The 144,179-nt window shown below is 33.2% G+C and overlaps 11 protein-coding genes and 5 long non-coding RNA genes across 20 annotated transcripts; 8 read left to right on the plus strand and 8 right to left on the minus strand.

The window, feature by feature from the left end:
• Positions 1-22,610: 22,610 nt before the first annotated feature.
• LOC141703958 (uncharacterized) lies at positions 22,611-23,591 on the minus strand. The gene has a single exon (XM_074507333.1). The coding sequence runs from the start codon at positions 23,589-23,591 to the stop codon at positions 22,611-22,613; it is 981 nt and encodes a 326-aa protein (XP_074363434.1).
• Positions 23,592-28,645: 5,054 nt separating this feature from the next.
• Positions 28,646-39,867, plus strand: LOC141706420 (uncharacterized). Of its 2 annotated transcripts, none has more exons than XR_012568816.1 (2): positions 28,646-29,224; positions 39,397-39,867. It is a non-coding gene; the product is annotated as an uncharacterized LOC141706420 (long non-coding RNA). The 2 variants fall into 2 exon arrangements; XR_012568815.1 differs by having other exon boundaries at positions 39,424-39,867.
• Positions 39,868-40,995: 1,128 nt separating this feature from the next.
• Positions 40,996-41,966, minus strand: LOC141708824 (putative histone H2A.1). The gene is made up of 2 exons (XM_074512632.1): positions 41,681-41,966; positions 40,996-41,460 (listed from the first exon to the last, which is right to left on the minus strand). The coding sequence occupies exons 1-2, from the start codon at positions 41,894-41,896 to the stop codon at positions 41,203-41,205; spliced, it is 474 nt and encodes a 157-aa protein (XP_074368733.1). The 5' UTR covers positions 41,897-41,966; the 3' UTR covers positions 40,996-41,202.
• Positions 41,967-57,326: 15,360 nt separating this feature from the next.
• Positions 57,327-59,260, plus strand: LOC141708825 (small ribosomal subunit protein uS8). Its single transcript, XM_074512633.1, has 4 exons — positions 57,327-57,481; positions 58,362-58,522; positions 58,640-58,800; positions 58,921-59,260. The coding sequence occupies exons 2-4, from the start codon at positions 58,390-58,392 to the stop codon at positions 59,017-59,019; spliced, it is 393 nt and encodes a 130-aa protein (XP_074368734.1). The 5' UTR covers positions 57,327-57,481; positions 58,362-58,389; the 3' UTR covers positions 59,020-59,260.
• Positions 59,261-59,370: 110 nt separating this feature from the next.
• Positions 59,371-60,561, plus strand: LOC141703962 (uncharacterized). The gene is made up of 2 exons (XM_074507337.1): positions 59,371-59,572; positions 59,885-60,561. The coding sequence occupies exons 1-2, from the start codon at positions 59,371-59,373 to the stop codon at positions 60,559-60,561; spliced, it is 879 nt and encodes a 292-aa protein (XP_074363438.1).
• Positions 60,562-77,575: 17,014 nt separating this feature from the next.
• Positions 77,576-79,433, plus strand: LOC141708827 (WAT1-related protein At2g37460-like). The gene is made up of 7 exons (XM_074512635.1): positions 77,576-77,831; positions 77,910-77,972; positions 78,049-78,165; positions 78,298-78,544; positions 78,623-78,784; positions 78,943-79,094; positions 79,204-79,433. Exons 1-7 carry the CDS (start codon positions 77,641-77,643, stop codon positions 79,400-79,402), a joined length of 1,131 nt encoding a protein of 376 aa, XP_074368736.1. The 5' UTR covers positions 77,576-77,640; the 3' UTR covers positions 79,403-79,433.
• A 138-nt stretch (positions 79,434-79,571) lies between these two features.
• LOC141708828 (uncharacterized) lies at positions 79,572-85,678 on the minus strand. Its single transcript, XR_012569669.1, has 6 exons — positions 85,617-85,678; positions 81,456-81,534; positions 80,983-81,190; positions 80,780-80,883; positions 80,574-80,690; positions 79,572-80,475 (listed from the first exon to the last, which is right to left on the minus strand). It is a non-coding gene; the product is annotated as an uncharacterized LOC141708828 (long non-coding RNA).
• LOC141708826 (WAT1-related protein At2g37460-like) lies at positions 81,556-86,208 on the plus strand. The gene is made up of 7 exons (XM_074512634.1): positions 81,556-84,411; positions 84,487-84,549; positions 84,629-84,745; positions 84,908-85,148; positions 85,224-85,385; positions 85,556-85,707; positions 85,799-86,208. The coding sequence occupies exons 1-7, from the start codon at positions 84,221-84,223 to the stop codon at positions 86,124-86,126; spliced, it is 1,254 nt and encodes a 417-aa protein (XP_074368735.1). The 5' UTR covers positions 81,556-84,220; the 3' UTR covers positions 86,127-86,208.
• Positions 85,730-88,621, minus strand: LOC141708829 (uncharacterized). Its single transcript, XR_012569670.1, has 4 exons — positions 88,453-88,621; positions 88,054-88,313; positions 86,301-86,467; positions 85,730-85,877 (listed from the first exon to the last, which is right to left on the minus strand). It is a non-coding gene; the product is annotated as an uncharacterized LOC141708829 (long non-coding RNA).
• Positions 88,622-93,971: 5,350 nt separating this feature from the next.
• On the minus strand, positions 93,972-99,736 carry LOC141708830 (type I inositol polyphosphate 5-phosphatase 8-like). Of its 4 annotated transcripts, none has more exons than XM_074512638.1 (10): positions 99,513-99,736; positions 98,324-98,371; positions 98,067-98,229; positions 97,711-97,804; positions 97,309-97,413; positions 96,652-97,063; positions 96,322-96,518; positions 96,065-96,170; positions 95,791-95,939; positions 93,972-94,886 (listed from the first exon to the last, which is right to left on the minus strand). In XM_074512638.1, exons 2-10 carry the CDS (start codon positions 98,339-98,341, stop codon positions 94,637-94,639), a joined length of 1,494 nt encoding a protein of 497 aa, XP_074368739.1. In that variant the 5' UTR covers positions 98,342-98,371; positions 99,513-99,736; the 3' UTR covers positions 93,972-94,636. The 4 variants fall into 4 exon arrangements, with proteins under 4 accessions (XP_074368739.1, XP_074368740.1, XP_074368737.1 ...); XM_074512639.1 differs by having other exon boundaries at positions 97,711-97,801; positions 98,324-98,374; XM_074512636.1 differs by having other exon boundaries at positions 98,324-98,374.
• Positions 99,737-110,001: 10,265 nt separating this feature from the next.
• LOC141706421 (uncharacterized) lies at positions 110,002-112,882 on the plus strand. The gene is made up of 5 exons (XR_012568817.1): positions 110,002-110,552; positions 111,008-111,112; positions 111,237-111,288; positions 111,870-111,962; positions 112,071-112,882. It is a non-coding gene; the product is annotated as an uncharacterized LOC141706421 (long non-coding RNA).
• A 3,330-nt stretch (positions 112,883-116,212) lies between these two features.
• Positions 116,213-117,967, plus strand: LOC141706423 (uncharacterized). The gene is made up of 3 exons (XR_012568818.1): positions 116,213-116,436; positions 116,559-116,674; positions 117,429-117,967. It is a non-coding gene; the product is annotated as an uncharacterized LOC141706423 (long non-coding RNA).
• A 5,789-nt stretch (positions 117,968-123,756) lies between these two features.
• On the minus strand, positions 123,757-127,077 carry LOC141703991 (uncharacterized). The gene has a single exon (XM_074507355.1). The coding sequence runs from the start codon at positions 127,075-127,077 to the stop codon at positions 123,757-123,759; it is 3,321 nt and encodes a 1,106-aa protein (XP_074363456.1).
• An 8-nt stretch (positions 127,078-127,085) lies between these two features.
• LOC141704005 (uncharacterized) lies at positions 127,086-127,706 on the minus strand. Its single transcript, XM_074507356.1, has one exon. It carries the CDS (start codon positions 127,704-127,706, stop codon positions 127,086-127,088), a length of 621 nt encoding a protein of 206 aa, XP_074363457.1.
• Positions 127,707-131,485: 3,779 nt separating this feature from the next.
• Positions 131,486-133,255, plus strand: LOC141704020 (uncharacterized). The gene is made up of 5 exons (XM_074507366.1): positions 131,486-131,590; positions 131,722-131,868; positions 131,957-132,335; positions 132,436-132,700; positions 132,997-133,255. The coding sequence occupies exons 1-5, from the start codon at positions 131,486-131,488 to the stop codon at positions 133,253-133,255; spliced, it is 1,155 nt and encodes a 384-aa protein (XP_074363467.1).
• Positions 133,256-135,630: 2,375 nt separating this feature from the next.
• Positions 135,631-138,020, minus strand: LOC141708831 (large ribosomal subunit protein uL23). Its single transcript, XM_074512640.1, has 3 exons — positions 137,868-138,020; positions 136,635-136,998; positions 135,631-135,901 (listed from the first exon to the last, which is right to left on the minus strand). Exons 1-3 carry the CDS (start codon positions 137,881-137,883, stop codon positions 135,817-135,819), a joined length of 465 nt encoding a protein of 154 aa, XP_074368741.1. The 5' UTR covers positions 137,884-138,020; the 3' UTR covers positions 135,631-135,816.
• Positions 138,021-144,179: the final 6,159 nt, after the last annotated feature.

Below are 144,179 nucleotides of genomic sequence, written 5' to 3' on the forward strand. Positions count from 1 at the left end.
CCTTCTCTATCTTTGTTCTCTCTCAGTATCTATATTTTTTTTGGTTCTGTACACTTTAAATTCATCATGTTCTGCTTTTCTAAGCTTTGACTTTACGAACTAATATATATTTTATATATATATGTATATATATGGGTGACTGATTTGTGATTTATTTTTCTCTTATCAGATCTTCTTGTTGAAGCGTGTATACATCAAGATTCATCATGAATTAATCCAGGTACAATAGACTACTTTTACATACTTCTAAAATTTGTATTTATGATACAGGTTTGGATTTATTTTTAAGTTTGTGTTACTCATTTGTATTGGATTATTTTTTTAATATTTTTGCAATTGTATAAGTACCAATATGGTGAAAGACATTTTTTATCAAAACACGCGGAAATGATACGAGTTCAACCAAATCAAGTAAGTTCTTAAGACAATGATATTGAGGTTATGGTCTTATATATTCTTTTAAGATTTTTTTTCGTGATTTGACATTTAAGTTAATTTTTTATGTGTGTAATTTTTGTTTATAACATGTTTGATGAAATTTTCAATAGAGGTTTATTGTTTTTTTTCGAGGTCAATTTTGTATATTATGTTTGTATGAAGCTTGATTTTAGTCCTGGTGGTGTAAAGCATAGGATTTTTACTAAGAAGGCTTTACAATTGCTTCTGGATAATTATCAAGAGTTTGTTGCAAAGCAGGTCTTTTTATTTTCTGTGATTTATTTGATTGTATAAATGGACTAATTGTGTTTTGAATGATATTTTGGTTCTATTAATTCTTTATTTGATATTTGTTAGGACATGTTTCTTTATAAAATTATAGTATTAGTTTATGAATATAAGACATGTGATTAGATTATGTTATTCCTAATGAACTAACAATGAGATTTACAGAAGGGGGGTTGAATGTAAATCTCAAAACTTTTTCAAGTTTTGAGCAGTTTCAAAGGCTATGTGTTTAAGATAAACAAGTGTATGAATTGCTTTAAGCTAATACTGACAGATATATATTCAAACACTAATGTAAAGAACACAACAGACCTTAAAAACTTTTCTGGTGGATTGTTGTTCCACCAGAGATGGTATTTTAGAAAATCTGTGATTCAAGAAGTTGATCACAGCTGCGTCCTAGTACAAACTAGATAATTTTTCTCTCAAGATTTTTCTAAACAGCTCTGGAAAAATTCTTTTCTAATTACTAGCTGCTACTTGGTTTATATATCACCAAGTTTACAAGCGAAGACAAAGATAAAAAGTACAATAATAAAATAAGTTCTCCACTTGTTTCTTCTCCATTTTACTCCAGTGCATTGTTGACTATTGCCTCTTTATACTAGAGTAGAACGGCTGCTTTTTCTGATGTTCCTGAAATAGGCTACCACATCTCAGTTGTCTCTGTCAACCCATGTGCCTCTGTTTGTAGGTACAACTACCACTTGTCAACTACTATTTAACAGAACATCCGTTGAAGCCTTCATCCGTTGATGGCTTTATCCGTTGATGTGTTAGCAGTTGAAGCTCTATCCGTTGATGCACTCATCCGTCAAAGGATGTTATCCGTTGAAGCTTTAGAGACATCCGTTGAAGCTTTGTTTCTCATCCGTTGAAGGTCTTTAAGTTATCCGTTGACACCATTTCATTTATACAAAATTACAAGGCATGAAATACTTACAATTGGCCTTCCTATCTGCATATCCTCTAGTAGTCAACATGACTTATAATTTCCCTCAACATTTAAGAATTTATATCTCAAATTCAGAGACTGAAATGTGCTACAACACTAGACTTATTTCTAAGTAAAGCTACACCATCAACGGATAGCCAAAATGGTCTTATCCGTTGAGGCTACAAACACTAGATTTCTACTTAAGTATTTTGTTAAACATATCATCAAACTAATGCACATATATTCCTAACAATCTCCCCCTATTTATGTCTATAAGAATTGTAGACATAAATTCAAGGTTAACTTGATGATAACAAAACACTTAACAAATATATGAACTGAAACTAAGTAGAAATTCAAAAGTGCTGCAAAAATGTATGTACTAGAAGGTAATTGAAGATTTACAGTATTTCCAAGGATGCTCCTCTAGCCTGAGCAAATCATCTTTTTCTTCTTTGATCCCTGGTTTTCTTTCCTAGCCCTTTGTCATTTTCCTCAATTTGTCTGAAAAATCTTCTGACTTCTTTATCATCTCTGAATTCCATCAACCAATGAGGTGATTTGTGAATTGTAGTTCCCCTTTCTTGAATGAGTAAGGTTCTGGGCAAGGCATTGGGCTCCCTCCAAGTTTTCCTTATGTTGGCAATCTTGTTGAGAATTTCAGTCTTGGCAGTCCTGGTAAAGCCAGAATCCTTTTGTATGGCTGAAAAGACTCTGATTAAGGTAGAGTAGCCTTCATTCAGAATCCTGTAGAGAGGCCATGTTCTTTCCCCAGCTCCTTTGTATCTGAACACCAATCTCTCTGGTAGCTGTCTGTAAGCAGCAATTCCCCTTACATCCTCCAGCTCATCCAGATAGAGTTCAGTGTCTGAAATTTCTTTTATGTCACAGATGTGAACATAATCATCTTTAGAAATGGGTGGCTTAGGGTTAGGTTTATGTTTTTGAGTGAATTTCTTAGAGTTTAGGGGAGGTGTAGATTTGGATTTTCTTTTCTGTTTCTTTGGTAGTGGAAGAGTGGTTAAAAAGGTAGGCAAATTGATGGTGTCCCAATCAATAGGTTCCTCTTTTGGGATAATTGGTTCACCATGGATGTTTATAGTGGGATCAGCAACAAAGGGTTCAGGTATGGAAGGTAGAGATTTAGTTTCTTCAGTGTTGCCTTCACTCCTTCTATATGCCTTGGCCTTTCTTCTGTTTCCCTTCTACCATTCCTCTTTTTCCTCCATACTTTCACCAAATATACTCCCAAAAACCTCATCTAAGTTTGCAATCTTGTCTTCACCCATGACTTCAAATCCTTTCTCATTTTCAACTAGACTTGACTTTAGCTTTTGTTCAAGCTTTGCTTGTGCTCTTTTGTCAGCCTTGAGTTTTTCAGCTTCTTTCTTTAACCTTTTGGTTTCTTCCCTCTTGGCTATTGAGAATTTGGGATGTCCTTGCATCACACATATGCTCTTTCCCTCTCTAAAGATAATAGCCATGTTTCTCCTTACTGCCTCATCCATGATCTCCTTGTGTTTTATGATGCTAGTACCCAAAACTTTGTCTTCATCAGGCTTTGGAAGAGGAAAGTCCACTTCTTTCATCTGAGCAAAGTCTAGAGGGTTCTTTGTGGAGTCCTTGCTGGATCTAGTGTTGGTTCAACCTTTGTGCTATGTTTCACAGATATTGATTTATCTTGTGTAGAGCCAAACAGCTGTTGCATCCTTTCATCAATTCTCCTCCTTTGCTCTTTCACTTGAATTCCAGCTGTTGCTAGCTGGATTAAATCAATTCCATCAGGCTTTCCTTTGATTTGAATGATTGGAGAAGTAGTGATGGCAGGAACTAGCACTTTAGATATTTGGATTTTTGTAGATGGCTCTCCTTCCCCTTCCCTTTTACTCTCCCCCTTTTTGTTATCATCAAGGAGAGGGGTCAAGCCCTGTGCTTTTGCCAGCTGCATAAGTAGATTTGTTTGAGATTGTTGGTTGTGAAGAATGGTGGCCACAGAATCTTCAATAACTTGAACTCTGTCTTCCAATTTGGCCAGCCTCTTTTCAGTATGTGATTCCTTTTTCAATCTCAACAGAATGTCCTGCATTGTACCATAGGGCATGACTGAATCCAATTTTTCAGAATTGTGGGATTTCAAGTCAGCAATATCCTTTCTGAGTTCATCCACACTCAGATTCTGTCTTACTTGCTGCAACTTCATGAGATGCAGTGAGTCCAAGTGAGCTGTAAGGATAGCCTTTTTACCAGCATGAGAAGTTTTCTGAATGGCCTATTTGATAGTACTGATTTGTTTGACTAAGGAGATATTGAATTGCCCTGTTGTAGACTCCTTTGTGAAGGCCCATTCAGGTAGATTTGGAATAGAACTAGGGCCTTCATCTCCCCCTAAGTTTATGCTTCCATCAGAAGAAACAAAGTCATCATCATCAGAATTTACTCCAAATTCTTCAAATGACTCACCAGCTGTTGAAGGCATCTTGTTAATAGCAGCTTTGTCCCTTTGAAGAGATGTTGTTGTATGTACTAGATGTAGTGTCTTTTCTGCCTCCACATTGCCCTGTGCAGCCAATAATTGATAGGTTGAAACAGGATGAGTAAAAGTGTCAGCATCCAAGGAAATGTTATCAATAACAGCTTTGTAATGTTGCTGAAATTGTCTTTCCTTTTCAGCATCATTCACAATCATTGACTCACTAGCAATGGCTGGATCCATCCTTATTTCTGCTGTACCTGCCTTTCTCTCATTTTCTCTATGTTCTTGCATCAGGGGCTCCCCCTGGCTCACACAACTCAGTCCCTCACCTTCACCTACTAAGGTGGTACTCCTCTCACTTACTTTTGCCATGCTGGAAAAAATAGCATGCATGTTTGAGCTCTCAATCTCTCCTTTTGCCTGGGAGCAACCCAGCCTCTCACTCAAATTGTCACTCCCTTCCCTCAGTCCTAGAAGTGATTGTACAGTAATCAAGTCTTCTACACTTGGAATTGTTTCAGTTGTGTGTGTAGAGACTATCAACGGATGAGGAATAGCCGTTGAAGGTGAAACTGATGGTATCAACGGATAACTGCTGTTAAGCTTATCCGTTGAAGAATAACCACTTGTCAACGGATGAGTGATATCCGTTGAAGAAGGAAAAGAAGTAGAAATTGAAAGTGATATAACTGTTGAATCTGTGTAGATTGATATGAGTTTTGGTGACACAGATCTTTCAATTACATCTGAAAGAATTTGCGGGTGATCCAACAAATCATCTAAAAGATGATGATCACCTGTATTTGAGTGGGGCTCCTCCCTGAGTTGTAAAGAGGGAGAATCGGGAATTGATAGGAATAACATATCCATATCTAGAGATGGTGAAGAAGTGTGTGGTGATTGATGTGTGTTAATTGTGAGAGAATGGGGCTGTGACTCCACATTTGTTGGAGCCACATCAAACTGAGTTTGAGAAGGCATAGATACAGATGGATGTATCTGTGCAGTGTGTGCACCCTGTGTAGAAGATTGGGTTCTTGCTCTCTTTCTTCTAATAAAGGCTTTTGTTGGTGAGTGTTTGGCTTTAGTGTCCCTCGTTTGTTCTGTGTTCCTGGTTGGGAACTATTTTCAATAGTTACATCCTTTTGGGAGGATGCAGCTAGGGATATGCTAGTAACCCTTTCAACCACCACAGCTTTTTGAGAAACTATGGCTTGGCTAGCTTGGGAAGCACTTATCTCTCCTTCCTTATCCTGGGGGTTTCTTTGATGTTCACCCCTCCCCTCACCACTCACACCCTGTTCACTCTCTTCAAGGTTAATGGTAGATGTTACAACTGTTGTCTTTTGAGAAACAACAGAGGTAGTTTTCTTTGTCTTTGATTTTGAAAGTTTAGTTTTGGTGACCTTGGTAGGAATCTGTTGGGGCATTGTCACAGATTCCATGGCCACACTAGAAGATAAAGAAATAGAGGGGTTGGAAGAAGTAGGAGTTGTAGAAGCAATTACCTCACTTACCTGAGGTGCATTCATGATTGGTAAATATACCAATGGCACACTGCTGTTGAGATCCATTCTCAATAAATCTGCAAGAACTCTTTTCTCTTGTGCCCAGCACTTGAGTTTATTATTCTCATTGGTTATGACCAAACCTTCAGCAACATGGTTAGCCAATAACATAAAGAATCTAGCATAATAGATGTTATTAGATCTATTAGCTTTGTTACCTAATCTAGTACCCAATTCTAGCATAACATAGTTGCTAAAATTAAAATACCTATCAGAAACAAGCATATAGAACATATTAACAAGAGATGAAGTTATGGCATCAAAATTGCTAATTTTCCCAGAGAAAACCTTGATAAAGGCATCCCCAAGAAAACTTCATTCTTTCCTAAGGCCTTTTCTTTTAATACTCTCTAAACTAGCAGAGTTAAGAGAATAACCTATGGAATGTAACATGTTGGATACATCATTATCAGTGTGTGGTGTCATGGCATTGTTCTCAGGTAATTTAAAACATGCTAGTAAATCATCATAGTTAACACAGTGATTTTTACCTTTGAGAGTGAAGGAGATAGTCATATCTATTGAGTTGAACTCAGCAGTTGTCCAAATCTCCTCAACTACTTCACAGTAAATCGTTGGGGCTTCCAGCATTGCATAGCTAAGTTTACAGTTTTTGATGAAGTCCATCATTTTGTGATAATCGGAGTGGGCTTCTACCAAAGCTATGAAATTGTTCTTCTCATAGATGAATCCGGATTGAGACATAATCTTTACTACTGGTGCCATTGTTGTGAGTAGAATTTGCAGAGAATAACTTGAAGGTTTTGCAGAGAGAAAATGGTAAAAGCTTTGAAATTTCAAGAAAGCGTAAAGTAAAAAATGAAAAATCAGAAGGGCTTATATACTTTCTCAAATTAAAAAGCATAAATAAGAGATTAAACAATAAATATATGTAAGTGAATTTCAGCCGTTTAAGAATAAACTGTAAGTATTCTAAAAACTACCTTTAAAATAAATACATACAGCTGTATGTATGAGTATCAACGGTTAAGACAATAGAATCAACGGCTGTGAAACACCTGAATCGACTGATGTGATATTTCAACGGATAAGGTAAACTGTCATCTGTTGAAGAGCACTTCAGTTTTATCCGTTGACGGATAAAAATTCCAGAAATGTATATGACTTTCAACGGATAATGAACATCCGTTGACAGAACAATTTTGACTTTCAACGGATAGGGAATATCCGTTGATGGAATAATCTGTGTTAAAAATCAAATTTGTTCTTGCAGCTAATACATTTCAGGCTTCAATTCAAATTGCAATAAGGACATGAATTTTAAGAGTAATTAAGCATACCTAGCTCACTTACCAATCTTGTGAATGTTGATTCATCAAGTGGCTTGGTAAATATATCTGCAATTTGTTGTTCACTTGGAACAAAATGAAGTTCCACTATACCTTTCATCACATGTTCCCTAATGAAGTGGTACTTGATATCAATATGCTTGGTTCTTGAGTGCTGCACTGGATTTTCAGTAATGGCAATGGCACTTGTGTTGTCACAAAATATTGGAATTTTATCAACAGTCATACCATAGTCAAATAACTGGTTCCTCATCCATAGTATTTGTGCACAGCAACTACCAGCTGCAATGTACTCAGCTTCAGCTGTTGATGTGGAAACAGAATTCTGCTTCTTGCTGAACCATGATACAAGCTTGTTCCCTAGAAATTGACAGGTGCCTGTTGTGCTTTTCCTGTCTATTTTGCAACCTGCATAATCTGCATCTGAGTAGCCAATTAGATCAAAACCAGACTCTCTAGGGTACCAAATTCCTAGATTTGGAGTCCCCTTGAGATATCTGAAAATTCTTTTAATGGCCACTAAGTGAGATTCTTTAGGGTCAGCTTGAAATCTAGCACAGAGACATGTAGAAAACATTATATCAGGTCTACTAGCAGTTAAATATAAAAATGAGCCAACCATGCCTCTATAACTTGTAATATCCACAGACTTTTCAGCCTTGTTTAATTCAAGCTTAGTGGCAGTGGCCATGGGAGTTTTTGCAGTGAACAATCCATTAAGTCAAACTTCTTTAAAATATCATAAATATATTTAGTTTGACTAATGAAAATTCCACTACTAACTTGTTTTACTTGTAACCCAAGAAAGTAAGTTAGCTCTCCCATCATGCTCATTTCATATTTACTTTGCATTAATTTAGCAAACTTTTTACAAAGCTTATCATCTGTAGATCCAAATATAATATCATCTACATAAATTTGTACAAGTATCTTAGAGCCATTAACATTTCTAAAGAAGAGAGTTTTGTCAACAGTACCTCTTGTGAAATGATTATCTAGAAGGAACTTTGACAAAGTCTCATACCAGGCTCTAGGTGCTTGCTTTAGTCCATAGAGTGCTTTCAACAGATAATACACATGGTCTGGAAAATTTTGATCTTCAAAACCTGGAGGTTGGCTTACATAAACTTCTTCCTCCAATTCCCCATTTAGAAATGCACTCTTGACATCCATCTGATAGACTTTGAAATTGGCATTAGCTGCATAGGCTAGAAAGATTCTGACGGCTTCAAGTCTTGCAACTGGAGCAAATGTTTCATCAAAATCTATTCCCTCTTGTTGAGAATAACCTTTAGCAACCAATCTGGCTTTATTCCTTATGACAATGCCATTTTCATCCATCTTGTTTCTGAATACCCATTTTGTGTCAATGGAACTCTTGTTCTTTGGCTTGGGTACCAGCTTCCAAACTTTGTTTCTCTCAAATTGGTTCAGCTCTTCCTGCATAGCTAATATCCAATCTGGATCCATTAAGACTTCTTCCACTTTCTTAGGTTCCTCCTGAGATAGAAAACTACTATACAGACATTCATTTTGAGTAGCTTTTCTTGTTTGCACTTTAGATGATGCATCACCAATGATCAGTTCAAAGGGATGATTCTTGGTCCATTTCCTTTGAGGTGGAAGATGTGCTCTAGATGAGGTGGCATCAGTATTGTCGTGATGTGAGACAGAGTGTTGATCAGTTGAAACTCCCCCTGAGTTGTTGGTCCTTTGCAGGAAACTTGGAGTTCTATCAACTGATGATGTAAATCGATTATCCGTTGATGAACTATGATCAATGGATGCTTCATTATGTACTTCAACGGATGATGCACTATGTCTTTCAACGGATACTGCATTGCCTCTTTCAACGGATGCAGAATTCTGTGCATTATCCAAGGGCATATCTTGAATCCCTTTTGAAGTGTCATCTCCATCAATCTCCTCTTCACTATCATCATAATATATCTCAATGTTGTCAAATTTGAGTCTTTCATGGTGTCCCTCATCTGTTAGTCCATCAATCTTTTTATCATCAAACACAACATGCACAGATTCCATAACAATGTTGGTTCTTAGATTGTAGACCCTATAAGATTTTCCAGCTGAGTAACCAACAAATATCCCTTCATCAGCCTTTGCATCAAACTTCCCTTTATGGTCAGATTGATTTCTCAGTATAAAGCATTTACATCCAAAGACATGAAGAAAGTTTAGAGTTGGTTTTCTTCTCTTGAACAACTGATAAGGAGTCATGCCTTTAGCTTGATTGATCAAAGAAATATTCTGAGTGTAGTAGGCACAATTAACAACTTCAGCCCAGAAATATGTTGGTAACTTTGATTCTTCAAGCATTGTTCTAGCAGCCTCAATTAAAGATCTGTTCTTTCTTTCAACTACCCCATTTTGCTGAGGTGTTCTTGGAGCTGAGAACTCATGCATGATTCCATTTTCTTCACAGAACAACCTCATTGTCAAATTCTTGAACTCAGTTCCATTGTCACTCCTGATATTCCTAACCTTCAAGTCAGGATGATTATTGACTTGCCTGATGTGATTGATAATGATTTCACTTGCTTCATCCTTTGATCCAAGAAAATAGACCCATGAAAACTTTGAGAAATCATCTACAATCACCAAGCAATATCTTTTTCTTGCAATTGACAATACATTGACTGGTCCAAACAAATCCATATGTAGCAGCTGTAATGGTTCATCAATTGTTGTTTCAAGCTTCTTTTTGAATGATGTTTTCCTTTGTTTGCCTTTCTGACAAGCATCACACAAACCATCCCTTGAGAATTCAACAAGAGGAATTCCTCTAATTAAGTCCTTTTTGACTAGATCATTCATTGTCTTGAAATTCAAATGGGATAGCTTCTTGTGCCATAGCCAACTTTCAGCTGAACTTGCTTTGCTGAAGAGACAAGTAATAGATTCTGCATCTGTAGAGTTGAAGTCAGCTAAGTACACATTTCCTTTTCTAACTCCAGTTAGAACCACTTTGTTGTCTTTCTTACTGGTGACAACACAGGCTTCTGAATTGAAGGAAATTGTATTCCCTCTATCACATAGTTGACTGATGCTCAGTAAGTTGTGTTTGAGACCATCAACTAATGCAACTTCATCAACTATGACATTCCTTGTTGAAATCAAGCCATATCCCATAGTAAACCCTTTGCTGTCATCTCCAAAGGTTATGCTAGGGCCAGCTCTCTCCTTAAACTCTGTGAGCAGGGAGAAATCTCATGTCATGTGTCTTGAACAGCCACTGTCCAAGTACCATAGATTTCTTCTTTTTCCCTACACACCATAAAATCAATCAAGTTGATTTTGGTACCCAAGTTTCCTTGGGTCCATTCTTGTTAGCCTTTCTCCTAGACTTCATTCCTCCTGCATCTTTAGACTTAGGTAACTTTGAGTCAACCTTGATCTTAGATGTAGTTGGTTGAGGTGTAGGGTTAGTCACAGAATCATTTAGCACATTTGGAATTTGATAAGGCATGGATTGTGCAAGCATGTTATTCCATATTGGCATATTGTATGGCATTTGAGGCATACTAAATGCAGCAAGATAAGGATTGTTAAAATATGGCATGTTTGCAAAATGTGCATAAGGATTCTGTTGAGACATAACAGGCATAGCATGCAGAGGTGATGCAAACATATTAGGCATGGAAGAGGGCACAGGTATGGGAGTTTTCTTAATAGATTTGCAATTAGCAGATAGATGGTTAACACCACTACAATGCACACAGCTTTTTCTAGGAGCATACTTATCAGGTGTGTAATTGTTATGTTTGTTAACCCCTACCTTCCCATTTCTATTAGATTTCCTTTTAGTTTCCTTTTTATCCTCAATCACTTTGAGCCTATTCTTTAACTGTTCTAAGGTCATGTGTCCTATATTCACCTTACTGAAATCTTTGGATGTGCTTGCTTCTTCTTTGACAAAGTTCTTGGAAGTTGAACCAAACTTTTTGTTGAGTTTCTTTAGATTTTCACTTTTAGAAACATCTGCCTGTTTTAATTGAGGAACCTTCAACGGATGCTCCTTTTCTTCCTTCAACGGATAATTTTCATCATCCGTTAATTCCACATCCGTTGACAGCCCATCAATTAATTCCATTTTCTTTTTGTTTTTATCCCAGGCAGTCTCACAAAATGATTCAATTCCTTGGACCTTGACAATTTGAGCACTAACATCCCTAGATGTCTTCCAGGCTTTAATCACCTCTTGCTCTCTCTCTAATTGATTAGAAAGTATTTCTACTTTCTTAACAGATTCAGCTAGTTCATTTTCAACAGATATACAATGTAGCTTAGTTTTCTCTAGGTCAATCAACTTATCTTCTAACACAGCATTTCTATTACTTAAAAATAAATTGTTCTCTTTAATCCTACTATTTTCTTTAGCAAGAGATTTAAGAGACACACGCAAATGATACAGTTCAGTAGACATGTCATTAAAAGCATCATTGCACTCTTCTTTAGTAAGCTGTGTTAAATCAGTAGTGATTACCTGGTTGCTTGATGAACTAACTTCATTTTCCTCAGAATCAGCCATGAGAGCCAAGTTGACATATTCCACATCTTCATCCTCTTCTTCTCCATCAGCTGCCCAGTCTTTTTCTTGAGTAATGAAAGCCCTCTCCTTTTGCTTGAGCAGATCAAAATATTTCTTTTTGTAATCTACTTGGTCAAATTTCTTCTTTTCAGAAGTTGGCTTTCTGCACTCACTTGCAAAGTGTCCACTTATACCACAATTGAAACACTTGAACTTGGATTTGTCCACCATGTTCTTATGAGGTTTAGTGGCTCTAGTGTTTTTCCTAAATTTCATCTTTGCAAATCTTCTGGACAGAAATGCAAGATGCTCATCAATACCATCAGAGTCATCTTGGCTGGAGTTGTCTTCATTCTCAGCAACTTGCTCCTTACCCTTGCTTGATTCTGATTTGCTTGTGCCATCTTTGGAGTTTAATGTTGATCTCACAGTTTCTTGTCTGCATTCTTTCTCATTTTCAGCTACCAAGGCAACTGAACCTCCTTTCTTTCTTCCCTTCTCCAATACCTCATCCTGTTCCAGCTCTAGTTCATAAGTCTTCAAGATTCCATATAATCTTTCAAGAGTGAAGTCCTTATAATCTTGAGAGTTTCTCAAGGAGACAGTCATGGGTTTCCATTCCTTTGGCAAGGATCTTAAAAATTTAAGATTTGAATCCTTCACCTGGTACACTCTACCATATAGCTTTAGTCCATTCAACAGCTTTTGGAATCTATTGAATGTGTCATTTAAAGATTCATTTTCTTCAAAATGAAAATACTCATACTGTTGAATGAGAAGCTGCATTTTGTTTTCTTTTACTTGTTTTGTACCTTCACACAGTAGCTGAATTGTGTCCCAAACCTCTTTGGCAGTTGTGCAATTTATCACATTATCAAACATATCCTTGTCAATACCATTAAACAAAATGTTCATAGCCTTCTTATCCTTGTGGACTTCTTCTGTGTCTTTCATTGTCCATTCTGCTCTAGGTTTTGGAATGGATTGACCAACAGCAATTGTGGCTGTAGCAACTGTGGCTACTTTGTGGGGAATGTGAGGACCATTCTCAATGCAGTTTACATAACCTTCATCTTGGGAGAGTAGATGAAGGTGCATTTTCACCTTCCAATGGTGATAACTGTCTTTGTCAAGAACTGGGATTTTTACTCCAATATCCTTCTTACTCATCTTTGTTAGTTTCCAAGATCTTTAAACTCTTTGTGTGTCAAGAGCCTGCTCTGATACCAATTGTTATTCCTAATGAACTAACAATGAGATTTACAGAAGGGGGGTTGAATGTAAATCTCAAAACTTTTTCAAGTTTTGAGCAGTTTCAAAGGCTATGTGTTTAAGATAAACAAGTGTATGAATTGCTTTAAGCTAATACTGACAGATATATATTCAAACACTAATGTAAAGAACACAACAGACCTTAAAAACTTTTCTGGTGGATTGTTGTTCCACCAGAGATGGTATTTCAGAAAATCTGTGATTCAAGAAGTTGATCACAGCTACGTCCTAGTACAAACTAGATAATTTTTCTCTCAAGATTTTTCTAAACAGCTCTGGAAAAATTCTTTTCTAATTACTAGCTGCTACTTGGTTTATATATCACCAAGTTTACAAGTGAAGACAAAGATAAAAAGTACAATAATAAAATAAGTTATCCACTTGTTTCTTCTCCATTTTACTCCAGTGCATTGTTGACTATTGCCTCTTTATACTAGAGTAGAACGGCTGCTTTTTCTGATGTTCCTGAAATAGGCTACCACATCTCAGTTGTCTCTGTCAACCCATGTGCCTCTGTTTGTAGGTACAACTACCACTTGTCAACTGCTATTTAACAGAACATCCGTTGAAGCCTTCATCCGTTGATGGCTTTATCCGTTGATGTGTTAGCAGTTGAAGCTCTATCCGTTGATGCACTCATCCGTCAAAGGATGTTATCCGTTGAAGCTTTAGAGACATCCGTTGAAGCTTTGTTTCTCATCCGTTGAAGGTCTTTAAGTTATCCGTTGACACCATTTCATTTATACAAAATTACAAGGCATGAAATACTTACAATTGGCCTTCCTATCTGCATATCCTCTAGTAGTCAACATGACTTATAATTTCCCTCAACATTTAAGAATTTATATCTCAAATTCAGAGACTGAAATGTGCTACAACACTAGACTTATTTCTAAGTAAAGCTACACCATCAACGGATAGCCAAAATGGTCTTATCCGTTGAGGCTACAAACACTAGATTTCTACTTAAGTGTTTTGTTAAACATATCATCAAACTAATGCACATATATTCCTAACAGATTAGTTTAGAATATATACTATAAACTATAAACTCGCTATGTACATTGAAATATGTAAAACTGCAAGAGGTCCAAAGAAGATAAAGTGAGCAAATGCGAAAAGTCATGGAAGCTCCATAAGTCCCAAGAAGGACATAAGTTAATGTGCTTGCAAATTTTCTGTTTTAATTATTGCATGCAAGGTTGCCGTGCTCTATAAATATTGTTAAATTGTGTAATATCCTAGCATTTTTCTTTTGTTGTTGTTATTTATTGTCTCACATGTTCCCATTTGTAGATATTAGGAACTGGATTTGTAACATTTAAGATTGAACAACATGTTTTTGGTAATGTTAACAAGATTCTGGTGGGCAACAAGGTTGACATGGATGAAAGCAAAATAATCTGATTTATTCTCTTTACCATTGTTCAGCTTCCACTGAATGCAGAATTAAAAGCAGTAGAATAAATGATGAGATCATTTAATCAAAAAATTTTAGCTCTTGGAGGCTTGTAAATTTAATCAGAGCCTTTTATTCTGAAATTTAACTTGCTTTTGGAGATTTGAAAATATACTTTGTGTACAAAATAATTGAACTACTTACGGCCAGACGTGAATTTCCATTATTGTGGTTGCTTTTAACAATGTTTTTCAAATCAGGTGGTACGTGGTACTTTTCTCCAGGAAAAAAATTCAGCCACGTGGAGGACACTTAATGATGCACCTGAGAAGGACTGTCCGAGAAGGGAATGAGCCTTGGGTACAAATGATGAGGCAGATGTTAATAAAATTAAAGCAAGACTTTAAAACTCGACACTTTCGGACAAACTCAAGGAAAAAGCAGTGTTCAGATACTGCCTTTGGGTGCCAGTTTTGAGCGCTCTATAATTCAAGTGGTACTAATGATTTCAGGTATCTGAGTTTGCATCAGGTCATTCGTATTAACATGTTTTTACTGATTATATGGAAATTAAGTGAACATAAATATGATCATGTATATACACTTCAATATGTAGTATGGTATACATAAGCTGATTTTATATAACCAATATTTTAAATATCTAGAAGGACCAGCACATTATATAGCACCGCCAACACTAAAACCCTGATTTCTATTTAATGTATAGGTGTCCACTGTCATCAAGGCACACAACGATTACAATGCATAAGAAAGGTATTGGCGCAGGTTTCAAAATTTTTAAGATGAAGGTTGCAAAGGTATAGTAGATACAAAATATCAATGTAAGTTTCAGAGGTTTGATGGTTAGCGAAGGAGTGGCACGTGAAACACTTTACTCATATTGGGGCACACTTTGATTGGAGGTGAGGCCAATACAGTGTACCAGGAGTGCTTGAGGCATTTATTTGCGAAGAGGAACATGGTTTTTTTGTGAAAAAAATAAAAAGTCCTATTGATGTGGGAGGAACGAAACATGTTTATTTGTGAAGATCTATATGTACCAATTAAGAAATATTCAGCATATAACTTCTTTGGCCTAATAATTGAACCAAAATAAAACACATAAAAGAGGATGGAGATGGAAACCGGGAGTAAGATTAGGATGAGAGGTGAGGACTCCCTCAAAACAACAAATAAGTCTGACATTACCCAGTGACGTGTCTACATAGAGGCAAGTGGTAAGAAATATCTTGATGGTTGTTGTATATATGGTTTAAGAACTGCTAATTCCAGTAAAAGAGGGAATGAATGATCGCTAGCGAGCCTATCTACTAGAACTTGGTAATCTTAATACAACAGGTATAATTATTTGTAAACTGTAATATTGTATAAAAAGCATTATCGATGTTGGTGATCTTGAAGCAGCATCTATATTTGCAAACTGTCATTGAACTCGAGCTATTTTTACATAAAGTATTAATATTGTAAAAATTTCTTTAGGAAGTTGCAATATGCAAACTGCAGCAACTTTGTGACCTCCAGGTTAGTAAATTTCTCATTTTCATTTTCATTTATGGATTTTTGTACGATTATGCTTTTTTAAATGTTGCACTTGATTTAGATTGACATAAATGTTCACATTGTTCATGTTACGGATCTTTCAAGTTATCTAAAGGATGTAGTTTCTCTACCCCTGAGCTCGAGTATTGCCAAGCCTAATGATTTTAAAGGTCTTGCAGTTAACTTTATTTGCTCTTGCAACTCATGCATTTCTTACTATTATGGATGAACAATGAAGATTTTTTTATCTATAAATGAAAATATTGAAATTCCTTTGTGTTGTTTAATATGTTAGATTCTATAGATGCAGGATTAGATTGTTGAATTATAAATTTTTCAGTTCACACAGATTGCAGGGACTACTCAGGCGTGGTCACTGTTGGATGCCATGCATTAATATTTGTATGATATACATGTCCAATGCTTCTTTTTCTTCGTCTCCCTCACCTCTGTTTTAAGCAAGCACATATTACAAATCTATTGCAAATTATATGTAGGGTAATTAACTTTATGTTGTAAGGTAGATCTTATTTCTTCACTATTTGATTGTTAGTGTAGCTTTGTTAAATATAAAGTAAGCTTAATCATTTATATTTTTCCTCCTAATTACTAATTACTGATACTGGTGAACAACTTCGCTTGAAGCATTTTTTTGTCATAATTGTTATTGATTTGTTTGATTATATATTCAAGGGAGCTATTTATATTTGAAATTGATGGATATAGATACTGTAATGGTGTTCCAACGAAGGTGGCTTGGGGAGAATTTTTGGATTTTTATTTCAGTATGTCTTATTAATTTTGTGGTTGCTGGATTTTTTTTGTTATACTACTGACATTGTGTATAATAAATCTAATTTTCTATAATTAAGTCATTTATCATGACATGGTTTTGCTGTAGAGATTTCTATGAATCTTTATCTTCTATATGTACATTTTTTATATTTTTTCAATGCAAAAATTAGAAGTTGTTTTGATATATGTTCAAAAAAATTCTAAATAGAAAAGCAGATGAGCTAATCAGGATCGCATGGATTAACATGCCTTATGTTATGAGGGTTTGGGGGTGTAGCTGTGGTTTAAAATATATGGAATGACAAATAAAATGAAACTTTGGAAGTCCTTGACTACAACACTATCCCTTGGTATTGGTGAAATTTTGGACGCTAAGGCTAACTAATGCTGCTATGTAGAAGCAGCCATTTCAGTGTCCAACATCGTGACTTACAGTGGTTCGTATGCTAAAGATAAGACTAAGGATTTATTGGGCAAATGTGAATTGAGGGATCCAAGAAGGGTAGACTCATGTCAAGCATATCAATAAATGTGATATATTGGATGAGCATGGATGTTATGGTGCAAAATTTTAGAAATCCAATGGCACGCCTATGCAGCGAAGGGAATTGGAAAGAACACTTTTATCTTAGGAAAAGCCAAACATGCAGAAGAATGTGTAGGTTAATATGTTTTGCTAAGGTTGTTATTATAAGCAGTTTTAAGCATTGAGTAATAGAAATCTGTGGATCCTATATGTAAAATTTAACAATTGCTTCTCCTATTCTTTTTTTTAGTATATTCTTTTTTTTTTCTTTTAGTAAACTGTATATTCAAAAAATATTTAGTAGCATTCTTACAATCTTACATATATCTTTTTCAAAAAGCTTTTTCATTGATAGAAGAGTAGCACAAATGGTTTCTAAGAGGTTTAAAATATAAACACTTAAAACTAAAGTTTAGGACCTGAAACATAATATTAATAGAGATACTGAGATATATTTGTTTTTTTTCTAAATAGGAGCTTACTCCATTTAATTTTAATATAATAAATTATAGTTTTCAAGAAAACATAATAAAATTTTAAAATAAAATATAAAATTTGTTATTAAGTTTAATATCTTTAATGTAGAAAATATATAAATAAATTATTTTAGTTATGATATATTTTTAGATTATTCTTAAGTAAAAATTACAATGTGATTAAATTTTGTTGATTATGTCAAGTGAATTTTGAATAATTCAAATTGTTTTTTGGGGTTACTATCATAGTTTCAATCTTTTAATCTTATGTATTTTTTTGTCCAAGTTTAAATCATATTTTATTAATAATTTAAAAGAGGGTAAACCCCAACTTATCATTTAATTGAAAAATAAATAAAAGAGCTAAATAAAATTAATGAAATACTTTCCTTATACTCCAAGACCGGAAAATAATTAACCCATGAATATTGCAATATTCCCAAGTATAGTATGGGATATAATTATACCTTATAGACATCATAAGCTTAGTATATATGTATATTTTTTATCGGGGATTTACTATACTTTAATGTTGCTACTATTTAATACAGTAATTTTGTTTTTTTTAATTAAATGCATAAAAGTGTTAAATAGAATTATATTTACATTTTTAAAATAGCTAATTAATATTTAAATTTGATATTTATCCTAAAAACGCGATTTAGGGCCGAAGACGGGGTTTTAATAATTATAATTTTATCAGGGTGTTTATTATTCAAAAAAATATACGTTTATATATAATTACTTCTAATACTATTTAAAATTTTTAAAATTATTAAGTCAATGAAATATTTTAATGTAATATAATTTTTATTTAATTAAATATTATATCTTTAGTCTTAATGAAATTAAAAATTATATTGTTAAAACTAAAGATAAGTATAAAAAGAAGTTGAAAACTAAATTAAAATTAAAATTGATTAAGTAATAATTTAATTTGATCAGATTTTTATAAAATTTAATAATCAAAATTGTGCACTACTAATTTCACATTCTTTTTTAATTCAGACGTGTTTATGAAATAGACATATTTTATACATATACTTTATATCAAAATTATACATATGTTTTTAACAATTATTGTATATCCTTTATTATACCTTTTTAGTGCAGAACACGATGCTTCATCGAAGAAGACACCAAGAAATTGTCAATACATATTATTATTTTTTTATTTAATTCCAATTTTAAAATTATTATATATTCTCTATTATACCATTCCAGTTGTAAAACACGACGACGCCGAGAAGCCGTCAATAAAAATTTTATTTTGATTTTATTTTAATTTCAAAAATATTGAGAAAGAAATAAAAGAAAAAAATTCATCTGATCATATTATGAGGAAGTAATTGAATAAATATAAATACAGGTTGGATAGAGGTTGGATTGCAGAATGTTTGTTGTGCGTTTAAGTATTATATGGATTTATCAAATGCATGATTGTAACATTTGATGCTAAATACATTTTCAACTTAAGCTCAATCCCCAATTTTCAATTCTGATCTAGAATGTTTCATTTTCATCGTTAAATATTATCTCACTATATGTTTACTTAATAGCAATTTAATTTTATGTTATGAAAAAAAATGCATGAATGAATGGAATCAGATTAGAATAATTATTTAATCAAAGTCATTATTACTGTTCAACAAATTTAAAGATATACACAAAATTATCATATGCAATACCATATATGATTAAAAGTTAATGTTGCAATGAAACATATAGAATATGAAGTAATAGAATGAGCGCCGTGACTAACAATACATATTTCCTCCATTTTGTATTAAAGTGATGGTTATTTTGTAGTTGTACTACAAAATGATAACCGATTTTTTTTTGTGCTGAAGCCTGATAAAAAAATAGGAGATGTGTCAATTATATTTTAATTTGGACACAATTTCGGATCAATACATTTTTTAATAATTTAATTTATAACCCACATTCATTAATTCATGGTATTGTTTAACTTGAAATATTTATGTTTTATTATATATTTACAACAAAAAAAATTAACTAACATCATATTGCAACTATTCATGACAATATTATTTGAGATACATTTTTCTAAACTCGACACCTTAATTATCATCAAAAAATAAAATATTCAAATCATAAAAAGAAATGATAAACTAATTTATTTAGCACTAATCATAATAAATAGCAAAATTATAATTTTTTTGGCTAGCACGCGAAGCGCGCGGGCAAAGGTTCCTAGTGATACATAATACATGTCCCATTTCTTCCCATTATAGTAAAACTCATTACACAAGGTAAGTATCATGTCTTCCCATTATACAAGTCGCATTTCTTCTCATTTATTACTCTATTTTTCATATAAATTTGATACTCTTTATTTATTTCTTAATTTTTCTTCTAAAAATATAGCATGTTAAACATAATAATAATAATAATAATACAATTCAAATGAAATAAATAAAAATGATTATTTTTCTCAATATTGTTATCTGTCAGGTGAATATATTTGACATTAGGATTTGACTTTGACATGATCGAGTCGAACTTTTAAAAAATATATGGATATTTTTAGGTACCTAAGTCTGACCCCTACAGGCTTTCTTTCGTTCATGAAGTGGGCATGGTTTTTTCGGGTCTAAATTGGAAAGATCCGAATTATTTAGAATTTAACAATTTTTTAATTTTTTTTACAAGTTAAATACAAAATATATGTTATATACAAATACCGTCTCATACTCGCCTAATGTATCCGGTTTATATAACTTTGTTTTAGATATTTCATAATTTTTAACAATAACATTATATAAGATAATTATGTTAAAATAATAAATTAATTAAGTGGGGACAATTAAGTAATTTCACCAAGTAACGACCGATTATCAAATTTTTAAATTTTAATGTTTAGTCTAAACTCGTGCGATGCACGGTTGTTTTAAATAATTGTTATTTTAATGTTAATATTTTATTAATTATATTTGTTAAATTTGTAAGTATGTGTGAATAAATAAATCTGAATATATCTTTTATTATATTATAATACCTATTTTATAATAATTAGGTTTTAGAAAAAAAATAATTTAATAAACTCGCTAAAAAATATAGGTTCAATTCTCATATATAACAATTTTTACCAATGTTGGAGAACTATTCCCTGGAAAAATATGTATAGTTCATGTTGATTTGATTTATCAACATTAGTTTGAGAGTCGTGAACATGAATCTTAATTAATTCACGGTAAAACTCTCTTTTTCCCCGTCTATTCTTTTGTAATATTATATAATTTATTATGTTAAAATAATAAATTAAATAAGGTGTGCAATTATGTAATTTCAGCAAGTACCGACCTACTACCAAATTTTAATATTTTGTCTATTATAATATAGTATAGTTTGATAAATGGATAATCATTATATATTAAAAGGGAATTGTCCATAATATTTTTTAGAGAAAGATTTATTTTATTTGGAGAAAATAAGAAAACAACATGTTTTACTTAAAAGGTATAGATTTTGTCACGACCCGCACTTCCGGACTATTAAATTCTAAATCGAAAACTAAAAATAAAATATATTATTACTCGATAATTCTAATAGATCACGAAATTCAAAGCAGCGGTCAAACTCAATAATCAAAATCATAAAAATAGAGACGCAGCTCCACAAATCCGATAATAATTGTCTAACAGATAATTAAATTTATTCTCTAAAAACAAAATCTTTATTCTAATTCAAATAGCACAAAACGAAGCAGCACAGATCTCCACATAGTTCTCATTCCTTAATCTTAATATGCTCCAAATTCCGAACCTGAAATGTTAAAAGGGGTGAGCTACACAGCTCAGCAAGTACAAATTGACTAACTTTTAAACAGAAAAACAATGGGTGTTTTGATAAAACGATTTTTCTTAAAACAATAATAATTTTGTAAAACATTTTCTAAAATAAATCCAACCCAAAGTTTTATATTTTAAAATTCAGAATTTAAAACAGAACAGAGCATAATTTATAACAGTACAGATTTTATAACAGATCTGAGCAGAATAAAACAGAACGAAACGATAATTCTTATAAATACCACAGTCTTGATCTACGGCCACACTTTGCCAGTAGCCGGCATCTAATTCTTATTCTTATTCTTTATACCACACTTTGCCAGTGGTCGGCATCTAAAGTTCAATAATTACGCGCCCTTAATAGGTATATAAAGTTGCACACTTGTGCGCCTACTAAGGGTATCTAAGGCTAGTTCCGGAACTATAGCGTAAATTACGAACGGTTCGAAAACGTAGAGACTGGGTTCTAAAATTCACAAATACTTATATCTTATAATTTCGAAATCAAAGTTTTTATATCTTATATGAAATTAAAAACAGAACTGAAATATCTTTTCGGAAATTTAAAAGTAAGTCAAAAGGTACTTACCTCAAAGCCTGACCAGATCTGAATTTACTCTTTTTGACCCTCTAAACGATATTTTCTTGAAAAACACGAAACACGAAAGCTGAAGATAACGAAAAGACCTTTCTGAAAAGTCCAGAATCACTGAATTCTGACTTACGATGAATTTTCTACGAATTTTACAAGACAGCTGATTTTTGCTGAGAAAGTCCTACGAATTTTAATGATAAAAACAAGGAATACGAATATGGTGTATTTATAACGATACAAAACCCTATATCTCAACTAGGAAATAATAATATTTCCTCCTAAAGATTTACAACCTCTCCAAGTAAATTCCATAAATAAAATATTTGATACACACAATTACCTAAACTAAAAAAATTTCGATTTTCTAAATTATTCTTACACTTATTTTCACAAATAACAAATCTTTTCACAAATCAACTACCTTGCACAAAATGTTTTCAGAATATTCTAATTTTAAAATATTTATCTAGACAAATTAATATCTAATTTCTAATAAATAAATTAAAAATAAAATTACGAATTTTACATTCTTCCCTCCTTAAAAGAATTTGGTCCCCAAATTCACATAACATAAATAAATTAAATAAGTCACTAAAGAAAAGAAATCATACCTTAATTGCGATAGTTGTCATTTCCTGTCAGCTGAAACACACGTCCTTTGCCCATCTTGTTATCTGCTTCCTTCCTTGGTGGCGGTGGCGGATTGTGCGGACAATTCGAAATCTTATGTCCTACTTCTCCGCAATGAAAACAAGCACCTGTATTCCAACGACAGACTTTGTCCGGATGATTCTTGCCGCACCTGGTACACGTCTCTCGATCACCTTGACCCCCGATGTTATCGTACACGTGTGGCTTCTTGAGTGGTCCCCCTTGAAAAGATTGCCCACTAGTTTGAGTGAACCGCCTCTTATTCCAACTGCCAGACGCCTTTTCAGATTCTGCCAAGCCCCTTTCGATCACTAACGCCTTGTTGAGGACAGCCTCGTACGTCTGAAGTTCAAACGACGCCACTGAATTCCTGATGTCACTTCGAAGTCCCTCCTCTAATCTTCGTGCTCGACTGCTCTCATCTGCTACTAGGGTCGACGCGTACTTCGCAAGCTTTGCAAATTCTGCTTCGTATTCAATGACGGTTCTTCCACCTTGTTGAAGTCGAATGAAGTCCCTCTCTTTCTGCAGATGAACTGTTCTCGGAAAGTACTTGTCCTCTAAAGCCTTCTTGAACTTTGCCCAAGTGTACGGTTCATGATTTTCTTCAAGATTTGTCGTCTCATTCTTCCTCTTTTCCATAAGCCACCAGTCGTAAGCGCTTCCTTGCAATTGGTACACAGCTAAGGTCACCTTCTGTTCCTCATTGCTCCCCAGAAGTCCGAAAGCTTTTTCCATCTCTTGGATCCACATCTCAACGATAGCCGGGTCTGTAGCTCCATCAAAAGTTGGCGGGTTCAAACGCTTGAATTGAGAGACGATGTTGGGCTTCGGTTGCTGATTCACAAGTACAGCTAGAGTTTCAGCCAGCTGGTCAAAGACGTTTCCTCCTTCATCATTATTGCCCTGATTTTCATTGTTGTTCTGATTTTCTCCATCCATCTTTACTAGAACACACAAAACAAATTCTAAACTTATAGTCAATAATCAAAAAAAACACAAAAGTCAAACATATCAAATAATCACACAAATAAATGCCCTAAATCCAAAATAATTTTCTAAGACCTATACGATAGTCTAAAGGATCGCATCCTAGGGAATGTACTAGTCCCATACCTAATACACTCCGAAGGACAGCCTGCTCTGATACCAACTGTCACGACCCGCACTTCCGGACTATTAAATTCTAAATCGAAAACTAAAAATAAAATATATTATTACTCGATAATTCTAATAGATCACGAAATTCAAAGCAGCGGTCAAACTCAATAATCAAAATCATAAAAATAGAGACGCAGCTCCACAAATCCGATAATAATTGTCTAACAGATAATTAAATTTATTCTCTAAAAACAAAATCTTTATTCTAATTCAAATAGCACAAAACGAAGCAGCACAGATCTCCACATAGTTCTCATTCCTTAATCTTAATATGCTCCAAATTCCGAACCTGAAATGTTAAAAGGGGTGAGCTACACAGCTCAGCAAGTACAAATTGACTAACTTTTAAACAGAAAAACAATGGGTGTTTTGATAAAACGATTTTTCTTAAAACAATAATAATTTTGTAAAACATTTTCTAAAATAAATCCAACCCAAAGTTTTATATTTTAAAATTCAGAATTTAAAACAGAACAGAGCATAATTTATAACAGTACAGATTTTATAACAGATCTGAGCAGAATAAAACAGAACGAAACGATAATTCTTATAAATACCACAGTCTTGATCTACGGCCACACTTTGCCAGTAGCCGGCATCTAATTCTTATTCTTATTCTTTATACCACACTTTGCCAGTGGTCGGCATCTAAAGTTCAATAATTACGCGCCCTTAATAGGTATATAAAGTTGCACACTTGTGCGCCTACTAAGGGTATCTAAGGCTAGTTCCGGAACTATAGCGTAAATTACGAACGGTTCGAAAACGTAGAGACTGGGTTCTAAAATTCACAAATACTTATATCTTATAATTTCGAAATCAAAGTTTTTATATCTTATATGAAATTAAAAACAGAACTGAAATATCTTTTCGGAAATTTAAAAGTAAGTCAAAAGGTACTTACCTCAAAGCCTGACCAGATCTGAATTTACTCTTTTTGACCCTCTAAACGATATTTTCTTGAAAAACACGAAACACGAAAGCTGAAGATAACGAAAAGACCTTTCTGAAAAGTCCAGAATCACTGAATTCTGACTTACGATGAATTTTCTACGAATTTTACAAGACAGCTGATTTTTGCTGAGAAAGTCCTACGAATTTTAATGATAAAAACAAGGAATACGAATATGGTGTATTTATAACGATACAAAACCCTATATCTCAACTAGGAAATAATAATATTTCCTCCTAAAGATTTACAACCTCTCCAAGTAAATTCCATAAATAAAATATTTGATACACACAATTACCTAAACTAAAAAAATTTCGATTTTCTAAATTATTCTTACACTTATTTTCACAAATAACAAATCTTTTCACAAATCAACTACCTTGCACAAAATGTTTTCAGAATATTCTAATTTTAAAATATTTATCTAGACAAATTAATATCTAATTTCTAATAAATAAATTAAAAATAAAATTACGAATTTTACAGATTTGTAGAGAATGAGTTGTTTTAGTTGGTGGAAAAAAAGGCAACGTATTTTACTTATAAAGATAATAAGTTATATATTAATTAAGTTAAGTAAAAGTAATTGAGTAAAATATTGAATTTTTTAAGGGCAATTATGTAATTGAAGGAAGGATCGTACCAACCAAACTTTTAATATTTTGTCTATTATATACTAATTTATGGGTTGTAGATCTAGTTCTCTCAATATTGTATGGGCTTTGTCCCAATTTGACTCAATATATTTTATGTATTTCAAAAAAAGAAAGATTAAAAAGAATTGTCTAAAATATTTATTGAGAAAGAGTTGTTTTAGTTGGTGAAGATAAAAAAGGCAACTCATTTTACTTATAAAGGTAATTGGTTAGTTATTAATTAAGAGCAATTGAGTAAATTATTATTTTTTTAAGAAAAGACAATTATGTAATTGAAGGAAGGACCGTAAAGTTTCGTATTTAATATAATAATATAGATAGATAAATAATTTGACTTCAAAATCAAATAATTAATTTTTATTTTGTTTATGTAATTGAATTGCAAGATAATGCTTACTTTAAGTATATTTGTCTTTACATTAATAGTAAAAATTATATAAAATAAATATTTTTATTGTGAACCCGTATAAAATATATCTACAACAGAGGTGCAACTGATATTGACTTTTGTATTGTTTTATAAATGATGAGATGAGATTGTTGTTCATGTCGAGGAATAAGGATGATGATGCTAATTTATTCTTATAAAGCAGTTAAGAGTTTATGGATGACTAAAGTCAAGAAACTTAACAAAGTCTTTAAGTAAAACAATAATTAAATAAATAAACAATTAAGTAGCTAAAGAAGGTAATTTATTGATTATTAGTGGTTATAATATTTTTATTTTATTTTATTTAATAAACTTGTCCGTGATATCCAGACAAGTTGTTTGAATTGAGACAAAAAAATGCAACGTGTTATAGTTGAAAATAATATTAAATTATTTTCTATTATAATTCGATTACTGAGGCTAATAAAATTTCGTGTTATAGTTGAAAACAAATTTTATTTCTTTTTTCTATTATAATTCGATTACTAAGGCTAATAAAACTTTTAAATAAAATAAGGGTTATTCAGTAAATTCAACGTGTACTAAAAAACAGGCACCTTGCCAAAAATTTCAATATTTCGTCTTTTATATAATATAGTAATATATATATTTAAAAATTTGGAATTGAATTCTTAAATTTGATTATTGAAAATTTTAAATAATATGAATTCATGATAAATACTTTAATAAATATATGTTCGCAGTTTTTTTAGAACATTTAAACTTATTTAAGGTAATAGCTTCGGTACCCGGAAAAAATATTATTATAGCGAGTTTATTATTTTAGAGTAAAAATACAATGTCTCTTTAGAACTTAAAAAGACACTATTTAGTGACTATAAGCGCTATTTAAAAAAAGACAATATTAATTTGATTTATCTCGAATCAGTATTTTATATTATTTTTTTTTAACTCGAGGCCCGTTACAACGATCAAATCCAACTGATTATCTTTTATTTAGTTTTAATTTTTTAAGACCGGATTTATAAGATAATTTTATTTTCGTTTGGACCAATGAATTATTTTTTTTAATTGTTTTTTAATTTGTCAAATTATATTTTTACTTTAAATTTTGTGTTTATTTAGATCAATTATCTAATTTATTTGTTTACGGGAAGAATAATATAAATTATTTTGTTTATTCTAGTTCAATAGTTCGGTTAAATTTATTTTAAGCAGAAATATCAATTAAAATAATGTAGAACTCGATATGAAATATAATTTAAATTGGTAGAAGAAGTTGACTTTAATATCATTTATAATGATATAGAGTTCGATACGCAATAAAATTTAATTTGATAGAGGAAGTTGACTTTAATATCAATAAAAATTAAAATTGTTCCGCTAACCAATTGGCCAATTATAATAAAATAATTAAGTAAGGGTAATTGAGTAATTTCAGCAAGTACCGGCCAACCGACTAGCTTAAAACCCGTGTGATGCACGGATGTACAATTATTTTTTAATATTATATAGTTTTTTAAATAAAATATTTTGAATTAAAATTTTAAAATTTGTTCATTAAATTTGTTTATTTCTAACCTTTTAAATGATATGACTTCATGATAATTATATTAATACGAGTATATGTTCATAGGTTTTTAAAAATATTATAGCGATTTTATAGTTTTTAAGAATAAAAATACAATGTTTCTGTTATGTTGCAACTTTAATAAAAATATATTTTAGAGAGTTTATTACTTAATCGATAAACTATAAGAGTTATTTGAAAAAAACAATTGTACTGATGAACAATATAATTTATTGATCATCTAATGTGTGTATTAATAATAATAATTATTATGTTTAGTTAAAAGTTATTTTTCGGTTCATATTAATAAGATACAAATTACCCTTAATCTGATATTAATTTGATTTATCTCGTATTAGTGATTTCCTTTATTTTATTTTAGTCTGAAGCCCATTACTACCACCAAATTAAACTAATTAAATTTAGTTTAATTTTAATTTTTTATGTCTGGATTATTAAGATAATTTTGTTTTAGCCCGAATAATTAATATATATGATTTTATTTTAGTTGGTTGAATTATATTTTAATTATCTTGGATGACTAATATGTGTTATTTTGTTTATCCTACTTCAATAGTATATTTTTTTAGACGGATCAGTAGTATTTATTATTTTTTTCTTAACCCGATGTACATTATATCAACTAAATTCAACTAATTATATTTAGTTTGCTTAAATTTATTTTAGTCCGAAAATATCAATTAGAATAATATATAACTAAATATGAATTAGAATTTAAAATTGCTGGAAAAAGTTGATTTTAATATTATTTAATAATAATATAGAGTTGGATATGAAATAGAATTTAAATTGATATAGGAAGTTGACTCAAATATCAATAAGAATTGACCAATTGACTAACTGCCCAATAAGATATAGAATAATTCATTAAGGGTTATTAAGTAATTTCAGCAAGTACCGACCGACCGACTACCAAATTTTAATGTTTCGTCTATTATAATATGGTACACATAGATAGTATAAATAATATAGATAGATAGTATAGATAGATTGTATAGATAGTATTGATGAATTGTATAGATGTATAGATGTATAGATAGTATTGATTGCATTTAGCCCGAGTAAAAAAATGGATTTAGCCCGAGTCTTTATCGAGACCGACCAAGTTTTGACTAAGATATATAACCCGTTTTAGGTCCAAAATCCAGCCCAATCGGACTTTGAGAGGCCCGCCGGGCCGGGCCCATATCGTACGGCGTTAATTAATATATAAACCCTTCCTCGTACCTCAGCCATCTCTCACTAAAACCCTATAGCATTTCACCGAACTGCAACAAATTACTCATTGAAACCCTGGCGGGCAGGCTCCAAACCCGACCCGAAAACCCATTTATACCCCCCAAATATCCTCAATGAACCCTAGACACCCTCCTCATCGATTCCCTTCTTGACAATTCAGACGATGAGCCAGATTCTATCGAAAACAAAACCCAATTGTTAAAAAAAGAATCTAAGCTCGAAAAGGACATTGTAAAGATCATTCTTAGCAAAAAGACTGAATCTTTGAAGCCCAATTCGTGCCAGCCTGTTACAATTGGGAAAAAATTATGTGTGTGTTGGGTTTCACGAGGAGCCCGCCTCGGGGTATCGTGTTTGGGAATGGCATGGACATGTGATGGTGTTTGATGCGGAGAATGGGTCGATACCGGAATATATTTATGGGAATTATTTCGAGAGGGTGAGTGGGAAAATGGGTGTTGATGTCAAGAAGGAAGAAAGTGATGATGGAGTTTGCAATGTGGGGGGATTGAAGGAGCTGATTGATCAGTGTGGTTCGGGGAGTAGTCGTATTATTCATCGAAATGTGATTGCTGCTTCTTTAAGGTTTGTGTTCTGCATTTACTATTCATTGTGTTTCAATATGAAATTATGAATGTGGAGATTGCTTTAATTTTGGTAGTTGTTAATTTAATGTTAATAGTGTGTTAGAAAATAGTTACTTGATTTCTTTTTGTATATTTTCTTTGGCATTGCATATTGAAGGTTAGATATGATTCGTTTAAGCACTCATCTAACACCTTAAGGTTTTAAATGAGTTGTTTACTTAATCGTAATTAGTTACCAATAGTCAAATAGTGAAGGGCATTTCTATATATCTACTTTGTGATAGAATAAGCAGGATATGGAATGTTTGTGTTATTCCTCTTTTCATAACAGGCTGATTTGACTTATGTTAACAACTTTGGAATATATGCACGTTTAAGAAATTAATTTTCATGCTTGCATATTTTGTGGGAATTATAAGAAATTATAAGCTTATCCTGTTAGTTTCCTTATTGCATAGAGGTATCTTTATAAGCATCGCAGCTAACAATTTCTTATTTCAACTTGGTATATCAATCAAGTTTAATAACCAAGTAGTGTTGGCAAAAAATCACCAACTTACGAACCAAAATGATATATCTTCTTAGTTTGGTATCTAAATGAGGCTGGTATTTAGAATAATAGAATTGCTTCTAAATTATTGGTAATCATGTCGTCCAATAAGACAAGAGTAGTCATTTTAAACCTTGCAAAAAGTAGTCATTTTATTTTCATCTTTTCAAATCTCTTGTCTGCAATGGGGTACGGATAACTTGTTTATCGTTCTTGCTGTAGTGTCACACTGGCTTATATGGGTTGTCACATTGGTGCTCATTGTCGTCGTTGCTGATATCAATCACCTCAAAATATTTTAAGTTTTTGGTTATTTTCGAAGAGCTTATTTCAATGGGGTTATTGTTGTCCTTGGTGATAGAACTGTGATATTAGGTTCTATGTCAGTTCCCTCTACAGTATAGTTTTATCTAACATACATTAAAGTCTAACTTGTTAACCTCAGTGACACCATATACATCTATAAAAATAACAAAAAATAAAGAATATCTTGTTATCAGATTTAAAAGCACTAACAATCACTATATACTTTGACAAGTTGTTAGTGCCTCGAAATCGAATAACAAGATATTTTACTTTTTTTTGCTGTTTTTACAAATATTTTTGGTGTCATCGAGCTTGACAAGTTAGACTTGAACATACCTCTGGTAAACTGCAGAGAGGCTGACATAGAACCTAACATCACAGGTTTTATCATTGAAGGCAACCATAACTCCATAGAAATAAATATCTTTTCAAAAATAGCCAAAAACTTAAATGGTTATGAGGTCATTGATATTAGCAACGTCGACCATAAGCAGTGAGGTGACAACTCAGATAGTGCAGTCTGGTACTACAGCAAGAACAATAAACAAGTTATGCATATAGCTTATTCCAGACGAGACATTTGAAAAGATGAAAATAAAAATACTAGTTTTTGCAAGGTCTGGAAACACGGTCAGACTCATGTTTTGTTCAATGGCATGATTGCCCAAATGTTCCCAATTAGTGCTTTATAAGCATTTTGGCCTACAGTTGCTTATTGCGAGAGTTAGGAGTATTATATCTTAATCATGTTTATTAACTAGGTAGTTTTAACAACAAATTACCAACTTAGGATTAAATAAACTTATCATTAGTTAGTTTGGTAATTAAATGACGCTGTAATATTTAATTGCTTGATTAATGTTAATATTATGATGTGCGTCAGAAAATAGTTACTTGATTTGTTTTTGTATATTTTGTTTGGCATTGCATATTGAAGGTTAGATATGATCCGTTTAAGCACTCATCTAACACCTTAAGGTTTTAAATGAGTTGTTTACTTAATCGTAATTAGTTACCAATAGTCAAATAGTAAAGGCCATTTCTATATATCTACTTTGTGATAGAATAAGCAGGATATGGAATGTTTGTGTTATTCCTCTTTTCATAACAGGCTGATTTGACTTATGTTAACAACTTTGGAATATACGCACGTTTTAGAAATTAATTTTCATGCTTGCATATTTTGTGGGAATTATAAGAAATTATAAGTTTATCCTGTTAGTTTCCTTATTGCATAGAGATATCTTTATAAGCATCGAAGCTAACAATTTCTTATTTCAACTTGGTATATCAATCATGTTTAATAACCAAGTAGTGTTGGCAAAAAATTACCAACTTACGAACCAAAATGATATATCTTCTTAATTTGCTATCTAAATGAGGCTGGTATTTAGAATAATAGAATTGCTTCTAATTTATTGGTAATCATGTTGCCAATAAGACAAGAGTCTGACCGTGCTTTCAGAATTTTAAACCTTGCAAAAAATAGTCATTTTATTTTCATCTTTTCAAATCTCTTGTCTGCAATGGGGTACGGATAACTTGTTTATCGTTCTTGCTGTAGTGTCACACTGGGGTTGTCACATTGGTGCTCATTGTCGTCGTTGCTGATATCAATCACTTCAAAATCTTTTAAGTTTTTGTTTATTTTCGAATAGCTTATTTTTCAATGGGGTTATTGTTGTCCTTGGTGATAGAACTGTGATATTAGGTTCTATGTCAGTTCCCTCTACAGTATAGTTTTACCTGACGTACATTAAAGTTTAACTTGTTAACCCAGTGACACCATACACACCTATAAAAATAATAAAACGGTAAAAAATATCTTGTTATCCGATTTAAAAGCACTAACAATCAATATATACTTTGACAAGTTGTTAGTGCGTCGAAATCGAATAACAAGATATTTTACTTTTTTTGTTGTTTTTACAAATATGTTTGGTGTCATCGAGCTTGACAAGTTACTCTTGAATGTACCTCTGGTAAACTGCAGAGAGGCTGACATAAAACCTAACATCACAGGTTCTATCATTGAAGGCAACCATAACTCCATAGAAATAAATATCTCTTCGAAATTAGCCAAAAACTTAAATGGTTACGCACGTTTAAGAAATTAATTTTCATGCTTGCATATTTTGTGGAAATTATAAGCTTATCGTATTAGTTTCCTTATTGCATTTAGGTATCTTTATAAGCATCGCAGCTAACAATTTCTTATTTCAACTTGGTATATCAATCAAGTTTAATAACCAAGTAGTGTTGGCAAAAAATCACCAACTTACGAACCAAAGTGATATATCTTCTTAGTTTGGTATCTAAATGAGGCTAGTATTTAGAATAATAGAATTGCTTTTAAATTATTTGTAATCATGTCGTCCAATAAGACAAGAGTCTGACCGTGCTTCTAGAATTTTAAACCTTGCGAAAAATAGTCATTTTATTTTCATCTTTTCAAATCTCTTGTCTGCAATGGGCTACGCATAACTTGTTTATCGTTCTTGCTGTAGTACCACACTCCATTATATGGGTTGTCACATTGTTGTTCATTGTCGTCGTTGCTGATATCAATCACCTCAAAATCTTTTAAGTTTTTGGTTATTTTCGAAGAGCTTATTTCAATGGGGTTATTGTTGTCCTTGGTGATAGAACTGTGATTTTAGGTTCTATGTCAGTTCTGTATACAGTACAGTTTTGTTTGACGTACATTAAAGTCTAACTTGTTAACCTCAGTGACACCATACACACCTATAAAAATAACAAAACAGTAAAAATATCTTGTTATCTGATTTAAAAGCACTAACAATCACTATATACTTTGACAAGTTGTTAGTGCCTCGAAATCGAATAACAAGATATTTTACTTTTTTTGTTGTTTTTACAAATATGTTTGGTGTCATCGAGCTTGACAAGTTAGACTTGAATGTACCTCTGGTAAACTGCAGAGAGGCTGACATAGAACCTAACATCACAGGTTTTATCATTGAAGGCAACGATAACTCCATAGAAATAAATATCTCTTCGAAATTAGCCAAAAACTTAAATGGTTATGAGGTCATTGATATTAGCAAGGACGACAATAAGCAGTCAGGTGACAACTCAGATAGTGCTGTCTGTTACTACAGCAAGAACAATAAACAAGTTATGCATATAGCTTATTCCAGACGAGACATTTAAAAAGATGAAAATAAAAAGACTACTTTCTGCAAGGTCCAGAAACACGGCCAGACTCATGTTTTGTTCAACGGCATGATTGCACAAATGTTCCCAATTAGTGCTTTATAAGCATTTTGGCCAACAGTTGCTTATTTCGAGTGTTAGGAGTATTATATCTTAATCATGTTTATTAACTAGGTAGTTTTAACAACAAATTACCAACTTAGGATTAAATAAACTTATCTTTAGTTAGTTTGGTAATTAAATGAAGATGTAATATATAATTGCTTGATTAATGTTAATATTTTGATGTGCGTCAGAAAATAGTTACTTGATTTGTTTTTGTATAGCTTGTTTGGCATTGCATATTGAAGGTTAGATATGATCCGTTTAAAGCCCTCGTTTAACACCTTAAGGTTTTAAATAAGTTGTTTGCTTAATAGTAATTAGTTACTAAGTTGTTCGCAATTAACAATTTCTTATTTTAACTTGGTATATCAATCATGTTTAATAGTGTTGGCAAAAAATCACCAACTTACGAACCAAAGTGATATATCTTCTTAGTTTGGTATCTAAATGAGGCTGGTATTTAGAATAATAGAATTGCTTCTAAATTATTGGTAATCATGTCGTCCAATAAGACAAGAGTCTGACCGTGCTTCCAGAATTGTAAACCTTGCGAAAAGTAGTCATTTTATTTTCATCTTTTCAAATCTGTTGTCTGCAATGGGGTACGCATAACTTGTTTATCGTTCTTGCTGTAGTACCACACTGCATTATATGGGTTGTCACATTGGTGCTCATTGTCGTCGTTGCTCATATCAATCACCTCAAAATCTTTTAAGTTTTTGGTTATTTTCGAAGACCTACTTATATCAATAGGGTTATTGTTGTCCTTAGTGATAGAACTGTGATTTTATGTTCTATGTCAGTTCTCTATACAGGTTAGTTTTACCAGACATACATTAAAGTCTAACTTGTTAACCTCAGTGACACCGTGCACACCTATAAAAATAACAAAAAAAGTAAAAAATATCTTGTTATCGGATTTAAAAACACTAACAATCACTATATACTGTGACAAGTTGTTAGTGCCTCGAAATCGAATAACAAGATATTTTACTTTTTTTGTTGTTTTTACAAATATGTTTGGTGTCATCGAGTTAGACTTGAATGTACCTCTTGTAAACTGCAGAGAGGCTGCATAGAACCTAACATTACAAGTTCTATCACTGAAGGCAACCATAACTCCATAGAAATAAATATCTCTTCGGAAATAGCCAAAAACTCAAATGATTATGAGGTAATTGATATTAGCAAGGACGACAATAAACAGTGAGGTGACAGCTCGGATAGTGCAGTCTGGTACTACAGGTCAGCAAGAACAATAAACAAGTTATGCATAGCTCATTCCGGCGAGATATTTGATAAGATGAAAATAAAATGACTACTTTCTGCAAGGTCTGGAAACAAGGTCAGACTCATGTTTTGTTCAACGACATGATTGCACAAATGTTCTCAATTAGTGCTTTATAAGCATTTTGGCCAACAGTTGCTTATTTCGAGTGTTAGGAGTATTATGTCTTAATCATGTTCATTAACTAGGTAGTGTTAACCACAAATTACCAACAGGATTAAATAAAATTATCTTTAATTAGTTTGGTAATTTAATGGCGTTGTAATATATAATTGCTTCTAAATTGTAAAAGAATCGGTCAAATAGAAGGCGGCAACTCTCTCCTGAGGTCATTTAACTTGCAGGTCAAATGTTTATAAAGGAATTGCTTGGTCTGGGTTTTTTTTGAGGTGTAACCGTGTAAGAGTTAGCTGAAGCGCGTGATAAGAAAAAATTATAAAATAATATTTATCTTTATCATAATTAAGTGCAAAATATATATATATGAAAGTTTTGATACAATTTATGTTTTACTAAGAATTTATTAATTTAAAAAATATATATTATATTAATATTAGTTTGTAAGATGTTATCAAGTTTCTTGCCCTTTCAGTTCCATCACTATTCACTAGTACTCAGGTGTTAGTTCCATTTTTGAGTCCACCCACTCAAAATTAATAAAAACCATGAACTCGTTTAACAACACACTAATCTTCTTTAACAACAACTCCAAAGCTAAATCGGGAAGACCCACTTTAACCACAACCTCTCAAACTCGGGAAGACCTCATCGGTTCTCTTAGTATTATTGGTAATTTGGATGATGAAGATTGTGACAATAATTAAAACCATTTAGCAAAAGAAGAATCTGAGCTTGAAAAAGACATAATCAAGATTTTTCGAAGTAGAAAGACTATATCTTTGAAGCCCAATTCAATGTTACAATTATGTGAGTGTCTTGTTTCATAAGGAATTTGATCCAGAGTATCGCCAATGACACAAACATATGATGGTGTTTGACGAAGAGGATAGGTCTACCCCGGAAAATATTTATAAATTTATTCTGTGATGGTAGTTGTGTAAGAGATTTTAGGTGTCAAGGAGGAGGAAGGTGCTGATGGAAGTTGGTAATGCAGATGGATTGGAAGAGCTGATTAATCAAGGTGCTTAGAGGGTAGTTATATGATTGATCGAAGTTGAAGTGTCAGACCTCCAAGGTTTATAAAAGACAATACATTTAATATTCATTTTGGTCGTTTAAGAATTTTGAGATTTTGCTTTAACTGTGATAGTTAAATTCTGTATGTGGATATGATTATACGCGTTAAAAGAAGTTACTTGATTTAGTTTTATATAGTATTTAACTTTAATACTAGTAGTTTAATAGTGAATGCTACATGTTAAATTAGAATTTGTGTTGCAAAATGCAAGATATATTATTTCAATTTACAAAATAGGTAGGTTGTGTTGTCGTGGGTCAATAATGGAATTTAAGCATGTTGTGATGAAGAAGTAAATGGTTAGCGTGACTACCTAGGCAACATTTCTGTAATCATATCGTCCAATAAGACTGGAGTCTGGCCGTGCTTCTATACTTTCAAACCTTGCGGAAAGTAGTCATTTTATTTCCCTCTTTTTAAATCTCTTGCCTAGAGTGGGCCATGCATAATAGCTTGTTTATTGTTCGTGTTGTGGTACCACACTACATTATATGGGTTGTCACATTGCTGCTCATTTTCGTCGTCGCTAATATCAATTACCTCAAAATCTTTTGAGTTTTTAGCTATTTCCGAAGAGCTACTTATTTCGATGGAATTATGGTCATCTTCAGTGATAAAACTGTGATGTTATGTTCTATGATAGTCCTCTCTCCGTTTTATAAAAGGTATATTTAAGTCTAACTTGTCAACATCAGTGACAAGCACACTTATAGAAAAACAAAAAAGTAAAATACATTGTTATTCGATTTAAAGGCACTAACAATTAGTATACTTTGACATGTGGTTGTTAGTGCCTTTTATCGAATAATAAGAATTTATATTATTTTTTTGTTTTTACAGGTATTTTAGGTGTTAGCGAGGTTAACAAGTTAGACTTGAATATACCTCTGGTAGAGAGAACCTGACATAGAATCTAACATCACATGTTCTATCACTCTATCACTGAAGGCAATCATAACTCCATAGAAATAAATAGTTTTTCGAAAATAGTCAAAAACTCAAAAGATTTTGAGGTAATTGATATTAGCAACGATGACAATGAGCGGCAAGGTGACAACCCAAATAGTGCAGTGTGATACTATAGAACAATAAATAAGTCATGCATAGCCCATTCCAGGCAAGATAATTGAAAAAATGGAAATAATATGAATATTTTCCGCAAGTTCAGGGAACACGGTCAGACTCCTTTTCCGTTCAACGAAATTGTTACACAAATTTTCCTAATTAGTCCTTTATAAGCATTTTAGCTAACAATTGCTTATTTCGAACTTGTTAGGAGTGTTATATCTTAATCATGTTTATTAACTAGGTAGTGTTAGCAACAAATTACCAACGTGTGATAATAAAAATTATAAAATAATATATATCATTATTCAAGTGCAAAATCTTCTAAATTCCATCTTTTCCCCTCCAAAATTTATACATATATATAATTTTTGAAAGTCTAGATACAGTTTATGTTTTACTAGGAATATATAAATTTTATAAATATATTATTAGAATGTAAGATGTTATAAAGTTTATCCGTTAAATCTTGCCTTTTTTATTCCATTGCTATTCACTAGTACTTGGTTATTAGTTCTATTTTTGAGTCCACTCACTCAAAATTAATGAAAACCGTAAACTTGTTTAACAACACACTGATCTTCTTTAACAACCAAATCCTCCTAAGCTAATAGTGAAACCCAGTTTAACCACAACCTCTTAAACCCTGGAAGACCTTAGTGGTTCTCTCAGTATTGGTAATTTGTTTGTTAACTAGGTGCAAGGTGGTGTTAACTACAACTGCTAAACTAGGAACCTGTTTAAGAGTAATAGTGGTAAAAGTATTTATCACTATACACATAACTGAAATTATGTGTAACTTGGTTGATCATTGAGTAAGGGTATTATATAGAAGTGCCTATTGGTCAGTGAGAAGGCAATGATTTCCCTTAGATCATTTAAGTGACCATGTTAAGAAAAAAATTGAATGACGTGTGTTGTTTCTAAGGTGTAACATAAATACACGACACTGTGGTAATAATTCGCAACCTATGCTAAGAGCAGTGCTCGCGAAACCTGTTGTCTCCGAACAAACTTAGACAAGTGAAGATATCTGAATTCTTATGTATCTTTTCAAGTACCGAATGTTCTGTATTCTTTAAATTAAACGTTAAGCACTTAAAGGTAGTGTGCATGGCTGTCTCACTGTATTCCATATGTTTTTCTTGTTTGATTGACAAATTCATCATGCATATAGCTATCTATTCCAATTTTCTAGCGTGATTTGAGATACCAGGAAATCAGGGGTATTTGTAGTATAGATTTGTTTTTAAGTTGTTAATTAATATTATAGACTTTTAAAGGCTTTGACTTCTCATAGTGCACGTAATAGTAATTGATGTTTTCTGGTACAAAAAATGTGTCAGCAATACAATACTTCAGGTTAACAAATTTCAGATTTTTAATTGTTTTTTTAATTTAGTTTAAGAGTAAACTTGGGCATGTGACACAATGGTTTAGGGTTATTGTTAGATTACCATAATTGACCAAGGAATTCACTAATTTGTGCCCGGAGAAAGGTTGGACATTGTACAAGTTCCCTTGAGTTTTAGCGTGATGTGAATTGTGAGTTAAGTAATTATTACTTCGATTTCAAGAATCGTTTCCATGCCAGTAAAAACCTATAAAAAATTTTGATCTGCGCTTTTTGTCAGCTCATCTTTATCTCCATAAATATATGATACATGCAATATTAAAAAAAACTTATGTTATTAATATTTATTTTATTTGTAAAGAGTAAGATTTGATTAAATGCAAACAAACTCAGCTATCTCAACCTTTTACATATGTAATCGATTTAGGTAATATATTTAAATCTGTGATATTCAGCTATCACAACCTCGTAAATCTATGATACTCATCTATCTCATCTCTCAACCTTGTAATTGACTTCTGTAGTTATGCCCCTTCGTAGACTTCTTTTAATATGAAAATCATATTCCTTGCTATTTGGTTTTAGTGCAGTTCACTTGCTTTTCACTTGGCATCCCGCTCGTATTAATAATCAGTGTGCAGCTGAGTTGGCAAGGCTGTGAGGGTTCAATTTAATCTTTTAAGGAGACAACACGGAATCGTTAGTAATCCATCTGCCATCACTCAGATGTGCAGCTAATGTGTTACACTTTCCCTCTGGCAATATCTGTTTGTTTCATGTATATTCATTATATGACATTGACACCAAAACCCATGTTGGCCTGATAATCTACAAATTTTAAGTCTTAGTGAGACCTACATATTCTAATCTTAAGACTTTAACGTGGAAATTGTGTATGTCTGTACCAAGTATGGTATGCTATGTTACTTTAATAAATATCAATGTCTATTTTATGTTTTGATACTTCTTTGTCTTTTACCAAATGATTCATTCAAATGCAATAAACATATTTGGTAACAGCTTTTAAATGCTTATATACTCTTGTATGTGTTTCATTTTTACTATTTAGCTTTAATCAATTTCTGTTATTTAGAATTCTGAGTTCGTTTTTCCTCTTGAACATGTAGGTTCTAATCCAGAGGTTTTTCTTGCAGCTTGCACAGGAGTGTTGTTGCTGAAGACATAAACAAGTTAAAAATGTGCATTAGCATTTAGCTATCAGTATAATCTGTCACCGAACAGCATCTCTACAGTTTTTTGATTTTTTTTAAAATATAAGGTAACACCGAAGCTTGTAAAATTCAAGAAATTTGTAGCATGTCTTTGACCAGACTGTGATAGACTGTTCTTTTTCCATTAGCAGTGTAGTTAGTCATGTTCTTGGTACCGAGCCCATGTAGCTTTTGTGGACACAGAAGATCTTATATCCATAGTTGTACATTTCAGTGGAATTGTTTTTCCAAAACATATCTATACATGTTAAAATGTATATGATCTATTAGTGTGTTTCCTAAACACCTCTGTGTTTTGGGGAAGTTAGTTGTTCAACAAGGAATCATTGAACGATCTTGCTCTTAATATTATTGACACATTTAACACCGTTCGATTGTGAGTTTCTGCCCTTTGTTTAGTTATCTTGGTGACCCACTGTTGCTCTATAGTTTGTGGCCCTTAAACGATTTGTTGCTTCCGAGGGGAGTGTAAAATGTACATGATCCATTTTGCGGTTCCCTCAAAACCTTCATTTAGGATTCTGGCAGAGGTGGTCATCCATCATGGCAAATGTAATTGTAAAGATGTTAATTTGTGTATCCATTCAAACATGTCTGTATTACTGTATATCAATTTATATTAAACATTGGCTTGCTAATATTACCAAACGACGTTTTGTTCCTGCCTTTGCTCTTTGCCGGGCAAAATGCTAGGTCTAGGACGACGTTTTATTCCTGGCTTTGCTCTTTGCCGAGCAAAATGTTAGGTCTAGGATGTCTGCTTTGCTCTTTGCCGAGTAAAATGCTAGGTCTAGGATGTCTTTCTTTACGGGTAGGTCATTTCAAAGGCCGCCAGAAATCAGCAAAATTGCTAGGTCTGGGATGTCTTCCTTTATGAGTATGCCAGGCCGTGTACAGAGAAATGAGAAAGAAAATAACTAATACTATCTTCGTCCCCTCATTTCTTTAAAGTTTTTTCCACATGCTTGATACACACATTTTAAGACAACTATAAAGTATATTTCTGTAATTTATTTATAAAATTTTCTTATGTTGTATAAAAGTTTGAAAATCATATTATTATTTAAAAGAAAAAAAAATTTTGCAACTACATTTAATAAGAATAAAAACATTAAAGTGTGTACCGAGCCCTTAGGGGGGAGAGGGAGTACCACATAACCAAGAACAATTGATGCTCAGTCTATAGGTTGGTGTTATCTATGTACAATACTTATTTGCCATCATAACTATTACTAGATGTATCTTCTTATGTTGCTCAGTCTATAGGTTGGTATTATGCTCATTTGCTTTGTCATTTGGGAAAACCTGCAGTTCTGCATTCTCGCATAAGAAAATTTTTCAATAAAACTAAACGATCATACATGAAGGGAAATTTCGCTAAGCAATGATTCACACACTAGACTTTACTCAAGCAATCCATACATTAAGAAAATTTACGCTTCAACTGAGATGAATGCCACTTACCAAAACAAGAAATCCGCACACAAGTTCAAGTATTCAAACCAACATTTAATTAGCCATAACATCATTCACATGGTACAAACTCCATTTCATTTCAAAACAAAGATCTACCAACTGGAGATTCAAACACATAAATTACATTAACCCTAACACCGATCATAAACCATAAATTACATACACAGATGCACTCGAAAGCATAAACACTACACTTCCTTCGCACCTAAACACTACATCAATTCATCAAGCAGCAGCCTTCTTAGGCGATTTAGTCGCCTTTGGTGATTTAGGAGCCTTAGCTGCTTCCTTAGCAGCTGCCTTCTCAGACTTCTTAGGCAAAAGCACAGGGTTAATGTTCGGAAGCACTCCGCCATGAGCAATGGTAACACCGGCTAAAAGCTTTCCGAGCTCCTCATCATTCCTAACAGCCAACAGAACATGTCTAGGAATAATTCTGTTCTTCTTGTTATCCCTGGCAGCATTTCCAGCTAACTCCAAAACCTAAACACATCACATTACCGATCAACATGTAATCCAATGCAATGCACATAATTTGCGATAATTAATTACAGATCTAACCAAATTAAGTCATAATTCAACATAACAATACCTAATTGGACTAATTAAGTAATCACGTCAATAAATCTGAACAATAATTAGGTTAATTGACTAAAAACAAACATGCAACAAAAAAGCTCTAAATTATAAAATGTTAGTATACCTCAGCAGCAAGATACTCGAGAACGGCGGCGAGATAGACCGGAGCTCCGGTACCGACACGTTGAGCATACCGGCCTTTCTTCAGGTACCGGCCGATTCTTCCGACCGGAAATTGTAGACCGGCCTTAACGGACCGGGTCACCGACTTCTTCCTTGGACCGCCACCGCCGAACTTTCTCCCGGCGGCTCCTTTCTTCACTTTTCCACCAGTTTCCATTTTTTCCGGCGAGATGTGGATATAGAATTTGTATGTAGAGGTTTGTGTTTGTTGGAGCGTGAAATGAGATGGTGGGTTTATATATAAGGTTGTGTAAGCCAGCATTTGGGTCGATCCGTGTATGATTAATTTTTCACCGTTGGATTTAAATTTAATCTACGGTTGCCTTTGTTTTTGGAACGATCCGTGTACGCTGAAATTAGCGAATGATATGTTGCCGCGTGTACAGAAGCACATTGTGATATTTATGAATTTCTTGCTAAATTATCAGCATTTGTTCTGAACTTCCGATTACTTTAGGGAATTTTTTATTTCTGGAGAAGTTTTTTGATTTTCAGAGCTACTTGGGAAAAAACAATACCACTCCATCTGTTTTGAAATAATTATCGCTTAATTTTTTTCTCATATTTTAGGAGTTTTGACCACCGCCTTTAAAAAATATTAAAGTTTTCTATGAATGAAAGTATTGAATTAATTTTTTTATTCAGAAAAATAAAATTTTAAATATGTGGTCAAAATTCTTTAAAGTGTTTACAAAAAAGTCAAACGTCAATTATTTGAAAACAGAGGGAGTATTGCATGCATAATAACCGCATATATAGAAAAATAAGCTTAGAATAATTTCGTCTTTTATCATTATTTTGCTCTGCAAGTAATAAAATAGTAGTAAAATTGTTGTGAAAGAAAAAGCTTTCCTTACTTTATTTGACAATTACTCATTTTTATAAGTGTTTTAATAAATATTTAATCACCAAAATACCACATTTTCAAAGGACATGTTTCAAAATATCACATTTTCAAAAAATATGGTCTTAACCTATTCATTTGAGTTTCAGATAACGCGACAGATTTTTGAAAAATTTATAAACAGATGAGTTCATAGGATTCAACCTTTAAAATCATGCGACTACCGGCAAAAAATAAAGAAATTATCTTTTAGCGCCAAATAATAAACTATAACATTAACCATAAAATAATATATTCATATCGTAAAAGTTGTTTTTTTCTATTAATTCTCTTAAACTATATATAAGGAGTGAGGGGGTCCGAAATAGTGTTCCTCCACCAACATGGGCCTTTTAATTCAATTCTAAAAAAATTTCCCTATTTTTCGTAGCTAACCCCTATTAATACTTTGTAATAAAAAATTATTTTTAATAATTTAGCATACTCTAACATCATAGCTACGAAAAATAGGAAAATTATACAAATTATAATCATGTGTCATACAAATTATACATTTTTTGCAACACATGTCACATGAAATATTACTTATATGTGTTAAGGCTGGTATCTCAAATTATTAGTAAATTGATCGAGAAAGAATACAATTTCTATATTGGCACATGTTTACGTTGATTTCTCTTATACGCGTTTCTTTTGAGCAAAGTTTACAAGACTTTCATTTTACCTATTGTATTGTGTAATATGGGAACTGATATATATATATATATATAGTCTAGTTGTTAATGACGCATTAACAATGGATCAAGTGCTCTAGTTGTTAATGACAGCCAGTCATCTGATAATGAACAAGAAATCCAGACTCCAATTGTTTCAAGCAATGAGCAAAAGAATAAGGAACCATAAAAGCAACTTATTCTTGAACTTCAAGAGGTTGAATTTTATACCTTAAATTAACTGGATGAGTTAGATCGGTTCATGGCTTACTTAGCAATGAAATTCTCTAAAGAAGCCAAAGTTCTTCAAAAATAAGGGACAAACATCCAACAAGGACAACAGCCGGAAGGAAAAGGTACAGTATAACTCTGGCAACAAAAATGGCTAAACAACAGGATCTGTTGACAGGTCAAGGATCAAGTGCTTCAATTGTGATTAATTGAGTCATTTTGCTACTGAATGCAGGAAACCTAAAAAGGTGAAAAAAGACAAGGCCTATCTTCAATTAGAAGCAAAGTATGAGACTTTTCTAAGAAAATAACATGGTAAATCTTATAATGCATAAGGAAAAAGTTGGGATGATTTTGATAACGATGATGATGAGGAAGTAGGAAACTATACACTAATGGTCTTGGAGCATGTTAGGAGCAATTGATGATATCAAGCAGAAACTATCAAAAGTTCATATCAGAAGTTCATATCAGAACTTATACATCAACAGATGGAGTTGCCGATAACATCTCCTAATGTTGCAGTCTCACTTTCTCTCTGAGACATGTCACTTCTACTTTCGATCACCATTGCTTACTGCCACATATGAAGTAAACTCAAACATGACCACTCTATTTTGAATCCAAAATTTTAATCCCTGCTCAAACCTTCTTGCTTTCTTTTCATCTGTATCAATCTGATCTGGCACAAACCTCGCCAATTCAGGAAACTTGGCCTTATATTCCGCGACAGTAAGATCACCCTGTGTCAGGTTCAAAAACTTGATCTCCATTTGGTTCTTCATATACCTCGGGAAATACTTCTCCATAAACAGCTTTGCAAACCTCTCCCAAGTTACAAACTCACCTCCTTCCAATGCTCGCGTGGATTTCCACCAATAGTTTGCCTCACCCTTTAGAAAGTAACTGGCAAACTTGGTCTTCTGTTTAGCTCCTTCTACGAACAGTTTATTACGAATATAATAAGAATTAAATAGAAATAAGAGCAGTAGTAGGAAATTAGGCCACTTGGTAGGAATTATACCAGAAGGCCATGTAAACACCATTTTCTACCGGTCATTTCCTACCGTACCCGGTAGGAAATACCTTGTTGAAGACGGTAGAAATAATTTGAAGATGGCAGGAAATAGCTTGAAGATGGTAGTGTTTAGTCTCACCAGTACTTCTTCGTAGTGTTTAGTCCCGTCCCGATGTTTCAATATTTTAAAAAATGTTTATGAATGGTCCGACCTTATAGATGTCAGGATCTATATATTTTAGTGATATGATAGAAATTTTAGAATAAAAAAATATATTTGGTTTGTTATTTTAACGGTGAACTAGTAGTTTGACTACTACTTCTTACTAGTGTTTAATCTCATAATGATGTTTTGATTTTTAAAAAAATGTTATGTATAATCCAACCTTAAAGATGTTAATATATATATATATATATATTAGTGTTATGATAAAAAATTTAGAAAAAAATAAAAGTATTTGATTTGTTATTTTAACAGTCAACTAGTAGTTTGACCAGTACTTCTTACCAGTGTTTAGTCTCATACCGATGTTTTAGTTTTTAAAAAAATGTTTGTAAATGGTACAACCTTACAATTGTCAATATATATACATTTCAGTTATATGATAAAAAAATTAGAAAAAAAATAAATGTATTTGATTTATTATTTTAACAGTCAACTAGTACTTTGACTAGTACTTCTTACTAATGTTAGTCCTGAAGGGTTTTTAGCACATAAACGCAGCGAAAACGTAAATTTAATCTTAAAAAAAACCGAAACCCTCCGCAGGATCCATGCGAAAAAATAATATTTAATTCGTAGTTCAGTATGTTTTCCTTAAGAAGCTTTACGTTAATGGAAGATGGAGGTCTTTAATAGCGATCCACGAACGATGAACGGAGATCCTTAGCAGCTGCTACTCAAGTGTGAAGCACTCCACCAGTATCCACCAAGAAAGCGATGTAATGAAGGAGTAGGGGGTGGAGAGAATTAGGGTTTTGTAAATCTTTTTGGTTGAGGCAAAAATAGAGTTTATAATAGTATATTTATAGGCAAAATTTTCAGCTGAAAATTTTCCCATAAAATATTATTATTATTAACCCTTTATTATTCTCACTAATAATTAAAACACCTTTTAATTATTAATTATTTTTCTAAACTCTTTAGAAATAATTCTCTCACTTGATTTAATTTCCAAAAATTAAATTTTTAATTAATAATATTAAGAACTTTTTCTTAATTAATTTATAATCAATTAAATCTCATTTAATCAATTATTAAATTTGTCAATTAATTATTTATTTCATAAATAAATAATTATCAGCCATTATTAATTAATTCCTCCACCATTAAATCATTCTCTTTTATGGTGTGACCCAGTAGGTTCAATATTAAGCCGGTAGTAGAAATAAATAATAATAAAACTATTTTATCATTATTTATATAATTCTCTAATTCATTAAATATGATTAATTAATTAATCATATTTATTCTACATCGTGAGGGATACTTCTCAGCATATCGCGACTATCCGGATAATACGAATTCACTGCTTAGAATACCAAGAACCTATTCAGTGAGTAGTTACCGTACAATTAATTCCTTCTACCCTGCAATGTCACGATTAAATACAAGACATGAAACTTGTGTCAAGCCTATCTTATTTAATCACTTGCTTTCTCATTCACTATGCTTATTTCTATTTAATTTAAATTAGAAACTCCATTCTAATTTCATTCAATCTGGCCAGAGATTCCTGAACTAACATAAGTGGATCAGCATTGAACATTCTCTTCCTACACTGGAAGGGGTAGATCCTTTATTGATCATACACTATCTTCGTGTACAAATTTCTATACCCAGTAGAGCTCTTATAATTGTCCCTTGAGACTAAGAACTAAACCAAAGTATAGTTCAGTATACACAAGATGACTATGATGACCTCAAGTCTAAGGATACTTGTACAACTATCACTATGTGAACAACTGCTGACACGTGAGTGAACTCCATCAGTTGTTCAGCTGTGTGAGTCATGTTCAGTGAACTTATTCTATAATAAGCACCTATATGCTAGCTATAGTGTCACCACACAAATGTCTACGAGAACAGACATCCTTAATAATGAAGCAAGCATAGTATGTACCGATCTTTGCGGATTATTAATTACCAGTTAGTAATCCTACGACCAAGAACTATTTAAGTTTAGAGTTATCATCTTTTAGGTCTCATTATTATGATCTCATCACAATTCATAAAAAGCTTTACTATAAACTGTGGTATATCTTATTTAAACACTTAAATAGATAAAGCCCGCAATAAAACCAAAACAAGTCTTTTATTAATATCAATAAAATCAAAACAGATTACATAAAAGTTATTCCTAAATCATCATACATGATTAGACTTAGGACACATCTCTTTCAATCTCCCACTTGTACTAAAGTCAATCACTCTGGTATCTAATACCCATCTTGTCTTTATGACGATCAAAGTGACTATGAGAAAGTGGCTTTGTGAGTGGGTCTGCTACGTTATTATGTGTGTCAACTCTCTCGACGTTGACATCTCCTCTATTTTCAACTCAGATTCACCACCAAAAACAAGAAAAATGTCCTGAGTCCTTCGTAAGTACTTAAGGATGTTTTTCACTGCTTTCCAGTGGTCTTCACCTGGATTGGACTGATATCTGCTCGTCACACTAATTGAATAAGCAACATCAGGCCTTGTACACAACATCGCGTACATGATAGATCCTATTGCTGAAGCATAAGGAATATTACTCATACGCTCTCTTTCCTCAGGTGTCTTAGGAGACATTTTTTCGGAAAGGGACACTCCATGTCTCATCGGTATGAGACCTCTTTTGGAGTTTTCCATGCTAAACCTTTTAAGCACTTTCTGGATGTATGTACCCTAGGTAAGACCTATCATTCTTCTAGATCTATCTCTATAGATCTTCATACCGAGAATGTAGGATGCTTCTCCCAAGTCCTTCATGGTGAAGTTCTTTGATAGCCATACTTTGACTGATTGTAGCATCGGTATATCATTTCCTATAAGAAGTATGTCATCCAAATACAATACAAGAAATGTTACCACGCTCCCACTAACCTTCTTGTAGACACATGGTTCATCTATGTTTTTGATAAAACCAAACTCTTTGATTGTCTCATCAAAACGGATGTTCCATCTACGAGAAGCTTGCCTTAAACCATATATGGTTCGCAGCAGCTTACACACTAGATGTTCATTTCCCTTGGAAAGAAAACCCTCTGGTTGTGTCATATACACTTCCTCCTCAAGTTCCTCATGAGGAAGGCCGTTTTCACGTCCATTTGCCATATCTCATAGTCGTAGTAAGCAGCAATCGCAAGCAAAATCCGAATTGATTTTAACAGGGCTACAGGCGAAAAAGTTTCATCAAAGTCAATCTCTTGCCTTTGTTTGAATCCTTTTGCCACGAGCCTGACCTTATAGGTCTCCACCTGGCCATCTGCTCCAATCTTTCTTTTGTATACCCACTTGCACCCAATAGGCTTAACACCTTCAGGCGCCTCAACCAGAGTCCATTCTTGGTTGGTATACATAGATTCCATTTTGGATTTCATGGCACTATGCCATTTCTCTGAGTCAACACTACTCATAGCCTCATTGTAGGTCACAGGGTTGTCATCATCAATGATTGATAACTCATTGTCATTCTCATGACAAGGCCATAATACCTCTCAGGTTGGCGAGACACTCTCCCTGTCCTACGAATGGGCTGTTCCACAGAAGGTTGTTCAGTCTGAACAGGTGTTTCCACTTGATCCGTAGTAGTTTGTGCTTCTTGAACTTCATCAAGTTCAATTTTGATCCCACTGTTTCCTTCAAGGATAAACTCCTTTTCCAAGAAGGTAGCATGTCTGGAGACAAACACCCGATGATCGGTGTAAAAGTAATACCCCAAAGTCTCTTTAGGATATCCCACAAAATTACATTTTACGGATCGAGATTCCAGCTTATCTGGGTCAACTTTCTTGACATAAGCTGAACATCCCCAAATCTTAACGTGTTTAAGACTCGGTTTCCTTTCTTTCCATATCTCATATGGTGTTTGAGGAACAGATTTGGAAGGCACCTTATTCAGTAAATATGTTGAGGTTTCCAATGCATAACCTCATAGGAATACTAGAAGATTCGCATAGCTCATCATGGACCGAACCATGTCTAACAAAGTTCGATTTCTCCTTTCAGATACCCCATTTAACTGTGGAGTATATTGAGGAGTCCACTGGGAGACTATACCATTTTTTTTGAGATAATCTAGAAACTCTCCATTCAAGTATTCACCACCTCGATCTGATCGAAGAGTTATAATACTGTGTTTGGTTTGTTTCTCCACTTCATGTTTATATTATTTGAACCTTTCAAAGGCTTCAGACTTGAGTTTCATCAAATACACATATCTGAATCTAGATCTATCATCTATGAAAGTAATGAAGTACGAAAATCCACCCATGGCTTGCGTAGACATTGGTCCACATACATCTGTGTGTACCAATCCTAGCAAATCTGCAGCCCTCTCTCCATGTCCACTAAATGGAGATTTGGTCATTTTACCCAATAGACAAGACTCGCATGTAGGATATGATTCAAAATCAAATGGGTCAAGTAACCCTTCCTTATGCAATGTCCGCGGTCTATTTCACTAATATGACCTAGCCTACAGTGCCATAAATAGGTCAGATTTTCATCATCTCATTTTTTTTTATTAGTTTGTTCAATCTGAAGTAAATCATGCTCCACGTCACAGACATACAGACCATTATTTAAAATGCCACGTCCAAAAAGAACATTATCTCTAAGGATAGAACATTTATTATTCTTAATAATAAATGAAAAATCATCCAAATCCAACATAGGAATAGAAACAATATTCCTCACAATAGAGGGAACGTAATAACAATTATTCAAAATAATAGTCTTGCCCGTAGGCAAATGTAAACTAATTGATCCTACAGATATGGCCGCAACCCTTGCTCCATTGCCCATACGTAGAATCACCTCATCTTTTTCAAGAGTCCTACTTCCCTTTAGTCCTTGCAACGAATTGCAAATATGAGAACCACAGACGGTATCTAATACCCAAGTAGAAATTTGACCTAGTGACATATTAACTTCGATCATGAACATGCCTGAATCAGAAACGGTAGTCTTACCACCCTTCTTCTTCTTCTTCAATTCTGCAAGATAAACCTTGCAGTTCCTCTTCCAGTGCCCCAACTTGTTACAGTGAAAACAAACAGCTAAATTAGGACCAGTCAACTTGTGAGCATCTAGTATGCTCCGGAGTGATAGTGTAGAAGACATGACGAATATAGTAAATCTGTAAATGATAAACACATAACAACACTTAGCAAATATTCAATTTCATTTCAATACACTATATGAATCAGGTCTTTATTCATAAGTGTCTCCCACTATTTTATCTAATTTTTTTCAACCCCCCTAAGTGAAAATTAAGCATTCATAATGCTAGTGGGAATAGGGATCCTACATTCCATCACACAACCTCGGCTGTGGCACGAAACGTCATGTGATGTTCAATAGGCAGGCAACTCTTGTCAATTACATCTTATGTTATTCCCTAATATAACTTTAGCCTCTTGAATAATTGAGTCACGGCTGTGGCACGACAAACTCAATATTCTAGGTCAAGTCTAACCCAATATTTCGTACAATTGAATCAGTCTCCAACTGCCCACGGCTGTAGCACGTATCGACCTTTAGATTCTAATTCAATGTACACATCTCTATGTAATACAAAAGTATTTCTTATTTCGAAATCAAAACCCTCGGCTGTAGCACAAAACGACAATGATTTAAAAATAAGAACCACTTTCTACCATGTTGGAAGGCTATGACCGACACAAGCCCGTTGTGTCATTGGCCAATTACTACTTGATATTATTTAATTTTAGAGGGATTATATTACGTTACAATCATAATCACATTATAAAGAGATTCTTCCTTTTAAATTAAATATTTCAAATCAATAATCGATAATCAGATGATTCCCAGATCGGGTGGAGCATTGTCAAGAGCCGTCACTTAATAACCCTTTCTTACAGATAGAAATCTGTTGTTGACAGAATCATCCTTTCTCTCAATATTGAAAATTCATATTCAATTACGTGTTTCATAAACACAAGAATCTCATGATCGTATTCATAATATTTATTGTTAAGGCAAGAAACGATTCATATTCTAGATTTTCTAGAGCACGCCTTATATTGATTTAAGTTCACCTAAATCTATCATCGCATGGTAAACATAGGCATATATCTCATATATAAAATTAAATAAACAAGTAAATGTAAAGTGCAATAAATTAAATGTGTTTGGTTATGGCCCCATCCTATGTGATCTTTATCAAGCTCATGATAAAGATCAAGGTCAATCTAATATGGTGATGGAAATAAATACAACTACTTATTACATAAGTCTTCTTCTTTGTTTAGACTTCTTGTATGCCTCGTCTTCTTCTTTGTATCACCTCCATTGGATAGCCTTCTTGAGTCTTCAATTACATTACATGACTGAAAGTAAAACTAATCTAATGAACTTACAAGAATAACTCGAGTTACATTCGAGATTTATGATTACAAAGATTGACGACATGCAAGCCGTATTTAAAACCAAAACCAAAACCATTAAACTAAGGTCGAAAGGCCATAATCATCCACCATGCTCATACAACACATAAAAGCATGTTAAAACACATAATCTGATCTTAACATATCATATTATTTATCATCTAATCATAAAAAGAAAATATGACAAAAATCAGAAAAATCAGAATCAAATCAAAAAAACAAGAATCACTGTTTACAGGCAGTAAACTACGTCAAACGCCTTACAGACGAGTCGTTGATAGCTTTAGCTATCAGTTTTGTTCAGACGTTCGTTTACCTATGGAATAGGGTATTCGTTTGCGTAAATCGGACACCAGACTATCTACAGCAGCCAATTCAGAATCCGTATCTAATATGATTCTCATAATTAGAACAAACATAAATCATGTATATATCGGTATATATACATATTACATAATCATCTTATGATTATACAACTCACATGAATATCATATATTCAAAATCATACATATATAAGCATATTATATCAACATCAAATCATGGCGAATCACGTACATGCTCATATATCGAAAACAGTTAAACACATAAACGAATTAAAAACTTTTCGCAAGTAGCTCTGATACCATTGAAGGGTTTTTAGCAAATAAACACAGCAAAAACATAAATTTAATCTAAAAAAAAAACTGAAACCCTCCGCAGGATCCATGCGAAAAAATAATATTTAATTCGTAGTTCAGTATGTTTACCTTAAGAAACTTTACGTTAATGGAAGATGGAGGTCTTTAATAGCGATCTAAGAACGATGAACAGAGATCCTTAGCAGCTGCTCCTCAAGTGTGAAGCACTCCACCGGTATCCACCAAAAAAACGATGTAATGAAGGAGGAGGAGGTGGAGAGAATTAGGGTTTTGTAAATCTTTTTGGCTGAGGCAAAAATAGGGTTTATAATAGTATATTTATAGGCAAAATTTTCAGCTGAAAATTTTCCCATAAAATATTATTATTATTAACCCTTTATTATTCTCACTAATAATTAAAACACCTTTTAATTATTAATCCTTTTTTCTAAACTCTTTAGAAATAATTCTCTCACTTGATTTAATTTCCAAAAATTAAATTCTTAATTAATAATATTAAGAATCTTTTCTTAATTAATTTATAATCAATTAAATCTCATTTAATCAATTATTAAATTTGTCAATTAATTATTTATTTCATAGACAAATAATTATCAGCCATTATTAATTAACTCCTCCACCATTAAATCATTCTCTTTTATGGTGTGACCCCGTAGGTTCAATATTAAGCCGGTAGTAGAAATAAATAATAATAAAACTATTTTATCATTATTTATATAAATTCTCTAATTCATTAAATATGATTAATTAATTAATCATATTTATTCTACATCGTGAGGGATACTTCTCAGCATATCGCGACTATCCGGATAATACGAATTCACTGCTCAGAATACCAAGAACCTATTCAGTGAGTAGTTACCGTACAATTAATTCCTTCCACCCTGCAATGTCACGATTAAATACAAGGCATGGAACTTGTGTCGAGCCTATCTTATTTAATCACTTGCTTTCTCATTCACTATGCTTAGTTCTATTTAATGTAAATTAGAAACTCCTTTCTAATTTCATTCACTCTGGACAGAGATTCCTGAACTAACATAAGTGGATCAACATTGAACATTCTCTTCCTACACTGGAAGGGGTAGATCCTTTATTGATCATATACTATCTTTGTGTACAAATTCCTATACCCAGTAGAGCCCTTATAATTGTCCCATGAGACTAAGAACTGAACCAAAACATAGTTCAGTGTACATAAGATGACTATGATGACCTCAAGTCTAAGGATACTTGTACAACTATCACTATGTGAACAACTGCTGACACGTGAGTGAACTCCATCAGTTGTTCAGCTGTGTGGGTCATGTTCAGTGAACTTATTCTATAATAATCACCTACATGCTAGCTATAGTGTCACCACACAAATGTCTATGAGAACAGACATCCTTCATAATGAAGCAAGCATAGTATGTACCGATCTTTGCGGATTATTAATTACCAGTTAGTAATCCTACGACCAGGAACTATTTAAGTTTAGAGTTATCATCTTTTAGGTCTCATTATTATGATCTCATCACAATCCATAAAAAACTTTACTCTAAAATGTGGTATATCTTATTTAAACACTTAAATAGATAAAACCCGCAATAAAACCAAAACAAGTCTTTTATTAATATCAATAAAATCAAAACAAATTACATAAAAGTTATTCCTAAATCATCATACATGATTGGACTTAGGACACATCTCTTTCAAGTCCAATATCGATGTTTTGATTTTTTAAAAAATATTTATGAATGATCCAAGTTTACAGATGTCAATATCTATATATATTTTAGTGATATGAACAAAATTTTAGAAAAAATGAATGTGTCCAGTTTGCTATTTTAACAGTCAACTGGTAGTTTGACCATTACTTCTTACTAGTGTTTAGTCCCATACCGATGTTTCAATTTTTTCAAAAATATTTATGAATGATCCAACCTTACAGATGTCAAGATCTGCATATTTTAGTGATATGATAAAAAAATAAATTAAAAGAAATACATTTGATTTGCTATTTTAAAAATGAACCAATAGTTTGGCTACTACTTCTTACTAGTGTTTAATCTCATACTGATGTTTCTATTATTTAAAAAACATGTGTGAATAATCCAACCTTATAGATGTCAATATCTATATATTTCAGCGATATGATAATTTTTTTAGAAAAGTATAAATATATTTGGTTTGCTATTTTAAAAGTCAACTAGTAGTTTGACAAGTAGTTCTTATTGATGTCTAGTCTCATACCAATGTGACGATTTTTAAAAAATGTTTATGATTTATCCAACCTTACAGACGTCAATATCTATATATTTTAGTGATATGATAAAAAAATAAAATAAAAAAATGTATTTTGTTTGTTATCTTAACACTGAACTAGTAGTTTGACTACTACTTTTTACCAGTGTTTAGTTTCATATTGATGTTTCGATTATTTTTAAAAATATTTATGAATGATCCACCCGTACAGATGTCAATATATGTATATTTTAGTGATATGATAAAATTTCAGAAAAAAATAAATGTATTTAGTTTGCTATTTTAACGATCAACTAGGAGTTTGACCAATATTTCTTACTAGTGTTTAGTCTCATACCGATGTTTCAGTTTTTTAAAAAATATTTATGAATGATCCAACCTTACAGATGTCAATATCTATATATTTCTATGATGATTTTTTTTGAAAAAAATAAATGTATTTAGTTTGCTATTTTAACAGTCAACTAATAGTTTGACAAGTACTTCTTACCAGTATAATCCAATGTCGATATTTCGATTTTTTTAAAAATATTTATGAATGATCAGACCTTACAAATGTCAATATATATATATATATATACTTTAGTGATATGATAAAAAATTTAGAAAAAAAAATATTTGATTTGCTATTTTAACAGTCAACTAATAGTTTGACCACTACTTGTTAGCAGTGTTTAGTCTCATACCGATGTTTCAATTTTTTTAAAAAAAATTTATGAATGATCCAATCTTACATATGTCAAGATCTATATATTTTAGTGATATGATAAAAAATTTAAAATAAAAAAATGTATTTGATTTACTATTTTAACAATGAACTAGTAGTTTGACTACTACTAAATTCGATTATATTTACAAAAATGCAAAATAGTTGGTAGGAAATGTAACTAGTTGGTAGAAAACATAACTAGTCATTTTCTGCCGTTTCTTGGTAGGAAAAATCATGTGGCATATAATCAATCACAAGGCAACACATTACTATTAGTGCTGAGTAGACAAGCTCATTTCCTACCTACAAGACTCATTTCGTACCAACGTCGGTAGGAAATGAGATGCACAAAACCTACCGCGGCGGTGCGGTAGGAAATACTTTACTTAAAACGACGTTGTTTTATCAGTGACAAACTTGCTGGAAAAATGACGTGGAAAAATGGGTCCACCTTTAACATTTCCTACCACCATTGGTAGGAAATGACTTGCATTTCCTATTGAATGCGGAATTGGGAGGAAAAGACCCTTTGACTTAAAAATCAGCAGGAAATGTGTCGGTAGAAAATGTTCGATAAGAAAAGCCCGTTTTTTCTTGTAGTGGATGTAATAAAATAAGCAAAATTTTAGTTACATATTGAAGAAAAAACCTCATAATTTGTTTAAGAAGGACTAAATTAAGGGATGGACTAAATGCGATTTTTTTTTTGCATTTCAACATGTCGAACAACTCAATCAAACAATAGATTGAAGGTATGTTCTCTTTAAATTTTATAATTTCCACAAATTAAAATAATCTTAATTTAATAATAAAACACGAATATTTTTTTAGAGTTTCACATCTATACTATATTATAATAGACGACACATTAAAATCTTGGCAGTCAGTCGGTCAGTATTTGTTGAAATTACTTAATTACCCTTAATTAATTATTTTATATCTAATTGGTCAGTTAATCGATTGGTCAATTCCAATCCTTATTGATATTGGAGTCAAATTTTTCTGTCAATTTAAATTATATTTCATATCCAACTCTATATTATTATTAATTGGAATTAAAGTCAACTTCTTCTACTAATTTTAAATTCTAATTCATGTTGATATTTCAGACTAAAATAAATTTAAGCAAGCTAAATATAAGTAATTGAATTTAGTTGATATAATGTGCATCGGGATAAGAAAAAATAATAAATACTATTGATCCGTTTAAAAAATTATACTATTGAACTAGAATAAATAAAATAATACATATTAGTCATCCAAGATAATTAAAATAAAATTCAACCAACTAAAATAAAATCATATACATTAATTATCAGGGCTAAAACAAAATTATCTTATTGATCGGGACATAAAAAATTTAAATTAAACTAAATTTAATTAGTTGAATTTGGTTAGATAATGGGCATCGGGTCAAAATAAAATAAAGTAAAGCATTAATATGGGATAAATTAAATTAATATCAGATTAAGCATAATTCGTATCCTATTGATATGAACCAAAAATTGACTATTAACTAAACATAATTATTATTTTTTTAAAACACACATTAAATGTTCAATAAACTATATTGTCAATCAATAATATTGTCTTTTTAAAATAGCTCTTATAGTTTATCGATTAAGTAATAAACTCTCTAAAATAATATTTTTATCAAAGTTCCAACATAATAGAAATATTGTATTTTTATTCTCAAAAGCTCAATAAAATAGCTATAATAATATTTTAAATACATATGAACATATACGTGTATCAATATAATTATCATGAAGTCATATTATTTAAAAAAGTATAAATAAAAAAATAATGATTTTTTTTTAAAAAACTCAATTCAAAATTTTTTTGTTTAAAAAAATTATATAATATTAAAAAAGATTTGTGCATCGATGTTAAACTAGTTAGGGGGCGTTTGGTTCATCTCGGGGAAACGGAATGGAATCGAGAAAGGGAAAGGAGGAGAAAGGAAAGTAAAGACCCAGAATTGTTTTACGTGTTTGGTTCAGATCCGGAAACGGAATGAAAATTTACATGATTACATTTATTTTTTATTTTTTAATATTAAACAATCTCAATATAGTCAAATATATTTATATTATAACAGTATAATATATTAACATTATAATAAATAAACAAATTTAATTATTTAATAGCACCATTAACTTTTTTAATAAATTAACATATAAATTTATATCAAAATTATTTTTAATTTATAAAAACTAAATTATAAATCATTTTTAATTTTTAAAATTAATTTTGCATACTGATGTATTTTTTTGGTCCAAGATTTAAATTATAATTGAAATAAGAAAATAAAAGTGGGAAAGGGTGTTGAAATACCTAGTGGGAGGTGGGGAATGAAGTTTGAGGAATAAGGGGTAAAGCTACAACTAAAAAAGAGTAAAGGGAATGATTGTTTTTACTAAACAAACATGAACAAAGGGAATGACCCCAATTCTTTCCCTTTCCCTTTGTTGAATACCTTGTACCAAACGTCCCTAATGTAATTTGAGTACCATACTAAAATAGAGTTCACTGATAACACTGGGCCAACTAATTTACAGGCCCGATGTGCTTGAGGCGTCCTCTAACCCAAACCTTCGGCAAATAAAATATTAAAAGGCCCAAATCATAAATCCATTAATAAAACCCTAGCAGCTGCTTCTTTTTATTGTGTGTGATGTGATATTTCTCGCTAGGCGGCCATTTTTGAGAAGAAAAGTTAAGGTCAGTTTAAACATTTGTTCCAGCTTTTACACTATTCACTCTCTTGTATTTGTATTTTTGTAATTGATTATTGTGTTTGATTTGATTTTAGTTAATTATATGTGTTGCTTTTACATTGAAACGTGTTTGTAATAGTTTTGTTTAGATGTAGAAGTTTGTTTAATTGGTTAATTAGTGATTTGTTTAAATTGATAATTTTAGAGTTCAATAGTTTAGATGTTTGTAAAAAATGTAGAAGCAAGATCTTATGTTTGTAGGCTCTGAAGCGTAACTATATTCTAAAATGTTATTATGTGAAATTTTACTTAGGTACTAAGTTGCCGTAGACTAATTAATTATCGCAATTTATAACCCGTGATCACTGAGTATAATACTGTCAGTGATTGAATTGAGTGAGCGATTTAATTTTGTAAGGTTAGATGACTATTAGTTAAGCTTTTTGTTACCTCGAATCGGTTGGAAGTGTCCAACATGGATATATGTCCAAATGTCGGGCTTTTTAATATTTAAAAAAATTTATATGTTTTTGGCTTAAAATAAGTGTTGGACTTTCTGGTTTGGAGTATCTAGGCAAAATGAAGAGTCGAGGTAGCAAAGAAGGTCAAGCTAATTGGTGTTTACTGGTCTCTTGTACGTTTATAACCAAGACTGGAATGCTAGAAGCCTAATAGGCAAGTTGAGGAATTGGCTTTTGGAATAGAACTAAGTTTTGTGGATACTTGTTAGCATTAATGTAGTTCATTTTTTGTGTTTGTTTGTTACATGTTTAATTTGTTACTTACTGTGATAGATAGAGCACATATTTGTGCATGTTACAGATGTTTTTCCGAATATGATGAAGGGTATATTGAATGTGTTATGTATTTTTTAAATGCAACAGTCTACCTCGCAGAACCTACATTTGGAAGATGGTGAGAGTTAGTGTTTTGAATGATGCTCTGAAGAGCATGTTTAATGCAGAGAAGCGTGGAAAGCGACAGGTTATGATAAGGCCTTCATCGAAGGTGGTCATTAAATTTCTCATGGTCATGCAGAAGCACGGTTGGTTTTAAATATTTATGACCCTTTTTCTGTATGCATAAATTGTACTTGTATGTATCAGCTATCAAGTGCTGTTTGATCTTATTCATGTTTACGTATATTGTTGTCTTGCTGCAGGATACATTGGTGAATTTGAATATGTCGATGATCACAGATCTGGAAAAATTGTGGTTGAACTAAATGGGAGGTTGAACAAGTGTGGTGTTATCAGCCCTCGTTTTGATGTCGGTGTGAAGGAAATTGAACCTTGGACTGCGAGGTTGTTGCCATCAAGACAGGTAAACGAACTCAGTGCTACTTTTTTCTTTGTAATCAACAATTTATTGTAGCCTCAATATCAATACAAGCGAGTATGCCTTATCATGTTATTCATTTGGTATTTGCTCTGTTTTATGCAGTTTGGATACATTGTGCTAACTACATCAGCGGGTATTATGGATCATGAAGAAGCCCGAAGGAAAAATGTCGGTGGCAAAGTTCTTGGTTTCTTTTACTGAGATGTGCTGAACTGAGCCAGTGTGATGAAAACTAGAGATCATCTTCGCATTTATGACTTTGAGTTTTGTTACTTAGAACTATTTTGAATTCTGGGTTTTGTTATGTTATTTGTCTTGATATATGAAGAGGTAATATTTGCGTGAACTTGCTCTCCGCAATCCATGGGTCTGTAGAACTGTTTTCAGAAAGGCTTTTGCAAAATTGAATGTTAATGCTTGGGGATTCTTGTCCTAGTTTATTTATTTTCTTGCGCCGATTATGAATAATACTGTGGACATCTTTTTCGGATGCCTACTGTAAGATACTAATGCTGTTGTTTAGAACCTAAAACTAAGACTGCATGAAGTCGAATGAGAAAGATATGCTACGAGTTCTTTGCTATTGAACAAGTTTATCCAGACATTGAAATTAATGTTGACAAGTTCTCTGTTACTGAAATAGTTGACATGTTCTCAGTTATTGAACAAGTTTACAAACACATAGTTCTCGAAGTTGGGACTTATAAAGTCAAAACTGCCAAACACATAATTTTCGAATTCGAGGTTGGGACTGGTATAGTCAAAGCTGCCAACACATACATAGTTTTCGAAGTAGGAAATTATAAAATACTGGAAATTATAAAGTCCTAATCAAACTATCACCAAAACTACAAACACATAGTTTTCGAAGTTGGGACTGAGCATGTGGATTACTCTTGAAATCAACTCATAAAGCTCTTGGCATCCATTGTTTTGGTAAATTTAGATGATGATTAAATTGCACTAATGGAATGACTCGCTTTTTACCTTACCGTGCCTGAAATTTTCAGTGTCCTGTTTAAAATTTTAAAATTTTGCGATGGCAAACAACGTAGATTTGAATCAGTTAAGAATCTGGATATCACAAATGCGGAAGAGGAAGAACTGGTGTTCGATGAGGATGTTGAGGAGTCTGGGAATAGATTTGAGTTGTGTTTGGTGGGTAAATTCTTAACGGAGAAGAATCTGAATGTACGAGTAATGAAGTCTAAATTAGCGGACATCTGGAGGCCAGCTATGGGTATCAGTATTAAGACTTTAACGGAGGGGTTGTACTTGTTTCAATTTTTTCATAAGGATGATATGCAGTGGATGATGAATAACGGCCCATGGTCATTTGACAATGCTATTCTAGTCACAAACACGATCCCAACATGGGAGGATCCAACGAAGGTACCACTGAATGAAGCCGAGTTTTGGGTGCAGATATACGACCTTCCAACCAGTTTCATGACGAAAGCAGTAGGACGGCAGCTGGGGAATTTTTTCGGAAAGTTTGTGTCGTATGATAGTACTAATAATACGAGCATATGGAGAGAGTATATGAGACTGAGAATTAGGTTGGATATTAGGTTGCCATTGAAGAGGAGGAAGAAAATCTGTAGGAGAGATAGAACGGAGTTTATAGTCACATGCAAGTATGAAAAGCTGGGTGATTTTTGCTTTAGATGTGGTGTTCTTTCTCATACAGAACGATCATGTAAGAAAAGGCTGAATGCTAATTTGGAGGAGGAGGTGAAATGATGGGGTGGTTGGCTCCGAGCACCACCACGTAGGGGAGCGGTACAAGGGCGGAACAAGTGGCTGCGAGAGGAAAACTCAGATGATTGGGGCGGGATTTCAGGAAAGGATAAGCATCAAAATATTCAAAATTATGATGTAACGAAATTAGGGGGATCTCAGCGAGGGGGAAGGAACAGATTAGCAGATAATATGGGTTTAGATAATTCTGGCATTATTATAGGAGGGCAAAAGGAGGGAAATCAGGTTTTAACTCAACCTAATGGGCCTGGGTCTGAAGAGCTAGATGGGCTGATTGTTGAGGATAGAAAAAGACAAAGGACTGGTCCAACAGTGACTATGGACCTGGATAAGGATTACAACATGAAATTAACAGATTCTAGGCTTTCTAATGTGGATTGCACTGAATCTTCTTCTTCTGTATTGGCTAAGCTTGCAATGCAAGCTAGCCAGGAACAATGAATTGCTTAAGTTGGAACTGTAGGGGACTAGGGAAAGCCCGTACAGTTCGAGTTCTATGTAATCTTGTAAAAGATTGCAATCCCGATGTGTTATTTTTAATGGAAACGATTTCGGTAGCTAGTAAATTAGAAGAATTACGGATAAAGATGGGTTTTGCTAATTGTTTTTCAGTAGATCGTATTGGTCGGAGTGGAGGATTGGCAGTTTTATGGCATAATAGAGCAGAGTGTAATATCTCTGGGTATTCCCAGAATCATGTGGATGTTATCTTTAATGAGAATAATGTGCCAAAATGGAGGATGTCTTGTTTCTATGGTATGCCAGAGAGAACCAGAAGAAAGCAATCCTGGGAGTTAATTTATAAGCTTTCTACGGTGTCGACTCTTCCCTGGTGTATAATGGGAGATTTTAACGATCTTCTATACCCAACGGATAAGGAAGGTACTCATCCGCACCCTAATTATCTTATGAATGGTTTTCGCAATGCTCTGGAGATGAGTTCACTGTCAGAGATTGATCTGAGTAGGGGTCGTTTTACTTGGGAGAAAGGTCGAGGAACGAATGCATGGGTTAAGGAGCGTCTAGATCGAGGGTTTGCAAATGCTAATTGGTGGAGTTTGTTTCCCCTGTGTAATTTAAAAGTTGTTGCAACAGCAGTTTCAGATCATGAAGCTATTTTCCTTCAACTGGTAGAAGCCACGGTGTTGAAGAAAACCTTTAGGTTTAAATTCGAAAATACTTGGCTTAAGGAGCCTTCATTTATTTCAGATGTGAGAAATTGTTGGGAAAATCTGCCTATGTCTCATTTGATGATTAAGTTGATGTCAGTATCTCGCTTTATGGAGAAATGGGGGAGAGACTTTTTCAATAAATTTAAAGAGAAAGTAAGGAGGCAAAAGGCTATTATTGATTTGCTGAGGGAAAGAACTGATGACCATAGTGTTCGGGAGTATCTGAAGGCGAGAGACAAACTCAATGATATTCTGTTGCATGAAGAGCTGTACTGGAAACATCGTGCTAAATTGTTTTGGCTCAGAGAAGGGGACGAAAACACTCGGTTTTTTCATACATCTGCTACGGCAAGAAAGAAGGCGAACATGATTAATTTTCTAGTTAATGAGGATGGAGTTCGAGTGGATAAGGTGGAAGATATGGGAGAGTTAATCAAAGGTTACTATCAGAGAATTTTTGCAGCACCAGAAGAGGCAACTTCGAACGATAGCACTGCTAGCCCAAGGATTGTAACTCAATCTCAGAATAATGAATTAGTAGCAGATGTAACTTTTGAGGAATTTACGGAGGCTATGAACCAAATGCATCCCGACAAAGCGTCAGGACCGGATGGATTGAACCCAGCTTTCTATCAAAACTTTTGGAAGGTGTTAGGTAATGATGTTTTTGAATGCTGTCGTGACTGGTTGCAAGGTACTTCATTCCCGGCTGATTTAAATCATACCAATATTGTTTTGATTCCTAAAAAAGATAGTGCATGTTCTCTTAAGGATTTTAGGCCTATAGCTTTATGTAATGTGTTATACAAGATTATGGCTAAAGTCCTAGCAAATAGGTTGAAGCATATGTTATCTGGTCTTATCTCGGATCAGCAATCATCATTTGTACCGGGTAGATGTATTACGGATAATGTAGTGGTAGCATTTGAATTGATTCATCACATGAAAGGGGACAAACGGAGTAGTGAAGGGGAGGTGGCTCTAAAGCTAGACATTAGTAAAGCTTATGATAGGGTGAATTGGGACTATTTGAAGAACAGGATGCAAGCTCTTGGTTTTAGTTCGAAATGGATTAGTTGGGTTATGCGCTGTGTTACTACTGTGTCATATGAGGTGTGCTTCAACGGTATGTCTGTAGGCCCAATAATTCCTAAGAGAGGGCTGCGGCAGGGAGACCCACTCTCACCGTACTTGTTTCTCTTCTGTGTAGAAGGGCTGTCGAATTTGTTAAATGCTGCGGCAGAGGAGGGACATATTCATGGTGGTCGTGTCTGTACAGCTGCTCCGGAAATAACTCATTTCCTCTTTGCAAATGATAGTTTCCTTTTTTTCAAAGCTACGAGGGAGGAGGCTCTTCGAGTTAAAGGTATCTTGAATGATTATGCAGATAGTTCAGGGCAGTCGGTGAATTACTTGAAATCGGGGGTGTTTTACAGTGCAAATGTTAGATCGAGTATGCAGGAAATATCAGGAATTCTAGGTGTTCATGGAGATATTACAACAAGTAACTACTTGGGGTTGCCTTCTCTTATAGGACGATCGAAGAAAAGAGTTCTTGGTTTTGTGAAGGAAAGAGTTTGTAAGCGCATTGATAGTTGGAAGGTTAAGCCAATCTCCTGAGCAGGGAAGACAGTTCTTATTAGGAATGTGGCTCAATCTTTGCCATCTTATTGTATGATGTGCTTTTTGCTGCCCAAAACTATGATACAGGATATTGAACGACAATTTAATGCGTATTGGTGGAGTTCAGGATCTGCTGGGAGCAAGGGATTGAAATGGCTGTCGTGGGATGCAATGTCGGAACCAAAATATAAGGGGGGTATGGGGTTCAGAAACATGTATGGTTTCAATATAACCTTGTTGGGAAAGCATATATGGAGGTGCATTCAAAACCCGGAGCTTTTGGTAACTCGGGTATTAAAAGCGCGCTACTTCTCAGATAGTAGTATTCTGGAGGCTAGGAAAGGTATAAACCCCAGTTTTGTGTGGATGAGCATTTGGCAAGCAAAAGAAAAGTTATCTGCAGGCTACCGTTGGGTAGTTGGTGATGGTCGATCAGTAACAGCGACAAGAGATCCTTGGTTAGCTCAGAAGCCGAATTTCAGGGTTGATAATCTGCAGATGTATGAGGGTCGTCAAGAGAAGGTGGCAACTCTTTTTTATCCGGATTCAAAAACCTGGGATCCTGTGAGAGTTCGTGAGTCATTCAGTAGTGGTGATGCTTTAGCTATTCTGGCAACGAATGTGCCACAACGTCAAGTTGAAGATCGAATAGTATGGTCCAAGTTGATTGATGGGATATATAGTGTGAAGACTGGATACTATGTTTGGCAAAACCTTTATGCTGGTGATTCTGGATGTGCTCAATCAGAAGGCTGGAGACGAATTTGGCGTTTATCTATTCCGCATAAGGTGAAAATTTTTGTGTGGAGATTCTGCAGAAATAATGTTCCTATTCGCGATAGGCTGAGAGGTAAAGGAGTTAACGTACCAGATACATGTCCTATGTGCAACAGCAATGTAGAGCAACTTCTTCATCTATTTTTTCTCTGTCAATTTGTTGATACTTGTTGACAATCGGTGGATCTTAGATATGATATGGGGGAAGTGCATTCAGTTACAGATTGGCTTCTTCGGAAATTGGCGAGTGCAAAGCATGAGGAGATTATGGCTATCTGTCTTGTGTTATGGGGAATATGGAATTGGAGGAATAAACGAGTCTGGCAAAACCAATTTAGAAACCCAAGCATAGCCATGGAGAGCACTTTTAGAATGTACAAGGATTGGAAGTCTGCTCGTAAATCAGGGGGTACTGAGAGGACAATGAGCAATACTGGGGTTAGCATTCTGAAGAAATGGCAACCTCCGGACCCAGGGGAGCTGAAACTCAATGTGGACGCTTCATTTTTCCCAGATCAAAGGTCTTTCTCTGTAGGTATGGTTCTTCGAGATCAGGAGGGCAGTTTTGTAGCCGGGAAATGCATCTCTCGTCCTCGTCCTGCAACTGTAATGGAAGCTGAAAGCATAGGTGTGAGGGAGGCATTATCTTGGATGAAGGAGCAACCGGAGAGAAGGGTGACTCTCGAAACTGACTCGTTGTTGGTGACGAGAGCTGTGTTGGGTGGTACGGTGAATTTGCTTGAAGTTGGTCATGTGCTGGAGCATTGCAGACTGCTCCTTCGACAATCCCCCCATGTTCGTGTTTGTCATGTTCGAAAGCAAGCTAATAGGGTAGCTCACTGTTTAGCAAGAGTTCCCTGTTCTTTAAATTGCTTTATTGTGTTTACATCTCCTCCTACCCATTTGGTGGAGATTATTCTGAATGATTTGAAGTAGTAATGAAAGTCTTTTATTTCAAAAAAAAAAGTGCCCTACTAAAGTTTTATATTTTTACATAAAATAATAAAAAACTAAAGTTTATAAACAAAATATAATAATTAAAGTACAAAAAGTAATTTTATGACATAATCAAATTAACTAAAAAACAGTTATACATTTAAGTTTTAAAATGTTATGTTATATTTTAGAAATTAAATATTTATCTTAAAAAAATAGGTTATACATGTGGCTTATGATATATTATTTTATAAATAAGTAAGATATAATATTGATAAAAGATAAGTAGTCAAATACAAACTTATTTAGACGTAAACTTGTAATTTAGATATGTTCAACCCATTATTTAATTTTTTATATTAAATTTACTTGTTTCATATAATACATATATTAAAAATGAATATATTTAAGATGAATAATATACCTGAAATTTAAATCATTATTTAAATGACATAATAATATATATTGTCACCAATTAAAAATAAGTGTATATAATCATATTAGTTAACTATAAAATTTTCATTAAAACCGGTAGTTTACCTCGCATTGAAGGTGATTTACAATGCATTTTGTATTTTTAGATGATTTTTATTAAGTATTTTTAGAATTAATGTGACTTATTTAAGATAATTATTTAAAAATTATATAAATGTATAACATTTTTCAATTATTTTTCATTTACAAACTTTCAACATTAAAAAATTATATTTTTTAACTAAACATTTTTTTCCTACTTTAGTATACATATATATACACCTGTATATGGAAAAATGTGTCCCTCGTATTAGAATGGCACTGTCGTTAAATGATAATGTAATTTGGAATACGAGAGGAATGAATTAGTTATATAAAAGAATAGGAGAGTGCAATTTTGATTAAAAAAATCTGGTATTACATTAAATTTGATATAATTTTTGGTGTAAAATGTAATTTTAAAATTGAATCGGTATAAATTGTTACGACAAATATTAGTCAAATATCTTTTTAGCAATGAGCTGTGAGATACATGTTCCGAAACAAAAAGTTTTTCAGAATTAAATTTCAAACTTATTTGCTAACTACATCAGCGGGTATTTTGGATCATGAAGAAGCCAGAAGGAAATTGTCGGTGGCAAAGTTCTTGGTTTCTTTTACTGAGCTGCGCTGAACTGAGCTACTGTGATGAATACTGGAGATCGTATTCACATTTATGAATTTTGAATTCTGGATTTTGTTATGTTCTTTTGTCTTATAATATTAAGAGGTAGTATCTGTGAGAGCTTGCTCTTCTCAATCCATGGGTCTGTAGAACTGTGCTCAGAAAGTCTGTTGCAAAATTGAATACTAATGCTTGGGGATTTTTGTCCTAGTTCATTTAGTTTCTTGCTCTGATTATGAATCATAATATACTGTGGACATTTTCTTGCTTTGATAGCCTATTGAAGTAACTAAATTCTGCTGTCAACCTAAAAAGCAGGCTGTGAATTGTGTAGACATAAAACCAAAACTGCATAAAGAAAATTGTACCATTTTCTTTGAATGAATGCTACTTTCTTTGTTACTAAAAAATGGCCGTAGTTAAAATTAGGCCAGTTGAATTTGCTAGTCTATATAAACGAAAATGAAGCTCATCGATCGATGTTTATCCTATTCAGTCTGCGACGGCCAAAGCACTTCCTTCCTAGGCCCTAATCGAATTACAAGCAAAACCACAAACACAGATAGTATTCCAAGTTGACGATTTGAAAGTCTTTGTGTGTTACTCTTGAAATGATCCCCCACCAAGTTTATTGTCGAGACCTGATCAAATTACCATCGTCCACCAAATCATCAAAGAATGCTAGTTTTACAAGTTGGGGATTTGAAAGTCTGTGGATTACTCTTGGAAGTATCTTGGAAAGCTATTACTCTTGGAATGCTAGTAATATTTTTCGTTTTGGTAGATTTAGATGATGAGTATATTAAACGAACGGTACAGTGAATGAGGTCAGGGTTTATGCTATTTGGGGTTATATGAGCTGAATGTGATATGGAACTCCTCTGCAATTTGGGGATCTGAGTTGCCCTTACTCCTAGCCCCGGTGAATAGGCGCATCAGCTTAAATTTCTTATTTGTTTTTAAACTGAGCTGTTCTTGGATTGATGGAATGGTATATGAACATTTTTCTAGATAATGGTAAAATAGCAAACGTTTACCCGAGATAACATATTTTTTCAATGGTTAAAGTTTTCACTTTTCAGATGGCTCTGCGCAGGAATTTGATCATTTTCGGTTTAGTGCAGTTCCTTTGCTACCTCCGCTCTTCTCTTTTTCTTGTCCAGTTGCTGTCTTGCTGATTTGTTTAAAATTATCGGTCTACCTATTTCATCATAGGTTGTCTAGCATCTTCACATTTATTGACATTAGAAACTAAATCGCAGCACTGAAAAAAATGCTCCTAACAATTTACAAAAGATTTTTGTGGGCAATAATGCTGACATGGATGAATGGCATGCACTTCTGATTTCTGACTCTCACTCTCCCTCCTCCATCAAACTCTGTCATGCACTTCTGATCGACTTTTAACTTCTTGAATACATGTCTACTGTCCAAAAATTAGTCTTAGAAATGCTGTTCTTGCTTCAGCCTTAAAGGAGTCAGAACTTGCAGACTCCTTGGATCATGCATTGTGGTATAGTTTAACAGAGTGCAAAGACATATACGAACTTGGAGGTGTTTCTCCTTTCGGCTACTTACTACATAAATTTAAGAGAATTACTCTACGGAGGTATGAGAAGAAAGACCAAACAATTAGTTTTCCGAGACCTTTAACTAAACTAAATCATCCCTATATCAATTTGAAAATCCTTATTATTCAAATCCCTATATTTTTCTCTTCTGTGGTGTTTCAAAGTCTTTAGTAGTTCACTAGTACTGTGATGTATGACCATATCATGCCAATGAAACTCAAATTCATATTTTTCATACAAATTTTTAGTCTTGTGGTACAAATTTTCATAGTTCAATCTTTAATTTGATAACCTTTATGCAATATATTAGGTTTTATTTTATTTTATTTTAGCTTATTCTATTATCTTACTTCATTATATCTCAACATGGCAAATACAGTTGCCATGTAAAAATTAAAGAAAGCATAAATGAAGAGGTGCTTTCAGAATATGACGCTTTAGATCATGTCTCACACGATTTATACATATTTTATATTATTTTTGCAACACAAATTTCACATGAAATATTTGTTATATAAACGATGTTTGTATTCATTATTTTATTTTTGGTTGATGATAATATATTTTTGGTAAATTAATTATAGGTAGATGGACTAAATTGAGCAAACTTCTAGTTATATATATTGAAAGCCAAACTTTATAAATTTTTTGAGTCTAACTAAATTAAGGGCAAGTTCAACAATGTAATAGTAATTGCCTTATAAATATAATAAAATATAATGTTCAAGTGATTTAGAACAATGTTTTTATAAATCAATTCCTACAACTTAACTTATAAAAATAATGATTTAAACTAACCGAAGGTGCGATCCTAGGGAGCTTGTTTGCCGGGCGATTAAATCCGTCTCCGATTTACATATTTGAATTTAATTAGATAGAAAGTAAATAATAAAAGGAGATAGAAGTGTAAAAAGGGAGTGAAGTATATATTTTTATTGAAATAAATGATATAGGGCATGCACAATAGTGCCTAAAAAATAAGGCGTCCTAGTGTTTTAAAGCACCACTCAGACATTGTTGGATCATTTATTTGCTCAACATGTCTCAAATTTTAGTTTAGGACAACATTATAGGACAGTCTTGGACTTGCTCTAAGAGCATCTCCAACAAACTATTTATATAGACTCTTAAGTTAAGTTGAAAAATAAAGAGTAGTGCTTAAATTTAAGCTCCAAAAACTCTTAAAGATTTTTTATAAGCTTAAGAGTCCCCTCTCTCTTCTCATATCTAAGAGGTTATGACTAGTTCTTAACTAATATTTTATAATAAATAAGAAATTATGGAATATATACTGGCTCACTGGGTAAATCTCACCAGTTGAATCAAGGTAAACCCATACTAGCCTTCCCGTAAGATTCGACTATCCCCTACCACCTGAGCCACGGGCGCTCTCATATTATATTCGTGTTATTCATTTGGTATTTGCTCTATTTTATACAGTTTGGATATTGTGCTAACTACAACAGGTATTATGGATCATGAATTAAAGTTTTAGGTATAAATTTTTAATTTAAAAAAATAAAAATTATTATTTTAATTATATGATTAAAAATTTAGAAATGTGTGCCAAAATCAAATAATATATAAATAAAAATAGAGGAAATATTACTCTTTAAAATGCAAAATTTTCAAGTCTGGATTTCTCTTGAAATCAACTTGGAAAGCTATTAATATCCATCATTTTGGAAGATTAGATGATGATTAATTTGCGCGAATGGAATGAATCACCGTAAATGTTAGGATTTTGAACCATGAACTTCTTGTAATCACCGTAAATGTTAGGATTTTGAACCATGAACTTCTTGTTCAAGAACAAGTCAAACTGATTCTTTAAACAAGTTATGAAGTATATAACCAATTTAGTGTGTGTTTTTGCACATTAATATTAGATTTTTGCTAAAACGCAGTTAAAAAATTACTAGATAAAATTTAAAAACGATTTTTTTTCAAAGTATTTTTGACGTAAAAGCTATCAATCCCCAATATTTTTAGAAAAAAACTGTTTTTCAGCTTGAGAAAGCATATGCTTATTTTATCATCAAATCTCATAAAAAATATTATTTTTTATAAATTTTACATCAAAACATAAACATATTAAAAATATTATTAAATAGTCATATAATTTTTTCAATAACACTTTTTTCAGCGACACTTTTTTTAACGGTATAACAATTTTTAACAGTTTTTTCAAATAAACTCTTACATTGAAAATGATACCCAAGTGTATCACAGGTCATACATTATATCATCTTTATTAGTAAAAAATTCATTTCTCCTCTTTTTTCATTTATAATCTATATTTTTTCAAATTTATTATTATTATATTATAAAAATGAGTATAAGTAATATTGGAGTTAAATATAATATGATAATCTTAATCATTAAAAATTAATATTTTACAATATTTATAAGGAGTTCATTATTATAACACTGATATAGTCTTAGTTTCTTTGTCATTTCAAATCCTATTATAATCTAACAGGATTTTTTTGACCTATATTCATAAAACCACTCATTATATAAATGTGATCTAACCAGATTTTTTTTTTACCACTTATTCTATATTTATAAAATCATCCAGTATATAATTGTGAAAATTTAACGTTAAGAAAAATGTAAAATGATTTGGTATATGAGAGGAACAAATTTATGAATTTGATTAAAAAAGTATGAAATATTACATTATTAATATGATCCTAATCAAATTGTTTTTGTGAATTTCTTTGTAATATGTGGGCAATTTTCAGTATTTTATTCTATTGCATTTTAGCTTAATCGAATATCCCAGTTCATTATATATTAGTGTATTGTATTAAAATTTTCACCATGTGACAAGTAAAGAACACACAAGCAGGTGTATGTTTTATAATCTCGTCTCATACGATTAATACACATTTATATTAATTTTACAATAAATATCACATGAAATATTAATATATGTGCAATATTTAAATTTATTATTTGATTTGGTTCATTATTATATATTTCGGGTAAATTGTTCAGTTGTACTAAATTTAGCCAACCTTTAGTCATGTATGTCAGAAGTATAATATAGAAATGACTTGAAATCAAGAATACAAAAATAAAAATCTAAAGTGAATAGTTGAAGACACGTGAACACCACGCTATGCTTAAAACTAGATTTGAGCAGAAAAATCGAAACCGAAAAATAACCGAAAAAATCGATAAACCAAACCGAAAAAATCAAACCGCTAATAAACCCGAAGAAAACCGAACCGAAAAAAACCGAATTACTGGTGCAGTTTCGATTCCGGTTTTCAATCAAACCCGAACCGAAATTAACCGCATCGCTATATTATATATATATATATATATATATATATATATATATATATATATAGGGAACTGTTCCCAGCCACTGTTGGATTGGATACAGCAGGCGCATTGTTTTATTGCGGGTGCACTCACCCGCCGCAATGAAACATTGCGGCGGCCCGCAATGTAATATTGCGGCTGGTGTATCCCTACCAAGTTGGCTGTGGATAATTTCCCATATATATATAATATGAGTCTTACTCCAATACAAACTAAATTAAAATACAAACTACAAACTATACCTCCCACACACAACTACACATAATTCCCTCCATTTTTAGTTGAATTTTTCCCGTCAATTAGTGAACTCTTTTTAAAATCTAACTTCACTATATTTTTCTACATCATCCAACAATCAATATGAATACCATATTTGATATGTTTCGACGATAAATCACTAATTATGTCTACGAGAATCACTAAAAGTACTGGTTCTCGAATTAGTACTGATTTCAGTTTACTGATTCAGATAAGTTTAAATACTGATTTGTCCTCAAAATATAGCAAATATGCTATGCAAATCGATGAGTGGGAGATGAATAAAAATACGGTGAAATTATTTTTTAAAAAAAGTTAACCAACTAACGGGAAAAGTAAAATTTAAAACGAAGGGGAAAGTGATTAAACATGCGGGTCTCATTGATTTGCAGTTTGTATTCTAATATTTGTTTGTATTTGAACACTTGCCTATATAATATTATGTATATATACATATATATATATATATTATCATAACCCGGTTCTAATATTTTGTTAATTAAATATTTACTTAACATTAGTATGATAAATTGTATAATATAATAACATAAATTAATTAAGATTCATATATAAATACTCTTAAATCATAATTTTTTTAATATGTATATAATCAATTTTATCATATGTTTTGATAGATACTCTTTTTTTTCATTGTTGTGAACATATATTTTTATCATATTTCGTATATATTATTTAAGATAATATGAATTATACATTCAAAAAATAACTTTATGAAATATATCAATTTTATTTAACGAATTCTTAGTAACAAATCTTTGGTAATTAATTTAATATTATCATTTAACTTGATGTTATTTATTTATCCAATACATTACCCATAAAAAATTGTACAAATAAAAAATGTATAAAAAACCCGAATAAAAACCGAAACTGATGAATGTTTAACCGAAACCTAAAACCCGTTTTAAGCGGTTTGGTGGCGGTTAATAGCAATTAACTGAACCGAACCGTATGTATTGGTTTGACTACGGTTAATGCTAAAAACTTTACCAAACCGCTCCATGCACACCCCTACTTAAAACAGATAAACCCCTTTCGTGTGTGCTTGAATGTATCGTGGCTTCCGTCTCCCAGGATACAACGAACAAATGTAGGCTTAGAGCATCCACAGCCCTAGGGGTCAAGTCCCCAGGGGACACTTACACATTCTCCGCCATGTCACCCGAAATGACCGCATAAAAAAAGTGACCTCAATCTATCCAATGCTAAGCCCACTTTCCACATTTGTGAAGGACCCCTTATATTATTATTATTATATTATATATCTAATAATTGTTTCCATTATTTGATTTTAATTTTAATTTATTAGTACGAAAATTGTAATAATAAAATTAAAGTGATTATTTTTTTTAAAAATGTCACTAAAATAAAATTTAAACGTTACAATTTAACGATTCTCGTTGAACTGCGAGATATGCTCAACCAAGTCAATTTGTAGCTGACGATGTGCCCGTATATCACGCATTTGCATACTATTTTGAATATATGTTTTGTACGGGACATAGGGTTTTCACCTAAAATTGGTTGCGATAGACCATTTATAGGAAAAAAAATTGTGGCCATTTTAAAATTTACGTTACAAATGTTTACCTTATATTAACGTTACAAAAGCAATACTGAGCTGTGTAAACTGAAAATAAAAGCAGTGAATGATTCTGAGTACATCATATCTATATATTAAATTAATCAAATGGGACAGTCCAGCATGGAGGGACTACCCATTTTGCTTCTTTTTCCTCCAACGGCAAAGCATACCCATTTTGCACCTTCTAACCCTGTTCACGCGGCCCGAGGCACAAGCAACCCCCGCGTTGTTGTTGCTCTTAAGTACTTGAAGACCCGCCTTCTACGAACCGATTAAACAACCCTTTCTATCTCACAGAAACAAGAACTTAGAATTCTAAGAGTAATGTAAGAAAATGGTCTTTGTATGTTTTTTTGTGTATCAAACCAATGAGGCAATGCCTCTTTTTATAGGGGAAATGAACTTGTAATTACAAAAGTATTCAATTTTGTAACATCAAAATTAATGATCAAATTAAAATCATGACATTAATATAAGAGTTACAAAAAATTAAAATACATAAGTTACAAATCAAATAAAATAAATGTAAATAAATTTCTTATTCAAATATTTTCCAACAATCCCCTTGAACCTTCCCTTGTAAGAACATATTTACATTTCTAGAATTTCAGTAGTCGCGTTGACCTTGAACTGCCCTTCTGTATTGTGAAATGATGATACATATCCCACTGGAGTCTTTCTTATATTTGTTCAGTTCTCACTGTTAAGTCCATTTTGGTCTTGAGCTTTAGCCTGGTTTCGTGAGTTTTTCCCATAATTAGCCCCCACGATTCCTTCTTAAAGCGACCCCACTTCACTCACATAGGTGATCTTTAAAATAATACAGAAGTATTATTGTTCGATATATCGACACATAAGATCATTAAAAACATAGCTTAGCCTTTTTAGTATATTGTCATTGTTTTCATCATAGGAATGAACCCAGGAGTAAAACCCCCACAGTGATCTCACTAAGTCTTTACAGTTAGGTTGTCCCTTTGAACCAAGATCTTGGGATCTCCAGTAAACAAGGTTGGGTTTCCTTTGTATCGACTTTTGTTATGGACTTTAGTCCCATTCCTTTCGATTATTTCTCAACTAACTCTCTATTTAACCCTTTGGTTAGCGGATCCGCGGTGTTATCCTTTGACTTTATGTAGTCAATAGTGATAACTCCAGTTGAGAGTAGTTGTCTAATGGAATTGTGCCATCGACGAATATGCCTCGACATTCCGTTATATAGTACACGCTCGGCTGTACCAATTGCTGCAGTGCTATCACAATGTATACCAAGTGGTGGCACTAGCATTTCCCATCTTGGAATATCCTCTAAAAATTGACGCAACCATTCAGCTTGTTAACTTGCTTTATCCAAAGCAACAAACTCAGCTTCCATCGTAAATTTGGTCACAACCGTTTGTTTTGAAGATTTCCATGAGATCGCTCCACCTACTAGTGTAAAAACATAGCCGCATTTGGACTTTGATCCTTTAACACCATTTATCCAGTTTGAATCACTATACCTTCTAATACAGCAAGATATCTCGTGTAATGCAATCCATAATCACGCGTATACCTTAAGTACGTAAGAATTTTAGTTATCGCTTTCTAGTAATCCATACCCGGATTACTCGTGTATCGGCTTAGCTTATTGACGATAAAGGCAATGTCTGGACGTGTACAATTCATTAAGTACATCATACTTCCTATTAGTAACTAATTTATATTTATCCATTTGTTAGTAACTAATTTATGATGATTGTCAGAAACAGTGGCCCTTCAAGCTCTTCAGATCTTTACATTTGGTAGTGTTTTATTTATGTATGTTTGGATAGCTGATTTGGTACTTAGTTTGCTCCTATTGGGTTGTTCTGTCCATGCTCTTGCTTTGTTTAGCTTAGCAGTTTTCAGAGTTTGCTTTTCATTTGCAATCCTTCTTCTAAAGATTGTCTATAGAGAGAGTTGTATCTTGCTTAGTTGCTTGTATATCCTCTGAACCTTCTTCTTTCTTTCATACTATCCATTTAGCAAAAAAAAGTTTGATGATCATTAGATTGCATGAATGGAATGAACAGATTTACAGTGAATTCAAACAGAATACTCTATATCAGGTCATTGCATACATGTTAGTTGAGCAGAATTTCTGCGTCTGCATTAGAAGATAATAGCACTGCTCCCTGAGGCAATGTTTTTTCTTGTTCCGACGTTTAAAATTTTCAGAAATCTCTCTTGAACTAGAACAGATGCACTGCTTTAAAGTTGTTTGATTGTTTAGCACCTTAATCCTTAGGAGCCACGGTTATTTTGCTGGTGTATGATGTGATTGATGAAACTTATAATTTCAACAGTAAATGCAGTATTTTCTCTTATTTAACCAACCTTGTCATGCATGCATTTTTAGGTCCAACAATTAGTCATAGAAATGCCTGTCTTCGTTAGGCTATTCTTACTGCAAGGAGTGAGGAACTTGCTGATGGAATCTTACTGCAAGGAGTGAGGAACAATACGAGCGAATGAAACGTCGCGACTTGCACTACATCTCTTCAGTGGTGCTTCATCGTCTTTCTTAGTTTATCAACAATTAGGCATCTCCTTGTCGTGATTTGGATTGTTGCAGCATCAGACTACCAGAATTAACTAGACAGATCAGGCAACAACGGCCTCGTCTATCTTATACAATCACCAGAGCATTTCATTCGCTCATACACAGCCTGCTATCTCGATGGCATTTCATATTTTGGTAATCAATCACTATAATCTCATAATTTTTCAGTTCAGGATAATGTATACTTAGTTTTGCTTTGTTTGAACTTGTAAAGTTCATTACATTGCTCTCAAAAGCAAACTGCTTTTTGACTGCCAGACTGATCTGAATGATATATGGACTAATCAACATCATGATATCAATGTATTTATTTCAATCAGCCAATACAATCATTCACATCTCTTAAATTATTCTCTTCATGTTAAATTGTGTGGACTGATGATTATTAAGGCGACAGAGAAACAAGAGTTGCTGCAACAATAGATTTCCACTTATACCCAATAACAAAACAAAGTGCTGTGAGATTTTGAAAGGACATTTCCTTTTCAAGAAAATCTTTAACTACAGTAGAAATAACGTGTGCTGCGTAACTAGCATTTAGCGAGGGGGAGGGCGATGAGATGCTCACTCACCCCGGAGAGAACATATACTCAGTTATAAGACGTATAAGGCTAATTATTAAAAAACTTAAACGAACGACTCAATATAATTCGAAATTTATCATCTGAAAAGAGTTTCGTATTCAGACAACAATCTTAAAAGTTTTGGTTGATACTACAAACACAAACGAAACAGAAAGTTGCATATATATGTAGTCATGTACACACATCCACGCAATCAAAGTGGTAACAGAGTTGCATTATTGCATATCTAAATAGAAACAGAATTGAAATTTATGACGCAGACTCTCTCAGTTTTATCTAAATAACAACATTGATGCCCTCCCACGGCAATGTGTTTCTAAGTAGATATAGTTTGTCATAAGAACATTAAAGTATCAATTTCTTTGGTTTTAATTTTTTTAGCAGAGTTTCATAGATGATCAAATTGCCAATGCAGTCCATATACTTGTTTACAGAATGATTTATAAAATTTCCGGTCATAGACAATTTTATTGGACACTTTTAAGTAATCAGCTCTCAATCGTACCATACGTTTCGTTTGACCAGACTCATACCATGTTAAGTACCTTAAAGTATCAGAGAAAAGTTCCAATATGATCTTATGCTATTCATACGACACATTAGGCTGATTACGAACAATTTACGGATAATCCATGGGCAAACTCTCTTTTTTCATGAAAGGTTGGATTTGAATAATCGTTTCTCTAAGAATAAATAAATGAATACATAAATAAGTGGATTATAGACAAGGGATGATCAGAGCCCAAAAGACATAATGTGAGAGTTTATACTTTGAAAGTGGAGTGTGTTTGGTGCATTTCCGAGGCGACAATGCATAAAGCTTAATAATAGAATAAAGTATCAAATAATGGGATTCGTTTGCCTTTAAGCTTTCGTGTAGGAATCAAGTGACAAACTCAAATCAGGGGATGCGCTCAGTATAAAAATTACACAGGCTAATCTGATCCCTGCGTACTCTACATATCCTATGTTGGTTAACAGTATCCTGAAACGCGGAAAAAAATCATTAGTACATTATTCAAACAAAGGCTTACTGAACTTATCGATGCACCAGTCACTTGTGCAAAACATAAGCCTCTTTGCTCTCCCTCTCACGTTCGACTGCTGACTCTATGCTCCCTGTGAACTTGAAATTAACGTAATGTAGCAGACGTAGTGAGTTAAACCAACAGAGATGGTAACAAGACAACTTGGCGAAAGATTGAAAAGCAAGTCCACTAAACAAGTGATCTTAAAACACAATCTAAGTAATAGTCTAAAGTTTCTTGGTCCCTAGTGGAGCCATTATCTGCATAACATATCTGAAACTGTGGTAGGATTCCTCCGTAATTAGTAATTTCAGAAGACCCCTGAATTACCTGAGATTAAAATAGAGAAATAATTAATTTAAGGTGTTTGAGTGAGTTTTACATCCACTATAAAATGTAGATGGCATAGAAGAGGTTTAGTGTGTTTCTATTGTTTGGACAACAAAGCATGTCAACAAGCAAAGCCTTTAGGAGGGCAAAGCCCTTTCTTGCAGTTCTGTTCTTGCAGTTTGGGCTAGCAGGAATGGATATCCTTTCCAAAGCTGCACTGAATGAAGGGATGAGCAACTATGTATTTGTTGTCTACCGCCATGCCATTGCCACCATCGTAATTGCTCCTTTTGCAATCATCCTCGACAAGTTTCTCTCTCTCACTCTCTACCTCGTTGTTTCATCAATTATTTTGAGGTGCAAACATCTAAATTGTTTTTTGTGCAGGAAAGTAAGGCCGAAGATGACAAAAGCAATGTTTGGAAAGATTATGCTTCTTGGCTTCTTAGAGTAAGCTTATACTAATAAAATTCTACTGAAACCTTGTGAATATTTATGTGATCAAACATATTTTTTATTTTTGCAGACCGGTTGTTGATCAGAATCTTTATATTATGGGAATGAAAAACACGACCGCAACGTTTGCAGCCGCTATGTGTAACGTTTTACCTGCCATAACATTTGTCATGGCTTGCATATTTGGGTAACCTACTGTGCATACTATTTATCTGCTTTAGTTGTTCCTGTTAAAGAATTTTTTTCCTATAAATATAAATTTCAAGTACAACAAAACCTGAAATCATTCTCATTTTAATATAAATATTATTTCTCATAGACTTGAAAAGGTTAAATTGAAGAGTATCAGAAGCCAAGCTAAGATAGGTGGCACACTAACTACTGTCGGGGGAGCCATGCTCATGACGCTTGTCAAAGGGCCAGTCATTGATCTAATCTGGACAAAAGGAAGAACAGGAACCCATATATCCCAAGGGAATGGGGGACTGGATCTTCAGCATTCCGTAAGGGGTTCACTTATGATCACAGCGGGATGCTTCAGTTGGGCTTGTTTCATGGTTCTACAAGTGAGAATCTAAACACCACATTATTTCCTGTGATTAAATTTACCAAATATGCTAGACAAACTATAACTTTTGTTTCAGGCAATTACACTAGAGACCTATCCCGCTGAACTGTCTCTGACAGCTTGGATATGCCTGATGGGCACACTGGAGGGAGGTGTAGTTGCCCTTGTAATGGAGAGGGGGAATGCTGCTGTTTGGAACCTTAACTTGGACACTAAACTTCTGGCAGCTGTCTACAGTGTAAGAAGGATTTTTACAGGCTTTATTTTTACAGATTGCCATTTATCTATTTGTATTAAAAGTTTACCATATAAACAAGGTTTACCAAATACATATCCAATCCTCAGATCAGCATGCTAATTCAGTTATATCTTACAATGTGTTGGATAAATATGCAGGGTGTCTTTTGTTCAGGACTCGCTTATTATGTGCAAGGAATAATAATGAAAGACAGAGGACCTGTTTTTGTGACGGCATTCAATCCACTAAGCATGATCATTGTCGCTATCCTTGGATCCTTCATCTTAGCCGAACAAATGTACCTAGGAAGGTAAATTCCAAACTCATTTTCAGTCATATGTACCTACAAACGATAGTTTCTCTTTTTTAGTTTTGAACTAATAAAGGGCCTGACTAACACTTGCAAACTTTGCTTACAGGGTTATTGGAGCCTTTGTGATAGTTGCAGGACTTTACCTTGTTGTATGGGGTAAGAGCAAGGATTACAAATCCGAGACCAAGACCCTGTTGGGAGATGTACAAAAAGCAGCAAATTCTGTACAAATGATAGAATCAAGTAATCATAATCATAATCATGAGGAAAATCATAAGGTTGTAACCATAAATGGCACTGAATGAAGTAATAAGACAAGACACTAGTTTATTGTAGCTTCTAGGTTTTCTGCATTACCTTTCTCTTTGAAAAAACTACTACAAAATTCCTAGTTTTAGAGGCAATCCAACAAGGTAGAGTATTGTAGCCAGAAGAAGTGGCAAGGAGTTGCAAGTAATAAGTACTGTTGTCAGATCATGTGCTTAAAATTATAATCCAATGGAATAAGTAATCACTATAACTTTGCAAGAACTATTCTGTAGTCATAAACAATGTGAAAACAGAACTTCTTTAATGGTAACCAAGGAAAACAAGTGATACTTAGTACTTTGATATTTCATCATCCCTTTTTCCCCAAACAGAAAATTGTGCTCGTGTGATGGGGTCAAGTGTTTATATGCTACTTGTCTCTGTTGCGCGTGCTTGGAGGTTCATACCTGGACATGCTTACACTAGAATCCAGATGTTGAGCTTACATGTACTTGTGGTATAACATACATGAAAAGAAGCAACGTTTCGTAGTGGCATCACTGTAGAAACAGTTTATGTCCGAGTTCAAAATTCTGTTAAACATATAAAGACTAAACATTTAGTGTAAAAATAAGATTTGAGTTCATCTTAATTCGTGTTTATATGTCACGAAGGTGTTGGTAAGCTCTCACTCCCCGAATACCAACATTTGTCACAAGCATTTCTGGACTGTAGTGTGAATTGTAAAGTTAATTTTAAGAAAACAGTCCTAGTTTTTAAGGATTGATTTAGCAAATATAGGATTAAGTATATCTAAAATACTTATTTAACATTAATATATTTACATGTAATTAGTTATGTCTAATACATATACTGACAAATTGTCATGTGATCAAGAAGTAACCAACAATTAACAGTGCCTCCCTCTGTAGGCGCAACCACTACCAGTACCACTTCCTGCTACATCTCCTAGATCAAACAAGTCAAGCTTCCATAGCTAAGAAGATTTATTGTGAGCTTGAACCTTATAAAGCACTGGTTCCTTATAAATATGCTATATCTCTTCCTTGTTAACAAAGTTTTAAAAGTTGACCTCATCAATTTGAGAACCCGTATTGTTCTCACATGACTGTCAAAACAATGAAGCGTGAGAAATATTGGAAAAAATATAATATCAAAATAACATTTCTTAAAATACTGATCACTCGTTAAATAAAATAAATTTACCGCCACTTGTAATTTTCCGGTTCCACCTCTGCATACTCTCAAGACTCATTGCAAGTGTGTGCTCCTCATAGCAAACCGTACTTCTTCTGGTAGAATTACCCCACAAGTCCACAAGGTCTGTTAAATGTGTTATTGAGTTTAAAACATGGAGTGATAATCGTGAATACTGAAAGGCTGGCCTGTGATCCAAGAAAATATGTGCTTACACTTTTTTTCTAATTAGCAATTTAATCACTAATTAAATCTTCTTGCTTCACTTTACCATTCATTTTAAACTTAGTCCGCAGGAGGGTAGCAGGCTTAACGACAACTGAATAAATCAAGAAAAGAAACAACATTTTTAGGATTTTTACAATATGCAAAATATGTTTAAAAAAAAAACCAATATGCAAAAAATCAGATGTTTCACCTGAGCTTACAACAATAAAGCCTGCTAGTAAAGAACTTTTAGAAAGTAGTTTCAAGGTCAGTTCAGCAGACAATAGTACTTAAGAAACCAACTTCACTGGAGTTCACAGGTCCTTGGATTAGTTTCAGCCGGATTCTCAAAAGGACAGCTTGCTAAAAAATTGGAAAAAATAACCATTCTAATGTTTTGCAGCAAGAACCCAGTCCCTCTACAAACACACACAACACAAAAATTACAAATTTACACACCTAAACGGTTACATAATAACAGAATCATCAGTGTTGCAATAATGCACATGCAAACAGAAAAAAGAATGAAAGAGCATATCATATACAGTAATAAAATCTGTAAATTCCAAACTTAAAAAAAAAGAAAGAACTTTCCTTGAAATTAAATCAAACAAAAGCCTAACTAATATGTATAACCTTGTTTACAGGGTAATCAGAGCCTTTCTGTAAGTTGCAGGACTTTACCTTGTTGTATGGGTAGGTAAGAGCAAAGATTACAAGTCTGAGTTCGAGTCCATGTGAGATGACAACAAAACAGCAAACTCTGAAGATATGATAGAAGCAAGTAACAACAAGGACAAAGACAAGATTATAACCATAAATGAATTGTAGTGAATGAACAACAATTATCTTATTGTGAGAGGCAATCAAATAAGGGAGAGTACTGTAACTAGAAGAAGTGTACAGGAGTTGGCAATGCATTCAAGCAAATCATATCTTTCCTAATTGTCGGAACACCCCCAAGATCAGAACATGAATATAGTCCAGTGGAAATGTAATTACTATAACTATAACAGATGGAACTTTTATATTTCTGTATCACTCCACTTTCCCTTTTAGAAAATTCTGGTAAAAGATATAAAAGACTGTAATGTGACCTTTTACTAGTTAATCTTTTTTGTTTTTTTATATTTTCCGAAATAGGTAAGCTTATCACTCCCTCATACAAACATATGTCACATGCATTTCTGAACATATTAACAGAATGAAGAGTTCCTTTCTGGAGAACAAACACGTACTTCGACAAATATGACCAGTGATGAAGCAATGGATAACAGTCAAATTCTTCCCGCGGTTTTGCATATATTTACCTTTATCCCTTAGTTTAATTCCCTCCTAATCAAAACACGAGTAATATTCCCTAAATTAAAAGCAAATGCAGCAGTATTATAGCCACCTTTTTGCTCCCATCTATCGTGATATATCTTACTCTCAGTAAGTTAAAATATTCAGATGTTACATGAGTCGTTGGTCTAATGATGAAGAAGCTAAACCCACACTGCAGATGCTGCGTGGTATTTGTCCACGACACAAAAGTTTTACTATAATAAATTTTCAATCAATGGTCACGACACAAAATTTCCTTGTATTCGTTCTAGCAGCACTTCTCATTGGTTCAACAATGATAATAACCTTAGAAGCGCGACCCAAAATCATAGACTACAATCCACTCAGAAAAGCACATGGCACTCGCAAAAAAGAGGATCTTCCCAAACCTGGTTCGGGGGAGGCAACCCCATATAATCGAGGTTGTAGTTCTATCAAGTATCAACAGATGTCGCTGTGGTTCAAATTAAGTTCATCATGGCCAAGTGATTGCAGAAGGAGTGCACCACGACGGTGTTACCATATACAATATTATTATTGAATAGTTCCATTATTATAATAGTTTCCTTTTTAGGATGATTTCCATTATTACTGTTTGGTTGTTCGAGTTCTATTTTAGACCTTCTATTGCAATCATGAATAAGTTTTATTATAATAAAATCGTACTTTTATCTTTCTCTCTAACTTTGGTTTCGCTCTAAATAAACCATTATTCTATTGCAATCATGAACAAGTTCTATTGTATTAGAAGTTTTTAGATTGTTTGGTTCATGACTCTGTTTTTTAATTCGTTTGGATGCTCTTGTTTATGATGTTATAACTTTTAAATTTGTTTGACAACGTGGCTCCGTTTCTTGTTTGATAAAATCTTGACTTACCATCGTGTTTAAGAAGGAATGTTAATATATATAATATTATTATTACTAGATAGTTCCGTTATTATAATTGTTTCTTTGTTAGGATGATTTCAATTATTACTGTTAACAAGTTTTATCATCATAAAACCTTATTGTTCTATTTTCTCTCTGTACTTGGTCAATTTCAACCATTATAATTATGTTATGGTGCTAACATAGAAATTGATTTGTGTACAGTAAGGCCGGAGATGACAAATGCAATGCTTGAAATATTATTCTTTTTGCCTCATTGAGAAATATCACAAATGTTTGGAAAAGCTATTCATTTTGCCATAGTAGTTCATTACCTCTTAGTCTCTACTCTCTGTTATACAAGTCGAGAAAAAATGACATTGTCGCAAATAGAAATCATTCAGAAGGAATAATTTTTACTTGTTCTACAGACTATTTAGGCAGTTACTGACCAGAATATACATATTCTTAACAAAAATAAAAAGCAGCCCCAACATTTACAGTGCACAGTGAAATTTAATATCAGAAATTTACATGCATTATTATTGTATGTTGACGATTGCATATATCATGTATGTGTGTGGAGAGATGTGAATCTAAAGGGTGGGCATGTAGAAGGGGAAGTGTTGATCGTGTTACACGTGTACATGCAAATGCGTCCACAGGTTGATGCTATTCATTATTGAATTTGTGGATATTCACAAATGCAATGATGAATATCCTTATATATGGACAATGAAATAAGAACTATGTGTAATACTGAGGTCAGATAAATTTACATGCAAATGCTTCCAAGGGTCGCAGATTTTGTTTCCTAGGAAAATGCTACTCTCTCTCTCTCTCTCTCTCTCTCCCTCTCTCTCTCTCGCTCTCTCTCCCTCCCTCTCTCTCCCTCTCCCTCTCTCTCTCTCTCTCCCTCTCAACTCTCTCTAAACTTTATAGTTGTTTTTAGAAAAAAAACTAATAAAATTTTGTTAGTTTAGGGTCTTCATTTCTCTCCATTCCGTTTCTACTTCATAAAATTACTCAACTTTCCTATGTTAGGACAACTAATTTATTCTGGTTCCTGCTATTTTTTTATTACAAACCTCATCATAAAAAAATATAAGCACCTTGACATCCATTTCTTCTCTTAAGGTAGTTAATAATATTTCATCCCATTCACTCCATCAAAGTGTTTAAGTAACTTTAACAAGTGGCTGGATAGTAGAGGTCTAGCGAGTTTCTCTTGTCTTGTTGTTTACACAACAGAGCATGTCAAAAAGCAGAGTGTTTACAAGGGTTAAGCCCTTTCTTGCAGTCCTGTTCTTGCAGTTTGGGCTAGCAGGAATGGATATTATTTCCAAAGCTGCACTCAATGAAAGGATGAGCAATTATGTGTTTGTTGTTTATTACCACGCTATTGCCACCGTTATTATTGCTCCTTTCGCAATCATCCTTGAGAAGTCTCTCTCGCTTTCTTTCTCTTTGTTTCATTAGTTATAACATAGGTAAAAACATCTAAATTGATCTTTGTACAGGAAAGTGAGGCCAAAAATGACAAAAGCAATGTTCGGAAAGTTTATTCTTCTTGGCTTACTAGAGTAAGTTAATACTAATAACACCCTATGTACTTGGTGTTTGTGAATCTTCATGTCAGAAATCATATTGCTAATTTTGCAGACCAGTTATTGACCAGAATCTCTATCTACTGGGGATGAAAAACACAACTGCAACGTTTGCAGCTGCTCTATGTAACATTTTACCTGCCATTACATTTGTTGTCGCTTGGATTTTTGGGTAAAAATTATGCAAACTTTTTACCTACTTCAATTGTTCGGAAAAAATGATGATTTACTATAAAAAGAGAGTTATAATGTAGGATACCACATATTACAGCTACCCGTGCTATACTAAACCATTCATAGTTTTGTTTTAGTAAATATGTGTAATTTTTGGCAGGCTTGAGAAGGTTAAGTTGAAGAGTATTAGGAGCCAAGCTAAGATAGGTGGCACACTGACTACTATTGGAGGAGCCATGCTCATGACGCTGGTGAAAGGGCCAGTTATTCATCTGATATGGACAAAAGGAAAAACCCCTCATCTTTCACAAAGTTCTAAAGTAGATCTTAAACATTCAGTAATTGGTTCCCTTATGATCACTGCTGGATGCTTCAGTTGGGCTTGTTTTATGGTTCTACAAGTGAGAATTTATATATATTCTGTAATTAAAATTTACCAAATTTGCTATGAAAATACTAATTTTGTCCTGCATCAGTCAATTACACTAGAGACATATCCTGCTGAGCTCTCTCTAACAGCTTGGATATGCCTGATGGGCACAGTGGAGGGGGCTGCAGCTGCACTGGTAATGGAAAGGGGAAATCCTACTGTTTGGTCCATCAACTTCGACACTAAACTACTGGCAGCTGTCTACAGTGTAAGGACTTTTTAAACAAAATTTTATACAGATCGTCATTTATCTACTTGTACTAATGGTCTTTGCCCAGGGGCTGAGGTTCCCACGCCAACAGGATCCGGGGAAGTTGCTGATTTATTTACTTGTACTAATTTAGTTAAATCTTACAATATGTTTGATGAACTATGCAGGGTGTATTTTGTTCAGGACTCGGTTATTATGTTCAAGGAATAATAATGAAAGAGAGAGGACCTGTTTTTGTGACAGCGTTCAGTCCACTAAACATGATCATTGTGGCTGTCCTCGGATCCTTCTTCTTAGCGGAACAAATATTCCTAGGAGGGTAAGTACCAGACAAACATACAAACAATATATAGTCACAAATTTAAATAAAAGTATAAGAGCCTAACTAATACGTATACCTTTGTTTACAGGGTCATCGGAGCCTTTGTGATATCTGCAGGACTTTACCTTGTTGTGTGGGGTAAGAGCAAAGATCACAAGCCCCAGGACCTGTCAATAGACAACGAAAAAGAAGAAAAAACTGAAGAAATGATAAAAGCATGCAGAATCAATGATGAGAAAAATCACAAGGTTCTTTCAATAGATAACGAAAAAGAAGTAAAGTCTGAACAAATGATAGAAGGAAGCAGGATCAATGATGAGGAAAATTACAAGGTTCTTTCCATAACTGAATCTAAGGAAGAATCAAAGGAAACAGACAAGAGTTCAATAAAGCTTTTAGGTTTTCCTTTTCTCTGAATAGAATAACTGTAAAAAACTTATTTTAAGGCATGCTCGTTTTCTGGGAATTGGTATGAAGATCAAGTATATACATAAATAAAAGCGCTGATAAAATATCCCATAATTTACTAACTATCAACAAGGTAATATATAACTATGCACATCGTTTGATTAATGATGAAGAAGCTATACCGCATTACTCCATATTGCATTCCTTAATAATCGTTCAAGACAGTCATGTTGTCAAGAAACTGCTTTGTGTCCCGGTGTCAGAAATTATACAGTTGCCATACCCTGTTGGAGAGTAAAGTTCTATGGAGTCCGCCTTTTAATTGGAGTCCTCGGAGTCCATATATGTTCTGCAAGTAAAATATAGCTTAAAATATTGTAAAACATTTTATTTTTCGAAAAACATCACTATTCTATTAAAAATCTTGTAGATTGCATACATTTTACAAGCACGACATTGCAAAAATATATTATTCTACAAAATATGTTTAATTTGCAGAACATAAATGTTCATGTTGCAGAACATATTGCAGAACATACATATTGTACTGTAAATATATGAGATTTGAATGATTTTGTTGAAGTTATGCTATTTGTGTAACATGTTTTGCAAAATAACACGTTTTACAATATATTTTATTTGCAGAACGTAGATGGACTCCGAGGACTCCGACAAAAAGGTGGACTCCATAGAACTCAGCCCCCCTGTTGGATTTATATAAATAAATGATAACTGATAAAAGATATTCTAAAAGAGTAAACTAAAACGGAACTATTTTATTATCTGAAGCCATACTACTATTAAAATACATTATAATTCACCTCTTTATAGAGGTGTACATTTAACCAATACACCTAATAAATAGGTAACCCTAACCTTAATAATAATTCAAAAACTACATTATCTAATAAATATTTAAACTCTATTTCTAACAACCTAATCAAAATCAATCCAAAAAACAATTCAAATAATTTTGAATTATTATTTCCAACATACCCTCAATGGATAGTAAGCTATGAATAGAAAGATATGGGTACTTTTAATGCAATTGTGCACTCCTCTTAGCAACATTACTGATTCTGAAAGGAGTGGCCCCCAAGTCTTTGTCGGATGTTTTATTGAGTTCAAACTTGTTTGCTGCATTGAATTGTTAGTAATAAATCAAGTTATTATGCATTTTAATTAGTACAAGTTCCTCAGATTTTTCAAAACACCACAGCTCTTCTATCATACAAAAGTTAAATATGTGTGCGTCTGCACTTGGGACATATGATGCAGTTTCTGTGACCTGATACTATCTATGCATGTGACAGGAATGCCAAGTAACAGATGTAGTATAAACAAATCTAGTCATTCCTTTATGTGCTAATTCTATAATCTACGTAGACGGACCATCCTAAGTTGAGATACCAATATATTGAAGGAAACTTGGAATCTTACCAAGCTGGTGTTTATTGCTTATTTGCTTCTATTTTTTATAAGGGAAGTTGGTCCTGCAAATCCGTCAGAGTTGGTAAGATAATTCTAGGTTGGAGGAAAACTTAATCTATATTTTTCGGATCCCTCAAAAATACGGCTGCCTCCTTGATCTTTCTCTAACTGCAAATAGGCAAACCATCAATAGAAATTTTTTTGGTGCAAACACTTGTTTTCTATTTGTCTAGTCACTCATTTCATCATCTAGCTTGACTTCAATTTACATTTTAAACTAGTACGGAAATGGAATTTATTTAAGAAGCTTAACTAGACAATTGGATAATTGCAGAAAAGGAAAACTACAGTTTATAATCCAGAAAACGATCTTACAAAATGATTGAAGAAAATATTAATCCGAATAATGTATATCACTTGACTAAGCCAATTATAGTTCTATCGACTACTTTAAATCTTACATCAGTAAATTAATATTGGCAATGGAGTGATGAAAAAGCTTACTCATGATCCAAAATGTTACAAGGAGGAGTTGTTTGTCTGGGAACTCTACGCAGAAGAAGAAATTCAGTTTTCTTGTTTATCTCAAAGACATCCCTACTTGACGTAAAGGGAGGAGGGAGATACCGCTACACCAAGAGGTGTTGGGTTCATGACACCCATACTTGCTTTTACCTAGTCTCCCTGTTTCTGTACAGAGACAAGTGAGTGCAAATCAAACATAGTGTGGGGTTGTGCGATGTCATACTCATTATTCTGCACCCCTGCAACAACAAAGAACATAAAAAAATAGATAAAAAGGCCATAGCCATCTATCTGTACTTTCAATAAAAATATGAAAATTGTGCAGAAAATCGATTTACAAGATATCATAATTAACGTGTAGATACATGTCATGAATACCTTGTTACAAAGGTATTTTACTCCCACGAGGCTCTTCCAATGCAAGAGACCTTCGGAAATCACCTAGTGATCCACTCTTCCACCCAAAAACGGGCTTTCGAAACGAGGGAATGTTTAAGATATAACATGATCCTAGGAGAACTCTGAACTTAACAATTTGAGCATGGGACAGCTCGGTCATATTCATGATTCAAGTAAAATAAAAACTTATATACATTGGATTTTCGAGAATGAGAAATGAGAAAGCTGTCTAACAAGAAACTTGTGATGCACCTTGCATGTTCAGAAGAGAGCGGCTTTGGACTTTGGAGAGTGTTTTCAAAGGCTGATGTCAAGAAACGGCTGATTTATTGACAAGCTTATACGGAATTTACGGGCCGATTTGGACTTTTTTGTACACATGGGCGTTCAGGGATCGATTAAATGCCTACTAGCAGCCCAGATAATGTTAAATGCCTACATTATCTTTTCTCCTTCTCAGGTCTTTTAGACAGATAAATTTTACTTTTTTTTTGCTAAATTAAATTTCACTTGTTTTTTTTTTGCTAAATTTTACTCGTTATTAACAAGGTTAAAAGAACTGGCCGCTTTTTCAAAAATCGCTCATAAATTTCTCAAAAATCGCTCAAAAAAATTTGTCCAATTTGACCAATTCCTGATAAATCATCTGGTTTTTTAAAATCGTAAATCAGTACCTTAATTAAATAATTCCAATTTCCAAAATCTGTAACCACGATTATTAGAGATATATTGCCTGATTTGACTTCTTGACTGACTGTAATTGAGATGTTGATCTTATAAGCTAGCCAAAGAAATGGTTTATCTTACCAAGTGAGAATCTATAAACTATACCAAAGGTGCCATAAAAAAATAGAGAGAAAAACATTTTTTCCTCCGAGGCAATTACACTAGAGAGTTGAGACATACTTAGTTATGACCTCGGTGTCACGCCCCGACAAATATCAACCTTTTTAAATGCGGGCTAGAGAAGCTATTTAAGTAGTCTTGACTTCACTGTGCAGTTTTGTAACTTCCCTTCTTTCGTCAATGGTCCGGATAACTTTAAAGTATAGCGGAATATTATGGAAGTCTTTAGAAGGCGCTTGGAGATTCAAGAAGGATCTAGAAGATGGCGGAACTTGGTGGAGCTTGGTGGAAATTTCCGGAACCTTCGAGAACTTGGGAGCTTTCTAAAGATTTCCTAAATGTACTTATGTACATTCTAGATAGATAGATTCTAGAATAATTTTGTATAGATATTTAGTGGAATAATCTAGAAGCAAGTGGGATGTACATGTTCTAGAATTCTCTCCAATTGGTGGAGAAGCCTATAAATAGGCGAGACCCCTCATTTGGAGAGGCATAGAGGAAGATAGTGGGATTGTGAGATTTGAGAGCAAAGTAAGAGCATTCAAGTGGAAGGCAAGTGAGATTGTCTAGTGAAGGTGAGTGCTAAATTTTGTAATACTAACAAAGGCTAGTGTGTGGATCAAGGGGATCCAATTCTTGTAATATTGGGTTACTAATAAAGAAAGGGTGTTTGTTAGTAAGAGTGTATGTCTAATATTATATTTCTCTCATATCCGCTGCATAAGTGTTAGGGCGACGCTTGGGGGTAAGGCTGTTCTAGTAGTTCGTTTGGTGGGCGACAAGCGCTAGACGCCGGCACCGTTGGACTTAGAAGGGGTCGAACTCTAAAGTCGTGACAATTTGGTATCAGAGCTAAAGGTTACGGAGGGCGTAATCTTGACACGAAGCATGGCGAAAAAGGTTGATGAAGTTCTCGTGGCGTTTGTCGCGGGCTTGGGGAAGCTGGAGGCGCGCATGGAGCAAATCGAGAGCCATTTCAAGACCTTGGAGGACCATGTATTTGAGGATCTTGAACGTGTGAAAAAGGAGGTCCAAGACTTGCAATTGAAGGAGGTGGCACGAGAGGAGCGGGTCACCAACTTGGAGAAAATGGTCACCGAAGCATGTAACGCCGTCAAGGTACAATTGGCTAGGATTTAGACGGGCATGCTTGGAGGCGGATTTAAAGGGGTCGAGGCGCAAAGGTTCGAGGCACCTAAACCCAAGGATTTCAATGGCGTAAGGGACGCCAAGGTTGTGGAAAACTTCCTTTAGGATGTGGAGAATTATTTCGAAGCGGTCGGCAATGTTGACGAGGCAACAAAGGTACGTACGGTTACCGATATCTTTGTGATAATGCTACTTTGTGGTGTTGTCAGAAGCACGCCAACATGGAGAAGGGAATTTTTCACATAGACACGTGGGGAGACTTCAAACGGGAGCTTAAGAGGCAATTTTACCCCAAAAATTTGATCTACATGGCGAGGAAGAAATTGAGGGAGCTCAAACATCGGGGCAACATAAGGGACTACGTGAATGAGTTCACCACCTTGATGTTGTAAATTCCAAGCATGATGGTTGAGGATTTCTTGTTCTACTTTATGGATGGACTACAAAATTGGGCAAAACAAGAGCTTCAACGAAGGAACGTCAAGGATGTAGATGAGGCTATAAATGTAGAGGAGTCCTTAGTGGAGTTTCAAAGGGAGTCTTCCAAATCAAATACACTTTATGAGGAGAGCGAAGAAGGTAGTGATGAGGAAGATGTTGGCTCGAGAAGTGGTAGTCCACGAAGGAAGCGCGATGCGGGGGCATCACCAAGTCATGGTCCAAGCGAGGGAAAGCCTAAGGGCTATATGCCGAAAAGGGGATGCTACGTGTGCAAGGGGGCCACACGTGATGGCGAAGTGCCCGAAGCTAGGGTCGTTGAGCGCAATGATCCAGCATGAGGAAGAGGGGCCGAGGAGGTTGTCGACCTTGGAAAGGGTGGAGGCACCACCGATGAAACCAAAGGTGACCTACCTTGGAAGTTTGAGGCTAGTTGAGGATGATCAACCCTCAACGAAGGAGGAGAAATGACGCCAATCCAAGGAGGGTAAGGTGGCTAAGAAGGTTGATAAGGGCGGCATAACTAAAGGGGGTCCAAAGTCTCCTAAGGGGAAAAGAGCCAAGGACAAAGGGCGTGTGTCGCCGGGAAAAGTAGGCATCCACGGGGTGTTGTCGAGGCGTCGCAGCAAAAATTGGAGCGCGAGTAAGAGAGGAGTCACCACCATTATCTCCAACAAGAGTCGAGGGTCGACGCGAGGTGAAGGAAATAATTGATGTGCGACTCGTAAAAATCAAGGGTTTAGCACCGAGTAGGCAATACTTGGTGATGTGGAAGGGTGTGACACCAAGCAAGGCAACGTGGGAGTTGGAGCCGAACTTGGAGCAACATCAAGAGGCATTGGAGCGCTATTGGGAGGCGAAGACGACGGCGAGGGCGTCGACGAATTTGGTGGGGGAGAGTGTCACGCCCCGACAAATATCAACCTCTTTAAGCGCGGAAGATTCTAGAGAAGACCGGAATGGTCTGGATGACTCTAGAATATAGCGGAATATTGTGAAAGTCTTTAGAAGGCGTTTGGAGATTCAAGAAGGATCTAGAAGATTGCGGAGCTTGGTGGAATTTTCCGGAAACTTCAAGAACTTGGGAGCTTTCTAGAGATTTCCTAAATGTACTTATATATATACTAGATAGGTAGATTCTAGAATAATCTTGTATAAATACTTAGTGGAATAATCTAGAAGCATATGGGATGTACAGATTCTAAAATTCTCTCCAAGTGGTGGAGGAGCCTATAAATAGGCGACACCCCTCATTTGGAGAGGCATAGAGGAAGATAGTGGGATTGTGAGAATTGAGAGCAAAGTGAGAGCATTCAAGGGGGAGGCAAGTGAGCTTGTCTAGTGAGGGTGAGTGCTAAACTTTGTAATACTAGTAAGGGGCTAGTGTGTGGATCAAGGGGATCTAATTCTTGTAATATTGGGTTACTAATGAAGAAAGGTTCTTTGTTAGTAAGTGTGTGTGTCTAATATAATATTTCTCTCATATCCGTTGCATAAGTGTTTGGGTGACACTTGGGGGTAAGGCTGGTCTAGTAGTTCGTTTGGTGGGCGATAAGCGCTTGGACTTGACTCTAAGGCCGTGACATAAGGCACAGTAGAAATGGTGTAGTTTGCCCGTGTAACCGAGGGGGAAATGTTGCGGTTTGGTGCCTTGCCTTGGACACTTCCTAGCAGTTTACTTTATATTTCCGGATAACGCTAGATGCACTTGTACTATGTTGGGTTTGCTAGCCGACCTTAACTTGATATTGTCTGTTTTGAGCCGAGCCCGCTTAGGTTTGTATTAGGCATATCCCAAAAGGCTTGGAGTTAATTTATCTGAGTGGTACTTGGGTTAACACCACCCAACATACTAAAGATGCACATAGCTTCGGGAGAAGATGCAAATGGCTCCCGTATCAGCAGCAGGTCAAGAAGGTTTTAATACGAGGAGGTGGACCTGGTAAAGGGCTGCATCTAAGACAATCTTAAATATAAAGTGTGTCAAAGTCCTTACTTTGTATGAAACTGCCAGGAGTTCAGTGTCGCATTTGAGCAACTAGTGCAATATTTCCATTTTCGGGTATGGGAGCAACTACACCATCCTGTACACTGCCCATCAATCATATCGAAGTAGGTCTCTAGTGTTTTTGCCTGAGAGGAAAAATGCTTCTTTCTTTCACCTAGTTGTATGGGGACTAAGAGCAAAGATCAAAAGTCCGATTCCTCGTCTGGAGACGAACAAAAAACAGCACACTTTGAACTGATGATAGAAGCAAGTAACACCATTAATGATGAGGAAACTAACAAGGTTATAACCTTAAATGAATCCACTGAAGAAGACAAGCAAACACACAAAACACCAGTTTGTCAAAGTTTTTAGGTTCCACAAAAGCATTTTCTCAGAAGGCGATCCAACATAAAGAGTATTGAAACAAGAGGGGAATAGAAGTTGGCAATGTACTGAAATTGTTGTCATCATTTTCCTAGTGCTGAATACTACTGCCACCACTTTCAGAACCTGTAAATGAGCCGATGGAACATGATAATTCTGTTACGTTTACTAATACTGTTCTCGTAATTACAACTTGTTCACAACAGCATTTGATAACAAGACATCAATATTATCAACTTAGTACAACAGGAGCTACTTGGCATATTTTTTGTATCACTCCTCTTTTTCCATTAGAAGGTTGTGTTTGGCGTGATAGCAAGTGTTTACCTGTTATCGGTTTGGTATGTCTATCTGTGCATGGTTACACTAGAATCGACATATTGAACTTACAGGTAGTCGGACATAAAACCTATGCTGTAAAAATACCGTCAAGCAAGCCTTTCCCTGAGGTATTATAGATGAAAAGATACAAGGGGTTGTACTAATATCTCTGCAAACTCCAATAACATTTATGCCTGAGATCGAAATTCTAATTTATGAAAGCCAGTTATTATTATTGGTCTTAATTTTCATTGATCTTAATTTGTGTTATATTTACCCAAATATGTTAGTAGAGCTCTCAGTCACCAAACACCAAAGAAGTAACAAACGAATATGAACGCGGGAAACTAATGTGCAGTACCGTAAATTTCTGATAAACGAAACATAGATTTCATTTAACTGACAAAATTGAAGTGATGAAGAAATGAACAACAATCAACAATTCTCCCCTGTGTTTCATACTACTACTAACGCTACCTTACAACTACTGATCTTACAAAACTATTTACCTCTATTTACCTTTCTTTCTATTTTCCAACTAATTCTCTCTAAAGTTCAAACAAGAAAACACACTCTTCTGCAATAAAAACTGCGAAAGCAAAAATTCCTAAATCAAAAGGCTTAAGCAGCAGCATCTGGCCACCTTATGTTCATATCTCTACATGAATGTACATTCTCTGCAGTCTGCACTTCCCAAGGGACGGCCATAATCTTCTACTACGACATTATTGTATGAGTAGATAAAATATATGCTTCTGTGATGTTCCCCTGATCAAACCATGTATCAATCATCCGTAGGCACACTGGACGTGATCATCTATCAATATGTATAAAAGCATTGACATGATCTCTTGTAATATAATTTGAACACTATAGCATTGTTGGATCGATAATGAAGAAGCTAAACCCACATTGCACATATGCAATCCCTTAACATTTAGCTGAGACAACTGTATTCTCAGTGACATGCTCCATGGTGGTTGTCTAGGTGTCAGAAGATCAATAGTTATGTTACCTTCAGTTGATGGTTACTCATGAAGCTGTGACTGGAAACCTGTGGGAGCTTTTTATGTAACTCTGTGCTCCTCTTAACAACAATGCTTCTTGTGGGAGAAGTAGCCCACACGTTTCGTTGGACGTGTTACTGAGTTCAAACTTGTTTGGTGCATTCATCTTGACTGAAAATAATGAACAGACCGGTCTGTGATCCGAGAACTTGGACTCGACTCTTTCATACCATATTTGCTTCAGTCCTTCTCCTTTCCAAAGTATTCTGTCACACCTGTTTATATTGCCAAAATTCATTAATATTACATCAATCTTTATCCAGTGAACAATTATAAACATTTACAGTTTAATTAGTACAAGCTCCTCAGATTGTGCAAAACACCAGTAATTTTATGCCACGAATTGTTCTTATGCTTATTATAAACAGCGAAGGATATGTATCAGACTGCACATAAACGACATGTTCTATTTCCAAGTAGGAATTCTCCCTACAGTAATTTAGTAGTTGTGCAATACATTTTTATCTAAGGAGTACAAGAATAATATATCTATCCGAACTCAACCGCGTTAAAAATCTACACAATGTAGTACTGTATGTGATGTCATAGCATTCATACATTTTGTCTTTGATTTGTCTGAACATATCTAGATATTTCAATTAACTAATCGTAATCTAGTTGAAATAATATGGATTTATATGTTTATGGTATAATCTAATTGATTCCCTTGTCAGGTTGTGGTTGGCAGTTCTAAAATGAGGGAATTAGAGGGGAAAACTAATACAAGTTGCCAGTTGAGTATCCTACCTAATGCAATAGGGAATGCAACTAGAGGATTGTATATTTGAAATATAAAAAAACAGAGAAAGTCAACTTCTAATTTTGAAATTATGTAGCAACTAAGATTTAATCTGTTTTAGACTTTTAGTGAGAGGCATTAGCAACGGAAGATGTATCGTGTAAAATGCTGTTCTAAGGAAACAGCCTCTCCGCTCCTTGGAGTAGATAAGGTCTACGTACAATTAACCCTACCCTGCTAGTGGAACATACGCAATATTGTATAGATTTTATACGCGGGAAACACTTATACAAGTATATTCAAAATGCAGAAATACCGTTCAGAGTTAGAACTAATGAATTTTTTTGGTTCTCTAGGCAAAAGAAATTTTGGAATCTTACCAAGCAGGAGTTCGTTGCTTCTCTTTAGAAAGGGAAGTTTGTCCTACATAATCGTCGGAGTTGATAAGATATTTATAGGTTGGAGGAAAGCTGATGTTGCCTTCTTCCCATCCCTCAAAAATACGGCCGGCTCTTTGCTCTCTTTTCAACTGCAAGTAGCCAAACCATTGGTTAGATAATTATTAGTGTCAAACCTTGTTTTCTAATTAGCAACTTAAGAAATCCAGAAAAGAACAAAAGCTGCAGAAAATTAGCAAAATATTAGATGTTATACCTGATCTTTCTCCAAGAGCGCCTGCCAGTCATTATTGTTGAGTAGCTCATTAGTGTCATCACCAGATACTAGTCGGTAGTTTAGATCTCCCAGCCAAATGATCTTACTACAATGATTAAAAACAAACTTAATCAGAATAATGTACATCAGTCCAAAGCATAGAGTGGACACAAGTATAAGAAATTCTAGCTCCATTAACTATTGTAATTTTAAATACTTCAATTAATATTGACAAGGGAATGATTTTGAAAGCTTACTCATGATCCAAAATGCTATCAAGGGGCTTTGGTTGTCCGTGCACTCCACGTGAACGAGGAAATTTTGTTTTCTTTAATATCTCCATGACATCCATATTTCTTTTTACCTCGTCTCCTTCTTTCTGTCCCGAGGCCAAGTGAGTGCAAACGAAACAGAATGTCGTATTGTGCAATGTCATGCTCATTGATATAGATCCCTAAAACAATACATAAAAAGGTTAGAAATAAGATAGACAGTTCATAGGCATATATCTGTAAATGTAATGAAATATATTTAGCATAGTCAGATCATTTTATAAGATATCATAATTAAAAAATATGCTTGAGTACCTTGTTCCCAAGGTATCCCATGATCCCTCTGCCAACGCAGGATACTTTTAGATTGCTGATATGGGAATACAAATCTGAGCGAACCCATACGCAAAGAAAAAGTCCCACCATTTGCTTACTTGCTGCTAGTGTATAACCATTTTGCGAGGAACAATCTAGCCCCAATGAGAAGGGAGGCGGCCTAGATAAATCTTCATCACAAAAGCTCGAATTAGGATCCACACTTGAATACCTTGCAAAATCTTCTTGGCTGAATTCAGCACCAGTGGTGAAATTGTAGTAATCAGGAGATTGTGAATCAAGATTTTGATTATTCAGAGCCTTTCGAATGATGGAAAGCCATTTGGCAGCTGAGCTAGTGTCCTCTGCACCCAAAACATTTCCTGCATTCAGGGGTACGATCTCCTGAAAGCTGATTCACAACACAAGGTAATACAAGGTTAGCAAACAGGTTATGAAACAAAACACAATACTTTAGTAAAAGAATATAAACTTGAATTAGCAACTATTAAAAAATTAAAAACTAAGTACTTGTTATGGACTTAATCAAAAGAAAGAAAATGTAAAAGCCGATTACTGTGACATACTATTACAATTATGCTAAACATAAAAGTTCCGAGATTGAACTGTTAGAGAAAGTCGGTGTAGCAGCAGTACCCGAGAACATAGATATCGGCCTGTGCATGAGTAGTCAGCCAGTGGTTCAAGTTCATGTCCTCCTTTGGTGATATTCCTGCAACATTCCATGTTCCCACCGCCATCCTACAAATTTTACACCTTATTAACCTCTTATATACTTTCAGATAACAAGCTCAATATCTCAGTTGTGACAAGCATTATCACTGAGTAATGAGTTACTGCCTAACTTAATATGTTATATTTACAGATAAAAATTTCAAAATTAGTTTGTTTCAATTTAGAGTATAGTTGTCTGATTTAAATCAACATGGTAGGCCTAAAAATGTCTGAATATAATATTTTTTTGGCTTTCATTATTAATTTCAAGGGCTCTGCCCATGTAAAATCATAGTTTTAAGTGTAAAACTAACATTGACTCACCTGAGATTGAGTGGATCCGTGACCGGCGGCATCTCTGGGCTAAATCTTGAGCTGCCGATACTTTCATCCTTCGATTCTATCAGCCACTCTTCTGCTTATAAATATGATCATAAACTTAGATCAGGTTTGAAGGAAAAATTAAGCTTTTAACCACAGCTAAGTGAGTACGTATTTAAATTTCTGCGATTTACTTTTCTCTAAAATTGACAATTTTACTACTAGATAAAACATGAAATTCAATTACAAGTAATAGATGAAACCAGAGAATGAATTAAAATACGCTGTATTATTACTTGTTGACTATGTGACTAAAATAATGAGCACAAAGAAACAATTATGGACCACCAGAAACTCACCAGAAAATTCCTCTGGGACAATTGCACAGCTGTTTTCACCGGAGTAACCCATCCGTCCATCTCTTCTTTCCGGCATACCTTTAATCGAGTGATCCGAATGAAATTCATCAGCACCGCTCTGTATGTTCAGCCATTTCCTCACTACTTGCTTAGGCCATGAAGACTGCAAAATTCATAACAATTTCTCGAATCAAGAACATGTTACACTTCAACAACATCACATAACATAACAATTATCTACACATAACATCGCATACCTTAGATTGTCGCGCCATCTTTCTTGATCAATATCGCGATATCCAATGCTTCTGGTACAAGAATTATATCAGAAAAAATTTCCACAACATATCAAAGCCTATGTAAATGTGTTTCTAATCAAAACTGTAGAATGCACAATCTGTCATATTTAAAGAAGAGGCCTTATGAATGAGTTAATAAACTAAAAATATGCATTCAACTTGGAATAAAGTAAAGTCTAGTTGCTGTGCTAAATGGAGACAGCTTCTGAAGAAGAATATCTTACTGAAACACCACTAAATAACAAGAAATATTAACAGATATTTGTGAATTACATGCATAAAATATGCAGTAGACAGGGAAAGGTGAACAATAATATTAATTTTAATCTTGTTTTAAATTAACCTTGAGGAGTTTAGGACTTTACAGAGAGGAGCAGAGGGGATATTTTAAACAAGGGCTGCAGATGAAGCTGTCTACATATTTATATATTGAAGCTTTTTTTCGAGATCTCTGGAGATTAAAATGTCATCTAAAGGTGCCTTTTTCAAATTCATCTCATCTATGTAGTATAAAACTTATACTAGTAAGTAGTAACAAAGCTAAAAAAGATTACTTTCGAGATTTAGAGAATATTGTAAAATCTATAAAACATCATGACTATGCATGCATCTTAACATACTATCATACATTAAATTTTATGTTTTAGAAGACTGTTATGTTTAATTTAACTCGAAACACGACTCTAACTTGATTCGATTATTGACTCGATTTGTTCATAACGGATATAAAATCAAGAAAATGATTCGATTAAGCCATGTTTTGTAACTTGCAAATTGATTTTTATTATATTATAGTTAGTTTTAAAACGAAACGAAATTGATCCATCTGGTACGAACATAAAACATGACCCGAAATTTGAAATTGTCGCCCGATAAAGATGTAACTTAACGAAACTCCGAATCACAAGGTACACACATTTAAATTTAAAGATTGTTTCAGGCATGATCTTCGTATACCAGTGCACACGACTTCCGCGTCTTATCCGCCATACGTGGCTAAATATCATTCAATCTCGAAAGAAACCCAAGAAAGACTCGACACATAAGAAGCTATCAAACTAGAAGAATCAAGAAGTAGAATAAAAGGCACATATTGAAAAATGCAAACAAAAAAGCTGCATAACAAGAACCATGAGAATAAACTTACATGAAAAGAGAACAGAGTTACTAGAGTTGTTTCTGTTTTAACGACTGATGTGAAGTAGCAAGAAAGCTAGCATTTCCTTCTCCACTTTTTCGTGCTTTTGAGAGGAATGATTGACAGATTATACAGAAAAGATAGTGTACATCACATGTGAATGTAGTGTTTTTTCTTGAATAGTAGTGTTGGAAGAAGGAGAGTGAATGAAGTATGGGGAGGGTGGTTCCTAGGAAAAGCAATTTGGTGCAGCTGTTTCCGTATATATACAACTACTTAGACTCTAATCTGACGTTGAAAGATGGCCAGTGGAGGGACATAGGGACATGTTTCTGTACTTTCTTTCTACGTGTCGTTGGGTTGCCGTGCTAGCTCTTCGTTCAGACGCGTCTAAACTGATTCGGACACAGTTATGAAAAAAATATGAGTAATAACATATTTACCAAAAATAAATATTAATAAAATGACGTGACTTTCTGCATTCGCATAAATTTAATACCAAATTCCGTGAAAATTTCTCTAGAAACGAACGGAATTCCGGTATAAAAATTAAACGGACGGATACCTCTCATTTTTTACGATCAATATCAATAATCTATTCGAGCCACCGCCACCGGCAGCTAAACTATAAAAACATGCTAAGATGAAATTTTGGGGGGTATAATGGTCAGAAGAAGATTAGAATCTTGCTAAACTGTAACTGAAAAAACATTTTGTTGCTTTAAGTATGTCTTGTCGCCGCTTTTAGGCTAGGAGAAGCAGGCAAATGTTTGTTTTAGATTCATTTTCAGTTTTTTTAAGTACATTTTTTGTGACCAGACGGCGTGGTCTACTGCAGTTTAATGTTTAAATTTCAAGTTAAGGAAAGTGTTATCTATTTAAATAATGTGTAACCAATCTATTTTACAGTTTAATAAAAATTCATATACATTAACTCATTAAGTTAAACATCGACAAAACCGTAAATTGAATCATATTTTTAATCGGTATCGCCATAAAAATTAGATTACTATCTTTTTTATAATTAACATATTCACATACATGTCGTCGTACAGACGAGATTCGAATTTTGGAAAAATAATCAGTTAATACTAGCAGCTCACCGATAAATCATTGTCTTTCTTGTCAAGGTTTACGACTTTTTTAATATTAAAATATATGTTACGAATTTCAAAACATTCAAGTTATAGATGTAACATTTGAACACATAACAAACTGGACATCTCGTTAAATTATAAAATTTAATTACTGAAATACGTATTCTATTGAGCCTGTTATCCTTATAACATTCTTGTCGGACTATTTAATTTTATTTCTCGACCGGCCTATAACAAGGCACTACTCATCAGAAGTTGATTATATTTGACAACTCGTATAACAAAATTTCTAGGTCTATAAAGTGAGATCAAGATGAAAACGAAACTAGATCCGGAAAAATTAAAATGATACATTGACAGCACGCTTAGTTTAATCAAGTAAGAAAACAAACGTGGCTAGGTGTCCGAAAAGCTTATGCAACCTTGGCAATTTATTAATACGGTCTTTCTAATATGTGTCCAAAAGCAAACAATAAATACTAAATTTTATGAGTTTGGTACATTTTTATTGTTGAAATTATTGTAAATGCAGGGATCCATCAATATTTATGATTAGATAATCAATCAAAATACAAGAGTTAATACTTATTGTGTGCTCTTGGGCACATATTAGAAAACCCGTTATTAATAAATTTATAGTTAAAGCCTAGTGCCTAAATATGTAATTAGGGAACAATTATAATTTTGTGTCACATTCTTTGTATTAGGAAGATCTTATGTATTACCTCCACCAAGGCTGCTGCAGCCACCTGTTTGCTTTAGTTAATTAGGTCTTAATCGAGTGTTTTGCTAGTGTTAACTATTAACTAATACTAGTTATTTGCTACATGTGACTTGTACCTTTTCTTTACAAATAAAAATTTTAATTAATAGTTTATTCTTTGTCATTCCAAATTCTGATTTCGATCTCCGCTCATCCCGAGAATTTATGAGAATAAATACTCATTGTTAAGGTTATAAATCATATTTTAAAAAAATACCTCGATATGATAATTGTTATTATGTGAATTTACATTTTTTATCCTATATATATTTCTCTCCTGTAGATTCTCTCCTTAAAACAGAAAGAAATTGAGATCTCCGTAATTTTCGAATATATATTTCTCTTTTTGTAGTTTTTCTCCTCGAAACAGAAAGAACTTGAGATCGCCCTGATTTTCGAATTTAAATTTTTTTCTTTACGTACTACTAAAATATATATGTTAGTGAATTTTTTTCTCAACACGGTGTAAGATAAAAATAAATATGAAGTTTATCTTTAAAAAATATAAGTGGAAAAAATAAGCAAAATTGTAGAATTCAATTATAAAGCAAAATAATCGTCCAACAATAGTTAATTAGAAGATAAACTTGAATTTTAAATTTTGTACACTTTTATTTATATCATACATTGTTTATATAAAAAAATTCGAGCCTTTCGTACTAATTATAGTATTATTCTCATACAAATATAAACAAGTAAAATGAAATGGAAAATATTGTTTACATAGCTTTCGTTTTGATTTTCACACACATTTAAATATGGTTTGACCAGCTAGTTATAATTATTTTTTATATTTTTTTTTATAAATAAAAATAGACAACTTATATTTTAATTCACAAAAAAATTAGTATCATATTTCTATGTAGCCGGTCAAAACATATTAAAATATGAGCAATAATTAAAGTGACAAATAAAAAAATAGAAAAAATAGTGTTTAAGATTTTGCCATATTCGTAAATAGGTCAATCATTCGCCTTCTGTCGAATTTACTTCGTTATAAACATTTTGTTGACTAGAAATTTTTGCGCACCATAATGAAGACTCGGGACATTGGCTGTTATATTGGTCAACTTTCTGCTTAACTTGAAGGGTGTTTAAAACTACTTGACTTTGTCTGAATCACGTAAATTCGTCCCTCTCAATTCTTTATCTTTGCGAAAAATGGTTCATTACGCATTTTAAGGATTATATATAGTATAATTTTATAAATTATTATATTTTATACTATTCTGAATAACAATTTATTATTTAACCTTTTATTGAGAAAAAAAAATAAAAATAAATTATAGAATTATAATTTATATACGCCTTAAAATACATGCCGAGCAGTGAAAATGAATAAAGAAATGACGGAGGTAGTACCATGTATACCTACGCGAAAGATTGAAAGGGCAATGTTGTAAATTGGTAATCCATGCAGCCAAATGGACAATTTCTAAGACAAATTCGAATAATAATAGACATGTTGAATTTAATTTAGAGGTGTGTTGACTTTAATATTATCAGACAATTCAACTAGTTGAAATAAGATGAGTATCTCTGGCTTTGCTATTGGCTGACAAGTTAATTCTATATTACATACTACTTTGGTCCCGTCCCCAGTAAAATGTTCGGTTCTGTCCCTAATTTTAATTGCGTTTTAATTTTCTAAAAATTAAATTAACTAATTTTTGTCATGTATATAAAAATTACTCCCTCCATTTGTAAATAACAGGTTCTTAACTTTTTGGTTCAAACTTTTAGATGGGTTGACCATGTATTTGAAATAACTTTTAATTTTTTTTCTAAAAAAAAGTATTGAATTGATAATTTTATTTTAAAAAAATTAAAAAAATATATTTTAACTAAAAGGCCAACCAGCCTAAACATGTGTGTCAAAAAGTCAAGAGACTGCTCCCCTGTCCCAAAATATAAGTCCGTTTAAATTTTTACGTATATTTTAAAGTGCATAAAAATTGTAATTCCGCTTACTTTTTTTCTAAAATTTCTAATCATGAATTAAAATTTAATATGTATAATTTTATTTTGAAAAAAAAATTATGAAATTATTCGTTTTATTTAATTCAAAATACGCGTAAAAAGTCAAAATAACTTGCATTTTGGGATGAAGTGAGTATTATTTAAAAACAGAGAGAGTATTTATTAGTATTTTAAAAAACTGAAAGTTATATTTTAAAATAGACTAAATTTACTTTTCAAAGGTATAACTTTTTTATCTTTTACAATTTTGTGGTACATATAAATTTTAATAAAATTATAATTCGTTTGACCGGTCAAAATGAACATATATTTAGGGATAGAAAGAATATACATCATTACATATTTTGAAAATCGAAATTATAATCGATTTATCGAGAGATTTTTGAAATTCAAATAGTTTATCATCGATTTCTATAATCACGAGAGTATATGATTATTTATTTTATAAAATTTAGTGAACAATTGAGAGGAACATCAATGCATGCAGCTAAAATTCCAAATTCTTTGGAAAATGTACATGGTCCAGCTTCGGATATTTCTTTGTTTCACACTATTTTCTGTGTGTGTATGTATAAACTATAAACCAATTAAAAGTCTCGAATTCGAAAATTAAAAGGGTCATAAAATTGGAATATCCACTTCGCATTTGTGTCCCTTGTTTGTAATATTGCTCTTGACTTTTATGGTCTTCTTAACTCTCCATTCGTCTACGTTGTCTTTTATTATTACTAAATATATCATATTTGCTTAGCAAATTAATTATACAATTTAGTTAACTTTGTAATTCTTTTAAATTTTAAAAAAAAAGTTTACATAGATTTTCACATATATTTTATATAAGAATTTTAATTTTTTATTCTGGATTCTACATAGAAATTTAAATCCCAAGAAAATTTTTGGTGGAAATAAATTTTTTAGAAACAATTATATTCAAATATAATATTAGATTTTTATTTTTGTCATTTTTTCATTCAGGGTTAATGACATGTTTAAACTATTTTTATATAAAATTAACAAAAATGATATTTTCTGAAAAGTTATCCAACTTTAACCGCTGAAATATCAAATTGTAAGTGCAGTATTAAGTCTAGACCGCGCAATTCATTCATGTCGTTTACTTTTGTGTCGTGTATTTTCGTATTTTGTGTACTTGAATGTCAAACACAAAACTTACATGTTTAGCGTTCATGTGCATTCGTGTCCGTGCACATTTATTTCGTGTCATGTCGTGTTAATTAAATATTAGTATATATTAATTTTGATATTAATATAAATTAAAATATAATATTTTTAGGTAAAAATTTATAAAATAAATGAAATATATATATATATATATATATATATATATATTTAGATCTCAATTTTAAACAATATAATGAAATCAAATAATATTTTAAAAATAAATATGCATACATTTATTATAATTCTACATATATTTATAAAAAATATTAAAATTTAATTATAATATTTATTTATGTCATATACTTTGTGTCGTGTCGTATACTCGAAGGTTAAACCCAAAACCGACATTAATTTTGATCGTATACTTTCGTGTTTGTGTACTTTCGTGTGGTGTACTAAAAAGCCAAACACAAATACTAAATTTCCGTGTCGTGTAAAATTGTCGGGTTTAGTATTAACTATATACGAGATACCCAACTAACACTGTAGTGTCATATACAATTGAATACACAATAGTGTATTCGATCAACTAAAGTTGACCATTTTTTCAGAATGATTATTTTGAATAATTTTTTAAAAATATATTTATTTTTGTCATCTTTACGTAAAAATACTTGCTAATAATTTAACAAATCTTGTGAGAGAATCGAATCTCTTACAAATAAATATATATTCCGACAAATACGAGGTTAAGCGAGAATTTAAATATGAGAAATTCTTCTTAAATAAGGCCACCCACTTCCTTATTTTTCCTGAATTAGAATTATAGTATAAGCTACCGACAAAAGTTTTTTATTTTGAAATTCGTACAAAACCTTTTCACTCAAAAACCACAAAATTCGTACACTTTCATTCTTTCTTACCGTACTAAGCTGCCTAATCAATCATTCCAATCCCTCACACGTAGATTTGTAGAATGATTATCCACTAATCAACCCACCTTAATGGAATTATGAAAAAGGATTAGGTCGACAAACCCTACCAATATTCCCATATCAACCTTAACACTTGTCAAGATAACATTTCGCCAACTCGAAAGTGTTGTAAAGTATACGCTAATTAAAATTTCTTAATCCTCCGAAAAAGTTAAAATGCTTTGAGCTGTTTTATCTTTTCCCCTAACCAAAAGGCAGTCAAAGAGTAGTAAATTAGTCATTTTTAAACTCCTTAATATGTCTAAGACGTTGGATTAGAATACGTGGTTAGAGATCAAGAACGATTATGAACATCACAAGATTAGCTTACGAAGAAAATCCACGGTTATATTTGTACTAATCCAAACTTAGCAATATTAAATTACTGCAGGTTGGAATTATGTTCATTTTACTGTAACATTTTTGGAATGCTTGTATTTAAAATAGTCGTAATGTAGGCACCGTATCATATTCGATTCTGGCAAAAATAATACGAATTTAAGTGGACGATCATGATCGAGGACTAGTATGTTATTTACCTTTCGAAACTAGTAAAAAAAATGTAGATTGATACGGATTTCGGTGGATGATGTTATGTTAATATACGTGTAAACTGAAGCAAGCAGCCGGTAAATAAAAGAAAGAAGGTGCAAATTACGATGAAACTGAGAATAAATTAGTGATTTAAAGGACAAAATAAGATAACGAGTAAATTTAAAGTTTTATAGAATGTTTGTATATAAAATAAATCGTTACGGAATAAATATTAAGATTTCGTTTGTATTTAATGCTATGGTTGTTGATATTCGAACTTTAATAATTACGTTTGTGTTCGAGAATACACAGTACTCACAAGATGCACACGTATTTCTCTTGCAGAGAACCAAGCCGAAACATAATTAATTCAGCAAACTAGTCCTCAGATCTATTAGGAATATTATTGGATCATGATCGTGACGACCTACCTTGGGTCATAGCGTCACAGACTTTGACTAGTCAACTTTATGATACAATTAATTCAGTTTTGATCGTGTATTTACGGATTACTTTCCATCCATATCATAATCATAATTTATGTTTAATAACATTTTCGATTCTTGACAAAAATACGATTACAGATGTGAATTTATGTTCTTCATTTTTTGTAACTATTGAAAATATCCGTAAATTAATATGGATTTAAGTAAATGATCATAACGCTAGATGCTACGTTAATACATAACGCGTAAGGCGGAGTCAGAGCAAAAACAATGGGTAAAAAGAGGAGGTGAAATTACAATGAGCCTAAGAATAGGTTAGCGATGTAAAGGACAAAATAAGATAAAAAAAGTAAACTTAAACAGTATAAATTAGTGCTGTAAAGTTGTAGAAAGAGAATAAAAAAAACGCTAGAAATGGAATTGCAGTTGTCTATAGAATGTCGTATGTATTGATACGGGGGGGCGAACATAATAGATGTGATAATTGTGCAACATTTTCCTACTCCTGTCCTCGTGGAGTCTTTTCAATGGATAGGAAGATTCGAAAATCATGCCTAAAAACACCTAACCCAATGTCTAATTACTAACCTTTTTAATGTGGATTAGTCATGGTTTAAGTCAAGTAATCACAAAGTAAACGTTTTATGAATGGGTTTGTTCCATGCTTAAGTGCTTTATTCCTGTAATCAGAGTTGAATATAAGTAGATTAGTTATCATTTCAAACGGGGGAGCAATTCACGATGATTTTTAGAGTATTTACGTAGGGAGGGACCCTAGAATGAAGTGTTAATTGTGTTCCGTTGAAATTGCTCACATCGTATTTCGAAGTTTGAATTAGTTTCTTTTTCTTTAAGGGTAAAGTTTGGAGTAGTTTGACATTGCGAATATTGACCATTTATCGACGAGTGTTTTCATAATTTTTTTTCTTTAAGGGAAAAGTTTGGATTAGTTTGACATTGTGAATAATGGCCATTTTGTCTGCTTTATAAAAAGTTTGTTTACTTACTTATAAGTAAGTAAGTATTTATCGAAGAGTGTTCGTTGACTCAGATAAATTTAATATTAGTAACGAAGTACTATTTTCAATTTATTTTGATTTCTTCACTTTTTAATTAATTTTAATTTTAATATATATATATATAATATTTTTCTAATTTTAAAACCACAGATTAAGTTAATCGTATTTAAAAATTATTTATTTTATTTTATTTAAGTAAAATTTATTCTTAATTTTAAGCAAACATTATTCAAACACTTATATAACTTATAAGTAATTTATCTACTTATCACATATATATCACTTATTTATTTTAATTTGTAAGTTAATTATTTTAATATTTCTGAAACGAGCATGACTGTATTTAATACCTGGGTACGTGTGCGTGTGGGTTACCCTATATAGGCTCATCGTTGCTTTACATATTTCTTTTACAATATTAAAAAATATAATAATATTTTCAAAAACAGTTTTCAAAACGGGTATCAAAAACTGATATATAAAATGTGTAAAGTACATCTATCTATATAATAGATCATGATTCCAAATCAAGGTTTTTTTACACCCCATACCCTAATATTTCACACATATTTACATAATATGCCACTCGGATACAATACAATTCTAATACTCTTCTAATTCATTTTAAAAGTATGTACTGCATATTCAAAGTTTTGACACAGTTATCTAAGTTTAAAAAAGCAAAATCTATTTCTTCTTTTTTTGACGAAATGCAAATTTTATTACTCCAAATCAATCATCATACATTGCATAACATTAATTGGAACAGACCTCCAATCAAAGATATGATCAGGATACATATGCTACACACGTGCTAATTCATGAGCCGACATATTCGCAGATCGTTTAACAAAATACAACTTAACGTTGTTCACACTACTAATCATATCCCGACATTCCTCTACTACCTGTCCAACCCTCGATCTCATAGCAGCAGAGCTTCGAATCATCTGAGCAACAGTCAAGCAATATGTCTCGATGATAATAGAGTGTCAGTTCATCGTTTTAGCCCAACTCGAGCTTCGAATCATCTGAGCAACAGTCAAGCAATATGTCTCGATGATAATAGAGTGTCAGTTCATCGTTTTAGCCCAACTCAATGCTTCCCTAACAGCTATCGACCCGTTAAAGATGGTTTCATAACCTTTGGATAAGTTCTGGTTTGTGCTGAGAGGAACTGACCTTCTCTCCCTCGAGCAATGATTCCAATTCCTGATTTGCCAAGATCTTCAAAAATAGCAGCGTCCACAGATATCTTAACTTCATTGAGTTGTGGCATCGCCCAAACCACTGCACCATCGCCTGGAAACATAGGCTGAATTGATGGTCCAACTTTTTTATTTTGAGCTACTTCCCGCTGTGTAAGATATTCCCAAGCTTTCGCTACAATTCTCAATTTCTGCCAACGTTTATTACTCCAGACCAGATCATTCCTGGCTCTCCATATTGACCAACACAAGGTGAGCATTTTCGCTTTCTTATCTTTCGAATGATTTGCCAACCTCGATATCAACCATACAGGAAACTCCATGATTGTGTCTGTGTCAATAACTGGGTTGAATTGCTTCCAACATCTAGCTGCATACCTGCAATTGACTAAAGCATGAAATATTGACTCATCGCCCTCGTTACAAACAGGACACAAATTGTTGATTTGCAAATGTTTAGCCTGCAACTGAGTTTTTGTTGGAAAACAATATTTAATTATTTTCCATATGAGGTTTAACACCTTAGGAGGAGCTCGGATGTTCCACATCATTTTCCAAAACTCCACATTATCAGTCATACCCCACTATCCTTTCCGTTTCTGCAGCAACTTGTAGGCACTTCTAACCGTGTATTGACCTGATGTCTCCATTTTCCAGTACAGAACATCACTACTGAGCTCGTGTTCTACCACTGTATCAGAGATACACTTATGATCCCTTTCCTCGAAAATGTTTTGAATGAGTTATGAGTCCCAATTTTTAGTACCAGTATGGAATAGTGGCGCCACTTTTTGATTAATGATTGCTGGTGACTGAGTTAGAATAAAAGGATTTTCCCAGTCACTTAACCATGGCTAATTAAGGATATTAATGTTGTTTTCAGTACCAATCCTCCAAGCTGACCCTGCTAAACTACGTTCCTGGCTTCCATGATACTTCGTCAGATGAAGCTGGGACTCCCTCCCATTTTTGCTTCCAAAAAGTTTGTATCTGCAAAGTATTTAGACTTGTAGACTTTAGCTACCAGGCTCTCCGTATTGGTATTTAATCGCCAACACTGTTTGCCCAACATTGCAAGATTGAAGTCCCGAAGATTCTTAAATCTCAAACCACCTGCATGCTTGTGTCGAGTTAATCTATCGCACGACATGCAATGAATTTTAGAACTCGACTTACTGGAGGTGTCTCAATAAAACTTATTCATTTATTTCTCAATTTCCTTAGTGAGCTCAAGAGGAAGTAAAAATATGCTCATGGCATAAGACGACAATGTCTGAGCCACCATTTTAATAAGAATCTCTTTTAAGGGTTTCGAGATCTTCTTCTCGTTCTAACTTCTGATGCTAGCTTTCAATCTCTCTTTCAAGTAACCAAACATCATTGTTTTGTTTCGTCCCAACACATTAGGTAAACCTAAATACTTCGTAGTGTCATCAGCTTCTTTAATTAGCAACTGCTGGCATACGATATCCTTGTCATAGTCTATAACGTTAGCACTGAAAAATACCGTGGATTTATCCTTATTCACCCTATAACCAGAGGCAAGCAAAATCTACTTTATTGGACTAAAGTTATACAACTCTCGGTAGTTGTGATCTTCCTTATTTATCACTTATTATCTCTCACTTCAATTTCAAATTTCAAAATTTCCTTCTCTTTCATTCATCAGTTGATGTGTTTATTTGTTCTTTTTAACTAATATGTCATTTGTTTCTCGCTATGCAACTATAGTTATGTGATGGTGTTGAATAATTCTTCGTGATTATTTTTACTTTTTTCTTGCCTTTTAACGTCCTCTTTATTTTGTTTATGCATGTAAGATTTATGACTTATGAGTATCTAAAGCGGACTAATGTTTGGGATAAGCAAACCCCGTACATCTTCATTTATCTTCTCTTGTGCCAAGGTATCCAAGATTTCTTATTTTTTTATAAAAAAAAAATTCGGATGTAGCTGTGTATATCATGATTTTAGTTTGTCCTTATAATGTAGGATTTTAGGATAGTTATGGTTTTAGTATGTTGTAGTCTAATGTTTTTGTTATAATTGTTTTAAAATTATGTGATGATCATGTTCATGATGTGTGTATATCAAGTGTAAAGTTGAATGTGGGGTGTTTGATTATAGTCCCAAGAGAATTTGATATCATTTAACTATTTACAATGATTGGCCATATGTTTGATTATATGTTCGAGTTAAGTAACATTGTTTGACATAGATTTTACCAATGATTTGAATATATTTGATCGATAAATTCTCAAATTTGTACTTCCGTTTTTCAGAATGTATGTAGTACCAAACCATACCATTTGAATGATACTAACATAGTTATTGATGTGATGAAATGCAATTGAATGTCAGTGGTGTGCTTAAGCATGATGAACTATTTTGAGCTTGATGCACTATTTATCCAAAACTATACATGATCTAAAGTGCTAGAGGAGCAATATACCAAATTATAACATGGTATTCTTCATTTCTTTTGTATTTTGATTATTTTAGTTTAATGTGAGGAGATGTCACATAACAATCTATATTTATTATGTTTGTTCTTCAGCCTTGATAATGAATTTTTTAACCAAATGTACAGGCCTTAAGCGTTTTGGAAAGGGCTGTCGCATGATATGGCTTAATTATCTAAGGTCGGACATTAAGCATCGCTCTTTTACCCTTGAAGAAGACCATATCAATTTTAATGTTTACACTAATCTTAAATATAGTAATCAATATCATATGAGTTTACTAGTTCAAGAGTATTTAACTGGCAATGCAGTTGATGCAAGTCTAATATTATTGTCTTATAATGTCTACTGGTTTTGTGAAACTCTTGATTAAGCTAACCTATTATTCAATTCCTAAATGTTGCCAATTTATTTTTCAAAATATACTCATATCAAAAGATAATTTAAAGTGTTTGAATTTTTTACGGTTTGATAAAAGCTTTCTGCATATTTTGTTATAGGTTGCTAGACTTTTAAGTTTCTCTTTTGTTTGTATTTTACCCTTTTTTACCAGGTTTTGTTTTATGTTCATCGTGTGCAGACTGTGTTAAGCTTAATCCTAAAGCTTATATTTTGAAAGCCAACTGTTTGATCTTAGTCCTAAAGGGTTTACATTATTCTGTTGTATGTACCTGTAATGAGTAGTGTAGTTCACAATATCTTAATAGTTGTAAACGATTTTGCTATATATTCTCAACAATTAATGTATGTTTATTTTGCAGGTTGAGTTTATCGGGTATAGGCCCCTTAGGCTGAGTTAAATATATCAAAAGATTTCAACATAACTTATGTTCAGTAATAATGACAGTTGAATTGTGAGTTGGAAATTTATTTTTCTTTTTAGCTACATTTGTACAAGTTTGTGCGGAGGTTCTTGATTTAGCTTAAAGATGGAGGATGTTGATGTACTGTTAATTCTGCAGGTCTCTCTCTCAACACACACTCGATCACTAACTCGAGACTTTACGCACAAATTAGGTCTTCTTTTCCTGCATTCCTCTTCTTTCTTCGGGTTGGTGAAAGTTAAATTGCAAAGACTTTTCAGATCATAACCCATATTAAGAGCAACAACAACGCCGTTGTTTTGCTGGTTGTTTGCCTAGGTGGCAATGTTATCTAGCACTGGAGTCATTGATTGTTTAGAATGTTGTTACAATTTGTTGTTCAAAGTGAACAACGGTTGTTTGGATTTTAAACTTATTATTTTAGTCCCAGCTGACCCACTCAATCACCATCCATGCAGTGCTAACAACGTTGTGAAGGTTGTTTAGGATTGGAGTAAAAAGTTGTTAGAAGTGAGTTGAATGAGAGAGAACATAAAATACTAATATTTTGGGTGAGGTGGAGGAAGCAAACAACATTTTTGGTTGTTTGCACTAAAGTTGCTCTAAGTAATTATGAATTTGTTGATGTTTAAACATGTGGGTAAGTATCTTGAGTTATAAAAGGCAATTTTGCACAGTTTGATATATAAAAAGACAATACTGGAGATGGGTCGCTTCCGAGTCAGTTTGATTTCGACATGCATAATGCAGTGTTTCAAATACCAAATATTTCTGGGACTTCACATTGTTTCTTTTCTCTCAGAGGTAAACTTGCAAGCCCAATTTTAATATTATAGTCTTACATCATTTTTATGCTTTCATTTGTTCATTCATAATGTAAATGTGAATTTTGGTGCACTTTTAAACAAAGATCTGGAACAAGTACATTTGTAACAACAAATCCTGCGATATTGTATTATGACAGGGGTCTTTTTTTATATGAATCTGAATGCTTAGCTTTCTGTTTAAAGCAACTTAATATCAAATTTAAGTGTTTTATTGCAAAAAAACTTCGATTGCATTATCTCTGGTACATTTCTGTGAATGAGATAACTAAATGCTATATAGTTCGACTCATGTGGTTATTATATAATTTTATAGTGTTTACATACCTTAATTATTTTTTATGATCTCCTAAAAAAGTTTCTATTTAAAAATCGTATGATAATCAGCTTTTACAGTGATAATTGTATGATAATCAGATTTTAAAAATCATTGATTCTTAAAGATATACTATTATAGATTGAAGAAGATATTGTGTATTTGTGTGTTTGTACGTTAACTAAAGTAAAGGGCGTGTAAATACATTTTTTGTAGTTGTGCTAAGGGTTCCCGATGTCTTATTAATTTTTTGAATTTCTTTCATAATTCTTGGTATATCCTACAGCAGAACAAATTAATTTTTATAAACCTCATTACTGTTAGGAGGAGTGTATGTTCAAATTTTTCCCAGAACTGTTTTAAGTCACAGAATTGTTTTAAACAATCAAGCTCTTTTTGAAAAATAATTGCAAGCATTACACATAGTTCCTTATATAAATCAAAAGTAAAGTTGTTTATAAATTACATTAAAATAAAATTAGCTTTATAATGATTTTCACCAGATGCAATCAAATGCAAAGTTGAATTTGTTTATAAACATTATTTTTACAAATTTTCATTATCATAATATGATAACATTTATATAGTTTTTATTAATTTATCTATTACCATACTTCGAAAATTTTAAAAAACATAAATACAATAATTATATTAATATATATAAGAGATACTAACGTAAAAATATCAAACAAATAGTTCAAAATAATTCATTTCAAATCACGAAGATTGATTTGAAAGTGATAAATGACTTATCCAATTATATGATCACACAAATAATATCAATTGTTTTTTTTTTGACAAATACAGAAGATTTTCATTAAATTGAACATAATACAGGCGGGACAAACCCCCAGCTGTCGATACAACCAGGTGATAAAACAAATAACATACTAAAATCAATTAGATGATTTGTTTCCTAATCGTTTAACACATAGAATTTAAAAATTCTTGAAGCTAAAAACGAAATCAAAAACATTTCAGGCGATCCAAATTGCACCAGCATCTCTGAAGATAGCAACATCGCAATTGACCATATCACGTAAAAACTATGGTTAGCCCAATGTTCAGAAACAACAATCGCATAAAATGAGATTGGAGAAGCGACACCCCAGCTATCTACATGCCGGACACCAGCTATAGACATGCCGAAGGCACCCCAGCTATCTACATGCCGGATACCAGCTATAGACATGCCGAAATTGTAAACCTGTAAAAAATGAACAATATTTAGTTGTGAAAGGTGAGCTCTTGCAATAATCATCACCGTCCCAGATTCGATACAGGTTTTGCAGATCAACAAAAATATCAACAACTTCGTCCTCAACAGATCCAATACCAGATCAATTGTTCTTAATATTGTGTAAGTCTAAATATAATTAACCCGTTTGGGAAATGTTAAAATAAGTAACTTATGACTTAAAGTGAATAAGTGAGTAATAAGTGATAAGTTAATAAATACTTATAAGTTATATAAGTGTTTGGATAATTTAACTTATAAGTCAGAATTGTTTTTATTTAAATGAATTAAAATAAATAATTTTTATATATAATTATCTTAATTCTTATATTTTAAGTTATATTAATATTTAAAAAAATAGATTCTAAAATTAAAATTGATAAAAAAATTAAAAATTAAAAATAAGTTGTGAAAAAGTACGTCGTTACCAACATTTAACTTATCAGCTTATAAGTTATAAATTCAACTTATAAGTTGGGTCGACAAACACTCGTAATAAGCCCACTTAACGGAATTGTCAAACGGACCCAAATCAAAATTTAATTATTATTACTATATTATATTCATAAAACGAGGCATTGGTGTCGATAAATATTGTATCTAAATTTAATATATTTACTGTGTCTTTTATCTCAAACTAACATTCATGATAATATATTTATGATATAATAATAATAATCATAATAATAATCATAATAATAACAATAATAATAATAATAATAATTATTATAATAATAATAATAATAATATACGGAGCTGAGAATTGAATGCTTGGTGTGTATTTTGGATCAATAGAAAAGTTGCTAGATATTTTAGATCATATGAGAGTTTAAATATGATTATAATAATAACTCAGAGTTTTCTGGTGAATTTTGACTTGTCGATATCTCTGAGTTCTCTAGTGAAATTTCACTTGTCGATAACTCTGAGTTCTCTAGTAAACTTTAGCTTGTCGATAACTCTGAGTTCTCTAGTGAATAAATGACTTGTCGATATCTCCAATCTCCATATCTTTAATTTGACTTGTCGATATCTCTGAGTTCTCTAGTAGCTTTCCTGAGTTCTCTATAATTCATTCTGGAGTTCTCGAATGACTTCTCTATAACACTAAATCTGTGACTTGTAGAGATCTTTACTTAGAACATTTTTCTCAAAATAAATTTATTCAACTTCAAACTTCTTCATAATTTTTCTGAGGCATGATCTTCTTGATCTTCTTCCAGATATAATTCTTAGGCTTGATACTGTTTACACAAAAAGACTTAAGTATGCTCTTTGACATTTTTACATACTTTAAATGTTACAAATATAAAATGCAAATTACGATTACAATACAACTTACTCAGGATTGTCAATTTGACTTAGTCTTGTTATTGTACGGGCATGTCTTGCACAACATATATAATCACCTTTCTGTACTTCGTAAATTTTGATCCGTGATAATTTTTGTACGGGCCCAATATTTTTAATGAAAAGTGTGCAACATATTTTGACGTTAATACACATATCTAGAAAATAAAAATGTGTAAATAATTTTATGTTTAAATTTGTTTTAAAATTTTATCATTAAATATAATGTAAAATTGAAAGTGCTAATAATTTTTCATTATAAAATAATTATTATTTTTGAATATAATTGAATATAAAATTATTTAAAATTAAAATTGCGTCGTTAAATCAAAAGTGAAGTTCCTAATAAAAAAATAAACTTTAATCATAATAGAACTATTACAAATTGAGATATTGTTAAATTGAAAGTTGGGTAACTCTCAAAGGTTATGCTGAAAAAATCTTATATCTATATACAGGAGAATTATAGGTTGTCTATGTGGCGGCCTTAAAATATCCTCAAACTTTTTTATGATTTTTTCAAGCCCTTTCTAATTTTTTCAAACCCTTTCTATTTTAATCTCATTCTCAATTCTTTCTCATAGAGTCAAATGATTATCAATTATCAGAGAAATACCTAGAGGCAATCTATCATCCATCAAATTGAATTTAATTTAATCATCAATTATGGTCTTCTTGGCTTCCCATCATATTACATCCCCAACAATCAATATGAATATGAAATGATGGGTATATATCTACTACACGCTTTTCGTGTGGGACGCAAATTAGAATGAGGTATTTTAAAAGTTTATGCTCATATCATGCTGGTATATATTTACACTTTCTCTTGCAGTAAATTTTAATTATTTTTATCACCGGGTTTAAGAATGTTTCCGTGGTTTGTGATTGTTGTTTAGGTATTGTCGTGTTAGAGTTCCAGGAAGAATGATGATATACAGTGTATGAGGAGGATGGATGGTGTTGAAGGTACTGCTTTGCGATTGTTGTTTAAGGATTGATGGATGCTCATAAGGTGCAGATTCTCTACATTACAAACTTCTGAATTAATCAACTACATTAATTATTAGAAAAATGCCCAGCATCAAAATGTAAGGTTTCATCTCTATACAGATTCTTGACACTTGAGCATGTTTCTATCTTAAATTATTGTCTCCTCCTACTCTGGTGTCAAAATTAGAACAAGAAGAGTTCCTTTTTATGTATTGCAGCATTAATAAATTTGAGTTGAAATGTATGTATATATGTTGGAGCCTATAATATTGCATCTTTTATTTGAGAGGAGTTTGATTCATTTTTACTTGGATTTTTTTTTCTCAATGTGTGCATAAATATACCGAGTTGCGTCGTGTCGCCCATGTATTACATCGGCCTCCAAATCACACCTTTCTCTTCCCCTAAATGCCATTTTCACTCTGCTTAGGACAAGCAGGTGTGTGGTTACACTGTTACAGCCAATATTTACTATTAATGGTCCCAAATTGATAACAATTTTTCTCGCTTCATATTAGCCTCCTACCTTTAATTCAAATGAGTTTTTGTTTTAGATTAGCTTCATATTATCCGGGTACGTTATTTTAATTTCTTTGAAATTTTCGGATATGGTAAGTGTATTGTAACATTTTACTAACTGTAGATGTTCAATTTGTTGATATACTTTATAGATCATAATCAACTACTTGGCTAGAATCTTTTCAAGCAAGTTCCTATTAGTGCTTTCTTCAGCTTCACAAGTATAATTGATATCAACATTGTTTGTTCGATCGCAGTTCAGGAGCCAGATCCTCACAAACGCTTTCTCTGCAATTTCTTTGTTCTGTATGGATGGCATGCATGGAACGCGCTCTCAATGAGCCCGTGACCACAGTACCTACTGAATCCTAAAACATAGACACAGAAGATATAATTTTATGCATATACTAATTGTAAGTATAAAATCCTATATATTGCATTACAGTTATCCGTCTATTATCACAGTTTTCCTTTCGTGAAATATGTATACAGAAAATGCATAGTACAAGAAAATAAATGACATGAACAATTCCATGTCAAAACTCTGAGAGCAACTTGGGTCACTGTTCATCAGAATCTGCGGAACCTTTGTACAGCCTTTTGAGAAGAGCTCATTAAATTTATCATAGAAGGGGAGTGATGTATTTTCCCTATCCACTCTAGAACTAGCAGGAAGTGCATAATTGTCTTGAGGCAACAATTTGCATAGACCAGACTAAAATCTGTATCTTCTCCTAATTTGTATATATACTTTAATGACTGGTTTAATTCAAGGAACCAACACTCTTTTGATTTATGTGTATTTTTGTGTTTACTTTGCTAAAAAAATATTTAATAATATATTTATATACATATATGTCCATGCCATAACTAAAAAAAAATTATCTCACATATATTAAAATTAGTATCATATGAACTGGATTTCATCAGGTAGGCCTCCTTTAATAATTTTGTTGTTGTTTGATTTTGTTTTTGATGTTTACACGTAAAAAGACAAAATAGAATTCTAAACAAACATGCTTTGCATGTGTGAATCTGGTCGGGTAAGTAAGCACTATTTTTCACACAAGAACCTTAATTTGTCTTCAGAAGTGCCTGCAATAGCTTAGTTTAGTTGGTTATATGCAGAGCATCTGAGCATGTGATTAAGGTCAGATAAAGACATCAACTCTGATGTTATGGAGACTTGTATTACATTTGTAAGCCGTGTTGTTGAAACTGTACTAGCACTGTACAAGTGCTTAAAACAGGTAACTATGTTCTTTTTTACTTTTTCTTCATTTCTTTGTGCCTTATTTATTTTATAGATTTATGTTAAACTGGATATACACTTTTTAGCTCACATAATTATGAAATGCCTAATTAAGATCTTTTAAGCCAGAAGATTGAATCAGAATTGAGATTCTCAGAGATATTTAATGCAGTTAGCCAGAATAACTAGAACAATATAAAATTAAAGGACAAATTTAACTGTTCTAAGATAATTTAAATAATGATCCGTGATGCTAATACTCCTCGAGCTCCAGGAAACCATTTTAAGATGAGACAGCCTATTCAAAAACTACATAACTTGAAAAGAACCAACACACCCCTCAGCAATCCAGAATCTGCACAAGGTTTGTCCGTCCGGGTACCATATTTAGGTTGCCCATCCATACAAATCCAGTGCTCCATAGTCTTTACCTTTTCACAGTCCCCATGCAAAACTCTAATGATTCAAATCAGCGTCCAAAACCTGAAATTGATCCGCTGAGCATGACTTTCAACAATTTAAGTTTACACATAAGTTTTTTTCCTTAATTCAGCATCGCAGTCTCTTGTCTTATCATCTAATAGTATAAACTGACATATGCTCATGCATGCATTATTTTATCGATTTCATTATTATATTATGAAAAGTAGTCACTATTTTTAGAATATAATTCTAATTTGAATATGTAACAACCCCGAGTATGGTAAATTTGGTTTTGTTGTAAATTATATTATGTACAAAAACTTGCACTGAAGTCATTAATTCTTTGGCGACCTTTTATAATAAACAGTACTCATTTTGAGCAAAGCTTTCTCATGCCAAGCTGAAAATTTAGGAACAAATGTATGAAGCTATATAAACGGTGGTGTTAGATTATATTAACAGATTAACATTAGTGTTAATATAGGATCTGTCTGTTGGAGGCTAAGCTAAGTACGCATGAAAAATTGACTGAGTTTTGTGAGCACTACTAGCACTATAAATAAAAACAAGTTTAAAATTTTGTGTAGGTGGTTTCTCTAAATCATTTGAAAATAAAGAGTAAAATACATGGACATAACCAAGAAGGTAAATAAAAAGTAAAATACAACATAAATGTTAGTAAGAGCGTTATCTATGTATATTTTGTAATTAATAACGACAATAAATTTGTATAGGAGAACAATTGCTGCAAGTTGGAGAAAATGAGCAATAAAATAAGACTCTACATAAATTAAGAGAACAAGATGTGCTAAAGTACTAAAGAGAGACAAACTATTTTCATTTTTTGGTATTTCATGTTATAGATCAAATGAGAGAATTTGGAACCCGAAAAGGTAAAAGCTCATGGCATCTTCTTTATATTACCTATGCAGTTTGAGCTCACATAATAATGAGTGTTCACCTATGTTTATACTACCTATGTTTCGTCTTATTCTCCGTGATGTTAGATATTTGAAAATTTTCAATTTTTTTTTAAATAAGCTTTGCACCGTGAATTTATATTGAGGTTTAAAACAAATATTTTTAGGTATTTTCTTAGAAACGTTTGCTGCTGGTGCTGGTGGTTTGCCAGGGGTTCAGACGTGACAAAACTAGACAACACTTGACTTCTGTATTTTTTCGAAATTTCCAATGTGGAAGTAGAATAAAGGTTTTTTTTGTTCAGAAATTTGCGACATTTTGCTAACTGCTATAAAAGACCATTACATTATACATTTTATTTTCCCTATGAGTACACATGTCCACACCATCATTTTTCAGAAAGATTTTTCATATTATTATAACTTCATCATTCAAATAATTTGCGAACAATATTTTTCTCAACCGCGCGAATTGTTGTTTGTTCAACTAGTTTAATCATAAACAAAAATAAAACTTTTATTTATATGAGACATTTTTATAATTTGAGACTTTAAAGTGAAGGTGGAGTGGGCAGCCGAGGTGTCGACTAAGGCGACACCGATAAATTTTTATAATACAAAATGAAACGTTAAATTAAAACTCAAGTTATTGCCTAATGTGACAGGAACAAGCTGGGTAATAATTTTTTTTTATCTTAGTTATGATAAAAATTATTATAAATTGAGACCTTAAATTTACAAGTTAACATGTCGTCGAAAGCGATCCCTAAATGTTTCCAAAAGCAATGCCAACAAACCTTAATGCTAAAATTTTAATCCTATTATGATAAAATTTTTGATTTCAAAATACCGTGTACCTTAAATTTTTTATATATGATCATTTAGTTATTTATTTTAACAATAATCATTATTGTACAAAATGAATGTTCAAATTAAAAAAGTTTAATTCAAACTCGAGATATCACCGAAAGTGATGCGGAGAAGTTTTTGTATCAAAAATTGATAGTAAAATTAGACAACTAAAAATATGTAATTAAAATTTGTAAATAATTCTATGATACACACGCACACATAAATATATACATAATTTTATATATTAAACTGATTTATTATATATATATTTTGTTCTCTATCATTTTAAGACATGTTAAAGTCATCTATTTTAAAATATAATTTACCGTCTTTTACATAGTGAAATTAGATTTTTTTTTATTTTATATTGAATACGTATCTTTTTTTATAATGATAACTACGGCTAAGCAAATACATACTCTTCAAAATTAAAAGTTAATACAATTTGAGAGGTTAAATTAAAACTTGAGTTATTGCGGAATGTACGAACAAACCGGGTAATAAATTTTTTATCTCAATTATGATAAAAACTATTATAAATTGAGACGTTAAATTAAAAGTCGAGATATCGCCAAATGCAATCCCGAGATGTCGCTAAAAATAATGTCGACAAACCTTGATAATAAAATTTTAATCCTATTATGATAAAGTTTTGATTTTAGAATATCGTATATATTAAAATTTAATATATAATAATTTAAATATTTAAAAAATAGTCATTACTGTACAAAATAAATGTTAAATAAAACAAAATTTATTTCAAAGTCGAGGTATCGATGAAGGCGATGCCGAGAAGTTTTCATACTAAAAATTGATAGTGAATTTAGATAATTAATAATGTGTCATAAAAATGTGTAAATAATTATATGATATATATATATATATATTCCTTTACTCTGTGGGAAACCGTGGAAAATCATTATTTTTATTATAAATTCTTATCACAAATTGTAAAATTTTATTTAAAAAAATATAAAATTTGATGCTAATCTATAATAATAAATATAATAAAAAATTTAATAATTAAAATTTGATAAAATTACTTAATTTTAAATTTGATTCTACAGGGCAAATAATTTTTAATAAGTGTGATTCTACTGTAATTTTGCTAAGAACCAATTTAAACTTTTTTAATAATTTCAATAATTTTTTAAATAAAAAATTGTGTAACTTTGATTTTTAACTTGATAATTAAAATTTATAACTATATATGATGAAAGATAAAATAAATTATATATATTGTATTTTTTAAATAATAATTCTCCACGATTCTCTATATAAGAGGGTATTACACGGAGTGCTATGTGTGTATTTGTAATTGATAATCTGTGTTTTCTATTATCTATAGTTTAATACATGATAAAGTCATATATCATAAAATCTAATTTACCGTCCTTTACATAGTGAAATTAGATTTCTTTTTATTTTTTATTGAATGCATATATTTTTATAATGATAACTACTATTAAGCAAATACATCTTTTTGATAATATAAAAAATGATTTGCGATTCATTTGAGTAATATTAACGTAATATAAAAAATAATATTCTCAAAATATAATTTCACTATTGGATACAAATGGTGAAAAATCATAATAAAAAAATTAACATTAAATTTGAAAAGGACAATCTTAAAATATTTAAAATTATAATTAATGACCGATATATAACATAAATGACAAGTATCACATGTTTAAAAACAATCTTGAAGCTAATTTAGCAAAAAAATAATATTAATATATCCAATACTAAAAAGTGACGGTTCAGTTTTAAATGATGTATATTAATAGCTAATCAACATGAACAGTTATAAATTATACAAACCTCCTCCAAGTATCGATAATCTAATATTTTTTGATAATATATACGGAAGTAGCTTATCTACACAACCATAAAACCTCCTCCTAGCTTTTTCTAAACTTTTGCCGTAATTGAATATAAATTGTCATTTACAAAAATAAATATTAAAATGATCATATATTCAATACGTTTTTTTAATCGAAATCAAGCAAAATTTAAGTGAAATATATTCACATTTTTTATGCCTTAGCGTAACGGGCGTTATCATGTAATGTCTCATGCAAAACATATTTTCTTGCATGCATTTATAAAAGTACCTACAATTTTTTTTAGTTGGTTAACAACGATCAGATGACCTATAACACTATATTGAAAATTTACGGGAGTACGTACTACATAATTATTACCATCAGTTCATATAAACAACATAAATTTGAAATTGAATTACAAGAAAATGCACAACAAAACTTATCAGCTTCAATATCATTACACACACAAGACGGCGAAGTAATACTATAAGTAGACAGGTACTTAATCTCAATGGCACAAGCGTATATATGCATTCGAAATTTACTTTTGCCCTAATACTGGAACAGGTTGAAAGCACATGGATTAATCCCGTAAAAATTCATCATAACATCCACATGGATTAATCTCGTAAAAATTCATCATAACATCTAAATCCTCAATAGAGTGACAGTGATAACTCGGTTTCTTCCTAGGTCTTTTCATTTCTCTCACGTGTTGGGACCCGGCCTCCGCGGCGGTTTGGGTGCGGTTAACCTGCTAGGTAGGGGTCTCTGCAAAATAGAACCGGAGGGGGGTTGTATCCCGCGGCAACTCCGGTGTGAGAATAAGAAATGGGCTTTCTTGAAGAAGAAGAAGAGGGAAGAAGGAGTTATTCAAAAATATGTGAGGGTGTGTGTATGTGTGTATAGCAGTCAAATGTTTTTTCAACCCCTAAAACCCTCTTTTTGGGGCCTTTTATAGGTCCCAAAATTTAGGGATTTTGGGGTTTGTACCTCTTCATCCTGACCTTTGATCATTCTTGGTTGGTGACAGGTTGGACGGTCCAGATGAGCTGTGTGGTCAGATGTACTTTCTCCATCAGAGTTGTTTTGGGATGATTACCCATGAATGTCTATGATGCAATTGTTCCATTTTGGGTAACATGAGACAGTTGACTCTTTTGTCCTGCGCCACGTGACACCGGGGACCATTTCGGCTTGGGCCTGGGGTGGCATCCCTTTTGGGCTCATGTTCTTCTATATGGGCCTGATTATTTCTGGCTCATCAACCGGTACTTCTTTTTTTTTTTTTGACCAAAATGCAGAAGTTTTATTTCTCAACTGAATCAAGCACAATACAATCTTTAACTATGACCGGAATAGAGCTTCCGTCAAATATACGATCAGGATACATATGTGACAATCGAGCAAGCTCGTGTGCCGACCTATTCGCAGACCGTTTAATGAAATACAACTCCATGTTGTTTAACCCTTTGATTATCCTCCTGCAATCCTCAATAGTGCGTCCAAACCTTGAGCGCATGTGGACTGAACTTCGAATGCTCTGGATCGCCACTAGGCAGTCAGATTCCACTACAGTCTTGTCCCATTTCATTTCTTTTATCCAGCTCAAAGCTTCTTTGATCGCTACAGCTTCTGCCATACTGGGTTGCAAAAGCTCCTGCAGAAGTTTTGTTTTCGCGCTCACAAGACCACCTGTATAGTCTCTGGCCACCATTCCCATCCCTGTGGCATGTCTGTCATTGAATGTGGCTGCATCTACTGAAATCTTCACTGTGTACTGTTGAGGTTTTACCCAAATTTCTGCCCCATCCCCAGGCATCGACGGTTGGAGAGGGACCTTATAGAATCTATTTTGGGCTATCTTCCATTGTGAGAGATATTCTAAAGTAGCTGCAACTACACGCTCTGGCCTCGAAAATTTTTTGTTCCACACCACATCATTTCTATACCGCCATAAAGACCAGCAGAGCATAATCATCTTGACTTTGTTTTCCTTTGATTCATGTAGTAAACACTGCTCAAACCAATTCGCAAATTCCCAAGTCGAGTCCCACACTGGTGAAACCTGCAAAACCTCCCAGCAACTAGCTGCAAAAGGGCAGTGGAGAAAAATATGAGCTGTATTTTCAACACCAGACTTACAAATTTCACACAAAGAGTCAACTTGAACTCTTTTTTGGATAAGCTGCATTTTAGTAGGTAAACAATGAGTCAAGGCTCGCCATAGCACACTTAGAGCCTTCTTGGGAGCTTTAATTTTCCAGAGAGCTTTCCAAGAGCTATCATCGTCATGAACTGTCCATGCTCCTTTTTGAACCTGCAATAAGTTATATGCACTTTTCACCGTGTACTGACCAGTGATATCCCAATCCCATTGTAGCATATCAGAATCCAACTCTTCTTCAATGATAGTTGCTTGTATACTTTCCTGATTCCTATTATTGAAGATATCTGCAATCACTTCCCAATCCCAATTCCTTGTTCCTGTGCACATTAAGGAGCTGACTTTTTGATTGACAATTGATGGAGATACTGTCGTGACAAATGCATTCTCCTTGTTTCCCAACCATGGCTGGCCAATAATATTAATATCATTTCCTGTACCAACTCTCCAGCTTGAACCAGTTAAGATGACATTCTTTGCTTCTAACAGACTTCTCCAAATGAAGCTCGGACTAGAACCCAAGCTGGCTTCCAAGAACGACGTGTCCTTAAAATATCTGGCTTTGTAAATTTGAGCTGTAAGACTATTTGGGTTCGTGATCATCCTCCAACATTGTTTTCCCAACATTGCCAGATTAAAGTCACGAAAACTTCTAAATCCCAAGCCTCCAGAATGTTTGTGTTTAGTCATACGATCCCAGGCCATCCAGTTGATCGTACGGCCACCAGAATCAGTCGAACTCCACCAAAAATTAGCAAGCATCTTTTCAATTTCTTTGGTGATTTCGATGGGTAATAAAAACACATTCATAGCAAATACTGGCAAGGACTGAGCAGCTGTTTTGATTAGTATTTCCTTCGTTGGTTTTGAGAATTTCTTCGGTCTCCAACTCTGAATTCTGTTTTGAACTCTATCTTTTAAGTAGGCCAGCACCACTGATTTCTTTCGACCTAAGATGTTAGGGAGTCCCAAGTACGTGCTATGCTCATCTGCTTCCTTCATCCCAAGCTTATGACTTACTTCAACTCTGTTGTACTGGATAATATTCCCACTAAAGAAAACTGAAGACTTTTCCTTATTAATTTTCTGCCCCGACGCGTCTTCATACACTTTTAAAAGATCCAGCACCTTATCAGCTTCATTCGTATCCGCTTTACAGTACACATAACTATCATCAGCGAAAAACATGTGTGAGACTATTGGAGCTTTATTGCATATTCTAATTCCATGAATCAACTTTCGTTCCTCGTATTGATGAATAAGAGCTGATAGCCCCTCCGCACAAATGATAAATAGATAAGAAGACAAAGGATCTCCTTGTCTAAGTCCTCGACTAGGGCAAATAGGACCAATAACATGCTCCCCATGAACAATATTATATGAAACTGACATGACACATTGCATTATTAAATGCGTCCACCAATCAGAAAATCCCATCTTCAGCAAAATGCCACGCAAAAAAGTCCATTCAACTCTATCATATGCTTTAGACATATCAAGTTTCAGAGCCATGTACCCTTCTTTCCCAAATTTCTTTCGCTTTAGATAGTGCATCACCTCAAAGCTGACCATAATGTTGTCTGAAATCAGCCTCCCCGGTAAGAATGCACTCTGAGAATTCGAAATAACTGAATCAAGAACTAGCTTTAGTCGATTGGCAAGAACTTTTGTGATTATTTTCATGACCACATTACACAACGCAATTGGTCGTAGCTCTGATAAGCATGAAGGGTTCTTTTTCTTCGGAATGAGGACTATATTTGTTTCATTTAACTCCTTCACCACTTCTCCTGTATGAAAAAATTGCTTAACCAACCATACTATATCTGGGCCAACAACATTCCAATATTTCTGAAAGAAAGCCGGGGTCATGCCATCTGGCCCCGGGGCTTTATCGGGATGCATTTGAAAAATAGCGTGTCGAACTTCCTCATCTGTAATTTGACTAAGCAGCTGCGCATTTTGTTCTTCACAAATTGTTTTCGGAATACAGTCAAGAACATTCCCCTCTTGAGTATTAGTGGCTGTGAACAATTGTTGGTAATAACTTTTAATCAGCTCATGTAACCCATTCTCCCAATCGAACCAATGCCCCTCCTCACTTTTCAACCTCTGGATTCTGTTTGTACGACGTCTACTGTTGCAAGCCGCATGAAAAAATTTAGTGTTTTTCTCTCCGGCCTGTAACCAAAGCTGTTTCGACCGTTGTCTCCAAAAAATTTCCTTCTGATCCAACACCAAAAATAATTGCTTTTTTGCTTCCATATATTCCGTTTTTGAATTCTGGTCTCTGCCATTTCTTGTCGCCTTCAAAATCCGCTTACATTCCTTTATTCTCTTATTAAAACAGCCTGTGATTTCCTGTCCCCAACCCTGTAAATTGTTAGCACAATTACGAATTTTGTTCAACACGCTATCGCCAGGCTCCTCCTTCCAAGATTCTCTCACAATTTGGCCACACATTGGCTCAGTCAACAAGCATTTTCGAACTTGAACTTGAAATTATTCTTATTCACTTTCTTTACTGCTGGTATTGTCAATAGAGGGCTGTGGTCAGACGGGGATCCCTCTAAATTGTACACTGTAACCATTGGAAATCTATCTAACCATGCAGCATTGGCCAAAACTCTATCCAACCTTATTTCTGTCCACTGGTCCGAATTTCTCCCTCTCTCCCAAGTGAATTGATGTCCTGTAATCTCAAGATCTTGTAACTCTGCATCTCTTAGACAGTCATTAAATCCTTCAACAAGCCAATTTGGATAAGAATGACCTCCCCTTTTATCTTGTTGGGAAGTAACATTATTGAAGTCGCCAATCAAGTACCATGGTAAATTCGCATCTCTTGCTAGGTGTCTGAGAAGATCCCAGGTTTTATGTCTTTGAGCACGAATAGGTTCACCGTAAATACCTGTAAGACGCCATGGATCCTTACCTATAACTTTTATTGACACATCAATGTGATTCTTTGACATACTCATAAGGTTGACATCCTCCGCGTCTTTCCATAATAAAGCAATACCACCACTCCTTCCTTGAGGTTCCACAGTTAACAAGCCTTCAAATTTTAATTTCACACATAACTCCTCCATCTTCCTTCGACTCGTAATGGTTTCACATAAAAACATGCACTTTGGTTGTTCATACCGGGTGACATCTTGAAGGAACTGAATTTTTCCAGGCGCACCCAACCCCTGGCAGTTCCAAGCTAAAGAAATCATAATGATTGGCGGGTCTGCAGTGCAGCACCCGCCATAAATTCGTTTTTTGAAATACTTTGGTTATCCTCCCCTGTCTCCATGCTTGTATCATCTTCGAACTCCTGTTTATCCTCTACAGTTTGGTCCAGGCCCAATCTACGCCTTTTAGGGTCCACTATAAATAATTCTGAAGAGTCCAACCCAGTTTTTTGCCCATCTCCTTGATTTTTCAAATTATGCTCATTACCCTCGTTAAGATCAGTACGTTGTGCATTATCTCCTATAATTCCTCCTTTATTGACTCCCACCATATCTCCTTTACCTCCTCCCGCGTTATCAGCTTTTTGAAATGAACCTCCATCTAATCCAATCCCGTTATTCACGCTGGTTTGTTGCATTGTCCCACCAATTACGGAGTTCATCTTTCCAGCGGTTGCTCCAAACTTCTCACCGGAATTAGTTGCCTGAACGGAATTTGGGTTTCTCAACCACCTTGATCCCACTGTATGTGTTTTCCTCCTTGGTTCGGCACGCAGCCATGAGCCATATGCTTTTTGTACATTTCCCCCTGGATTATCGAATAATCTCTCACAGAACTTGTCACCATGCCCGACCATACCACAGATAAAACAGAATGTGGGAATCGCCTCGTACTTAAAGTTAACCCAGCACCAATTTTCCTCCGTCTTCTTAAGCTTCATGCGTCTTTTAATTGGCACATCCAATGGCAGTGTAACTCTAATTCGTAAATAGTCCCTCCATACCCCAGTAAAATTGTTTGAGTCACTTTCAATGAACTTCCCTATGTAATTACCTACATCAGTGGCAACACGTAATGACATGAAACCAGCACTCATATCATGTAACTGGACCCAGATGTCTAGATTGTTGATAGCCATTGTCCTAGGATTGTCACCTTCCTTCAACCTCTCCATGATCAAATGAAATCTACCAAACATCCATGGGCTACCCTCCATTACCCGCTTAATGTCAATCTCATGGTAAAACTGGAATAAGAATATGTTGCCTTCAAGTTGCTTCACATATAAACCCCTTCCTGGCCTCCATAATGATGCCATTTTGTGCTGCATCGCTTGAAAATCTATAGGAGAGTCAGTGAGAAACCTCCCTACCAGGCACCACCTAGTGTCTATGTCACTCAGATCATCGGTTGTTCCCCCATAATTGATTCCCCCATGTTCCTCATCAATATTGACCAATGCAAACGCTTCCTCCATTTCTTGAATAGATTTATCCCCTCTCGCCATTATGAAAGCTAATAGTTGAAAGCTTTTGGTTACAGAATAATAAGGTTACAAATTATAAACAAAGAACGAGTGGGATACACTCAATAAAAGCCAACCATGTCAGATGACAAGACGTACTATCAACCGGTACTTCTAATTCTACCAAATCTGAAAAATAAAAATCAACATACAAAATCATATATTGGAAAAGCTGAACAAATCTATAACAAGAAACCGGTAATGTGAGTTTCCGAAAAATAATAAATCAATATCACATTCGATCAAATATAGACTGGAAGGAGAAATCATTCCATATATTAAAAAGTAGTTACTAATGTTTCATATTGATACTTCGAAATAATATTGTTGCACACAAAATTAATCTTACTATTTAAGTATACTTTAGGCAAATCCAAAACTTTTTTTCAAAACAGAAAGAGAATAAAAATATACTATAGCCCTGTTTTAGTCGTGAAATGACAATAAATTAATGTTAAACTTTCAAATTACAGTAGATTAATTGGTTTGTTGGGAAGTTTGGTTTTTTAATGTACACATCTAATTTGTGATAATTTAGAGGTACACGTCTAATCTAATTTGTGTTAATTGAGAGGTCCAAATACTATCATGCTTCTAAATATTTAATTTCGTAAAATTGACCATGACGATAACTATACACATTGAAACAGTTTTAATACTAAAAAATGTTAAAAAGTTATTACAAAATCTCAAACATTTCTCTTTCTGGCTTATTGAATTTGTTACTAATATATACGACCGATGAAAGAGTAAGGTAATCAATTTTTTTTAAAATTTTAAATTTTATTAAATGTTTTAAAAATGAAAATGAATTTTGTTAATAAATAAATAAAATCAAATAAAGTAAATAAAATATAACCATAAAATGCCTAACCGCAGCGGGCTCAATGACTAATGACTAGTATTTCATAAGTTTGCGAATCCGTGTGTATCACTAACAAACTAAAATGTGACAAATATCACGTGTGTTACTATTCTGAGTACTTAACACCACTCAAGTTTAATTATACCTTCTGAACGTTGTACTTTCTATTATTAACAAAATATAACATATTGAACTTATCTATCTTTTAGATATCAAATATAAAAAGCCCATACATATTTCTACCACGGTTAGACTTCAATTATGTTTAACTAATGTTCTTTATTTTTATATTAAATTTTATTACTGTGCATAAAACAAATCTCTTATCAAAATTAGGATTTAGTTAATATTTGTTTAAATTTTTATGAAATTATTTTTTGTTTCGATAAACATATATTTTTATACAGCAATGATTACGTGCATGTATTCAAATGTTTTTCGATAAACAAATGTTTCTGTTCAAGCTGAAATAGGACATAGGGGAAAAAAATTCTCCAATGCTCGAAAAGAAATAAAGAAAAGAAAGATATATATGGTTTGCATTCAGGAAACTAAGTGGAAGGGTGGTAGCACTAAGGAAGCTAACGGGTTTAAATTGTAATATTCAGGGGTTGGTAATATAAGGAATGGTGTGGGTATTATGATAAGTTCGCTCATAAAGGAGAATGTAGTAGAAGTGAATAGAGTCAGTGATAGGATTATGAAGATTAAACTAGTAGTTAATGAAGAGGTCGTTAATATTGTAAATGTGTATGCACCCCATGTTGGCTTGAGTGAGTTGGCGAGAAAGAATTTCTGGGATTGTTTGGATGAAATATTTAGGTTGATACCTAGGGACCAGATTTTATATACAGGAGGTGATATTAATGGTCATATTGGCGAACAGTCGGATGGTTATGCAGGCATTCATGGGGGTTTTGGTTTTGGGACGAGGAACAAGAGTGGGTGGGATCTCTTGGAGTTTGCATTGGCTCATGAATTAGTGATTGTTAATTCTTGTTTTAGAAAAAGGGATGATCATCTGATTACTTTTAGGAGTGGAGGTTGTAACTCACAAATCGATTATCTTCTTATGAGAAAAGGCAACATGGATTGTAAAGATTGTAAAGTATTTCCGGGTGAGGCATGTACTACTCAACATCGTTTGTTGGTAATGGATATATGTATGAGGAAAAGAGTAGTACAAGATAATAGAGAGGTGACATCGAATATTTTATGGAGAAATCTAAAGGGAGACAAAGTTGGTATTTTTAAAGAAATGATTGGTTTGGAAAGAGACGGATTTTATGATGAGGATGTTAATAGAATGTGGAATCGATTGGCCTGTAAAATCAGAAATATAGCTACAGATATGTTAGGTGTTACCTCAAGAAAGGCAGGTGCAGAAGGAAACTTGGTGGTGGGACCAGGAGGTGCAGGAGCGAGTAAAAATTAAACATGATCGTTTTAGGGAACTTTTGTTTTTCCAAGATGATGAACAGGTTGATATGAGAAGAATTTTATATAAGGAAGTTAGACGTATGGCTAAGAAGACAATAGCGGAGGCAAAATCAAAGGCGTGTGAGGCTATGTATAATCACCTTGGTACAAAAGAGGATCAAAATGGTATTTATAGATTGGCGAAGGTTAGAGAAAGGAGGAGAAGGGATTTAGGTTTTGTTAGATGTATAAAGGATGTTAATTGACACGTGCTAGTGAAGGATACGGATATTCGGAACAGATGGCATAACTATTTAGGGAGTTATTTTATGAGGAGAGAATCGGTGTTAGGGAGATCGGAGTAGATAGTGAGTCTAGCTTTGACTTTGGTGTTCAGCCTTCTATGAGCAGAGCCGAAGTTAAGGGAGCATTACATAAGATGGGGAGAGGTAAAGCTACGGAGCCGGATCAAATACCTATAGAGGTATGGTTGTGTTTGGGCGAAGAGAGAGAGAGAGCAATGGCTAACGAGGCTATTCGAAAATATACTTCGGACTAGTGACATACCGCAGGAATGGAGGCTTAGCATGGTAGTGCCGATCTATAAAAATAAGGGAGATGCACAGGACTGTAGCAATTATCGTGGTATTAAACTTTTAAGTCATACTATGAAATTATGGGAAATAGTGATTGAAACTAGGTTAAAAAGTAAGGTGGAAGTGTTAGAAAATCAATTTGGCTTTATGCCGGGCAGGTCGACCTTGGAAGCAATTCACCTTCTTAGACAGTTGATGGAGAAATATCGTGTACATAGTAAAGACTTACACTTGATGTTCATAGATTTGGAGAAAGCGTATGATAGTGTTCGGCGTGAGGTAATTTGGGAAAGTTTGGTGGCTAAAAGGGGTGTCATGGATATATTTGAGGGCGATACAAGAAATGTATTTTCAGGTAAGGACGTATGTTCGAACACCGGTTGGGGATACACATTATTTTCCGGTAGGAATAAGACTTCGCCAAGGATCCTCGCTAAGTCCATTTCTTTTCGCAGTTATAATGGATGTTCTAACTAGGGGAATTCAGGATAGTGTACATTGGTGTATGTTATTCGCGAATGATATAGTCATAATTCATGAGACAAGGATTGCAATTAATGTAACATTAGAGCGATGGAGGTATATATTGGAGTCTAATGGATTGCGGGTTAGTCGATCTAAGACGAAATATTTGTGGTGTAACTTTAGTAATCAACCGAATGTTGAGGGGGTGGATGTTCTGATGGGCGATCAAGTACTGCCCCCCAAAGATAATTTCAGGTATTTGGGTCCCGTTTTGCATAAGGAAGGGGGGATAGATTCAGATGTTACACATCGTATCAAATCAGGATGACTAAAATGGAGGGATATTTCAGGAGTATTGTGTGATAGGAGAGTTCCTTTCAGAGTAAAAGGAAAATTTTATAGGGTAGCGATCAGACCGACCTTGTTATACGGGTCGGAGTGCTGGGCATTGAAAAAGGCTCAAGAGTGTAGGTTAGAGGTGGCGGAAATGAGAATGTTAAGGTGGATTTGTGGGCGTACCATGTTGGATAGATTGTCAAATGGTTTTTCAGGAATAAATTACGAGCTGCGCCTATTGCAGAAAAAGTGAGGGAAGGTCGACTGCGTTGGTTTGGGCATATTAGGCGAAGAAGGGTAGCGGCTCCAGTGCGCAGGGTGGAGAATTTACTGGTATCGGGATCGAGAAGGAGAGGGAGGCCAATGAGGACTTGGACTGATCTACTCACGCTGGACTTAAGGGCCCTAAACCTCAGTGATGACATAACCTCAGATAGGAGATCTTGGCGCAAGAGGATTAGTGTGGCAGATTAGTTTGGACTTTCGTAGTTTGCATGTGTAGTTTGTAATTTAGTGCACTTTTTGGTAGCTTGTAATAAATTTCTTTGTCTGATACTTATACTTAATAAGTTTGGTAGTTTGTTCTCATAGTTATTAATAGTTTTAGTTGCTCGTGTAGGTGCTACAATGTCGCTTTTTAAAGCCATATGACTAATTACATGATATGGTAGATGTGTTGTATGTTGTTTTAGTTTTTTTTGGACAGGTTTGTGGTAATTAAAATATTTAGTTTGGGGAGTGATCTTCAAGGGAAATATTGAGTTTGAGGCATCAAGAGGAGTGCAAAATGAGAAATAGAAGGGGTTTACGACAATGAATCAATGAATGAAGTTTTTTACGGTAAGTCCCATGTGAAGAAGGCCATGGACTGAGGTATTGTTTCATCGGTCTTTCTAATGTGTGCCCAAGGGCACACAATAGACACTAAATTTTATGAGTTCGGTGCATTTTGATTGGTGGAGTTGTTGTAAATGCGGGGGGGGGGGTCATCAATATTTATGATTAGAGGATCAATCAAAATGCATCAAATTTATGTGAGTTAGTGCTTATTGTGTGCTCTTAGGCACACATTAGAAAACCCGTTGTATCATTGTTTATCATTGCCTCGGTTACTGCACTTATGTTTATGGATCATTGCTTAACTAGGACACACGTATTTGTGCACACACAAGCCGGGGGTCTTCTGAGGAAACAGCTTTTTCATTTTTTGAAATGAGGGTAAGGCTACGTACGATATATATCCTCCCCAGACACTGTCCGGACGGTATTATTGAGTACGATTGATTGATTATTTGATTTTTTTTACTACGCATTTTTCTTCTATCCAGTAATTTTATTTTTTTATTTTCCCTTAAATGAGTAGAAAGAACAGTGACGCCCTAAACAAGGTCGATACATTGTATGTTGATTGTGCAAAATATGATTTTCGATATATGTTCGGGTGGATTTGGTATCTTTATCGAAAATTTTATTTATTATATAAATCAGCATGAATCGTTAAAACTTGGTCCACATCTACCCAAGCCTGCATCCTCTCCATCCACTCTCTCAATGCGATTTGATAGGGCTGTAAAATGATTCGGTAGAATCGAACACCCCAGAGTTCAAGTATCATATCGTTTTATTTTTAGTGCATACAGATTTGGATCCGAGATTATATTATTCGGATACAAATTGATCCCGGGTTTATGAGAACCGGATCCAAACCGAATATGAGCCGGTACCGTATTTTCATCTTCTAACCAAGTAGTTTATGATTCACTGGATACGAGTCAAATATGATTCATTAACATTAAGTATCATTTTTACATTCGGATGATTATTGATATAAAATTAATATATATAAAATTAATAATCATAAAAGTCATATTTTATAAGAAATTACAACTTATATAAGATATAAAAAATTATAAAATGATTATTTACTTACAAATATAATAGTCTGAAAATATATCTTAGATACAGGGTCGGATTGAATGAGTCATTGATCATATTTGGATATTTTAGTAAAATCATTTTATAGAAATAATACGAGACATAATTTGAGCTGGTATAATGTGTGCTCATATCCGGGATCATATTTTATCCGAACTTAATTTCACCGCCAGATTTAGACCGTTCATGAAACGGTTATGAGACATGTTATGTATCATATTTTCGAGTCGAATACCGAACAGTCCATTTTCGAGTCGAATACCGAACAGTCCGGATCAATTTACAGAGTTCACAAAAAACTACAATAATGTACATACATTTCACATGAAAATGCACCATGTAGTGTACACACGAAATAGCAAACATGAAGATGCTCTAGCCCAACGTATTGGAGTACAATTTACATTTACATAGGTTCAAATATAACTTCGTATAGCCTCTTGTACCTACGCTTGTAATCAATCAATTAAAAAGTTATAACTTCCTATGAACAAGCAAGCCGAACTGATGTCGCAGGAAAAAAAAATCTATTATTACAGCTTCACCAAATGAGTAAAATTTACCACAAGATTTTGCCTCTTTATTAACTAAGGTTATATTTCTACCTTCATATACAATCTCATCCAGCAATAAAACAATATTTGGTTTTTAAAAATCTATAATTCTAAATTTTTGGGATAACATAACATCCTTTCTGACAGGCAAAATTCAAGCAACCAATAATTCAGTTCAAGTTTCTTGTAACATAACTATATAAAACCAAACTAAACCACAAATAAGCAAATACCAGCCCACTGTAAACAACAGCAATAGATAGAACTGCTACAATTAAGCTTGGGAAACATGAAAAAGAAATTTAAAATTAAGCTCGGGAACCAGGAATAAGAAATTAAAATTAAGCTTGGGACCAGGAATAAGAAATTCAAAATTGATATTCTAAAAATATAAGAGAAAATCTTCCAAGCATGGTTCAACAGTCATCAAAGGAAAACGAGAAATCTTTGAGATACATACGGGAAATGATCTCTCATTACATACTCATGAACGAAATGTAAATCTAGCAAAATACCATACAACTGTTTCTGATTGCAATAAACCACTTAGATTATACCAATCTTGTTTGCAACATCCAATGCATCATAGTCTGGCGTCAACCTAACATAGGCTTTCTTTGTTCCGTCGGGCCTGGAATACAAAACATGATAGTTTATTTAACAACAAAATCCTTTTTGGAAAACATGCAACAAAGAATAACCAAGTGAGTGAACTATAGCACCAGAATATACATATCAACTAAAAGCACATTTAAGGTGTAAGAAGAATTGCATGGCAACATCAACACATTCAGGAGTACCAAAAGGTGACCCCCTATTGGTATCCCAAGTGGAACATGATTTAAACCTTTGTCTTTGAGAGTTTAACATATGAAGCGAACTTGTTAACAGCTCTTGGAACCTGACCAATAACAATCATATAGCCTAGGATTCGAAATCAACCCACACCAAAACTCCACTGCACGGACAAAATTTACTTGCCTATCTTATGATACACAATGCACTTGCATATTAATTGTAGCTTTAATAATTTCATGTTAATAATTTCATGTATTCCAATTTATTTTCTTACAACTTGCAAAAGAACGTAAAATCATACTAATCAAAAATGGCACACAAAGCATTCACTAAAACATTTGCATTCATAATATAAATTTGGAAAATGGTGCTAACCAATAGTCACACTACAAAAAACATATAAGAAACTAAAAATATTTTAGTAACACATAAATGCAATAGTTTAGTCCCAAGATTCTTAAAAAATAGTAGCATATGTGAGAAAAAGTTTCAAATAGGCATTTTTAACAACAAAACACATAACTTCCAAAAAACAGGGAGCCAAATGGCTACGTTAATCAATTTACCTGATCAATGTGTTGACCTTCTTCGTCTGAATGTCATACATTTTCTTGACAGCATCCTTAATCTTTTTCTTGTTGGCACGGATGTCAACAATGAAAACCAGAGTGTTATTGTCTTCAATCTTCTTCATTGCAGATTCAGTGGTCAATGGGTACTTAAGAATCTGGTACTGATCAAGCTTGTTCCTTGGGGTTGCACTGATACGGGGATATTTAGGATTTCTGTCCTTGGTCAGTGTCCTTGGCCTGTGAAAGGTGACAGAGGTTCGGATCTTCTTGACCTTCTTAAATGTGGTAGTGCCAGATTTCACAGCCTTGGCTGTTTTCAGTGCCTGAGTCTTGGCATCAGACTTCTTAGCAACATCCACTGCATACAGAAACAACCAATAATTTAATCCCAAACTAATTACTACCGCATTTAGCATAATCTTTCTACAAATACAAGGATAAAAAATCTTAATATATCCAACAGCATTTCATTTCATTGCATCGCATCTTATTCTTCATCAATGCTTAAAATTCTAAAACTATGAGCTATGTTCAATACACAATCAATTCATGCCGAAATAACAAATGAAAACTTTTAAACACACCCTTCCATCCATATAAAATTAGTTCCATAAAAGCATTGCAACACGATCATACTCTTACACCGTACAAATTTACAAGTCACCACACTAAACACCGTAATATCCCTACCATTACCTACAAGCATACAACCCCGCGTCCTCTTCAAAAACTAAACAGAAACACAGAGTGATTCAAATTTTAACAAAAACAATAAATAAAAATCGCATCATTCCACGACTTAAATATATACACCCTTCAAAACTCCAATCCGTACATAAATTCTATTTCTCAATTTCACAATAGTCAAATAACCCGAGCACAACCTCACAACTTAAAACTCACTACATTAAACATCGTAACATCATTATCGTAACCTCCAAGTACACAATCTCTCAACCTCTTCGAAAACCAAAAAAATACACAAAAACACACAGCAATTCCAATTTTAACAAAAACAATAAACTAAAACCATATCATTTCACAAACTAACCTACAAATTACAAAACTACCCCCATTTCAACAATAAATCAAAACACACATATACACACAATCAATCAAATCCACTAATTACACAAACACACACAATACATTACAAAACAGATCGAGTAATTACACGAGCATATATACATACATGTTTGTATATAACAAAACATAAAATGAGAGTACCTTTAGCAGGCGACATGGTGAGATTATAAGACCTGTAAGAATTCACCTGAATCAATACAATTAAAGTTAATTAGGGCTAAATATATATGTATGTATAATATGAATTGTAAGCAAGAAGAAGATGGAGAGAGATACGCGTACCTGCAACGGCTAGGGTTTTGGGAGTGAAGAGAGTAAGAGAGGCGTGTTTATATAGAACTGTATTGGACTCTAAAGAGGCCCAATTTGTGCGGGGTTTATTTGATAAATGATGGCCCAACTTCTTTATTGAAGCCCAACCTCGTGAATTTGATCTCATAATTTTAATAATAATAATAATAATAATAATAATAATAATAATTGGATTATAATAAGAATTAGTGATTTTATATATTTACCCATTAAAAAAGTATTAATTGTAATTAGTTATTATAATTCAAATTCTTAATATAATAGGAAATTTAGAGAATATATATATAAACACACACGGGTTTGTTTTGGCCAAAATAAATAATAAAAAATTCCATTTTTCTATTTTCTGTTTTTCTAATTTTTTTTTAAAATTTTCATTTCTAATAAAACTGAGAGAATGTGTTCCAAATACTAAAATAATATATGATTTGTTTTCTATTTTCTTAGAAATATTAAAAAAATGACAAGATAATTTGAGTAAATATATAGAACAGCAACCAGTAAAACAATTTAAACATTTCACAATTTAATTGTATATACATATTTCTTTAACATGTTTAAAATAACTTTTTTAGATAAAATATAATTAAATATGACAAATAAAGTATAAAATAGTCTTCTAAAATAGGTTGAATAATGAAACTTTCTAATTATATGACTAAATATATATATATATATATATATGTATATATATATACATGATTTTGTAGCTTTTAATAAATAATCCAATTAATAATTATATACAAATTTTTTGAATAATATTTTACGAAATAACTCATAACTAAGTTCTAGTTAAAAATCTCTTCTTTATTTTTCTAACATATAAGTTATTAGTTATTATATTATTAAACTCCCTCTTATAATGTAAATATTAATATTAATCAAATTAACAAAATAATTGTTCAATTAAACTATTTTGACTTTTTTATTACAAATATGTATTATACTTTTTAGTTTAAAAATATGTATTATAGTGTTGAAAATTTATAAATTCCATAAGTTAAGTTAGTAGTATATTGGTTGTTTACTGACTATATTTTTTTTGTTAACTTTCTAGGTAAACTTACAAAATTGTTAATGGGCCATATAAAGTTAAAAATAATAAAAATATAAAAATGTTTGTGTGCATTAGGTGTTCGACGTGTTTTTCACTTTTGTAGGTTTAAAAAAACATCAAAATGTTATTTTCCACACTTTTCATATATGTAGTTATAATTTGGAAAACACAGGAAAACCGTGTTTTCTATTTTTCCAGTCTTCTGTTTTGAAAATTTTGCATTTGAACATGTTTTTAGTTTTTTCAATTTTCTTAGAAAAATTTTCTGAAAAACAGTTGAAGTAAAGAGGCCCTAAGTGTTGTGTTGGAAAGGCCAAAACAGAGAGATGCCGAAACTGAAGCACGGGAACGGAGTTGTTAGTTTGATCGGTTCAGAATTTGCTTTTAGGTATTACTTCTAATATATTTTAATATATTTATGTATGTGTATAACATATCCGAGAGAATTGTTATGGTAGTAATAAAGTTTGGAAACTCCTCGGTAATCCTCGTTTCACAACTTCACACTTTGCGTCACCATGGATATAGGTAAATAATATTATATTTAATGTATAGTCAATTCATTAAAAAGATAAACATGCAATAGATTAGATTAGCACTCCTTTTTTATTGTCTTATATGAACCTCTTTAGTTTAATCATTATAGTGAAGTTAATGCTTTTAAGACTAATTTATTAAATTAATGATAATAACTTATAAAATTCTTATGTTCAAAACAATCGGTGAACTAGGGAGGGGCTTCCTTTTCCTAGAGCATGTTTATTGTACTAATTGTGTATTCATAATAATAATTTATTAAGTGGGCATGTTAGGCACAAAGCATGCGCTAAATAAATCACGCAAGTATACGCGTTCACAAGTATACGCGTTCGCGAGTAATATAGAATGATTTCTAGTTCGTTCTCACAGAGACTCTATTTAATTATATTTAATTAACACTTACTCACCAATGTATGATTATTCTTCAATGTCAAGACAATAACAATTAAGGTTGGTTAACTAATAATTACTACGAGAATTAAACACTTGAATTAACAATATTAAACACATATGAGATCCTAACTTCATTACTACTTCATTCAATAATTATTGTTATTAACCTTAGCATGTAATGGTGATGATATTAATCGAACAACACGAAACTAATAAACGCCAACTTTCGTTGTACGAATACCATTCTACCAAGCATCCACAATTAAGATAGAAGTTGAATAGGCATCAATTATGATGAGACCCTATATGTCTACAGAATTTGACAACATAACAATTTAAGCGCAGATTATTCATGATGATTACACAGGGCAAGTAAAATGGTTAGAGTTACCCACTAATCATGCATACAATACATGAACCTATGCTAGCATGACAAATTCTAAATCTCAAGATTCACTGTCGCTTCACAAGAGATTAACAGGCTATCTTACATGTTTGCGACGCACATAAGACGAATAAGCACAACATATGCTAGATATCATACAATCACCACATATCAAGGTATTAAACAATTAACTAAAGAAATTCATAGTAAATCCGCTAGGATCCCATGATCACGAATAGCCTAAAAGCAGAAGGCATCTACTTTATGAAAGGCAGAAGGCATCTACTTTATGGAAAGCAGATAGCATCTACTTTATGAATTATTAGGAGACGACTAGTCTTGTAATAAAATCTCTTCCTTACTCTATAAAAGGAGAGCTAAGTTTTAGGGAAGATCATCTTGCAATTTACAACCAAGACACTTTCTTAATTCCAGAGAGAACTAGTAATGTATTGTGAGTAGTAACCCCAACGGGGTTTTAAGCTATTTATTATGTAAGGGTTTGAGAAATAAATAATATTTGCCTATTTTGACAATACTTATGAATTGTTCCGCGTTTTGGTATCAGAGCCTTGTTGTTTATTTAATTCTTCAATATCAAGGTTTGAAAATATCCTGGAGGGAGTAAGTCATAGCGAAGTACCGTTTAGGCAGGTGGCCGTTGAGGGAAGAAGCAGGTGCATCCTTGGAGTAATCAACATCAGGATAACTACAAAATTGAATGAATGCTCAAATCATATCTTACAAAGACCCAGGTATGTCAAAATTAGGTATTATATTATTGAACCTTACTGTAAATACAAATACTTAGAACACCTTTTACAGGTTTCTAGAAAGATTGTCAGTGAAAAAGACAATAGAAACATTAAGTCTCTTATCTGGGATCTAGAAGAATTTAAAACTGAACAAGTTCAATTCTATAATAGATATTCTATGCAAATAGAAACAGAGATATCTTTTCTTAAAAGAATTCTCAGTTATGATCTTATTAAGAATCTGTAAATGAGTTTGTTAATAGAAAAACATCATGAGGAAACTCAAGATGAAAACAATTTGGAAATCGAGTTTTCAGAAAATGAAAAAGGTTTTCAAGCAAGCTTTTTGATAAAGCAAGAAATTTTTTCTAAAATCAAAAGAAGCAGACTCGATTTAAGAAAAGAAAAAATATTTAATATTCCTATGTTAAATTGTTTTAAAAGGAAAAACAATATCTTTTATTATATCTGTACCAAAGAAATACATGTAGATATAAAAGATACTACAGGTTTAGTTTATCTGCCTTTAATCACTAAGGAAGAGATAAGCAAAAATTTGTTGAAAATAGACTCTAAGATAAGATCTACTATCAGTGTAGTTCACTTAGGTGCTATAAAATTTTTGCTTAAAGCAGAATTTCAAGAAGGGATAGATTCTCCTATTAAAATGGCTTTAATAGATAATAGATCAATGATCAAAGAGATTGTATTTTAGGTGCTGCTAGAGGTAATTTAGCATACCAAAAATTCATGTTTATTGTCTATCCTAAATTTGGTTTTAGTTTAGAAACTAAAAATCTTGATCGGATATTATATTTCATGCATGACTTTGAGAGACATAATCTGATGAATGCAGGTGATAAAGTATTTAGCTTAACTTATGTTGTTGCTTATGCTTTAACCAATAGTCATCATAGCATCAACTATAAGAAAAATGATTATATTTAATTGGACGGTGTATTATTAGAGATAGGATATGTAGAACAAAAGCAATTTTCAGATATCAGTCCTTTAGATAATTCTTGGGCAATTGATATTGCAAAGAATAAGCCAATTCTAGGACAAAAATATAGAATGAGTTTTAGAGGAAGAACCTTAGAGGTTGGTGAATCTTCTAATACCTCTAATAAAGAATTACTTCATAGCATGTCCAGAAGAGTTGATGACTTATGTCAGAAACTGGATCATCTATAGTCATTCTAAATACTAATATGCACCCGCATATTTATAAAAAAAGAAAAATTCTAGAGTTTAAGAAATTAAATGAAGGAATAGACCTTGAACCAAGGAAGAACGTCTTCAGTGGTGTTGTAGGAAGTAATAGCCTTAACACTATTGTTTCTTCAACGAATAATCTTAATCAGATTACAGGAAGATGTTTACTAGGAATCTACAACTTATTGTCCTACTTTGGACTAAGTAAAGATCCCGGTGAAAAATTTTAAAAATCACCTAGTATCTTCAACATATATTCTACTTCTTTTAGAGGGGGGAGTAATGTGGAAATAGAAATCCTGAGAGACATAAAAAAGCTCTTAGTAAAACAGAACACTCAGAGGGGGGAGTAATGTGGAGTATTGAATTTCCTTTCGAACTCTATCTTGGATCTCACCAAGTGTAGTCTTTCCTGGATAATTGAATTTTTTTTAAAAGAATTGTTTCTTCCAGAAGCAACTTCTCCATAGCTACTAGCTTATGGGATCTTCAAAGAAAGAAGATTGTTTTTATATCTGCAATGGTATTTGTTTCTTTTGTGAGAAACTTGTGAAGAAGGAAGGTGTTTGCAAATGTTATATGATTTGTTTTTCAGTTCCTTCTGTATTTATAGCCAAAAAGCGACCTTGGATTCCTGTATGAACAGTATTAGCTATTCCTACCTGTTCTTTCTGGAATTCTCTTGTTAAAAAATCTGCTAAGCAGTTTTTAACTCATTCGATGTGCTCTACATCAAAACTGTAGCGAGATAACCATTGTTGCCATCTTACTAAACTTCCTTCCTTATTATCTCCCTGTAATTTAATACGAAGAAAATAAGTGAAGTTTCTATTATCAGTCCTTACCAAAAAATTGACCGGAGTTAGATAAATAGAAAATTTGTTAATGACTCTAATGACTGCCAAATATTCTTTTTCATTTGAATGATAATTTTTCTCGGCGTCTTTAAAGCTTCCTAAAGCATATCTACATATTAATTCTTTATCAGAATTAACTGCTTTGAGAACTCCTCCCCGTTATTCGCCTGAAGCGTCTGTCTCAATGATAAGCTTGTCATCCGGCTCTGGATGATAGAGTTTTGGAAAACCCTTGAGATTCTTTTTTACCTTATAAATGTAATCAGTGTCTGAATCTTTCCATTCCCATGGAATATCTTTCTTGAGCTTAACCTGCAAAGGTGCACGAATGGCTGCAAGTTTTGGAATATAATCAGATGCATAAGTTAATATACCTAAAAACCTTTGCAACTGTTTTTTGTCTTCAAGTTTGTTCGAAAATTTATTAATATGTTCCAGAATATAAGCTTGAGGACAGTGTGTTCCTTGATCAATTTCTAATCCTAAGAAATTAATCTTTGTTTTAAAAAGTTGTGCTTTCTTCTTGGATAAAATTATGCCAAGATGTTGACATCTCTTTAGAACTGCTGCTAAATGCCTTAAATGATCCTGTTCAGTATCACTAAAGATTAGGATATCATCAACATAAACGCAACAAAATGATTCAAATGACCTGAGTGCATCCTGCATGTGTCTTTGAAAAATGGAAGGAACCTGTTTAAGACCGAATGACACCACGATCCATTGGTAATGTCCTTGGGGACATGTAAATGATGTAGTAACTGTGATTCTTCGTCTAGCAATACCTACCAAAAACCAGATTTACAGTCTAATGAACTGAACATTTTCTTACCTCGGATAAGGGTGAGAAGTTCATCTTTATTTGGTAGGTTATGGTTGTCTCCTATTGTAGCCTCATTGATTACTTTATAGTTGACTACCATTCTTTTTTTCCCTCTT

This window comes from Apium graveolens, chromosome 2 (assembly GCF_009905375.1).
Source record: "Apium graveolens cultivar Ventura chromosome 2, ASM990537v1, whole genome shotgun sequence".
Lineage (NCBI taxonomy): Eukaryota > Viridiplantae > Streptophyta > Magnoliopsida > Apiales > Apiaceae > Apium > Apium graveolens.

What these genes read in the sequence shown, in the direction of transcription:
- LOC141703958 (XM_074507333.1), bottom strand. Translation starts at nt 23,591, where the DNA reads ATGGATGGAGAAAATCAGAACAACAATGAAAATCAGGGCAATAATGAT.
- LOC141708824 (XM_074512632.1), bottom strand. Translation starts at nt 41,896, where the DNA reads ATGGAAACTGGTGGAAAAGTGAAGAAAGGAGCCGCCGGGAGAAAGTTC. An exon ending in TCGAGTATCTTGCTGCTGAG is followed by an intron (nt 41,461 to 41,680) that starts GTATACTAACAT and finishes TGATGTGTTTAG; the next exon opens with GTTTTGGAGTTAGCTGGAAA.
- LOC141708825 (XM_074512633.1), top strand. Translation starts at nt 58,390, where the DNA reads ATGGTGAGAGTTAGTGTTTTGAATGATGCTCTGAAGAGCATGTTTAAT. An exon ending in CATGGTCATGCAGAAGCACG is followed by an intron (nt 58,523 to 58,639) that starts GTTGGTTTTAAA and finishes GTCTTGCTGCAG; the next exon opens with GATACATTGGTGAATTTGAA. An exon ending in GGTTGTTGCCATCAAGACAG is followed by an intron (nt 58,801 to 58,920) that starts GTAAACGAACTC and finishes TGTTTTATGCAG; the next exon opens with TTTGGATACATTGTGCTAAC.
- LOC141703962 (XM_074507337.1), top strand. Translation starts at nt 59,371, where the DNA reads ATGAGAAAGATATGCTACGAGTTCTTTGCTATTGAACAAGTTTATCCA. An exon ending in CGAATTCGAGGTTGGGACTG is followed by an intron (nt 59,573 to 59,884) that starts GTATAGTCAAAG and finishes GATTTGAATCAG; the next exon opens with TTAAGAATCTGGATATCACA.
- LOC141708827 (XM_074512635.1), top strand. Translation starts at nt 77,641, where the DNA reads ATGTCAACAAGCAAAGCCTTTAGGAGGGCAAAGCCCTTTCTTGCAGTT. An exon ending in TTTGCAATCATCCTCGACAA is followed by an intron (nt 77,832 to 77,909) that starts GTTTCTCTCTCT and finishes TTTTTTGTGCAG; the next exon opens with GAAAGTAAGGCCGAAGATGA. An exon ending in ATGCTTCTTGGCTTCTTAGA is followed by an intron (nt 77,973 to 78,048) that starts GTAAGCTTATAC and finishes TTATTTTTGCAG; the next exon opens with ACCGGTTGTTGATCAGAATC.
- LOC141708826 (XM_074512634.1), top strand. Translation starts at nt 84,221, where the DNA reads ATGTCAAAAAGCAGAGTGTTTACAAGGGTTAAGCCCTTTCTTGCAGTC. An exon ending in GTTGTCGCTTGGATTTTTGG is followed by an intron (nt 84,746 to 84,907) that starts GTAAAAATTATG and finishes AATTTTTGGCAG; the next exon opens with GCTTGAGAAGGTTAAGTTGA. An exon ending in CTTGTTTTATGGTTCTACAA is followed by an intron (nt 85,149 to 85,223) that starts GTGAGAATTTAT and finishes GTCCTGCATCAG; the next exon opens with TCAATTACACTAGAGACATA.
- LOC141708830 (XM_074512638.1), bottom strand. An exon ending in TGGGATACCTTGGGAACAAG is followed by an intron (nt 96,519 to 96,651) that starts GTACTCAAGCAT and finishes GTATTGTTTTAG; the next exon opens with GGATCTATATCAATGAGCAT. An exon ending in CGCTCTTGGAGAAAGATCAG is followed by an intron (nt 95,940 to 96,064) that starts GTATAACATCTA and finishes GGCTACTTGCAG; the next exon opens with TTGAAAAGAGAGCAAAGAGC.
- LOC141703991 (XM_074507355.1), bottom strand. Translation starts at nt 127,077, where the DNA reads ATGTGTGGCCAAATTGTGAGAGAATCTTGGAAGGAGGAGCCTGGCGAT.
- LOC141704005 (XM_074507356.1), bottom strand. Translation starts at nt 127,706, where the DNA reads ATGGAGGAGTTATGTGTGAAATTAAAATTTGAAGGCTTGTTAACTGTG.
- LOC141704020 (XM_074507366.1), top strand. Translation starts at nt 131,486, where the DNA reads ATGGCTAAGAAGACAATAGCGGAGGCAAAATCAAAGGCGTGTGAGGCT. An exon ending in GTATTTATAGATTGGCGAAG is followed by an intron (nt 131,591 to 131,721) that starts GTTAGAGAAAGG and finishes TTTTATGAGGAG; the next exon opens with AGAATCGGTGTTAGGGAGAT. An exon ending in TACAAGAAATGTATTTTCAG is followed by an intron (nt 132,336 to 132,435) that starts GTAAGGACGTAT and finishes TTCTTTTCGCAG; the next exon opens with TTATAATGGATGTTCTAACT.
- LOC141708831 (XM_074512640.1), bottom strand. An exon ending in AAGGTCAACACATTGATCAG is followed by an intron (nt 135,902 to 136,634) that starts GTAAATTGATTA and finishes TTTGTATTCCAG; the next exon opens with GCCCGACGGAACAAAGAAAG.